The sequence below is a fragment of the Oncorhynchus gorbuscha genome, linkage group LG10 (genome assembly GCF_021184085.1).
Source record: "Oncorhynchus gorbuscha isolate QuinsamMale2020 ecotype Even-year linkage group LG10, OgorEven_v1.0, whole genome shotgun sequence".
Taxonomy (NCBI): Eukaryota; Metazoa; Chordata; class Actinopteri; order Salmoniformes; family Salmonidae; genus Oncorhynchus; species Oncorhynchus gorbuscha.
Genome location: NC_060182.1, coordinates 48,086,936 through 48,231,114, shown reverse-complemented (window position 1 = coordinate 48,231,114; position 144,179 = coordinate 48,086,936). Strand labels below are relative to the sequence as shown.

General features: G+C 43.9%; 1 protein-coding gene across 2 annotated transcripts; it reads right to left on the bottom strand.

Moving 5' to 3' along the window:
* Nucleotides 1-42,584: 42,584 nt before the first annotated feature.
* LOC124045192 (chemokine-like protein TAFA-5) lies at nucleotides 42,585-103,010 on the bottom strand. 2 transcript variants are annotated; one of them, XM_046364444.1, is made up of 5 exons: nucleotides 102,506-103,010; nucleotides 84,919-85,068; nucleotides 80,113-80,240; nucleotides 46,778-46,824; nucleotides 42,585-43,911 (listed from the first exon to the last, which is right to left on the bottom strand). In XM_046364444.1, exons 1-4 carry the CDS (start codon nucleotides 102,588-102,590, stop codon nucleotides 46,801-46,803), a joined length of 387 nt encoding a protein of 128 aa, XP_046220400.1. In that variant the 5' UTR covers nucleotides 102,591-103,010; the 3' UTR covers nucleotides 42,585-43,911; nucleotides 46,778-46,800. The 2 variants fall into 2 exon arrangements, with proteins under 2 accessions (XP_046220400.1, XP_046220401.1); XM_046364445.1 differs by having other exon boundaries at nucleotides 46,782-46,824.
* Between the last annotated feature and the right edge of the window lie 41,169 nt (nucleotides 103,011-144,179).

Sequence of the window (144,179 nt, the reverse complement as noted above, 5' to 3'; positions counted from 1 at the left end):
GAGGTGGGGTTTCAGGTGTCTCCGGAAGGTGGTGATTGACTCCGCTGTCCTGGCGTCGTGAGGGAGTTTGTTCCACCATTGGGGGGCCAGGGCAGCGAACAGTTTTGACTGGGCTGAGCGGGAGCTGTACTTCCTCAGTGGTAGGGAGGCGAGCAGGCCAGAGGTGGATGAACGCAGTGCCCTTGTTTGGGTGTAGGGCCTGATCAGAGCCTGGAGGTACTGAGGTGCCGTTCCCCTCACAGCTCCGTAGGCAAGCACCATGGTCTTGTAGCGGATGCGAGCTTCAACTGGAAGCCAGTGGAGAGAACGGAGGAGCGGGGTGACGTGAGAGAACTTGGGAAGGTTGAACACCAGACGGGCTGCGGCGTTCTGGATGAGTTGAAGGGGTTTAATGGCACAGGCAGGGAGCCCAGCCAACAGCGAGTTGCAGTAATCCAGACGGGAGATGACAAGTGCCTGGATTAGGACCTGCGCCGCTTCCTGTGTGAGGCAGGGTCGTACTCTGCGGATGTTGTAGAGCATGAACCTACAGGAACGGGCCACCGCCTTGATGTTAGATGAGAACGACAGGGTGTTGTCCAGGATCACACCAAGGTTCTTGGCGCTCTGGGAGGAGGACACAATGGAGTTGTCAACCGTGATGGCGAGATCATGGAACGGGCAGTCCTTCCCGGGAGGAAGAGCAGCTCCGTCTTGCCGAGGTTCAGCTTGAGGTGGTGATCCGTCATCCACACTGATATGTCTGCCAGACATGCAGAGATGCGATTCGCCACCTGGTCATCAGAAGGGGAAAGGAGAAGATTAATTGTGTGTCATCTGCATAGCAATGATAAGAGAGACCATGTGAGGTTATGACAGAGCCAAGTGACTTGGTGTATAGCGAGAATAGGAGAGGGCCAAGAACAGAGCCCTGGGGACACCAGTGGTGAGAGCGCGTGGTGAGGAGACAGATTCTCGCCACGCCACCTGGTAGGAGCGACCTGTCAGGTAGGACGCAATCCAAGCGTGGGCCGCGCCGGAGATTCCCAACTCGGAGAGGGTGGAGAGGAGGATCTGATGGTTCACAGTATCGAAGGCAGCCGATAGATCTAGAAGGATGAGAGCAGAGGAGAGAGAGTTAGCTTTAGCAGTGCGGAGCGCCTCCGTGATACAGAGGAGAGCAGTCTCAGTTGAATGACTAGTCTTGAAACCTGACTGATTTGGATCAAGAAGGTCATTCAGAGAGAGATAGCAGGAGAGCTGGCCAAGGACGGCACGTTCAAGAGTTTTGGAGAGAAAAGAAAGAAGGGATACTGGTCTGTAATTGTTGACATCGGAGGGATCGAGTGTAGGTTTTTTCAGAAGGGGTGCAACTCTCGCTCTCTTGAAGACGGAAGGGACGTAGCCAACGGTCAGGGATGAGTTGATGAGCGAGGTGAGGTAAGGGAGAAGGTCTCCGGAAATGGTCTGGAGAAGAGAGGAGGGGATAGGGTCAAGCGGGCAGGTTGTTGGGCGGCCGGCCGTCACAAGACGCGAGATTTCATCTGGAGAGAGAGGGGAGAAAGAGGTCAGAGCACAGGGTAGGGCAGTGTGAGCAGAACCAGCGGTGTCGTTTGACTTAGCAAACGAGGATCGGATGTCGTCGACCTTCTTTTCAAAATGGTTGACGAAGTCATCTGCAGAGAGGGAGGAGGGGAGAGGGGGAGGAGGATTCAGGAGGGAGGAGAAGGTGGCAAAGAGCTTCCTAGGGTTAGAGGCAGATGCTTGGAATTTAGCGTGGTAGAAAGTGGCTTTAGCAGCAGAGACAGAGGAGGAAAATGTAGAGAGGAGGGAGTGAAAGGATGCCAGGTCCGCAGGGAGGCGAGTTTTCCTCCATTTCCGCTCGGCTGCCCGGAGCCCTGTTCTGTGAGCTCGCAATGAGTCATCGAGCCACGGAGCGGGAGGGAGGACCGAGCCGGCCTGGAGGATAGGGGACATAGAGAGTCAAGGGATGCAGAGAGGGAGGAGAGGAGGGTTGAGGAGGCAGAATCAGGAGATAGGTGGGAGAAGGTTTGAGCGGAGGGAAGAGATGATAGGATGGAAGAGGAGAGAGTAGCGGGGAGAGAGAGCGAAGGTTGGGACGGCGCGATACCATCCGAGTAGGGGCAGTGTGGGAGGTGTTGGATGAGAGCGAGAGGGAAAAGGATACAAGGCAGTGGTCGGAGACTTGGAGGGGAGTTGCAATGAGGTTAGTGGAAGAACAGCATCTAGTAAAGATGAGGTCGAGCGTATTGCCTGCCTTGTGAGTAGGGGGGGAAGGTGAGAGGGTGTGGTCAAAAGAGGAGAGGAGTGGAAAGAAGGAGGCAGAGAGGAAAGAGTCAAAGGTAGACGTGGGGAGGTTAAAGTCGCCCAGAACTGTGAGAGGTGAGCCGTCCTCAGGAAAGGAGCTTATCAAGGCATCAAGCTCATTGATGAACTCTCCGAGGGAACCTGGAGGGCGATAAATGATAAGGATGTTAAGCTTGAAAGGGCTAGTAACTGTGACAGCATGGAATTCAAAGGAGGCGATAGACAGATGGGTAAGGGGAGAAAGAGAGAATGACCACTTGGGAGAGATGAGGATCCCGGTGCCACCACCCCGCTGACCAGACGCTCTCATTTATTGTGGACCTGGGATTACTGGGAGTGCATTCTGATCAAGATCATCAAATGAATGGGAACATTTATCATGTAATTTCTGGTTTAGGTTGACTCCAACACGGCGGCTAATTTGACTATTGTTCTGAGCGCCGTCTCAGATTATTGCATGGTTAGCTTTTTCCGTGAAGTTCTTTTGAAAACTGACACAGCGGTTGCATTAAGGAGAGGTATACATGTGTATAACTTGTATTATCATCTACATTTATGATGAGTATTTCTGTTGAATCGATGTGGCTATGCAAAATCACTGGATGTTTTTGGAACTAGTGAATGTAACGCGCCAATGTAAACTCAGATTTTTTTTTACATAAATATGAACTTTATCAAACAAAACATACATGTATTGTGTAACATGAAGTCCTATGAGTGTCATCTGATGACGATCCTCAAATGTTAATTGATTCATTTTCTCCATTTGTGCTTTTTGTTACTCCTGTGACTTGGCTCTGACCTAACATAATCGTTTGTGGTGCTTTTCGCAGTAAAGCCTATTTGAAATCGGACACTGTGGTGGGACTAACAACAAGACTACCTTTACGGTATAAGAGGAATTTTAATTTGGAGATTTCTGTTGTTTTGAATTTGGCGTTCTGCACTTTCACTGGCTGTTGTCATATCATCCCGTTAACGGGATTGCAGCCCAAAGAGGTTGAAGAATGATGGAGGCCACTGTGTTCTTGGGGACCTTCAATGCTACAGAAATGTGTGCTACCCTTCCCCAGATCTGTGCCTTAACACAATCCTGTCTCGGAGCTCTACGGTCAATTCCTTCGAACTCATTGCTTGTTTTTTGCTCTGACATGCACTGTCAGCTGTGGGACCTTATATAGACAGGTGTGTGCCTTTCCAAATTATGTGCAATCAATCGTATTACCACAGGTGGACTCCAATCAAGTTGTAGAAACATCTCAAGGATGATCAATGGAAACAGGATACACATGAGCTCAATTTTGAGTCACATATCAAAGGGTCTGAATACTTTAACCTGTTAAGTCGACCCTCTACTTTTTCGAACATTCTGTTAAAAATCGCGCAACATTTCAGCGCCCTGTTACTCAGGCCAGGAATACAGTATATGCATATGATTAGTATGTGTGGATAGAAAACACTCAGATGTTTATAAAACTGGTTAAATCACGGCTGTGACTATAACAGAACGTGCGTTTCATCGAAAAGTGCATGAAAATCTGATCACTGAAAATGGAAATAAATATCCATCCGCGACTTCAAGGAATTGTTCAAAGTGAACCGAATTAAATGAGGCCGAGGTTGCAGTGCCTACAGCTTCCACACGTTGTCTAGAGTCTTGTCATTTGATTCGCAATTGATTATTGGTCTAACCGAATCCCAGATTCCCTCCGGTCTCTGACCGGATGTTTTGGTCGAGCTCTCTCCAAGACATTTTTTCGAAACAGACACCTATAGAATTGACATCGCCTCCTGATGAATTTTATCGCTTATTAACGTGTACTAATACCTAAAGTTGCATTACAAAAGTATTTCGAAGTGTTTTGTGAAAGTTTATCGTCGACTTTTTGAATTAAAAAAATTACGTTAAGTTATGAAACGCTATTTTTTTCAGTTTATCACACAGTCTTCATAGATCGATATCTAGGCTATATATGGACCGATTTAATCGTAAAAAAGACCCAATAGTGATTATGGGACATCTAGGAGTGCCAACAAAGAAGATGGTCAAAGGTTATGAATGTTTTATATTTTATTGTGCGGTTTGTGTAGCGCCGAATATGCTAATTATTTTGTTTACGTCCCCTGCGGGTCTTTTGGGGTGTTACATGCTATCAGATAATAGCTTCTGATGCTTTCGCCGAAAAGCATTTAAAAAATCTGACTTGTTGCCTGGATTCACAACGAGTGTAGCTTTAATTCAATACCCTGCATGTGTATTTTAATGAACGTTTGAGTTTTAACTAATACTATTAGCATTTAGCGTAGCGCATTTGCATTTCCAGAGCTCTAGATGGGACGCCTGCGTGCCAGGTAGGAGCAAGAGGTTAAATACGGGATTTTAATGTTCTGTTTTTTGTTATAAGCATTTCTAACAACCTATTTTTGCTTTGTTATTATGGGGTATTGTGTACATTGGTGAGGAAAATATTTTATTTCATCCATTTTAGAATAAGGCTGTAACGGAAAAAAATGTGGAAAAAGTGAAGTGGTCTGAATACTTTTCGAGTGTCCAATCCATTTTTGATTGGACATTATTTGGAAAGGCACACACCTGTCGGGGACACAGATAGAGGCTTACCACTGCTTGTTTTTTCAGGGATATGCCCACAACTAATCGGTTGTGTGGTCTAAAATATGTGCTTGCTGTGTTCGAGCTCCACTCCACTATCAACATTAATTAACTTTCAAGAAAAACAAACCATGAGGTCAAAGGAATTGTCCGGGGAACAGATGGATTCACAGATCTGGGGAAGGGCACCAAAACATTTCTGCAGCATTGAAGGTCCACTAGAACACAGTGGCCTCCATCATTCTTACATGGAAGAAGTTTAGAACCACCAAGACTGTTCCTAAATCTGTCCGTCCGTCATAACTGAGCAATCGGGGGAGAAATTCCTCTGTGGAGATGGGAGAAACTTCCAGAGGTCAACCATCTCTGCAGCACTCCACCAATCAGGCCTTTATGCTAGAGTGGCCAGACGGAAGCTGCTCCTCAGTAAACGCCCACTTGTAGTTTGCCAAAACACACCTAAAGACTCTCAGACCATGAGAAACAAGAATCTCTGTTCTGACGAAACCAAGCACCATCCCTACAGTGAAAGATGGGGGTGGCAGCATCATGGGCGGCAGGGTAGCCTAGTGGTTAGAGCGAAAGGTTGCAAGTTCGAATCCCCGAGCTGACAAGGTACAAATCTGTTGTTCTGCCCCTGAATAGGCAGTTAACCCACTGTTAGTAAATAAGAATTTGTTCTTAACTGACTTGCCTAATAAAATAAAGGTAAAATAAAAACTAAATGTTGTTGGGATATTTTTCAGCGGCAGGGACTAGAAGTCTTGTCAGGATCAAAGCAAAGATGAATGGAGCAATGTACAGAGAGATTCTTGATGGAAACCTGCTCCAGAGCGCTAAGGTCCTCAGACTGGGAGGAAGGTTCACCTTCCAACAGGACAATGACCCTAAGCACACAGCCAAGACAACGCAAGAGTGACTACAGGACATGTCTCTGAATGCCCTTGAGTGGCCCACCCAGAGCCCGGACTTGAACGTGATGAAACATCTCCGGAGAGACCTGAAAGTAGTTGTGTAGCAACGCTCCCCATCCATCTTGACAGAGCTTGAGAGGATCTGCAGAGAAGAATGGGAGAAACTCCACAAATACAACTGTACCAAGCTTGTACCATCATACCCAAGTAGACTCAATGCTGGAATCGCTGCCAAAGGTGCTACAACAAAGTTTTTTTTTTTTTTTTTTTTTTTTAACCTTTATTTAACTAGGCAAGTCAGTTAAGAACAAATTCTTATTTTCAATGACGGCCTAGGAACAGTGGGTTAACTGCCTGTTCAGGGGCAGAACGACAGATTTGTACCTTGTCAGCTCGGGGATTCGAACTTGCAACCTTTCGATTACTAGTCCCAACGCTCTAACCACTAGGCTACCCTGCCGCCCCAAGTACTGAATAAAGGGTCTGAATTCTTACAGTATCAGTCAAAGGTCTGGACACACCTACTCATTCAAGGGTTTCTTTATTTGTACTATTTTCTACATTGTAGAATAATAGTGAATACATCCATACTATCAAATAACACATATGGAATCATGTCGTAACCGTTTGTTTGTTAAACAAACCTAAATATATTTTAGATTCTTCAAAGTTGCCACTCTTTGCCTTGATTACAGCTTTGCAGACTCTTGGCATTCTCTCAACCAGCTTCACCTGGAATACTTTTCCAACAGTCTTGAAGGAGTTTCGGTATATGCTGAGCACTTGTTGGCTGCTTTTCCTTCACTCTGCATTCCAACTCATCCCAAACCATCTAAATTGGGTTGAGGTCGGGTGATTGCGGAGGCCAGGTCATCTGATGCAGCACTCCATCACACTCTTTCTTGGTCAAATAACCCTTACACAGCCTGGAGGTGTGTTTTGGGTCTTTGTTCTGTTGAAAAACAAATGATAGTCCCACTAAGCACAAACCAGATGGGATGGCGTATTGCTGCAGAATGCTATACCTTGAATTCTAAATAAATCAGACAATGTCACAAGCAAAGCACCCCCACACCATCACACCTCCTCCATGCTTCACGGTGGGGACCACACATGCGACGATCATCCGTTCACCCACTCTGCGTCTCACAAAGACACGGCGGTTGGATCCAAAAATCTGAAATTTGGACAAAATTTGGACAAAAAGCAAGTCTCTTCTTATTGGTAGTGGTTTCTTTACAGCAATTTGACCATGCAGGCCTGATTCACGTAGTCTCCTCTGAACAGTTGAAGTTGAGATGTGTCTGTTATTATACACTTATTTGGCCTGCAATCTGAGGTGCCGTTAATGATAATGAACTTATCCTCTGCAGCAGAGGTAACTCTTCTTTTCCTGTGCTGGTCCTCATGAGAGCCAGTTTCATCATAGGGCTTGATGGTTCTTGCGACTGCACTAAACTTTAAAAGTTCTTGAAATTTTCTGCATTGACTGAAGATCATATCTTAAAGTAATGATGGACTGTCATTTCTCTTTGCTTATTTGATCTGTTCTTGCCATAATATGGACTTGGTCTTCTTCTGTATACCACCCCTACCTTGTCACAACACAACTGATTGGCTCAAACACATTAAGGAAAGAAAGTCCACAAATTAACGTTTAACAAGGCACACCTGTTAAGTGAAATGCATTCCAGGTGACTACTTCATAAATCTGATTGAGAGAATGCCAATAGCGTGCAAAGCTGACATCAAGGCAAAGGGTGGCTATTTTGAAGAATATCAAATATCAATTATAATTTTTCACTTACTACATGATTCCATATGTGTTATTTCATAGTTTTGATTTCTTCACTATTATTCTACAATGTAGAAAATAGTAAAAATAAAGAAAAACCCTTGAACGAGTAGGTGTCCAAACTTTTGGCTGGTAGGGTACATTCTTTTTAAAGGAACTCAGTCTGACTTTAAACTTGTTCTTGAAAGTCGTAATAGTAGAATGCACAGTGTGCAATTTCGAAATTGGGTAGTGCATCAACAGTTCCACTTGATAGTCATTGCAAACCAGAGCTATATATAACTTGCCAGAAATGTCCAGATCACATAACATAGATTTATTGCGGGGTTTTTATCCCATAGATATTGTTGCATTTTTTTTGTCACTCAACTATCACATGAATACACGTTAGACATGGCAAAATGTATATAATTGCAAGAAAATTAGCTTTATGACTGCAAAATGTTATTTGTACGCCATGACACAAAGTGTAGAATTGCAGGAAATAAGCTTTAAACTTTAAAAACATAATTGTCTCCACCAACAACAGGGGTGTGAACAGTTTGTGTCATGAACTATATATTTTTTATTTATTATTATATTTGTGCCCATTGAAATACACTTGGTGCTTACAGGGGAGGCGCGGGATGTTCGCAAATGCTGGAAGGGGGAACCCCTGGGTTATGCTACTAAATTATATTCGAATTTGCCCTATACCATTATAAGGTTGCTTCAACCTAGCCTACAAATAAAGTTTATAACATAGGTGCAATCAAGGTGACAAACAGTGACACATTCAATACCGCAATCATTAGTCCAAACTGTTGCAAAATGTTCCGTTTTGCAAATAAGACAAATTCAGACAAATTCAGGTAGGTCCATACCAGTTTTTTCCATTTCCTTCTGTTTAAGAAATGTTTTGCAACAGAATCGGCGAAATGAATACACCCTTGATCACCTGCACACACAGTTCACTTTCATAGCAGCCACATACAGCATCATCACTTTGCTCATGGGGTAATTCCTTCTAGCGTCTACGCGCTCACATTTTCCTATTGCTTGTGGACTTCAGTGCACAATTCAACAGCTATCTGTGACCAGGTGCAAAAACCTCTGAAGCCAAACCTTAACCACTAACAGATGTATTCACTATTATTCTACGATGTAGAAAATAGTAAAAATAAAGAAAAACCCTGGAATGAATAGGTGTGTCCGAACTTTTGTCTGGTACTGTATGTAATATTTCAGTTTTTAGCATTTTTATAAATAATTGTCCCTAGAATTTCTAAGCAAACAGCTGGAGGCAGGGATGTCTCCTATAGAGCTCCATTTTTATGGAACGGTCTGCCTACCCATGTCAGAGACTCAAACTCAACCTTCAACCTTTAAGGTCTCAACCTTTAAGTCTTTACTGAAGACTCATCTCTTCAGTGGGTCATATGATTGAGTGTAGTCTGGCCCAGGAGTGGGAAGGTGAACGGAAAGGCTCTGGAGCAACGAACCGCCCTTGCTGTCTCTGCCTGGCCGGTTCCCCTCTTTCCACTGGGATTCTCTGCCTCTAGCCCTATTACAGGGGCTGAGTCACTGGTTTACTGGGGCTCTCTCATGCCGTCCCTGGAAGGGGTGCGTCACCTGAGTGGGTTGATTCAATGAAGTGGTCATCCTGTCTGGGTTTGCCGCCCCCCCTTGGGTTGTGCCATGGCGGAGATCTTTGTGGGCTATACTCAGCCTTGTCTCAGGATGGTAAGTTGTTGGTTGAAGATATCCCTCTAGTGGTGTGGGGGCTGTGCTTTGGCAAAGTGGGTGGGGTTATATCCTTCCTGTTTGCCCCTGTCCGGGGGTGTCCTCAGATGGGGCCACAGTGTCTCCTGACCCCTCCTGTCTCAGCCTCCAGTATTTATGCTGCAGTAGTTTGTGTCGGGGGGCTAGGGTCAGTTTGTTATATCTGGAGTACTTCTCCTGTCCTATTCGGTGTTCAGTGTGAATCTAAGTGTGCGTTCTCTAATTCGCTCTTTCTTTCTCTCTCTCTCGGGAGGACCTGGACCCTAGGACCATGCCCCAGGACTACCTGACATGACCTCTTGCTGTTCCCAGTCCACCTGACCATGCTGCTGCTCCAGTTTCAACTGTTCTGCCTTATTATTATTCGACCATGCTGGTCATTTATGAACATTTGAACATCTTGGCCATGTTCTGTTATAATCTCCACCCGGCACAGCCAGAAGAGGACTGGCAACCCCACATAGCCTGGTTCCTCTCTAGGTTTCTTCCTAGGTTTAGGCCTTTCTAGGGAGTTTTTCCTAGCCACCGTGCTTCTACACCTGCATTGCTTGCTGTTTGGGGTTTTAGGCTGGGTTTCTGTACAGCACTTTGAGATATCAGCTGATGTACGAAGGGCTATATACATACATTTGATTTGTCCCGTCAGGCGTGAGGTGAGTGATGTAGTTCAAGATAAAGATGTATTCACGTCAAATAAAACAAGGAAGGAGGAGTGTGTTACACACACACACACACACACTCTATGAAGAGGGAACGCAACACCCTGCTACAACTCAACTGCCCGTGAAGTGAAAGAGGTATGAGACTGTAGGTGCGAGTAAGGATGACAAAAGGCAGAGAATTTACCGTTTACTAGGAATGTACTCCATCACATGGTATGGGGAAAAGGGGCTGGACGGAACCAAAGCAAAGAAAGTAAATGTCAAAGCCCCCCTCTCCCATCTACCCTGCCTACCCACTATTTACCTAATTTCGCACCACCTGATGCGCTAACCAAAATATAGGGGGTGGTCCGGTACATGTATGCCCGTGGGCCTCTTGCCTAAGCACTCCCTAGGTGCCTTCCCCTTCCACCCTGGGAACAAATGAGACAATATTATAAACTATTTCACAAATATACTGAGAAACACAGGACATCAAATAAGCTCTATCTGACTGAGCAACAAAATCACGTAGAACATACCAAAGCTGCTCCCAGCAAAAATTAACATAGTTCATACCAAAACTGCCTGTCTCACTCTCAGCAACAACCAACATATGATATAGCCATCAGCCTCCTCTCTCAGCAATCATCTCCCTTCTGAGCAACAGAACACTGTTTATATAGCTTCAGAAGGAGTTGGTAATTGAAGACAGCTGCGTCCTGACAAGGGGCGGGGTCAGCTCTCCAATCATCAATGGGGATGACGAATCAGCTGCTTGGGGAGAATTTTAGGAAGCCATTTCCTGAAATACATACATGCAATACACAAACCACAACACAGGAACTAGGGAACGTGTGTGTGTGTGTGTGTGTGTGTGTGTGTGTGTGTGTGTGTGTGTGTGTGTGTGTGTGTGTGTGTGTGTGTGTGTGTGTGTGTGTGTGTGTGTGTGTGTGTGTGTGTGTGTGAGAGAGTGAGAGAGAGAGAGAGAGAGAGAGAGAGAGAGAGAGAGAGAGAGAGAGAGAGAGAGAGAGAGAAAGTAAGAGACAGACAGTCTGCTTGAATGCAGCAGACATGTATCTGATTAATGATGCCTAGTTTTACTAGGGTACGTTTGGCGGCGTGAGTGAAGGAGGCTTTGTTGCGAAATGGAAAGCAGATTCTAGATTTGATGTTTGATTGGAGATGTTTAATATGAGTCTGGAAGGAGAGTTTACAGTCTAGCCAGACACCTAGGTATTTAAAGTTGTCCACATATTCTAGGTCGGAACTGTCCAGGGTGGTGATGCTAGTCGGGCGGGTGGGTGCGGGACGCGAACGGATCTTCATCTAGGTCACAACAATAGACAAACACAGTATGCTTAAACTAATAACACATAAACAATTATATGTTTTCATGTCTTTATTGAACACACCGTGTAAACAGTCACAGTGCAGGGTGGAAAAAAATATATGATCCCTTGGATTTAATAAGTGATTGACCCTCCTTTGGCAGTAATAACCTCAACCAAATGTTTTCTGCAGTTGCGGATCAGACCTGCACAACGGTCAGGAGGAATTTTGGACCATTCCTCTTTACAAAACTGTTTCAAAACTGTTTCAGTTCAACAATATTCTTGGGATGTCTGGTGTGATCTGCTCTCTTGAGGTCATGCCACAGCATCTCAATCGGGATGGGGTCAGGACTTTGACTGGGACACTCCAGAAGGCGTATTTTCTTCTGTTGAAGCCATTCTCTTGTTCATTTGCTTCTGTGTTTTGGGTCGTTGTTCTGTTGCATCATCCAATTTCTGTTGAGCTTCAATTGGCGGACAGATAGCCTTACATTCTCCTGCAAAATGTCTTGATAAAGTTGGGAATTCATTTTTCAGTCGATGGTAGCAAGCTGTCCAGGCCCTGAGGCAGCAAAGCAGCCCCAGACCATGATGCTCCCGCCACCATACTTTACAGTTGGGATGAGGTTTTGATGTTGGTTTGCTGTGCATTTCTTTCTCCACACATAGTGTTGTGTGTTCATTCTAAACAACTCAATTGTAGTTTATTTGTTCACAGAATATTTTGCCAGAAGCGCTGTGGAACATCCATGTGCACTTTTGCAAACTTCAGACATGCAGAAATGCTTTTTAGGACAGCAGTGGCTTCTTCCGTGGTGTCCTCCCATGAACACCATTCTAGTTTAGTGTGTTACGTATTGTAGACTCGTCAACAGAGATGTTAGCATGTTCCAGAGATTTCTGTAAGTCTTTAGCTGACAGTCTAGGATTCTTCTTAACCTCATTGAGCATTCTGCTCTGTGCTCTTGCAGTCATCTTTGCAGGACGGCCACTCCTAGGGAGAGTAGCAACAGTACTGAACTCTCTCCATTAATAGACAATTTGTCTTACTGTGGACTGATGAACATCAAGGCTTTCAGAGATACTTTTGTAACCCTTTCTAGCTTAATACAAGTCAACAATTGTCATGCAGGTGAAAGAGGACCCAAAAGCGACTTGGCGAAAACAGAGTCTTTAATCCAGTAAAGTAAATACAAACAAAAAACACAACTTTCACTCGAAATGACGAGGACAAACTGGAGACTCGATCTTGAACAGCAGGTGAACAGCAGGTTGCCTCGGGAAGGCACTTGAACCAGACAGACTCAGACACCTGCTCACCACGCAGCATCTGAGGAAAACACGACACGACAGGGCGATACACAAACACAGCACGGTGAATTCTAGACAAGGAACCGACAGGACAGGAACGGAACACAAAGGAAGAAATAGGGACTCTAATCAGGGGAAAGGATCGGGAACAGGTGTGGGAAGACTAAATGATTGATTAGGGGAATAGGAACAGCTGGGAGCAGGAACGGAACGATAGAGAGAAGAGAGAGCGAGAGAGTGAGAGAGGGAGGGGGAGAGAGAGGGATAGAAAGAGGGAAAGAACCTAATAAGACCAGCAGAGGGAAACGAATAGAATGGGAAGCACAGGGACAAGACAAGATAATAAATGACAAAACATGACAACAATTCTTAATCTTAGGTCTTCTGAGATCTCCTTTGTTCGAGGTATGGTTAATACCAGGCAATGCTTCTTGTGAATAACAAACTCAAATTTTGTGAGTGTTTTTTATAGCGCAAGGCAGCTCTAACCAACATCTCCAATCTCGTCTCATTGACTGGACTCCAGGTTAGCTGACACCTGAGTCCAAGTCATTAGCCTAGGGGTTCACATACTTTTTCCAACTTACACTGTGAATATTTAAATGATGTATTCAATATAGACAAGACAAATACAATAATGCTATTAATTTAAGCACACTATGTTTGTTTATTGTTGTGACTGATCAGATCAAATTTGTAGACCAATTTATGCAGAAATCCAGGTAATTCCAAAGGGTTCACATACTTTTTCTTGCCACTTTATATATATTAATATATATATTATATACAGGGTTTCCTCAAACTCATGTGAAAGGTAGACTAATAATTGAAATACAGAACATATACTGAACCATACAATCACATTACATTTGTTAATGATGAAAATTCTTTATCCAGCATGAGGAAGGCATGCAAATGTCTCATTGTACTGATCTATACAACAGTGCATCAACAAATGACACACATGCAGCACACCCTCACCTTGCTCCATACAGTAGCAACTTCAAAAACCCAGACCCCTGCAATAACATGTGAGTAGCAGGCAGAACCCAGTCAAGATTATCCACTGATATCCCATTCTCTCCCATGAATGACAAATAGTCATTTTATTATTTTGCCTTTACAAGATTCCAGACGCGCCCTGCTTTATTGCACCCTTTCTCTTCTTCTCCAGCTATCAAAGAGCTGCATCATTACACGGGATAATGCCATTTTTACAAAGCACACAGCCTCAGAGATGTATTCATATTTTTACGAGCACCTGTGCTGCTGTTGTAGAATGGTGATGAAAGCATATGGGGATCAGGTGGCATAAATGACTTCTTAGGAGTGCAGCGAGGTGTGAAGGACGGACTGAAGGGGAGCGCAGGAAGCAAACGAATGAGCTGCACGCTTCACACCGAGACACAGGGGGGGGAGCGAGAACAAGGGAGAGGGAAAGAGGGTGATGTATAAAGAGAGAGGGATTGGGGAATGAGAGGACAGAAAAAAGAGAGAGGGAGAGAAAGAGAGAATTGCAATCCATAACATATCATGGATGATGGATGACGGACATCCGCAAATTAATACATAACATATCAAACGTAACGTATCCTATTATTTGGAGTGTCCCAGATTTACGTTTACTATGTTAAGTCTGAGTCAAGGTTGTTACTGGAGATAAGAGTTCATTACTATATGGCCTCTGTACTTCCCTCATTCATGAAAAATGTCCTCCATTTAATGCAGGAGCTTGGCTTAGTTGCAAATTGCTTATCCCACCAATATTTGATTAGGGTCTGTAAGTGTGCACTCTTTCAAACTCACTTGCAGTCGAACTCACTCACCCAATGAAGTAATCATTTACTCTGTCTCTCTCTCGCACACACGGGGACACACACCTCTTTTTGTTCAACATTCATTTTATTCAAGAGCACAAAATGGAACATGAAGAACGCAAGAGCGTAATGAGGTTCACATGCTGGCAAGGGTACATTGTGCATGTTGTGGCGGATGAATCAGAATTAGTTGTGTAACATAGATAATTAAGATCTCTTATCTGCATAATATGCTTATGTGATATACTTGTTAGTAGAATGTATCCCTTTGGACTGGTGTTGGCAGTTGCACTTCTTCCCTCAGCTGGGGCTCAGTCACCTGGGGCCCAGAGAGGGGAGAGGTCAGGCTTGTCCTTCACATGTCTCTGATGCGATGCAGAATATCAGAAAGGGAAGAGGACAGGAGGGAACATTGTCTTCATTTGTGAATGTGTCTTTACCTATTCTGAACCATGTGAAGGGATGTGTGATTAATGGGGAACCAATTACTGGTTTCCGCAGAAGTTGAAAAACCATAGCACATACGTTTTTTCAACAACAGGATACAGTCAATAATATCAAATCTAACAGTAAAGCTCTTACAAACTTCCTAATATCAATTTATTTCAACCAATCATCAGTCATTTATGTCAGTGCAGTCACTGAGTGCCCTTCTCAACAAGCATGCTAATAGTCTGGGCCAGGGTAGCCTAGTGGTTAGAGCGTTGGACTAGTAACCGGAAAGTTGCAAGTTCAAACCCTCAAGCTGACAAGGTACAAGGTACAAATCTGTTGTTCTGCCCCTGAACAGGCAGTTACCCCACTGGTTAGCTAGCCAGCTATTTGTCGTCCTTAACGTAGGAGACACTGCTAGCTAGCCAACAGCTAGCCAATGTCTTCCGAATAGAACTCAACAACCCGGTCGCATTCCGCTTCGCTCCACAGGTAGTATCACAGTTTCATTTCATTTCATTACAGTACAACGGTTTGATTTGTTTGATCGTAGCTAGCTACATAGCTAGAGACATAGCCGTCTTTGTATCAAAGATAATTGTGTAGTCTAGAGCGATTTTCTAGGTTAGCTAGCCAGCTATTGTCGTTCTTTTAACGCAACGTAACGTAATCAACACTGCTAGCTAGCCAGCTAGCCCCCGAATAGCAGCACTGTAGAAACTATTACACTCAACGGAACGACTTGATTAGTGTAGTGTCAACAACGCAGCCACTGCCAGCTAGCCTACAAAGTCAACAACGCAGCCACTGCCAGCTAGCCTACTTCAGCAGTACTGTATAATTCTAATAATTTTAGTCAATAAGATTCTTGCTACGTAAGCTTAACTTTCTGAACATTCGAGATGTGTAAGTCCACTTGTCATTCCAATCTCCTTTGCATTAGCGTAGCCTCTTCTGTAGCCTGTCAACTATGTGTCTGTCTATCCCTGTTCTCTCCTCTCTGCACAGACCATACAAACGCTCCACACCGCGTGGCCGCGGCCACCCTAATATGGTGGTCCCGGCGCGCACGACCCACGTTCCAGGTCTCCGGGTGGCCTCTGGAACTGCCGATCTGCGGCCAACAAGGCAGAGTTCATCTCAGCCTATGCCTCCCTCCAGTCCCTCGACTTCTTGGCACTGACGGAAACATGGATCACCACAGATAACACTGCCACTCCTACTGCTCTCTCTTCGTCCACCCAGGTGTTCTTGCACACCCCGAGAGCTTCTGGTCAGCGGGGTGGTGGCACCGGGATACTCATCTCTCCCAAGTGGTCATTCTCTCTTTCTCCCCTTACCCATCTGTCTATCGCCTCCTTTGAATTCCATGCTGTCACAGTTACTAGCCCTTTCAAGCTTAACATCCTTATCATTTATCGCCCTCCAGGTTCCCTCGGAGAATTCATCAATGAGCTTGATGCCTTGATAAGCTCCTTTCCTGAGGACGGCTCACCTTTCACAGTTCTGGGCGACTTTAACCTCCCCACGTCTACCTTTGACTCATTCCTCTCTGCCTCCTTCTTTCCACTCCTCTCCTCTTTTGACCTCACCCTCTCACCTTCCCCCCCTACTCACAAGGCAGGCAATACGCTCGACCTCATCTTTACTAGATGCTGTTCTTCCACTAACCTCATTGCAACTCCCCTCCAAGTCTCCGACCACTACCTTGTATCCTTTTCCCTCTCGCTCTCATCCAACACTTCCCACACTGCCCCTACTCGGATGGTATCGCGCCGTCCCAACCTTCGCTCTCTCTCCCCCGCTACTCTCTCCTCTTCCATCCTATCATCTCTTCCCTCTGCTCAAACCTTCTCCAACCTATCTCCTGATTCTGCCTCCTCAACCCTCCTCTCCTCCCTTTCTGCATCCTTTGACTCTCTATGCCCCCTATCCTCCAGGCCGGCTCGGTCCTCCCCTCCCGCTCCGTGGCTCGACGACTCATTGCGAGCTCACAGAACAGGGCTCCTGGCAGCCGAGCGGAAATGTAGGAAAACTCGCCTCCCTGCGGACCAGGCATCCTTTCGCTCCCTCCTCTCTACATTTTCCTCTTCTGTCTCTGCTGCTAAAGCCACTTTCTACCACTCTAAATTCCAAGCTTCTGCCTCTAACCCTAGGAAGCTCTTTGCCACCTTCTCCTCCCTCCTGAATCCTCCGCCCCCTCCCCCCCCCTCCTCCCTCTCTGCAGATGACTTCGTCAACCATTTTGAAAAGAAGGTCGACGACATCCGATCCTCGTTTGCTAAGTCAAACGACACCGCTGGTTATGCTCACACTGCCCTACCCTGTGCTCTGACCTCTTTCTCCCCTCTCTCTCCAGATGAAATCTCGCGTCTTGTGACGGCCGGCCGCCCAACAACCTGCCCGCTTGACCCTATCCCCTCCTCTCTTCTCCAGACCATTTCCGGAGACCTTCTCCCTTACCTCACCTCGCTCATCAACTCATCCCTGACCGCTGGCTACGTCCCTTCCGTCTTCAAGAGAGCGAGAGTTGCACCCCTTCTGAAAAAACCTACACTCGATCCCTCCGATGTCAACAACTACAGACCAGTATCCCTTCTTTCTTTTCTCTCCAAAACTCTTGAACGTGCCGTCCTTGGCCAGCTCTCCCGCTAGCTCTCTCAGAATGACCTTCTTGATCCAAATCAGTCAGGTTTCAAGACTAGTCATTCAACTGAGACTGCTCTTCTCTGTATCACGGAGACGCTCCGCACCGCTAAAGCTAACTCTCTCTCCTCTGCTCTCATCCTTCTAGACCTATCGGCTGCCTTCGATACTGTGAACCATCAGATCCTCCTCTCCACCCTTTCCGAGTTGGGCATCTCCGGCGCGGCCCACGCTTGGATTGTGTCCTACCTGACAGGTCGCTCCTACCAGGTGGCGTGGCGAGAATCTGTCTCCTCACCACGCGCTCTCACCACTGGTGTCCCCCAGGGCTCTGTTCTAGGCCCTCTCCTATTCTCGCTATACACCAAGTCACTTGGCTCTGTCATAACCTCACATGGTCTCTTCTATCATTGCTATGCAGACGACACACAATTAATCTTCTCCTTTCCCCCTTCTGATGACCAGGTGGCGAATCGCATCTCTGCATGTCTGGCAGACATATCAGTGTGGATGACGGATCACCACCTCAAGCTGAACCTCGGCAAGACGGAGCTGCTCTTCCTCCCGGGGAAGGACTGCCCGTTCCATGATCTCGCCATCACGGTTGACAACTCCATTGTGTCCTCCTCCCAGAGCGCTAAGAACCTTGGCATGATCCTGGACAACACCCTGTCGTTCTCAACTAACATCAAGGCGGTGGCCCGTTCCTGTAGGTTCATGCTCTACAACATCCACAGAGTACGACCCTGCCTCACACAGGAAGCGGAGCAGGTCCTAATCCAGGCACTTGTCATCTCCAATCTGGATTACTGCAACTCGCTGTTGGCTGGGCTCCCTGCCTGTGCCATTAAACCCCTACAACTCATCCAGAACGCCGCAGCCCGTCTGGTGTTCAACCTTCCCAAGTTCTCTCACGTCACCCCGCTCCTCCGCCCTCTCCACTGGCTTCCAGTTGAAGCTCGCATCCGCTACAAGACCATGGTGCTTGCCTACGGAGCTGTGAGGGGAACGGCACCTCAGTACCTCCAGGCTCTGATCAGGCCCTACACCCAAACAAGGGCACTGCGTTCATCCACCTCTGGCCTGCTCGCCTCCCTACCACTGAGGAAGTACAGTTCCCGCTCAGCCCAGTCAAAACTGTTCGCTGCTCTGGCCCCCTAATAGTGGAACAAACTCCCTCACGACGCCAGGACAGCGGAGTCAATCACCACCTTCCGGAGACACCTGAAACCCCACCTCTTTAAGGAATACCTAGGATAGGATAAGTAATCCTTCTCACCCCCCTTTAAGATTTAGATGCACTATTGTAAAGTGACTGTTCCACTGGATGTCATAAGGTGAATGCACCAATTTGTAAGTCGCTCTGGATAAGAGCGTCTGCTAAATGACTTAAATGTAAATGTAAATGTTCCTAGGCCGTCATTGAAAATAAGAATTTGTTCTTAATTTGTTCTTAACTGACTTGCCTAGTTAAATAAAGGTAAAATAAAAATAAAATTGTTGTTAATTTGTTTAAAAATAAATGGTATTTGGTCAAACACAGTTTTTTCCAACAGTTTTATAAGAGCTGGCAGCAAGGTTATAGGTCTGCTGTTAAAAGCAGTAAGGGCCACCCCTTGGGTAGTGGAATTACACTGGCTTCCCTCCAGGCCTGAAGACAACGACTTTCCTTGAGACTTAGATTAAAGATATGACAGATAACGGGGTGACTATATAGTCAGCTACCATCCTTAGTAGTGTAGTATCTGGGATCTACATCTGTTTATATGAGTTACTGTGCTGTTACTAAGCAGTAATGCATTACGGCAGTGTTACGTTACTACACCTAATAGGAAATGCACATGTGCACTGGAATGCCGCGAACTGTAAAGCACGAGGGGTTTTTGACTAAACAACAACTAACTGTACTCCCGTCTCCTGCCTGGTCATTTCTCCACAACACAAATATTACAGTGGCGACGAGGTGATTAAACTACATAAACGGACATTGCTTGAAGGGAAGAATGTTGCGTGAGTAATGAAACTCAAAATAATTATGTAATTCGTCAGTTATTTTTTATTTTCTTTCGCCAGTAGAGAAGGCTAAGCACTGCTAGCACTGCTAGTACAGTATTCAGGAGCTGCCAAGTAGCAAGACTATTGGAGTCCAGAATAGCGACACTGCCCTCTGGTGGTTAAATAAAATAAACTGTCATTGAACCCATTGAAATTAGGCGATCTCAGTGGAGAAATATTGTCAAGGGGGAAAAAAAGAAGAAAGGACGTAACACGGTGTGTACATTAATACAAATGAGTGCAGTGAATGAAGTAATTGCAGAAACTTCTGAAGTAGATGAATATTCAGAAAATTAAGGAATATAAGGAAACTGAACAATTGAAAATGGCAACCATTGGTCGAGTACCAGAGTTTGAGGCTACAAAAGAGGATTTTGATTCCTATTTGGAGCGTTTTGAGCATTGGCTGGCTGCAAATGAAATCAAAGATGGAAAGAAAGCAGACGTATTTCTCAGTGTTTTGGGTCCAACTGAGTATGGATTGCTGAAAGGTCTCATTGAACCAATGAAAGCAGTGGAGTTGAACTATGCAGAACTGACTGAAACTCTTTCAAGGTATTTCAAGCCTAAGCCAATTCTCATTGCAAAACGTTTTAGATTTTACCAACGTCACCAGAGTCAAGGGGAAACCGTGGCTGATTACATCCTTGCTTTGAAAAGGCTGGCAACTACATGTGAGTTTGCACGATTTCTTGATGATGCTCTCCGAGACAAGTTTGTATGTGGTCTCACAGGTGAAGCATATCACAGAAGGCTCCTGTCAGAGAAGGACCTGACCTTTAAGAAAGTCTGTGATATAGCACTTGGACTCGAGCTTGCCCACAGGGATACTATTGAGCTATCGGGACATGCAGAACGTCAGAAAAGTGTTCACAAGGTCAGTGATGCACGTGGTGAAAAAAGCTCACAAAAGTCATACTTTTTTCAGTCCCGTCCTCAAGGTTACACAAGAACAAAGCAGCCCACATCTCAAAGGTCTAAGCCAAGTTGCTACAGATGTGGGGGAGATAATCATCAGCACAGTGAATGTCGATTCCAAAAGGAAAAGTGCCACAATTGTGGAAAGGTTGGACATTTACAGAGAGTGTGTAAAGCCTCAAAACGCACGGCAAGAGCGCACAAAGTGTCAGACGCAGCACAAGACGAGGAAGGTACAACTGAAACAGTAGTGGAACTGTTCACAGTGTACACAGCTCAACAACTACAATATGGAATCTATCTCAACATGGAGTTAGCGGGAAAACCAGTGAAAATGCAGCTGGACACCGGAGCGTCTGTATCCCTGGTTCCAGAGAGACTCTACAAAGAAAAACTGAGAGAGTGCCCTCTTCAGCCCGCGTCCATCCGCCTTTCTTCATACACTGGTGACACTATTCCTGTGTTAGGGCAGATCCAGGTACCAGTCCGGTATGAGGGGAAGGAGTGGACGCTACCGCTTGTCATTGTTAAAGGAGAAAAATCAGCCTTGCTAGGCAGAAACTGGCTACAAAAGATCAAGTTGAACTGGGGAGAAATCTTCAGTCTGAGAAATGACAAACCAGTGAGTCAGGCTACACTCACTAACATGCTGGAGAAGCACAAATAACTTTTCAAAGATGGCTACAGTGAAATACAAGACTTCACAGCAAAAGTCAGAGTTGCAAGAAGCAAGCCTATCTTTCACAAACCACATCCAGTTCCCTATGCTCTTAAGGAAGCAGTAGAGAAGGAACTGGACCGCCTACAGAGGAATAACATAATAACGAAAGTAGCGAGGAGCGACTGGGCCGCTCCGATTGTTGTAGTCCCAAAGAAAGACAAGACCGTCAGAATGCGCGGTGACTACATGGTCACAGTAAATCGCTGCATACTACCAGCGGAATATCCACTACCAAACACTGAAGATCTGTTTGCCACTCTAGCTGGTGGGAAGGTTTTCAGTAAGCTGGACCTGGCATTCGCTTATCAGAAACTGAAGCTGGATCCGGAGTCAGAACAGTATCTGACCATCAATACACACAACGGGCTATTCAGATTCAATCGATTGGCCTATGGAATCTCGACAGCTCCGGCGATATTCCAACAAACAATGGATCAGATCTTGGACGGTATAGACCATGTTGTGTGCTTCATGGACGACATCCTCGTGTCAGCACCAACCATTGGAGAGCACCTTGTAGTGCTGGACAAAGTGATGTCAAGACTGGAGAAATACGGAGTGAGAATGAAACGCAACAAGTGTGAGTTCCTCCAGGACTCAGTGGAGTATCTCGGATACAAGATTGATGCACAAGGCCTGCACCCAACCAACAGCAAGGTGGGCGCGCTCCACCTCAGTCTATCTGTGACCCATCTTCGATTTCTCAGAGATATTTTCCTCACTTAGTCCTCAGAGTCAGTCCAAGTCTTATGTGGAGATTCTGCAATTCCGTCCATAACCATGTTGTGCCGCATTGATTGTCCCACGAGATTTATCTGTCATTGTTATCATGGATTCACATATAGAATTGATGTCCTCTCGCAATGACTTACAGATTGCTGTCATCTTGCCGTTCTCCTGTTTTAACTAATCGAGCTGACCCTGGGAGAACTGCAACCTGTTCTTCAGGTCCTGGACCTCTCTGGTCAGATCGTCCATTATTTTATTTGTTGAATCCACCAGTATTTGGACAAAACACTATTTTCTTGTTATAACAACTGCTTGTAGAACTATTTTTGTTTGTTTAAAAGATCCTTCACGTGTGATAGATAGCCACCCCTGATCTCTGCCATTGTAGCTAGCAACGTACGTTACGCTGTTACTCCTCACAGTTCCAAACAGGGCAGGTCACGGGGAAGATTGAAAACAACAAACAGCAGGGATCTAGACAGCCACAAACCCAGGAAAATCCGTGGACCCAGCCACAATGGCTCACCGTGTTGCGGGCTGCGTTCAAGGTCTCAAGAAATTCCAGCTAGCTTGGTATGCATATAGCTAGCAGCTAGGCTATCTGCAAGCCCAAATAAAACGGTCTTTGGTTGGCAAGATCACTGGATAGAGACTAGCAGTCCCAGCAACTGATGCCAACTGCGTCTCGGGATCCAAACTAAAAAGTTAGCTAGCTACCAGAACTTTCCAATACTTTCAAAACAACAGAAAACAAACTTTTTCGAAACAACAAAACCGAGCTCTTCCTGCTCTTCCTGCGTCGCGGGATCCAAACTAAAAAGTTAGCTAGCTACTAAGAACTTTCCAATACACTTTCAAAACAACAAACAATAAACTTTTTCGACATTTACATTTACATTTAAGTCATTTAGCAGACGCTCTTATCCAGAGCGAATTACAAATTGGTGCATTCACCTTATGACATCCAGTGGAACAGTAATAGTGCATCTAAATCTTAAAGGGGGGGGGGTGAGAAGGATTACTTTATCCTATCCTAGGTATTCCTTAAAGAGGTGGGGTTTCAGGTGTCTCCGGAAGGTGGTGATTGACTCCGCTGTCCTGGCGTCGTGAGGGAGTTTGTTCCACCATTGGGGGGCCAGAGCAGCGAACAGTTTTGACTGGGCTGAGCGGGAACTGTACTTCCTCAGTGGTAGGGAGGCGAGCAGGCCAGAGGTGGATGAACGCAGTGCCCTTGTTTGGGTGTAGGGCCTGATCAGAGCCTGGAGGTACTGAGGTGCCGTTCCCCTCACAGCTCCGTAGGCAAGCACCATGGTCTTGTAGCGGATGCGAGCTTCAACTGGAAGCCAGTGGAGAGAGCGGAGGAGCGGGGTGACGTGAGAGAACTTGGGAAGGTTGAACACCAGACGGGCTGCGGCGTTCTGGATGAGTTGTAGGGGTTTAATGGCACAGGCAGGGAGCCCAGCCAACAGCGAATTGCAGTAATCCAGACGGGAGATGACAAGTGCCTGGATTAGGACCTGCGCCGCTTCCTGTGTGAGGCAGGGTCGTACTCTGCGGATGTTGTAGAGCATGAACCTACAGGAACGGGCCACCGCCTTGATGTTAGCTGAGAACGACAGGGTGTTGTCCAGGATCACGCCAAGGTTCTTAGCGCTCTGGGAGGAGGACACAATGGAGTTGTCAACCGTGATGGCGAGATCATGGAACGGGCAGTCCTTCCCCGGGAGGAAGAGCAGCTCCGTCTTGCCAAGGTTCAGCTTGAGGTGGTGATCCGTCATCCACACTGATATGTCTGCCAGACATGCAGAGATGCGATTCGCCACCTGGTCATCAGAAGGGGGAAAGGAGAAGATTAATTGTGTGTCGTCTGCATAGCAATGATAGGAGAGACCATGTGAGGTTATGACAGAGCCAAGTGACTTGGTGTATAGCGAGAATAGGAGAGGGCCTAGAACAGAACCCTGGGGGACACCAGTGGTGAGAGCGCGTGGTGAGGAGACAGATTCTCGCCACGCCACCTGGTAGGAGCGACCTGTCAGGTAGGACGCAATCCAAGCGTGGGCCGCGCTGGAGATGCCCAACTCGGAGAGGGTGGAGAGGAGGATCTGATGGTTCACAGTATCGAAGGCAGCCGATAGGTCTAGAAGGATGAGAGCAGAGGAGAGAGAGTTAGCTTTAGCGGTGCGGAGCGCCTCCGTGATACAGAGAAGAGCAGTCTCAGTTGAATGACTAGTCTTGAAACCTGACTGATTTGGATCAAGAAGGTCATTCTGAGAGAGATAGCGGGAGAGCTGGCCAAGGACGGCACGTTCAAGAGTTTTGGAGAGAAAAGAAAGAAGGGATACTGGTCTGTAGTTGTTGACATCGGAGGGATCGAGTGTAGGTTTTTTCAGAAGGGGTGCAACTCTCGCTCTCTTGAAGACGGAAGGGACGTAGCCAGCGGTCAGGGATGAGTTGATGAGCGAGGTGAGGTAAGGGAGAAGGTCTCCGGAAATGGTCTGGAGAAGAGAGGAGGGGATAGGGTCAAGCGGGCAGGTTGTTGGGCGGCCGGCCGTCACAAGACGCGAGATTTCATCTGGAGAGAGAGGGGAGAAAGAGGTCAGAGCACAGGGTAGGGCAGTGTGAGCAGAACCAGCGGTGTCGTTTGACTTAGCAAACGAGGATCGGATGTCGTCGACCTTCTTTTCAAAATGGTTGACGAAGTCATCTGCAGAGAGGGAGGAGGGGGGGAGGAGGATTCAGGAGGGAGGAGAAGGTGGCAAAGAGCTTCCTAGAGTTAGAGTGGTAGAAAGTGGCTTTAGCAGCAGAGAAAGAAGAGGAAAATGTAGAGAGGAGGGAGCGAAAGGATGCCAGGTCCGCAGGGAGGCGAGTTTTCCTCCATTTCCGCTCGGCTGCCCGCCAAGCTTTTCCTCATTCCTCTTTCAACCGAGGGTGAGTGAGAGGTCAAAGGTCAGCCACACCCATTGTTGACAGGTGTATAAAATCGAACACGCCGCCATGCAATCTCCATAGACAAACATTAGCAATAGAGGGTTCTACACGTATCCCAAAAGTGTTATGCCTGGAACCAAAAAGGAATCGCTTATAGGGACTGCCGAAAAACACCTTTTTTCTAAGAGCAAGCGTTCAAAAAGTCTGAGTAGGAATACAATATCCATACAGCCACACCTTTTAGCTTTTAATCAGTGCCTGCTGCAGACCACATGATGCCATCCTATCGCTCATCAGAAGGAGAAAGGGAGAGAGCGAAAGAGAGACGGAAAGACAGGCAGACAAAGATAGTGGGAAGAGGGAGAAACAGAGAGATAAATGCCAAGGGTTTCCTCTTGATGTTGACTGAGTATGGAGGAATTCTAATGTAATTCTGAATTAACATCTTTGTAGCAGGTTGCTGTCAGTGATGAAACAAAGCTAATCCAATGCGGGGCCTTTATATGCTTCTACACATCCTTGAAATGATCGTGACTGTCAGGAAATAGAGTCAAGTGATGGACAGATGGATGATGATGAACTGTCCCTATGTAGGAGAAACGTATTTGGTTAAAAGGGTTCTACCTGGAACCAGAAAGGGTTATCCTACAGGGACAGCTTAAAAATCCTTGATGGCTCAACGTAGTACCTTTTTTGTAATAGATCTTCCAGATTTGTGTGTGATAATGAGAAGAAATGTCTGTATCACCTTGAAACGTTGTCACTAAATGTTGTCACCACCATGTCAAAAACCCAAAGCTTCTATCTGTTCCTCTTTGGTAATGATCTGACCCTGTCAGTGTCTGGATCCCACTGGGGAGTGGGTGAGCTGATAAAAAGAACGTGGCTTGGACTGCAGAAGCTTTGATGACATGATGTGGAAGGACGGTGAGATCTCCTCAGACACAAAATGGACTCCCTGCGGTCTCAATTACCCAGCAACCCCTGTTGATATCATGGCCGTCTCTCCTTTCCACCCTGCTATGGCAACTCTGTGATGGCTCAGACCCCCTCGGTGACACAATCTCTTTTCTCGACAGTGAATCTCCTGAAGGGATTGTTAATGGTGCTCATCACCATCTCACTTCTCAGCCAAATTACCCGAGATGGATCAAAAGCAACAACTGGCCTTCATGACCAAGAACATGCATATGGAAGGAAGATACCATCCAAATAATAGTTCGTTTTTTTTCCAACAAAGCCCACACAATCAACAACCGAAAACATGTCAACACTGGGGTTTTGATAAATCAATCTATACCTGTGCAACAGGTTAGATCATGTTCGTCCCTAACTGAGCTCGAACCAGAAATCTCCTTTTCCCAACAATACCTTGGCACTCTATGCAGCATTACCCACCGCAAGGGTAACAACTACTTCTTGGTCTCAAAGAAGCTGACTTCTCCATCTGGATGCTACTAGTGCACACAGCTAACTTGCAAGCCATTCCACATCGACTGCACTTGAATTTTCTCATTATATTTTTATCCTGCTTAGTGGTTGAATTTCAACTCCAGCATCTATTACCTTGGGGTATGGTGATATAAAATGATTGCAGATATGGACTTTCATGGAGGTACTTACTCTGAGAACAATGGGCACTTGAAGGTCAAGTGGGAGAGTGCGGCAGACATTTTGAAAAGACCACCGTCTAGTTCTTATTGAAATTAATTTATACAACTTTGGTCAGTGAGGCTTTTCAGAGATAAACTTGTCATGCTAATTCATTTTTATTGCTACATTGGAATGGCTAACCAAAATGAATTGCTGGGCCAGATGCGACCACTGAGGCGTAAAGGGGATATTTCATAGTGAATTACACTGATCAAGTAGCGGCATGGATCTTTGTGGATTTCTGATCTAACACTCACACATGGGAAATTTCTATCCATACTTTTTTTAGCATTCATTTGAATGTGGAATAATTGCCCTATAAGAACTCAGTGAAGGCTGTAACAAATATAACATTGACGCTGTAACAAGAATGGAGGCTGGTTTTTTACGTCCCTTCACAGAGGAAATATTTCAACGAAAGGTATGATAATTAACTAGTAGACCTATCTCTGATGACTACAGCTAATCATTTTTTGTACCTGCTCCTTTTGTTTCTTGATAATGTATTGATGAGAACATGTTTTACATGGTGATAGTAAAGGTAACGAGTGTGTCCGTCATTCTATTCATCCAGACATCTCTATTACTTCACTTCTGAAGTAATACAAAAACAACACATAATCAGAAGACGGCTTACCCAAAAAAACTTCCAAAAGGACTAACGAGGCAGAAACAAAAAGCAGAGATTGATTTATTTCGGCTCACTTTAATCCATAGTACAAAAAATAAATCATGTTTATGTCATCCCTTAATAATCTTAATTCTACCACAACTAGGGAATCGCCCATTCCAAACCCCATTAGCCTGCCAGTCTAACACATAACCACCATTAGAGACCATTAGAGACTAAAAACTGTCATCCATCTCCAGACCAATGAGTAGACAGCTCTGTCGTCTATGTAATCCTCAATGGTGCATGAGATTCAGCTTTCGGCTGGATGAGATGATAACTGCTTTCCAGTGAGCCATCTGGACAGAGCTCACCCTGAGGACAGAGGCCAACTCATGTTGGCCCTCTCTCTCTCTGTCTTTCTCTCCACCGCTCTCACTCTGTCTGTCTCCCTCTCTCTTTCTCTGTCCCTTTCTCAGCATCTGTCCGTCACTCTCACGCCCCATCTCGGTCAATTGTGTTGCTGTTTATAGGAGAAGGTGGGAGACTTGAGATTCGCAGACGGGCTCCCGCCTCAGTAGTCAGTGAGTGCCCCCATCCACACTCTTGACACCCTCAATCTGTCACAGTCGAAACTCAAGGGACCAGCAACTCAGACTGCTGGGAGAGCATGGAACTGAGAGTTGAGCTAATCGAGATAGGCTATGACAAATCACCTGGAATAGTAACTTTGTTTACTCTTCTGACATTTTAAAGTGGAGGATATCTATTTGATTTGGGTTTAAGGCACAGGAAAAAACAATGTCCTAGAGGGCAAGCAGGGGCGTCATGCAACGCAAAATATGAGGGGGCACAAATTACATGAGGATAGCAGGGGGCGGTCCCCAGGGGGACTAGGATCCCCCATCTGGAAGTTGGAGACGGCATTTTTCAAACCGCTGAAACAGCTTTTTCCTGCAATCTACAGACATAATCATTATGCTTAACTCTATGTAAAACATATTTTTTTCTGCATATCTAAGCATACCTTTTGACCTGTCTGTATCCTGTATTCTGTCTGTACATTTAGTAATTGCTTGCTTTTCTAAAGTCTACCAACCTTGAAAAACAATCTATGCAACATGCAGCAATTTCAAATATTAGGCTATCAGTCCATTTAAATACATTCATTAGGCCCTAAACCTTTGGTTTCGCATGACTGGGAATACAGATATGCATTTGTTGGTGACAGATACCTTAAAAAAGGGTAAGGATCAGAAAACAAGTCAGTATCTGGTGTGACCATTTGCCTAATGCAGCGTGACACATCTCCTTTGCATAGAGTTGATTAGGCTGTTGATTGTGGCCTGTGGAATGTTTTCCCACTCTTCTTCAATGGCTCTGCAAAGTTGCTGGATATTGGCGGCAACTGAAATACGCTGTTGTACACGTCAATCCAAAGCATCCAAGTATGCTCAATGGGTGACATGTCTGGTGAGTATGTAGGCCATGGAAGAACTGTGACAGTTTCAGATCCTTGCGGAATGGGGGCGGGCCGTGCACTATCATACCTTAAGGGAACATTTTGACATTTGCTGTATGGTTAGTGAGAAAGTCCATATTGCAAATGTACGGTCCCTTACTAGACGCCCGAAAACGTTTGTAAAATTTGCGGACGGTGTCGGGCCGAGCGGCAGGGCCGGACCTACCGGGAAGTCATCAAATGAACTTTGTCGGACATTCGGTTTCCGTTTTATAAAATAATCTAATTTTGGTAATTTTTCCGCTGTCCCGGAAAATCCCACAAGAGGGCAATCATATTGGGATTGGACAAAACATCACGAATCACGACGAGGCCTTATCTCGAAAACGGAAAATATTTCGAAGCCGAAACTTGGTGAGCGTAGGTTTTGCATAATGGGCACTTGGCCCCGAACAAGATGGCGTCTAGGCCTCAACGGTTTTCGAGTGAAAATGAAAATAGAGAAATTATTTTTCCACTTCACGTCAAAGTCACGGAGCCTCCGGTGTCAATAAAAAAGAACCAGCCATTTATCTATCGTCATTTAAGAGAAATCGTACAATGACAGATTGGTGATGTTCAAAGATAGGTGTTTTTTTTCAAGAGTCACAGATGCAGTTGCAGGGTGTTCATACAAATCTTTTTAAAGTGTGCTGCGGAGGTCTGAGAGATTTCTGTGATTTTCTATGATTTTTTGAAATAACACACACTCACTAAACCCTCCGTAAATAACTCAGTTCTTAACGTAAAGACTTAAAACTCAGGATTCTGTAAAGGAATACCCCAATCAGGATATGAGTTTATTTATAGCTTTCTGTGCCAACCGGAAGTGCCTTTAATTGGGTCACACTGTCTGTTTTGAAGGGTTAAAAAAGTCACATCTTTCCAAAACTTCATATGTGTGACTATGTAACCATCCTGAACTGTAAATCAGTCATTTCTCCCAACAGATGTCAAAGAAAAAAAAAAGTGGATTTTCAGCACCAATTAGGGTTTTGCTTGGACACCAAATGACCGATCGAGACGAAACTTGGGATTCGGGGTCGCCTCCCGTAGGCCTACACATAACATAAGAAATGGACACGCAGCTAGAATGTAACTACGTGTTTTATGTTTTTTTTTATGGTTTGAACCGAAGGCGTTGTGAATTTTGTGCCAGCTCTGAAGTATGTGATAGTTGGCTACTAAACGAGTTGGAAAAAGTGGGTTTGGTGTCAGTTTGTATCAGTTTGGTGTCAGAATGATATCTAATTGACTGATGGACGGTGACTTGCTGGTGACTCTTGTCCATTTGCAATATGTTTAAACAGTGAGGTACCATCACCAAAGTGACATTCTGAAATCAACCCTAATGAGCGATTGAGATGAACCAGAATCACTGCCCAGCCATCCCGAGTTCATCGGGCCAGTCAATTTCGCATTCCTGCGGGATTTTTATAGCATGACAAATTTGTGATGGTACATGCCCATTGAACCATATTGCAAATGCACAGTGACTTTGCAAAAGTGAGAAAACATAAACAAATGGACATAATGAAATCAACACAACAAGCGATGGAGAAGACCCACTATCAATGCCCGGCCATCCTGTGTTCATCAGGTCAGTCAATTTTGCATTTCTGCAGGATTTTTGAGCATGTCAAATTTCTTATGGCATTTGGCCCCAAAAAAAGATACTTTTGACTTCCTATGAAATCATATTGCAAATGGACAAATCATATTCCTTATGCACAAGTAAAAAAAAAAGTATGATAATAAAATGTTACAAAAGCATATTCATACAGTTCTTACACATGATTAATTGACATAAAAATCAAAACAATTTCGAAAAACGGTCCAGAAAGCACTTTGTTTACGAGGGTGATACGTTTTTTAAAAAAGTTCACATTTTCGACTTTTGACTTCCTATGAAAGCATACTGTAAATGGACAAAACATATGACTTATGCACAAGTAAAAAAATAAATATACAGTGCCTTGCGAAAGTATTCGGCCCCCTTGAACTTTGCGACCTTTTGCCACATTTCAGGCTTCAAACATAAAGATATAAAACTGTATTTGTTTGTGAAAAATCAACAGCAAGTGGGACACAATCATGAAGTGGAATGACATTTATTGGATATTTCAAACTTTTTTAACAAATCAAAAACTGAAAAATTGGGCGCATGTAAAATGTAAAAAAAATGATGATAATAAAATTGGACAAAAGTATATTCATACAGTTCAGACACATTGACAAAAAAAGTCAAAAAAAAATCGAAAATCGGTCCAGAAAGCACTTTTTTAAGGGGTGATAAGTTTTTGACCAAAAAATCTTTTTTTCAAAATGTTGCTTTTGGATGTTGACTTGGGTTACATTTCCAATATGAAAAACCAAGGTGGAGCGCACTCGCCACCTGTTGGATTTTTAAGTGTTACAACTGGCAATTGCCATATGGCATTTGCAATACACTTTGCATGAATCAACGCCGAATTGAGTGGTATTGGACATTGTGTATATGGTTTGTCCGATGCCAATGACTTCCCATTCATTTTTGTCCAATTCAGCGGGGTATTCCCTTACATGCTGAAACATGAGGTGATGGCGGTGGATGAATGGCACGACAATCAGGTTCAGGATCAGGATCTAATCACGGTATCTCTGTGTATTCAAATTGCCATCAATAAAATGCAATTTTGTTCATTGTACGATGCTTATATACCATAACCCCACCGCCACCATGGGGCACTCTGTTCACAACGTTGACATCAGCAAACTGCTCACCCACACAATGCCATACACGCTGTCTGCCATCTGACCGGCTACAGTTGAAACTGTGAAGAACGCACTTCTCCAGCGTGCCAGTGGCCATCGAAGGTGAGCATTTTCCCACTGAAGATGGTTACGATGTCTAACTGCAGTCAGGTCAAGACCCTGGTGAGGACGACGAGCAATCGAATGAGCTTCCCTGAGACGGTTTCTGACAGTTTGTGCAGAAATTCTTTGGTTGTGCTAATCCACAATTTCATCAGCTGTCCAGGTGGCTGATTTAAGATGATCCCGCAGCTGAAGTAGCCGGATGTGGAGGTCCATGTGATGTGTGATCGTGAGGCCTGGTTGGACATACTATCAAATACTCTAAAATGACATTGGAGGTGGCTTATGGTAGAGAAATGAACATTGAATTCACTGGCAACTGCTCTGGTGGACATTCCTGTAGTCAGCATGCCAATTGCAAGCTCCCTCAAAACATGAGAATTCTGTGGCATTGTGTTGTGTGACAAAACGGCACATTTTGTAATGATCATGCTGTTTAATCAGCTCATTGATATGCTGCACCTGTCAGGTGGATGGACTATATTGGTGAAAATATAAGAAGAAATGCTCATTTAGTTCAGTTACTTTTGCTTTCTTGGGTACAGGAACAATGGTGTTCATCTTGAAGGAAGCGGGAACAGCAGACTGGAATAGGGAGAGATTGAATAAGTCAGTAAAAACTCAAGTCAGCTGGTCTGCGCATACTCTGAGGACGCGGGTAGGAATTCCGTCTGGGCCTGCAAGCTTGCGAGGGTTAACACACTTAAATGTCTTACTCACGTTGACCAAGGAGAACAACAGCCCACAGTCCTTGGGAGCGGGCCGCGTCGGTGGCACTGTGTTGTACTCTAAGCGGGCGAAGAAGGTGTTTAGCTTGTCCGGGAGCAAGACGTCAGTGTCCACGACGTGTCTGGTTTTCCCTTTATAATCTGTGATTGTCTGTAGACCCTGCCACATACGTATCGTGTCTGAGCCATTGAATTGCATTTAACATTTACATTTACATTTAAGTCATTTAGCAGACGCTCTTATCCAGAGCGACTTACAAATTGGTGCATTCACCTTATGACATCCAGTGGAACAGTCACTTTACAATAGTGCATCTAAATCTTAAAGGGGGGGGGGGGGGGGGGGGGTGAGAGGGAATACTTATCCTATCCTAGGTATTCCTTAAAGAGATGGGGTTTCAGGTGTCTCCGGAAGGTGGTGATTGACTCCGCTGTCCTGGCGTCGTGAGGGAGTTTGTTCCACCATTGGGGGGGCCAGAGCAGCGAACAGTTTTGACTGGGCTGAGCGGGAGCTGAACTTCCTCAGTGGTAGGGAGGCGAGCAGGCCAGAGGTGGATGAACGCAGTCTCTGTATTGAAGTTTTGCATGTTTTATTGCCTTACGAAGAGAATAATTACACTGTTTGTATTCAACCATATTCCCAGTCACCTTTCCATGGTTAAATGCTGGTGTTCGCACTTTCAGTTTTCCACGAATGCTGCCATCTATCCACCTTTTTAGTTTGGGTGGGTTTTAATAGTCACAGTGGGAACAACATCCTCTATACATTTTCTGATGAACTCAGTCACCATGTCTGTTAATACGTCAATGTTATTCTCAGAGGCTACCCGGATCATATCCCAGTCCGTGTGATCAAAACAATCTTGAAGCATGGATTCCGATTGTTCAGACCAGCTTTTTATAGACCTTGGCATGGGTACTTCCTGTTTGAGTAATTGCCTATAAGAAGGGAGGAGGAGAATGGATTTGTGATCTGATTTGCCGAAAGGGGGGGGGGGTTGGGCTTGTAGCCATCCCGGAAGGGAGAGAGGTTTTGAAGCTGAATTCTACAGGCAATGTGTTGATAGAACTTCTTTAGCGCTTCTCAAATTTTCTTTGTTAAAATACCCAGCTACAATAAATGGGGCCTCAGGATATGTGGTTTTCCAGTTTGCACAAAGTGTAGTTCGTTGAGGGCCATCATGGCTTGAGGGAGAATATACATGGCTGTGGCTATAACCAAAGAGAATGCTCTTGGGAAGTAATACGGTAGGCATTTCATTTTTAGGTATTCTAAGTCGGGTGAACAAAAGTGCTTGATTTCCTGTACTTTATCACAATCACATCATGAGTAGTTAATCAGCCTTTCTTCTTCCCGTAGAGTTCTTTATTCCTGTCTGCGCAATGTACTGAGAACCCTGCTGGCTGTATGTACGAAGATAGTAACTCCAGAGAGAGCCATGATTCCGTGAAACAGAGTTACAGTCCCTGGGGTCTTTCTGGAAGGAGAGCCTCAATCTGAGCTCATCTACTTTTTTGTCCAGGGACTGAAAATTAGCATGTAATATACTCGGGAACAGTGGATGGTGAGCACCCCTCCTGAGTCCGAATACTCCTGACTCCGAATACCTCTTCTCCGCAGGCGACATCTTGGAGCATCTTTTGGTATAAGTTCAATAGCCCTGGGAGGTACGAACAAAGGATCCAGTTCGGGAACGTACCGGTGCTCTGATATCCAAGCGTTATTTCCGGATGTATGTAAAAACACAAACGTTCTGGGCTATTAATGTAAGAAATAACACACACACAAAAAATAATACTGCAAAGTTTCTTCTGAGCTAGAAGCAGAGCTGCCATGTCTGTCGGTGCCCTCTTTCCATTTCTTTCCAAGTATGTGTCCAAAAAACAAAAATATTTCCTGAGCTTCATTATATCTCCTAGATGTGAATACTGAATATCTCCTATATATGACAGACACTTCAAAACCTTATTCCTTATGGTATTTTTTTCCATTCATGTGTTATTCAATGCGTTTCTATGGGCAATAGTATCCCTTTTTATACCTAAAGTGGTCCTAAAATTCTAAACAAAATAGCTAAATGATCCATGGTATGACCATCGTAAAACATGTTGGCTTAGCCTTTTACTACCCTGCACCTTTGAGACTTCTGCCCTGTAAATAATTCCATAATTGATTACTTTCAGTTTTCCTGTCAGTGGATGAAATGGTGGAGTTCATAACACTAATCCCTGAGCAGTGTGCTTGACCTCCATGCCCCTTGAGAACATTGGACGTTGTATTCGCTCCTTCAGCTACCTGATTTACTCCAAAATGGAGGAACATGAAATCCACTAGACGCATCCTGAAGTGGCATCTCAAAAACTCAGGCCACACCATGCACAAACTAGCCCTCAAGAGCACCAAAGGCCCTATTCCAAGGCCCTGAGAAAGGCACAGTCGATGTTCTGCTCCAACCTCATCAATAGAAATCCTGGAAACTCAAAGCACCTGTTTTTCACCAAAACTATCTTTTCAAACTCCAGTCCCAGTCCCCAATTGAGACCACGGAAGAGTAGTGCAACAGCTTCATTGACTTCTTAAAAACAAAGCAACATCAGATCTCTCATGTCCAGCTCTACTACTCTGTCTCCTCCCGCCCGCCCTCACCCATCCACCAACGCCACCCCAGCCTCTCTCCTACTCCCTTGAAGTCACCCAGGGAAGTATTTAGAAAACTATGTCCATTATTAAAACCACCTCCTGTACCTTGCATCATATTCCAACAGCCCTGCTCAAATCATGCACCGCTGCACTCTGATAACCCAGATTTTGAACCACCCCCTCCAATCTGGCAGTGTCCCACCTGCATTTAAGACTGCTGTCATCAGACCCTTCTGCTGTCATTCCCTTTGTCCACCAAACTGTCAAATCAGTTTCGCCCACGAGGGAATCTTCCCTATCATCGTTAGTAACCAATATCTACTGTTTGTTAATGCATTTCCGTGATTATTTAGTTAGTTAGTAAATCAATGATTGGTGTGTGGATGATTCATAGTTTAGGCTGGGTTCTGTAACGGTTTTCTTGTGGTGAAGGAGAGGCGGACCAAAATGTAGCGTGGTTTCTATTCATGGTTCTTTAATAAAGACTCTACACATAAACAAACTAACAAAACAAGAAACGTGAAAACCCAAAACAGCCCTATCTGGTGCAAACACAGAGACAGGAACAATCACCCACAAACACACAGTGAAACCCAGGCTACCTAAGTATGATTCTCAATCAGAGACAACTAATGACACCTGCCTCTGATTGAGAACCATACTATGCAGACGACACACAATTAATCTTCTCCTTTCCCCCTTCTGATGACCAGGTGCCGAATCGCATCTCTGCATGTCTGGCAGACATATCAGTGTGGATGACGGATCACCACCTCAAGCTGAACATCGGCAAGACGGAGCTGCTCTTCCTCCCGGGGAAGGACTGCCCATTCCATGATCTCGCCATCACGGTTGACAACTCCATTGTGTCCTCCTCCCAGAGCGCTAAGAACCTTGGCGTGATCCTGGACAACACCCTGTCGTTCTCAACTAACATCAAGGCGGTGGCCCGTTCCTGTAGGTTCATGCTCTACAACATCCGCAGAGTATGACCCTGCCTCACACAGGAAGCGGTGCAGGTCCTAATCCAGGCACTTGTCATCTCCCGTCTGGATTACTGCAACTCGCTATTGGCTGGGCTCCCTGCCTGTGCCATTAAACCCCTACAACTCATCCAGAACGCCGCAGCCCGTCTGGTGTTCAACCTTCCCAAGTTCTCTCACGTCACCCCGCTCCTCCGCTCTCTCCACTGGCTTCCAGTTGAAGCTCGCATCCGCTACAAGACCATGGTGCTTGCCTACGGAGCTGTGAGGGGAACGGCACCTCAGTACCTCCAGGCTCTGATCAGGCCCTACACCCAAACAAGGGCACTGCGTTCATCCACCTCTGGCCTGCTCGCCTCCCTACCACTGAGGAAGTACAGTTCCCGCTCAGCCCAGTCAAAACTGTTCACTGCTCTGGCCCCCCAATGGTGGAACAAACTCCCTCACGACGCCAGGACAGCGGAGTCAATCACCACCTTCCGGAGACACCTGAAACCCCACCTCTTTAAGGAATACCTAGGATAGGATAAGTAATCCTTTTCACCCCCCCCTTTAAGATTTAGATGCACTATTGTAAAGTGACTGTTCCACTCGATGTCATAAGGTGAATGCACCAATTTGTAAGTCGCTCTGGATAAGAGCGTCTGCTAAATGACTTAAATGTAATGTAAATGTAATCCAGCGCTGTATGTGGGGAAGCTGTGCGAGCTGTCCATTCCAGGACCCCTGTCTGCCCAGTGTGAGAGTCCTGATAAGGAGGAGGCCATAGATGGATATGTCCTTGCTTTAATTTTGGGCCTGACTGAAGCCAAGTGGGTGACTGGCCTGCTTGATTGAAGCGGGGTACATGGGTGCCCCTCCTCTCCCTCTCGGTTTCCTAAAGCCTAAATAATTAATAATATCACATTTTGTTATTTATTTGGAATTGTTTTTTTCAAGCATTTGGAAAGGGAGATGAGTTTTATAAATTGCACAATGTCACGTGTGCTCCCTCTCCGGCCTCTAGGTCACCAGGGTGCTCGTTATGGCGTACACCTGTCACCATCATTACGTGCACCTGTGCATCTTCAGACTCACCTGGACTCCATCACTTCCTTGATTACCTGCCCTCTCTCCATTTGGTTCCTTCGCCAGGCTTCAATGTTTCTGTTTCATGTCTGTGCGTTGTTCGAGGTTCTTATTATGTTCCGTTTACTTTATTAAAACACTCACTCCCTGAACTTGCTTCCTGACTCTCAGCGCACATCGTTACACACAAATCAATTCAATGGGTCCTGCACACTGTAGGGCGGCCGGGTGTCTATATTAGGTTTACGGCTCTAATTATTTATGTCAAATCAATGTCTCACCATTATTTCTCATGAGCTTGAATGTTGAACAAATATTTTGGCTATGCTGGCATGTTGTAAATGATCAAATAAATGTCATACAATTCTGAAGATATTGTCATGTATAATGCTAATGCAGACGCACCAATAAATTGTCCTGTACACTTATTGCATGACGTTGTCATGTACTTTCTCTTATGTCTAAGCTTCAAATGTGACTCAGGTGTAAGTAATTATTGTGAAGAAGTGTCTCTGTGAACCCTATTCTGTATCTAGTTACGAAACAAGAGAAATCCAATTGTATATTGCTGCTGTTCATCTGATATCTAACTGTTGATCTGATATCAGATCTGTTGACCATGAGAGCATTTTGCAAAGAAAATGGGCTGAGGAGTACTATTTTGGCTCGCCAAGACATGTGGCCCATTGTTTATCTTGTTACCTGGCAACAACCACACTGGTGTTTCAAAGAGCTGTCAGTCAAGGTGAAATCATGAATATTAGCTCCCTGCCCAATTAGCCACTATTTCAGTCTTCCTGATATTTAAAGTTGAGAGAAAGGGTACCATTTCTTCAATTCAGAGCAGTTTAATAACAGGGTAAAAAATATTATAGGTGATGTTTTGGTCATTCAAAGTCTATTTTTATTTGGGAAACAGGATGACTGTACAGGACCTTTAAGACAACCTTGAGGGAATAAAATGTCTATTAATAATTTAAAAAACACATCTCTGTCGGTGTCTGTGAAAGAGACAGACGAAGAAACAACCCCTTCATGTATTGACCTGCGTTTTAAATGGTGCCACGCAACCTTTAAAATACAGTGAATAGTCCGACACAGATATTCAGACATCATCAGAGTCACTTCCACAAACCAATGTCACAGCGTTCCCATACAGTATGGGCCACAGGGACAGGAATGCCTAGCCCTGGACTTAAAAAGCACTTTCATTGGAGATCTTCCATTGAGCTTGTTTTTTTTGAAGACCTATGAGGGATATTAGAGGTGGCATTGGAGAGTACCACAGTACTAACATGAGAGTACTAACACATGTTGTTTAGCTACTGGCCGGGTCTCTGAAAATCCCACCACTTTTAGAATGTAACTTTGTTGCATTATGCGGCAGACTCTTACGGTATGTACCTCGTACCGATGGAGCTTCTCCCATTACAGAGACAACCCGGGATTCAAAGAATTAGCAAAGCAGTCATCCTGCAACTGATTTGGGTCCCAAACTGGACGCACCAATCTTGGATTGCCCCTTTTAAGGCCCCCTGACACAACCAAGAAATGAGAATGGGTGCACTTCTGCCAATATGTTGTGAGCACGTCACATTGTCGACCTCCAGGTATTACAGTTTGAAACTGCTTCTGGGGGCATGAGACACTTACCACGATGAGGAGCAGGGATGGCAGAGGTACGTATACCAAGAGAATGGACGAACATGGTGAGCAACCTACAAACAGAAACATTTTCATTTCTGAAATGACTGGTGTGTGATTTTAGACTCTTAGGCGCTTCTGTTTTAAAAAAATCCAATTGTCATCATTCATTTGTGTGTGTTCATGTTTTTTAATTTAAAGCATAATTTGTGTGATTTTGTGTGTGTAATGCTCAGAAGAACAGCGATGCTGCAGTACAATGGCTAAATCCATCCCCTCCTCGCCTCCCTAAGTGAAGGGAATGAAGGAGGTTGTGCTGTGCATAAACGCTCGCAGCACTTCATTAAGACCTATAAAATTCACAAGTCAAGGAGCGTCGCATGACCCCTGGAGAATTATAAATTAGCCACGTTGCTCAAGCAAAACGACAATTTCACACGGCTATCTTCTCTCTATTCCCCCTGTCTCACTGCACATTGAAAAGGCCCTTATATAGCTATAATGGGTCTGGTTGTATGTTTTGAAGCGACAAAACGCTGATGTTGCTTCAATCAAATGGCTATACTTCCTTTCCCATTAGAACAGGCTGGTGGTGGACCTTAGGCGTGACTGATGCCCAGTTGGCTAAATATCCTTTCTTTACCAGTTCATTGTATCTTACACATTAATGAGACTGGGAGAGCGAGTGTGCGATATGTGGCCCGTCATGCAGAAAACAATTTGGCCTGGGAGCAGAGGACCTAAATGACCCGTCTCGGTGACTGCACAGTGCCACATCAGAGCGAACAAAGCACAACTTGACTGTGGGGTCACATGGGATCAGATGAGACCAAGACCGCTTCTCATTAGCACAATGGTAAGATAAATGCCGAAGTAAATGGTATTTTACTCAGGCATAAAGTTAATTTGCTATGCCACAGCACTCTTTAACGATGCTGTGTTTAGAGAGTCCAAGGCCTCTGAAGTGTGTTTCTCGTATTAGGTGTGTTGTGGCAGGATTCAGCCATTAAAGATAATGGGGCCTAATGTGACCTAAAGTTTACCTCACACTGATTGTAGACATTAATCTCTTCAAAAAATCAGTTTTGCAATTTGAAGAGTCATAGGAAAAATATGCATTTGAGTCAAAAGGTCAGCACAATCTACGGTTTGGTTTTTTCAAATTCTTGATGCTAGAATTGGGATCATGTATCCTGCGCTAATGCTGATACAAAAAAGGAATAACGGAGAGTAATGTGCAATGGGACGAACTTAGCAAATGAGGCATTAGCGGTAAGTATATGGGGAATACCATCCTTATACACATTTGCCATTGTATTGTTCAAAGTGCAGTCCTTTAAAATGATTGTAACCGAGAAGACCACATATTGTCATGTTTTGTCTTAGATTGTCTTGTCATTTTGCTTTTCCTCTGTTCATTTTCCCCCTGCTGGTCTTTTTAGGTTCGTTCCCCTTTTTCTCTCTCCCTTCCTCTCTCTCTTCTCTCTATCGTTCCGTTCCTGCTCCCAGCTGTTCCTATTCCCCTAATCAATCATTTAGTCTTCCCACACCTGTTCCTTATCTTTTCCCCTGATTAGAGTCCCTATTTCTTCCCTTGTTTTCCGTTCCTGTCCTGTCGGATCCTTGTCTATTGTTCACCGTGCTGTGTCTGTGTATCGCCCTGTCGTGTCGTGTTTCCCTCAGATGCTGCGTGGAGAGCAGGTGTCTGAGTCTGCTAGGTTCAAGTGCCTTCCCGAGGCAACCTGCAGTTCTTGATCGAGTCTCCAGTCTGTTCTCGTCATTACGAGTGGAATTATGTCTTATATATATATATAAATAATATATGCCATTTAGCAGACGCTTTTATCCAAAGCGACTTACAGTCATGTGTGCATACATTCTACGTATGGGTGGTCCCGGGGATCGAACCCAAACTCTTATGTTTGTAGAATTACTTTTCTGGATTAAAGACTCTGTTTTCGCCAAGTCGCTTTTGGGTCCTCATTCACCTGCATGACACATATAGAGAGGAACCGAAGTCTTCCTTACACTTCCTTGTTCTCTAACTTTGACTGATACCCTTCATATCTGCGCTTCAAGACATCATAGAACTTACATATGATCATATGTCTGATGTGGAACCATCGCTTCATCCATGGAATTAGATTCAATCAAGAGCATTATGGTTTGTGTTGGGTAATATAAACAAGTCCAAGGAGAGATAGAAAAGGACATGGGTACAGCTGGGAGGAATAAAAGGTAAGTGTGAACAGGGTGAGAATTGTGGTGTTCTTTTCACACATACCACTGATGACATTGACATGCCAACCAATATATCACTATTACTCGGGATACTCAAGTACTCTGTTTTTAAGTTGACCCATAGACACATTATATGCCATTTACAATAACATGAATAAGCTTGTATCCTGGTATTGAACAACCTGAATATGATGCCTGGGATATGCTGATCTTAGACTGTGTAACCATCTTATCCCGTTTATTGTTTTTCGGGGTCTGCATAAGTTTTTTTGCATAGTATCACCTTTGATGTTCAGATGGGAACAGTAATAGTTGGAATAGTAACTGAAGTCTGGACACTGACTGTAGGCCTCACATGTACCCTATTATAATAGTAACTGAAGTCTGGACACTGACTGTAGGCCTCACATGTACCCTATTATAATAGTAACTGAAGTCTGGACACTGACTGTAGGCCTCACATGTACCTTATTATAATAGTACCTGATGTCTGGACACAGTACTAGTTTTAGACAAAGATTTATATATTTGTGCTTGAAGTGACAAATGCGAGATGCCCACTTTGTGCAAATCTGTGTGAATGCGGTGTCTTGTCCTTGGATACTGTTGATATGATATGAAATACCAATTATTTTCAGCCAACGTTTCGTTTCAGGGCTGGGTATTATTTGAAAGTTACCACCCACCAGCATGGTATTGTTAATGAATCAGAAACAGCTGCAAAGTTATTCTTCTTCACTACTAAAATGAGTCCAACCGCCTTGTGTCCACTTGGCCGCCTGAGCCATGGAGAAAATGAAAATAGGTGCAAACTTCTTCAATGCTTTGATTGGTGTAACGTTAGCTAGAAACCACAAGTGCCTATCCAGATAATTAAAATAATATGACATTTATAGTTACATGTTATTTGCGGCGTGCATGATTAAGACTAAAGTCAATGTAGGCTATAATTTCACTTCCCCTGTGAGAACCATGAGCAAGGGCTGACCTGGCTTGGCTATACCGCAGCCGAGGCCTACCAGTTAACGTTACTTACCAAAGGTTCCCCCGTGTCCATTACAATGTAGAAAAATGCATATCAGCTTTCTTTCAATAGTTACCCATATATTACTGGAGCTTTATCTTATTCTTTCTATGTCGGACTCGCCTCCACAAGTTTTGTAAGATGACAAAACTTTGGCGATAACAATAGATAACAAATAGATGGCAAAGCCAAAGTAGGGATGTTTTCCTTAAATCAATGCTTAAATCAACAAATCCATAACCAGCCACAGAGGCAGCTGGCTAATCTTTTGAATATGTTGTAGTTAAAAATCAACAGCAGCAACATATTACATTTTCTAGCTAGTTAGTTAGATAAGGTAAGCAGGTTCGCATGCTAGCTATATGTTGATGTTTATCAACTCCACATGGAAATTCCCACTCCTAATTTGTGAATATGTACAAGTAGCCTTCGTCATTCTTCGGAGGTCCTTTAAAACCGGCCAACAACTGATGTAATTTGGAAATGTTGCAAAATCTCCCCGGTCCACAAACCTCTTCGCTCCGTGGGAAGAAGCAGAAATGAAAGATAATACTTTACAGATGTCAACTCGTTTGTTGACGATCCTTCTATGGATTTATGACATTATTATTGAGTATCAGGTTATTACAAAAGAGAAGCATGTATCACATTTTGGAGAAACAAACAAATAGCCTACTTAATGTCAGATTATTATTTATTTTTATCTGAGTGAGGCAACAACAAAAAATCCCGCAGCCCCTGTCAAAAAAATCATTCCGCCATCCACGGGCAAATTCTGAATATTTAGTTTATTCATGGATAAAGGGATACTCGTGAGTGGAATATCAAAGGTGCATGTAAACATCTTATCCTGAATAAGACCTAAACTGGGATATGAGCTACTATCTGGAATACTGTGCACATGTAAACGTTGTCACTGTGAATCAAGCATCAAGCACACATGACTACATTCACAAATACACACACAAACACACACACACACATTAGCCCCAGGGATGAGAGGCTGTCTTTTTATCCTCATGTGTTTGGAAGGAAAATAACTACATTTCAGGTGATATGTTTACAATATCCTTATGATCTCACTCTTTCTGTGATGCTCTCTTATATTCTTGTAACATCAATTAAAGTTGATAATGTTCACGGAACAGGATATACAGTGAATGTACACATTATATCCAATATAAACAACAGCACTTTGATGTCGTATGGACGTATGCCACTTGCAATGTGCTTCATATTAAAACGTAGGCAATTCAAAACCATAACTTTGAAATAATGAATAGATACTACACATTGACAGACATACTTACTGTTTTTAACTTGTGTGACATACATCTTTCTATTTCTATTTATGTATTGAAAAGATATGCTTCTGTTATAATGATGCTTTAAATCCATGATTATCCCCTGAAACATGATTTATACAAGTTTACACGAATGTGAGCTTCAGTTAAAGTGACAAAGTTCTTGACAGAAGTACAATACTGGATGTGTCACACTTAAGAACAAGATTATGTCAACTTGTTCCCATTGTATATCACGAGGTGCACGCACACACACACACACACACACACACACACACACACACACACACACACACACACACACACACACACACACACACACACACACACACACACACACACACACACACACACACACACACACACACACACACACACACACACACGCTTTCAGATTTTTTTCCATAGGGACAGGTAGAAAAATGATTGGTTCCTCACACATGCATAGACTCCCAATGATATCCTGCTTGCCGTGCGGAAACAACCCAGGCTATATACAGTAGGTTTTGTATTTCAGTCTGTGACGTGGCATGTGGGTCCCGGTGATGATGCTGTGGTGTGTTGCTTTCATTGATGAGTACGGACATCTGTGCACTGTCACATAGTAGGGCTCCTCTGATTTTTGGAGTGGGGGTGTGTAGTGGTTTGAGAAAAAAATTGGCGAATCGACACAAAATGTGTTTGCCTGGTGATTGCCCTCTGTTCCCCTTCTGCCATGATTGGCACAAAAAAAACCTGGGATGGAGGGTAGGGGGTTAGAGAGAGGGAGAAAGGGGGAGAAACAGTAGAGTCGAGAAAACAATGTATTTCATCACGCGTGGTTGTTCATTGTCATTTATACAGGATGACTTCATCTTGAGCGAACTATGAACGTTATAATAGGGAAAAATGAAATCAACTTCCCAAGTCAGCTGACTTGTTACTTTATTAACCTCTTATTCTTGTCTGTATTTTTTGAAACTGCATTGTTGGTTAGGGGCTCGTAAGTAAGTATTTCACTGCATTCGGCGCAGGTGACTAATGCATGTTGATTTGACTATACAAACACTCCTAATATTCCAACGAGTGGTGTATAATGACAGTTTAAGGACTATGTAGGCTTTTAAGAGATTTGATCAGTTTAAGGACTATGTAAGAGATTTTATCTCAATGAGAATAACCTGTATAAATAAAGGTTAAAACATACTATTTTAATAGTATACTTCATGTACTATTCTATGTACTATTCTAAAGCTACTTTTTATTAACATTTCAATAATAATAAGTTCAATAATAATAAAATCATATCAAAAGTTGCCATACATTACAATGGATAATTTCCTCATATATAAGTGATTCACCATGAGCAATAGTCAAATTAGACACCCTAGACCGCTCATATGAAGCTTTCATACATTTAAATATGAGTCTGGAAATCTGCAAAGAAATTCATGAATTTGAAGCTACCCGGAAAATGACACACCCAATTTCCTTTTTCTCCCCATCTCTGGTAATTTGTGTATGTATGCAATACATTTTGTTATCTCTGTGGAAGAAGGAAAATCAATCTTACAACATTGGCTGTGAGACTTGGAGGCATTGAGATTCTGCAATATCACCCAATTTTACAGTCATAATTTTTCTAGAATGGGATTCACACAGCCCTGCACTATGGATAAATAATATTCATATTGCTTCAGAAATTCACTAAATAAGCAATTGGATAAACTGCAGTAGCCAATGTTTACCTGGTGAAACCTAAAAAGGAGTTTACGGTTTTCTGCAGTGCGGGTTTGACTTAATTTGGTTATTCATAGCGCACTCTCTCAACACAACAGTATATTTCCTTAGTCTTCTTAAACAACACAGCCATTTGAAGTAGCCTGGTCCTTTGAAGCAGCCTCTTTGGGCTTTATTAATTTGTACCCCTCTGCATTAAGTAATTTTCTAGCAGTATAGCGCCTTTAGATTGTTCCTATGCACTTTTTTCATCAAAGCCGTTTTCGCAGAGGAAAATGCAACCACCAATTATGTATTTTCTGTGAAAAAGAGAAAGTTTTTTTTAAAGGTATAAGCGCAGAGGCCAGTTTAACCTTTAATCTCCAACGATTAATGTTAGAATTGGTAGATAGTACGATGGTCTCAGATCTGCACTTCTGCTCATCTCAAATCAAACCAAATGTTATTGGTCACATACGTACACATATTTCACAGATGTTATTGAGGGTATAGCTAAAAACTTGTGTTCCGAGCTCCAAGAGTGCAGTTGTATCTAACAGTTCACATTACATTCTAATCTAAAAGTAAAATAATGGAATTAAGAAATACAGTGGCAAGAAAAAGTATGTGAACACTTTGGAATTACTTGGATTTCTGCATAAATTGGTCATAAAATTAGATCTGATCTTCATCACAAGTCACAACAGACAAACACAGTCAGGAGTCAGCAAACCTGGAGTACAAACATTGAGACGAGATTGGACAAGTTGGTTTGAGGTGCCCCACCCTTTAAAAAACACAAGAAGCATTGCCTGACATGAACCACGCCTTGAACAAAAGAGATCTCAGAAGACATAAGATTAAGAATTGTTGACTTGCATACAGCTGGAAAGGGTTACAAAAGTATCTCTAAAAGCCTTGATGTTCATCAGTCCATGGAAAGACAAATGGTCTATAAATGGAGAAAGTTCAGCACTGTTGCTACTCTCCCTAGGAGTGGCCGTCCTGCAAAGATGACTGCAAGAGCACAGAGCAGAATGCTCAATGAGGTTAAGAAGAATCCTAGAGTGTCAGCTAAAGACTTACAGAAATCTATTGGAACATGCTAACATCTCTGTTGATGGGTCTATGATACGTTAAACACTAAACAAGAATGGTGTTCATGGGAGGACACCATGGAAGAAGCCACTGCTGTCCAAAAAAACATTGCTGCACATCTGAAGTTCGCAAAAGAGCATCTGGATGTTCCACAGCGCTTCTGGAAAAATATTCTGTGGACAGTAAACAATGATGGAGGGAGGGAGCATCATGGTTTGAAGCTGTTTTGCTGCCTCAGGGCCTGGACAGTTTGCTATCATCGGCGGAAAAATGAATTCCCAAGTTTATCAAGACATTTTTCAGGAGAATGTAATGCTATCTTAATAATGTAAGGCTAACTCGAGAGCAGTTCACACCAGATATCCTAAGAATATTGTTGAACTGAAACAGTTTTGTAAAGAGGAATGGTCCAAAATTCCTCCTAACCGTTGTACAGGTCTGATCTGCAACTACAGAACATGTTCGGTTGAGGTTACTGCTGCCAAAGGAGGGTCAACCAGTTAGTAAATCCAAGTGTTCACATACTTTTCCCACCCTGCATTGTGAATGTTTACACGGTATGTTCAATAAAGACATGAAGACATATTTCTGTTTGTGTGCTATTCGTTCAAGCAGACTGTGTTTGTCTATTGTTGTGACTTAGATGAAGATCAGATCAAATTCTATGACCAATTTATGTAGAAGTCCAGGTAATTCCAAAGGGTTCACATACTTTTTTTTGCCACTGTATATAAAAATGTGATTGACAGCTGTCAGTGCAAAAAATAAACATACACTTTGAGAGAGTGGATTGAGCCAGACTCACCTACCCACTGTGTTCTAAACTCCTTACGATGGTTCCTTAGGCAAAGGCTAGAAAGAAGATAAAAGACAAGATTGAAAGGCAGAAACTTCAGGACAGACCACAGCTCTATTCTATCAAAGTATACGATCACGCTTTAGTCCAGCAAAATGTCAAGGAGCATATAACAGATGTCCCTTTTGAAGCACAGAAAGACATTCAATTATATTTATTAAGGCTAGATGATGGAAACGTATTATTATATTTAACCAGGCAAGTCAGTTAAGAACAAATTCGGATGTTATAATGACGTCTACCCTGGCCAAACCCTCCCCTAACCAGGACAATGCTGGGCCAATTGTGATGCTGAGCCAAAACGTAAAGTTAGGCTTACTTGTCAAATGTTGCATTTTTTCTGTCCTTTGAGCTAATATTTTGTGTTTCTCATTCATTTCCCAGAATACTTTCTGTTGTTTCCCTCACATTTTAAAAGAAACTTGTCAGGGCATTTAAACTGGTAAGGCATCAAAAACAACTGTTTGCCTTTTGCCCAGAGGGACGGACACAACTGCCAGTGCTTTCTAGCTGTGGGGAATGAATAACTTACTTCCAAGAAGCTAATGTCTAAGCTGTTCATAATCAGGAAGCTAATGGTCTGCGCAGCCAATCAAGGCCATGGTACAGTGGGGAGTAGCGGTGCTGTTACACCACACCCATCTAAATGCTAAGTATTTCTGCTGCATCTTTATATCAAAATAAGAAAAGAGTGAGGGGGGGAAAAAATCTTAAATGACCACAATAGAATCTTCCGAGCATGCCCAAGGTTTCTTGATTCATTTTTTTTTCTTCAGTTGAAGGTTGAATATCTAGAACATTCTCTACTGGTGGTGTGTGACAAGAGTTCCAAGACCTTGCTATCTATTATAAACTCCAAGAACCGAGTAGAAGGCGAGGTATTGATATTTTAATTATTTTTTTATTTCACCTTTATTAAACCAGGTAGGCCAGTTGACAACAAGTTCTCAATTACAACTGCGACCTGGCCAAGATAAAGCAAAGCAGTGTGACAAAAACAACAACACAGAGTTACACATAAACAAACGTACAGTCAAAAAACACAATAGAAAAATCTATGTTCAATGTGTGCAAATGTAGAAGAGTAGGGAGGTAAAGGCAATAAATAGGCCATAGAGGGATGAAATCATTTCAATTTAGCATTAACACTGGAGAGATAAGATGTACAGATGATGATATGCAAGTAGAAATACTGGGGTGCAAAAGAGCAAGAGGATAAATACAAATATGGGGATGAGGTAGTTGGGTGTGCTATTTACAGATTGGCTGTGTACAGGTACAGTGATAGGTAAACTGCTCTGAAAGCTGTCACAAAGTTAGAGATGGAGATATAAGACTCCAGCTTCAGTTATTCTTGCAATTCGTTCCAGTCATTGGCAGCAACTGGAAGGAAAGGCGGCCAAAGGAAGTATTGGCTTTGGGGATATACCCAACTTTGGCACTTTTCCTACGTTCGCTCTCAAAGAAAAAGGGATTTCTCCCCCCCAAAGGCGAGTCCCGACTGAGCTAGTACTTCTCCAACATTTAAGTGCCCTTCTCTCGCTACTTCTCTTTGATATCGATTGTGGGGATACTAACTCAGGCCAATGTGCTGAGGAGGCAATGGCACTGTTAAATGCTGACACTAACAAGGTGAGTTGGGTCCAGGAGAGGAGGAGGTGTGGGAGAGACATAGTGGCCTGTACCACTGCCAGTCAAACAAACAGCTGAGCAATGCCTAGTGTTCACAGGACAAGAAACCTAAGGACATCGCAGACTATGTCCTCTCCTTAGGCTACAAAGAGAAAGATAGAAAAAAAGAATGGGATGGCGAAAGAGGGATACAACAAAGGTATCGTTTCACTAACTAGCTATTCTTTGTTTAACTGAAAGGCATAAACCCTGACCCCGAGCTCCAGGGACTGTATGTGTCAAGCTTCTCAAAGTAGGAGTGCTGATCGAACCCTAAAAAAGAATGTGTCTCTATGTAACTGGCTTCACTGTGCTGCTATCAGCCTCGCTTCCTCCACTGTCCCGGTCCCTTTACTGGGCTTGAACCAGTGGTCCTCTGACCACTAACACACATCATGACCACCCAATTGACAATGTACAATGAAAAGTCCCCAGTTGTCCACTAAAACAAGAGCCCTACAAACATTGCTACATATATAAAATCCACTGTTACAAACGATTTACTCAAGTAACCCCAGAAGCTTGGTTGCATTCTGTACACTGAACCGGAGTTGAGGCAACACTATATTAACACTTGCGTAGTTCAGACAAAGACACCAATTCTCACCGTCAGAGTTCCCAGCCATTGTAGACACTGTGAGCACAATGACAAAAAAATACAAATTGTATCACAAGAGGACTGCACACTAATGTGCTAGCATCCCGGGGTGGCCTGTGCTGGGTGTGGTTAATCATCTAAAGACTCATCAAGCTCAGAACCACTAACAACACCTAGAATTGCTACTAATTCTGCCTCGGCAGAGCCCCAAATACACAACATGCCAGAGTGCATCCAATCAGACCAGGGCGGGATTTTGTGTACTTATCAAGACAACACACATTGTCATTCAATCTAATGGCTAACGAAGATGAACAACAGTCCCATTTCTCTGTACATTATTTGTTGGATGAGATCAGCCGTGAAACATTCTATAGCACCTTCTAGGCCTATTGCTAGAATTGCTATTGTTGTGTATTGGGGTTGTGCCGCAGCACATCATGAGGGTCATCATTATTGAATTGTTGTCAAGATTTGATTATGAAACCCACGAGACGTAACAAAAGAGAGATGCACCATCGAGAGCATTCTGACGGGTTACATCCGTCAATTTTAAATGGCAAGTTATTGTAAAGGGGATTTTTTTGAGGCCATATTAAGCTGCATCAATTCGCTTTTACTGAGATTCAGTTTATACCCTGATAAGTGACCGAAGGATGTGAAAGTGGCAAGGGCAGCAGGAACAAAAATAGAAAGGTTGGATGAATATAATAATAAATCATCTGCATGTAAAGACAGTTTGCGTTCGTGTCCGTATCTGACTATACCTTTGATGAGGGGGTTGGAGCGAAGTCCTATTGCAAGAGTTTCTATGGTGAGGGTAAACAGTAAGGGACTTAAAGGACAACCTTGGCATGTCGATCCTTGCAAAGGAAGCAATCTGATTGAGTGTTATTAGTCCTGACAGAGGCTTGAGGGGATGAGTACAGAAGTCTTAGCCAAGTCATGAATTTGGAGCCAAAGCCAAATTTATTTGGAGTGTAGAAAATGTCCATTCCACCCGATCAAACGCTTTCTTCGCATCCAGGGATATAATGGCTTCAGATGTATTGGCGACAGAAGGATGATATATATTATTAAATAATGAGTGTCTATTTTTAATAAATCCTTTTCCAGACGCGTTGCCAGGAGTTTGGGTAGAATTTTACAGTCAACATTTAGCAGGCTAATTAGACGGTATGATACACAGTAAAGAGGGTCTTGTTGTTTTTTTTTAAAGAATAAGACAAATGGTTGCCTGACTGAGTCTGTGGGAGAGTACCATTTACAAATGATTCATTGTACATTTAAATTAGAATAGGGGCTATTTTGGAGAGAAACGTCTTGTAAAAATCTGACGAGTAGCCGTCAGGCCCTGAGCTTCTCCCGGATTGAAGGGATTTGACAGCATTAGACAATTCTTCAACAGTGATCGGCTGCTCTAATTTTCTTTACCAAATCCTGGCTGACCGAAGGCACAGAAAGTGAGTGGAAGAAATTGGAATGTAACTGCTTTACTTCCAGAAGTATATCAAGACTGGTAAAATCTCTTGAACTCATCATTGATCACCCTAGGGTCTAATGATATCCCAGACGATGTACGGATTTTAGGAATCTGAAATGATGATGATAGTTGACGTAACTTGTGAGCTAATAATTTACTGGATTTATCTCCTTGTTCATAGTACGTGCTCCTAGACTTGACAAGCAGTTCAGTAACCTGGTCTGTTAATAATGTGTCAAATTCTGCTTGCCAAGTTAAATATCCGGAGATGGTGAAATGGAATAAATGGAATTTAATCGGGCATTGCAGTGTGTTAACATAGATAGCCTATCCCTTTTCAGTTTGTTCGAATGTGGGGCGTAGGAAATAATTTCACCTCTGATATAAGCTTTCAAAGTTTCCCAGAGAGTAGACACAGAGATGTTTGGGGTTTGTACTCATGAAAAAGTCAACTTGACGCAAAACAAAATTGATAAAGTGTTCATTACGGAGCAGTTGAGTATTTATCCACCAAGGCGGTCACAGATTGTCAACAGTTTGAAAGAATACTTCCATAGTAACAGGGGTGTGGTCAGATACAACAAATGGATTAAATGAACATGAAGATATGGAATGGAGAAGTCTGTCATCAACAAGGAAGTAGTCTATGAACCAATGACAAAACAGAGTATGCTTTTCCAGATGGATTAAATCTCCAAGGGTCTGAAACTTATAATATAATAATAATATATGCCATTTAGCAGACGTTTAGCAGACAAATGTTTGGACAACTCTAACTCCAGCTGGTGTCCACTTGACCATAAAGGCCTGATTGGTGGAGTGCTGCAGAGATGGTTGTTCTTCTGGAAGTTTCTTCCATCTCTCGGCAGGAACTCTGTCAGAGTGACCATCGGGTTCTTGGCCACCTCCCTGACCAAGATCCTACTCCCCGATTGTTCAGGTTGACCGGGCGGCCAGCTCTCGGAAGAGTCTTGGTGTTTCCAAACTTTGTCCATTTAAGAATGTTAGAGGCCACTGTTCTTCTGGACCTTCCCCAGATCTGTGCATCGACAATCCTGTCTCTGAGCTCTACGGACAATTCCTTCAACCTCGTGGCTTGGTTTTTACTCTAACATGCACTGTCAACTGTGGGACCTTATATACACAGGTGTGTGCCTTTCCAAATCATGTCCAATCAATTGAATTTATTACAGGTGGACTCCAATCAAGTTGTAGAAACATCTCAAGGATGATCAATGGAAACAGGATGCACCTGAGCTCAATTACAAGTCTCATAGCAAAGGGTCTGAATAATTATGTGAATAAAGCTATGTTTTTTTATACATAAAAAAAATACAAAAACCTGTTTTTGCATTGTCATTATGATGTATTGAGTGTAGATGAATCAGGATTAAAAAATATGTTTTTTTAGAATAAGGCTGTAACATAGCAACATTTTGAAAAAGTGAAGGGGTCTGAACACTTTCCGAATGCACTGTATGTGTAAACCGAGCCCGTCCTAGATAAATCGTTGAACTGAATCCTGTCTCATCATTATTGAATTGTTACAAAGACTTGATTATGAAACCTGCAAGACATAACACAAGGACATATTAATAAATTATTATAATAATCATGACACACTACACCAGGACAGCATGGTTAGATGTAGCCCAATAATGAACTAAAGGAGCCTAACATTACTCCTTATAGTCCAAGGAACTCACATGTTCTGTTTAGAAACAAATTGGCTCTGGCAGCCAAATCAGCCAAATTCTCCATTCTCCTGGTGCGTGATGCCGGTACTGGTGCATTCTATGGCACGTTATTTGATTGTCAGCAATTTTTTAATATTAATGCAAGTTAGTGCTAGTTTGACCACCAGAGGGCATCTTTGAGGCGCATTTGATAGTCCTCCATATTGACATTACTAGAGAATTTAAAACCTTTTTGGAAGAACATAAGCTCAGCAAAAAAAGAAAAGTCCTCTCACTGTCAACTGCGTTTATTTTCAGCAAACTTAACATGTGTAAATATTCAACAACTGAGACATAAACTGAACAAGTTCCACAGACATGTGACTAAGAGAAATGGAATAATGTGTCCCTGAACAAAGGGGGAAGATCAAAAGTAACAGTCAGTATCTGGTGTGGCCACCAGCTGCATTAAGCACTGCAGTGCATCTCCTCCTCAAGGACTGCACCAGTTTGCCAGTTCTTGCTGTGCGATGTTACCCCACTCTTCCACTGCAAGTTCACGGACAATTATGGGGGGGAATGGCCTTAGCGCTCACTCTCCGATCCAACAGGTCCCAGATGTGCTCAATGGGATTGAGATACGGGCTCTTCTCTGGCCATGACACAGCACTGAAATTCCTGTAGTTCAATTAATTTGATTAATATTGGTGTTTATATTCCAAGTGTCACGTTCGTCGTAGTGAGAAGATCAAGGTACAGCGTGAATTGAATACATGTTATTTTTTAATGAAGACGTACACTAAACAAACTACAAAAACAACAAAACGAACGTGAAGCTATACTACAAACGCGTAGACACAGTTAACTAGACATAGACAATAACCCACGAAATACCCAAAGAAGATGGCTGCCTAAATATGGTTCCCAATCAGAGACAACGATAAACACCTGCCTCAAATTGAGAACCAATCTAGGCAATTATAGACATATATAAACACCTAGATGGTAAACAACCCCATAAACCTACAAAACCCCTAGACAGTGAAAAAACACATACAGTACATCACCCATGTCACACCCTGACCTAACCAAAACAATAAAGAAAACCAATAATACTCAGGTCAGAGCGTGACACCGAGAAAGGTTTCCGTAAGGATGGAACGGAAAATATGGCGCTGTACAACGTGACAGTCGGGAGTAGGCTACAGCATAAGAGGATTGGAAGATTCTAAATTAATGGCATACATTTTCCACACTCTAATTGTAGTGTAACCAATACCAAAACAGAGATTCAGTGAAAATAAAAATCTCCTTGATTTATCAAGACCAGTCTTGAGTTTGTCTCGGAGCAGAGTTTGTCTCAGAGCAGCGCGAAACGGTGCTAAAATAGTTGTAGGATATTGCTTCTGACTTCAATATGCTTATGCTTTATATAAATATATTTTCTTCAATGACGGGACTCTCCGCCCCATGTTTTTAAGGCTGATCAATGACGGGGCTCTCCGCCCCATCCACAATGTTTTTAATACTGATCAATGACGGGGCTCTCCGCCCCATCCACAATGTTTTTAACGCTGATCAATGACGGGGCTCTCCACCCCATTCACAATGTTTTTAATGCTGATCAATGACGGGGCTCTCCGCCCCATCCACAATGTTTTTAATGCTGATCAATGACGGGGCTCTCCACCCCATCCACAATGTTTTTAATGCTGATCAATGACGGGACTCTCCGCCCCATCCACAATGTTTTTAATGCTGATCAATGACGGGACTCCCCACCAATAGTTAAATTTAGAGGATTGGAGGTTTCTAAATTAATATCGAAGGGGAATTTTTTCGTTAGGATCTGTGAGAACATCTGTGAGAATATCTGAAAATGTTGAAGGGGCTTTTATATAATTAGAAATTAATTAATAATAATAATGATCGCTTTGTTTTAAAAGTAACAATATTTTGGAGATGATTTCGTTTTCAAAAAATAATTTAGTCAGCCACCAATTGTGCAAGTTCTCCCACTTAAAAAGATGAGAGAGGCCTTAATTTTCATCATAGGTACACTTCAACTATGACAGACAAAATGAGAAAAAAAATCCAGAAAATCACATTGTAGGATTTTTAATTATTTTATTTGCAAATTATGGTGGAAAATAAGTATTTGGTCAATAATAAAAGTTTACCTCAATAGTTTGTTATATACCATTTGTTGGCAATGACAGAGGTCACATTTTCTGTAAGTCTTCACAAGTTTTTCACACAATGTTGCTGGTATTTTGGCCCATTCCTCCATGCAGATCTTCTCTAGAGCAGTGATGTTTTGGGGCTGTTGCTGGGCAACACGGACTTTCAACTCCCTCCAAAGATTTTCTATGGGGTTGAGATCTGGAGACTGGCTAGGCCGCTCCAGGACCTTGAAATGATTCTTACGAAGCCACTCATTCGTTGCCCGGGCGGTGTGTTTGGGATCATTGTCATGCTGAAAGACCCAGCCACGTTTCATCTTCAATGCCCTTGATGATGGAAGGAAGTTTTCACTCAAAATCTCACGATACATGGCCCCATTCATTCTTTCATTTACACGGATCAGTCGTCCTGGTCCCTTTGCAGAAAAACAGCCCCAAAGCATGATGTTTCCACCCCCATGCTTCACAGTAGGTATGGTGTTCTTTGGATGCAACTCAGCATTCTTTGTCCTCCAAACACGACGAGTTGAGTTTTTACCAAAAAGTTATATTTTGGTTTGATCTGGCCATATGACATTCTCCCAATCTTCTTCTGGATCATCCAAATGCTCTCTAGTAAACTTCAGATGGGCCTGGACATGTACTGGCTTAAGCAGGGGGACACGTCTGGCACTGCAGGATTTGAGTCACTGGCGGCGTAGTGTGTTACTGATGGTAGGCTTTGTTACTTTGGTCCCAGTTCTCTGCAGGTCATTCACTAGGTCCCCCCGTGTGGTTCTGAGATTTTTGCTCACCGTTCTTGTGATCATTTTGACCCCACGGAGTGAGATCTTGCGTGGAGCCCCAGATCGAGGGAGATTATCAGTGGTCTTGTATGTCTTCCATTTCCTAATAATTGCTCCCACAGTTTATTTCTGATTGATTTCAAACCAAGCTGCTTACCTATTGCAGATTCAGTCATCCCAGCCTGGTGCAGGTCTACAATTTTGTTTCTGGTGTCCATTGACAGCTTTTTGGTCTTGGCCATAGTGGAGTTTGTAGTGTGACTGTTTGAGGTTGTGGACAGGTGTCTTTTATACTGATAAAAAGTTCAAACAGGTGCCATTAATACAGGTAACGAGTGGAGGACAGAGGAGCCTCTAAAAGAAGAACAATATTTCTAAAGATCAACATATATATTAGGCTAAATGTATTTTTTTCTTCTCCAAATGCAGACAACGACACAAAACATACTGCCTCCCGGGTTTGCATTGCAAAAGAGGGCATGAACTGGGTCAAGACGCCAGCAGAGGAAGTGGAACTTTATGTGGTATAATAAAGGTAAAATTAAAATAGATAAGAGATCTCCAACACCTACAGTAGGCCTACAGTATATATAAAAAATGTTTTCAATTCTCTACATGTAGGTCTCCTGATTTAAACCCAATCAAACTTTTTTGGCATCAACTGAAAACATTAATTTGTAACTATGCCAAGCCTTCAAGCAAATATGAACTGGTCAAGGCCATCAAGACATTTTGGCTAGATAAATTGACGATACAACAATGCAACAAATACAGTGGCTTGCGAGAGTATTCACCCCCTTTGGCATTTTTCCTATTTTGTTGCCTTACAACCTGGAATTAAATTTTTTGTGGTGTTTGTATCATTTGATTTACACAACATGCCTACCACAAAACTTGAGCGTGTATAACTATTCACCCCTCCACAAAGTCAATACTTTGTAGAGCCACCTTTTGCGCTATGAGTTTGGCACATCTAGCCACTGTGATTTTTGCCCATTCTTCAAGGTAAACCTGCTCCAGCTCCTTCAAGAAATCTTTAAGTCATACCACAGATTCTCAATTGGACTGAGGTCTGGGCTTTGACTAGGCCATTCCAAGACAATTAAATGTTTCCCCTTAAACCACTCAAGTGATGCTTTAGCAGTATGCTTAGGGTCATTATCCTGCTGGAAGGTGAACCTTCGTCCCAGTCTCAAATCTCTGGAAGACTGAAACAGGTTTCCCTCAAGACTTACCCTGTATTTAGCGCCATCCATCATTTCTTCAATTCTGACCAGTTTCCCAGTCCCTGCCAATGAAAAACATCCCCACATCATGATGCTGCCATCACCATGCTTCACTGTGGGGATGTTGTTCTAGGGGTGATGAGAGGTGTTGGGTTTGCGCCAGACATAGCATTTTCCTTGATGGCCAAACAGTTAAAATTTAGTCTCATCTGACCAGAGTACCTTCTTCCATATGTTTGGAGAGTCTACCACATGCATTTTGCCGAACACCAAACGTCCAGCTCTGTGGAGTGTACGGCTTAAAGTTGTCCTATGGACAGATACTCCGATCACTGCTGTAGAGCTTTGCAGCTCCTTCAGTGTTATCTTTGGTCTCTCTGTTGCCTCTCTGATTAATGCCCTCCTTTCCTGGTCTGTGAGATTTGGTGGGAGGCCCTCTCTTGGAAGATTTGTTGTGGTGCCATATTCTTTCCATTTTTTATAATGGATTTAATGGTGCTCCGTGGATGTTCAAAGTTTTGGATATTTTTTTATAACCCAACCCTGATCTTTACTTCTCCAAAACTTTGTCCTTGTCCTGTTTGGCGAGCTCCTTGGTCTTCATGGTGCTGCTTGCTTGGTGGTGCAGGTGTATATATACACTGAGATCACGAGACACTTAAATAAAGTCCACCTGTGTGCAATATAACTTTTGAAAGTACTAGAACGTATTTAGGGGCTTCATAGCAAAGGGGGTGAATACATACGCAAGCACCACTTTTCCATTTAAGATTTTTTTTTTAATAAGTAATTTTTTAAATTTCACTTCACCAATTTGGAATATGTTGTGTATGTCTATCACATCAAATCCAAATAAAAATGAATTTCAATCACAGGTTGTAATGTAAAAAAATTGTTTTCCAAGGCACTGTACGAGCCATGACCAACATGTGCAAAATATATTGTCCTGCTAGAAATATTGTTTGCAGAATTCACAGCCTGCTATGCCTAGGAAAACATGGTTAATATTATATCTGTGACAATATCTAAGGGGCTTTTATATCATTCTAAATTAATAATAATAATAATAGCTTTTTTTAATAACAATATTTTGGATATGATTTCGTTTTCAAATAATGGAACGTGAGCAAGAAAAAATACCCTTCTTGAACATGGGGTGAGACATTGTTACTAATTTGTAAATAAAGCAAGTTTGTTACTTGGAAATATTTATGTCTGGTTTTAGAAGGAGAGAAATCAAAAGCCTACCATCACCTCATGGGTCTCCCAGTCACAGGTATTGAACCACCATCTGTAGCAACACAGTTTGCACTGCGATGCAGTGTCTTAAACCAGCGCCTTGGGACCCAAAAGCATAATCAGTGCTCTAACTCCCCCTTGCGATGGTCTGGAGCAATGAAGTGGTGATGCAGGGTACCTTACTAAACCACAGATTACCTCTAAGTCCCGCAGCCTAATCGCAAAACGTTTAGTTGAGCAACCGCTGTATATCTTTGTCATCTCTCTGTTGAAATCGCCCGGTCCGTCTACGTGGGGAGTAATTCAACAGAAAGTGTCTGTTTGTTTAATTCTATGGTTGTCCATTAGACTGGATCCTTCAGACGTTCCAATGGTCATTTTATGGGATTTCCCTTGTGTCTTTGGTCAAGGTTGTAGACTGTGAATGTCTAGTCTTCACATTCACACTGTTGGTCAAGCTGGTCTTCACATTCTCTGGTCTGGTGGAGTCTAACCATTTCCACATGTAGCCACCACTCCACGCTTTCTGGGCTAGTGGTTGATTATTCAAGGTACAACTAAGACCACTTTCCACACCGGCAGCAAGCCGGCATGTTTGAGTCAGTATTTAAATCGCAACCATTTGAAAGTGTAGCCACCACTCCACATTGTCTGGTCTTATAGTTTTAAACCATTTGTCACATCCAGCTTACCGTCCGTATACTGGTCTGATGTAAATTTAGTTAGGAGTCCTTTTTAAGCACTCTGGTCAAAGGGGGTGTTCCATCCTTTTGGCATAATGTCACATAATGACTGTGCTCATGTGGGTGTGGTTACTGACTGGGTAAAACTTTACATGAAAAACAATTATCATTTAGAAGACTAAAATCACATTTAATCTTCTCAGAAATAGTTGTATATTTACTCCTATATGTTTTACAACATGCAGATGTAACTCTGACATATACATTGTGAAAGCTCTTAAAGTTACATTGTTTCTGTTTTAAAGCCTTTAATGATGACCAAACAATAAATTATCTGACATGATTGCTCTTTAAGTCCCCCCCGACCATTTCCCTCAGACATTCTGTACTGCGAAGGACCAGAGAGAGACTTTTACGACCGGTCGTTAAACTCATCAACTGGCCCAATTTTTCCCCCCTTCCTCTCTGGTGGGAGAGAGAAAGAGAAAGAGAAAGAGAAAGAGAAAGAGAAAGAGAAAGAGAAAGAGAGAGTTATAGGGGGGGCTCTCTTTGATCCTCACCCAGGAGGGAAAGACAAGACAACTGTAATTGTCAATTCTTTCATGACTAATAAATCGTACTGGTTGAATTGAGTAAATGCACTTCTAATAATTTGATTAACTTTACGTTCATAATTTAGTAGGTCTATTGGTAAATGTTATTCACACTACACAAAGCATTTATGCTTGGACTCTAACTCTGCAGCTCTGAGCTAAGGTTAACTTAATAATGTTATGCTAGTACATTGATCACAAGATATTAGCTCTTTGTCTCTCAACCTCTTAATAATTGCATAACATTTATCTTGGACACATATTAATCTGAGTGGTGAAAAAAAGCTCGCTACCTTGACTATACCCATCTAATACGCTTATGGGCCTATAGTATTTATTCACATAATAATGGAGTCAGATTGAGGAATGTAGTTTATTATTAAACATAATTTAACAAAAATCCCCAAGCCAGAAGATACTCCCATTAATAAAGGTAGCATCTATGAATGGGTTTATTAGGGATATTTGCACACATGGGAAAGGGGGAATCCAGCAACCAGTTCACAATGGGTAAGGGTACAGATATTTCTCACGCTTCTCACACTCTCCACAATACGCGTTTCCCTCTCGGTCCTCTCCCTCTTTGTGCAGCCCGCTTCCTCTTTTATCCTCAAGCACGCAATGGCTTAACGATCCATCGGGAGGAAATCCATATAAGGCTTGGGGGTGGAGCCAGCGGGCTGCACGATATCTTCTTTCAATCACCCCTCACCTCTCCCTGCCGTCTGCCACAATACGTACCTACTAATTTTAACTAATTGATGTGCCTCATTCCATACTTAGTAGGGAGCACAATCCAGACCATTGCCGATAGAAATTAGGTGTATAGAAGATACCCTACACATGGAATCGAGAGCAATGTAACATTCTGAACGTTACTGTCATGTTTTGTCATTTATTATCTTGTCTTGTCCCTGTGCTTCCCATTCTATTCGTTTCCCTCTGCTGGTCTTATTAGGTTCTTTCCCTCTTTCTATCCCTCTCTCTCCCCCTCCCTCTCTCACTCTCTCGCTCTCTCTTCTCTCTATCGTTCCGTTCCTGCTCCCAGCTGTTCCTATTCCCCTAATCAATCATTTAGTCTTCCCACACCTGTTCCCGATCCTTTCCCCTGATTAGAGTCCCTATTTCTTCCTTTGTGTTCCGTTCCTGTCCTGTCGGTTCCTTGTCTAGAATTCACCGTGCTGTGTTTGTGTATCGCCCTGTCGTGTCGTGTTTTCCTCAGATGCTGCGTGGTGAGCAGGTGTCTGAGTCTGTCTGGTTCAAGTGCCTTCCCGAGGCAACCTGCTGTTCACCTGCTGTTCAAGATCGAGTCTCCAGTTTGTCCTCGTCATTTCGAGTGAAAGTTGTGTTTTTTGTTTGTATTTACTTTACTGGATTAAAGACTCTGTTTTCGCCAAGTCGCTTTTGGGTCCTCTTTCACCTGCATGACAGAAGGAACCGACCAAGGAATGGACCCAGCGACTTCAGACGCTCGTTACACTGCCGTCGAGATCCAAGGAGCCATGCTCGGCAGACACGAGCAGGAATTGTCTGCTGCTCGCCATGCCGTGGAGAACCTGGCCGCTCAGGTTTCCGACCTCTCTGGACAGTTCCAGAGTCTACGTCTCGTGCCACCTGTTACTTCCTGGCCTGCCGAGCCTCCAGAACCTAGGGTTAATAACCCACCTTGCTACTCCGGGCAGCCCACTGAGTGCCGCTCCTTTCTCACGCAGTGTGAGATTGTGTTCTCTCTCCAACCCAACACATACTCTAGAGAGAGAGCTCGGGTTGGCTTACGTCATTTCACTCCTTACTGGCCGGGCTCGAGAATGGGGCACAGCTATCTGGGAGGCAAGGGCTGATTGCTCTAACAAGTTCCAGAACTTTAAAGAGGAGATGATTCGGGTTTTTGACCGTTCAGTTTTTGGTAGGGAGGCTTCTAGGGCCCTGGCTTCCTTATGCCAAGGTGAACGGTCCATAACGGATTATTCTATTGAGTTTCGCACTCTTGCTGCCTCTAGTGAGTGGAACGAGCCGGCGCTGCTCGCTCGTTTTCTGGAGGGACTCCACGCAGTGGTTAAGGATGAGATTCTCTCCCGGGAGGTTCCTTCAGATGTGGACTCTTTGATTACTCTCGCCATCCGCATAGAACGACGGGTAGATCTTCGTCACCGGGCTCGTGGAAGAGAGCTCGCATCAACGGTGTTTCCCTGCTCCGCATCGCAACCATCTCCCTCCTCTGGCTCAGGGTCTGAGCCCATGCAGCTGGGAGGGATTCGCATCTCGACTAAGGAGAGGGAACGGAGGATCACCAACCGCCTGTGCCTCTATTGCGGAGTTGCTGGACATTTTGTTAATTCATGTCCAGTAAAAGCCAGAGCTCATCTGTAAGCGGAGGGCTACAGGTGAGCGCAACTACTCAAGTCTCTCCATCAAAATCCTGTACTACTTTGTCGGTCCATCTACGCTGGACCGGTTCGGGTGCTACATGTAGTGCCTTGATAGACTCTGGGGCTGAGGGTTGTTTCATGGACGAAGCATGGGTTCGGAAACATGACATTCCTTTCAGAGAGTTAGAGAAGCCTACGCCCATGTTCGCCTTAGATGGTAGTCATCTTCCCAGTATCAGATTTGAGACACTACCTTTAACCCTCACAGTATCTGGTAACCACAGTGAGACTATTTCTTTTTTGATTTTTCGTTCACCGTTTACACCTGTTGTTTTGGGTCATCCCTGGCTAGTATGTCATAATCCTTCTATTAATTGGTCTAGTAATTCTATCCTATCCTGGAACGTTTCTTGTCATGTGAAGTGTTTAATGTCTGCCATCCCTCCCGTTTCTTCTGTCCCTACTTCTCAGGAGGAACCTGGCGATTTGACAGGAGTGCCGGAGGAATATCATGATCTGCGCACGGTCTTCAGTCGGTCCCGAGCCAACTCCCTTCCTCCTCACCGGTCGTATGATTGTAGTATTGATCTCCTTCCGGGGACCACTCCTCCTCGGGGTAGACTATACTCTCTGTCGGCTCCCGAACGTAAGGCTCTCGAGGATTATTTGTCTGTGTCTCTTGACGCCGGTACCATAGTGCCTTCTTCCTCTCCGGCCGGGGCGGGGTTCTTTTTGTTAAGAAGAAGGACGGTACTCTGCGCCCCTGCGTGGATTATCGAGGGCTGAATGACATAACGGTTAAGAATCGTTATCCGCTTCCCCTTATGTCATCAGCCTTCGAGATTCTGCAGGGAGCCAGGTGCTTTACTAAGTTGGACCTTCGTAACGCTTACCATCTCGTGCGCATCAGAGAGGGGGACGAGTGGAAAACGGCGTTTAACACTCCGTTAGGGCATTTTGAGTACCGGGTTCTGCCGTTCGGTCTCGCCAATGCGCCAGCTGTTTTTCAGGCATTAGTTAATGATGTTCTGAGAGACATGCTGAACATCTTTGTTTTTGTCTATCTTGACGATATCCTGATTTTTTCTCCGTCACTCGAGATTCATGTTCAGCACGTTCGACGTGTTCTACAGCGCCTTTTAGAGAATTGTCTCTACGTAAAGGCTGAGAAGTGCTCTTTTCATGTCTCCTCCGTTACTTTTCTCGGTTCCGTTATTTCCGCTGAAGGCATTCAGATGGATTCCGCTAAGGTCCAAGCTGTCAGTGATTGGCCCGTTCCAAGGTCACGTGTCGAGTTGCAGCGCTTTTTAGGTTTCGCTAATTTCTATCGGCGTTTCATTCGTAATTTCGGTCAAGTTGCTGCCCCTCTCACAGCTCTTACTTCTGTCAAGACGTGTTTTAAGTGGTCCGGTTCCGCCCAGGGAGCTTTTGATCTTCTAAAAGAACGTTTTACGTCCGCTCCTATCCTCGTTACTCCTGACGTCACTAGACAATTCATTGTCGAGGTTGACGCTTCAGAGGTAGGCGTGGGAGCCATTCTATCCCAGCGCTTCCAGTCTGACGATAAGGTTCATCCTTGCGCTTATTTTTCTCATCGCCTGTCGCCATCTGAGCGCAACTATGATGTGGGTAACCGTGAACTGCTCGCCATCCGCTTAGCCCTAGGCGAATGGCGACAGTGGTTGGAGGGGGCGACCGTTCCTTTTGTCGTTTGGACAGACCATAAGAACCTTGAGTACATCCGTTCTGCCAAACGACTTAATGCCCGTCAAGCTCGTTGGGCGTTGTTTTTCGCTCGTTTCGAGTTTGTGATTTCTTACCGTCCGGGTAGCAAGAACACCAAGCCTGATGCCTTATCCCGTCTGTTTAGTTCTTCTGTGGCTTCTACTGATCCCGAGGGGATTCTTCCTTATGGGCGTGTTGTCGGGTTAACAGTCTGGGGAATTGAAAGACAGGTTAAGCAAGCACTCACGCACACTGCGTCGCCGCGCGCTTGTCCTAGTAACCTCCTTTTCGTTCCTGTTTCCACTCGTCTGGCTGTTCTTCAGTGGGCTCACTCTGCCAAGTTAGCTGGTCATCCCGGTGTTCGAGGCACTCTTGCGTCTATTCGCCAGCGTTTTTGGTGGCCGACTCAGGAGCGTGACACGCGCCGTTTCGTGGCTGCTTGTTCGGACTGCGCGCAGACTAAGTCGGGTAACTCTCCTCCTGCCGGTCGTCTCAGACCGCTCCCCATTCCTTCTCGACCATGGTCTCACATCGCCCTAGACTTCATTACCGGTCTGCCTTTGTCTGCGGGGAAGACTGTGATTCTTACGGTTGTCGATAGGTTCTCTAAGGCGGCACATTTCATTCCCCTCGCTAAACTTCCTTCCGCTAAGGAGACGGCACAAATCATTATCGAGAATGTATTCAGAATTCATGGCCTCCCGTTAGACGCCGTTTCAGACAGAGGCCCGCAATTCACGTCACAGTTTTGGAGGGAGTTCTGTCGTTTGATTGGTGCGTCCGTCAGTCTCTCTTCCGGGTTTCATCCCCAGTCTAACGGTCAAGCAGAGAGGGCCAATCAGACGATTGGTCGCATACTACGCAGCCTTTCTTTCAGAAACCCTGCGTCTTGGGCAGAACAGCTCCCCTGGGCAGAATACGCTCACAATTCGCTTCCTTCGTCTGCTACCGGGTTATCTCCGTTTCAGAGTAGTCTGGGTTACCAGCCTCCTCTGTTCTCATCCCAGCTTGCCGAGTCCAGCGTTCCCTCCGCTCAAGCGTTTGTCCAACGTTGTGAGCGCACCTGGAGGAGGGTGAGGTCTGCACTTTGCCGTTACAGGGCACAGACTGTGAGAGCCGCCAATAAACGCAGGATTAAGAGTCCAAGGTATTGTTGCGGCCAGAGAGTGTGGCTTTCCACTCGCAACCTTCCTCTTACGACAGCTTCTCGTAAGTTGACTCCGCGGTTCATTGGTCCGTTCCGTGTCTCCCAGGTCGTCAATCCTGTCGCTGTGCGACTGCTTCTTCCGAGACATCTTCGTCGCGTCCATCCTGTCTTCCATGTCTCCTGTGTCAAGCCCTTTCTTCGCACCCCCGTTCGTCTTCCCTCCCCCCCTCCCGTCCTTGTCGAGAGCGCACCTATTTACAAGGTACATAAGATCATGGACATGCGTTCTCGGGGACGGGGTCACCAATACTTAGTGGATTGGGAGGGTTACGGTCCTGAGGAGAGGAGTTGGGTTCCGTCTCGGGACGTGCTGGACCGTTCACTCATTGATGATTTCCTCCGTTGCCGCCAGGATTCCTCCTCGAGTGCGCCAGGAGGCGCTCGGTGAGTGGGGGGTACTGTCATGTTTTGTCATTTATTATCTTGTCTTGTCCCTGTGCTTCCCATTCTATTCGTTTCCCTCTGCTGGTCTTATTAGGTTCTTTCCCTCTTTCTATCCCTCTCTCTCCCCCTCCCTCTCTCACTCTCTCGCTCTCTCTTCTCTCTATCGTTCCGTTCCTGCTCCCAGCTGTTCCTATTCCCCTAATCAATCATTTAGTCTTCCCACACCTGTTCCCGATCCTTTCCCCTGATTAGAGTCCCTATTTCTTCCTTTGTGTTCCGTTCCTGTCCTGTCGGTTCCTTGTCTAGAATTCACCGTGCTGTGTTTGTGTATCGCCCTGTCGTGTCGTGTTTTCCTCAGATGCTGCGTGGTGAGCAGGTGTCTGAGTCTGTCTGGTTCAAGTGCCTTCCCGAGGCAACCTGCTGTTCACCTGCTGTTCAAGATCGAGTCTCCAGTTTGTCCTCGTCATTTCGAGTGAAAGTTGTGTTTTTTGTTTGTATTTACTTTACTGGATTAAAGACTCTGTTTTCGCCAAGTCGCTTTTGGGTCCTCTTTCACCTGCATGACAGTTACACCCCAACAGAACACAGGTCTTCTTTTTTTTACACCAGACAACGGTTTGTGGAAAAGAAAACAGAGCTGAGTAAAACAAAAATGTCAGTTGAAAAAGTAGTCAATGACAGAAGTTGAACTGCGAAGCGGGCTAAAAGTGCGCTAAGTGACAGGGGAAAGGACTGTGTTCAGACAGGGGCTCTGACAAGAACAAGAGAGGGGTAACATACACCGAGGAGAAAATAAAAGGAAAACATAGATGAATTAATAGAGTGGGGCAGCACCAGAGGAGTATTTATACTTACAAGGGGCTGTGCCCAGGGACATAAAGTCATGAAATTCACTAGCTCTTAAAATGGAGCTAAAACATAAAGGCCATTGGAACGTCAAAGATTAAAGGGAACAAATAGGGGAATCATATTCAAAGGATTTCAGCAGTCAGCTTTCATTCTTTCGTTTTAAGTCATCTTTCTTTCTACATCTGTTTCCATCTATAGCATACTGTGTCATACTTTCCATCTATCCATACTGTTTCATACCTACCAAACCTATCCTTCTTTCCTTGTTAACACACAGTATTCCTCTGCTCTCTGTGTGCTCATTTAAGCATACTTTTTTTTATATATATAGTGAAATAGTTTGTTACTCCTTATACAACTGTGGGGGGGGGGGTCAATACATTGCAATCAATTACATCCTGCATGAAAACCAAAGGGAAATACAGGGGATTTTTCCTTCCTTTGAGCACTGGGCTCAAAGTCTGTCTCCTCCAACTTTGAGCAGGGGATATCAAAATAACTTTGGCATTAAGAACTTAGGCATGCTGGTTTGCATAGTCAGCGACAGTAAAACACATTTTACAAGATTTCGTTATCAACACTTCAGTATTTTAGTTGGTCAGATTAACTGATCGAAGGCTGAAATTCAAACGCAATGCTTTTCAATGCATATGCTTGTAAAAATGGGGCTGGTTTTGCAGACCAAGATGAAGTCAACTGCCGGACAAAAAAAAAACATACTCAATGGAAATTCTTCATTGAAAGTGCTTTTTAGTCCAGGGTCCAGAAAATGGGTCCTACAATCATTTTATGTTGGCTAACAACTTGGAGGGAGAGGGAACAGTTGGCAGAAAGCCATCAGGGCAGCAGGAGAAACATTTTTGAATTGTAATGCAATTCTTTGTGACCTATTGAGTCGTCCTGTGTGTTCTGTTCTGTTTATAGAGCGCTAAGGATTTCAGCCAAAATGCATGATTCAGATTCAGAATATCCTCAAAGAGGCAATTCATCTTGCAGCAGTCATACAACATATAACATCGAAAAATGTACAATGAATAGCAGAGGATATTTACAAACAAATCAGCAGGGTAAAGTGTAATTTCAGAGTGCAAGTGCTAAGCACAATTAGTCCAACATTTGTTAAGTTGCAGAATTGAATTCGGAATAAAATATTATTTTTAACCTCAGGTAGTCTGTACCTGTGTCCAGGGGGAAGGAGCTGGAATTTAGGGTGGAGTGGGCGGGAAGAGTTAACCGCTACTTTATTTGCCTCATGTAGGGCTCTTTCCAGGTAGAGAGATGACCGTTCTTGCTGTTGCTGCCAGATGATTTTTCCGCAAGACCTGACTATCTTGCCCAACCTATTTTTCTGTGCAACCTTGATGTTCCCAAACCAGCAGGTCAAGCAGTAGGACAGAATGATCTCAATGAATGATTCATAAAAGACAACCATTAGATCAACGTTAAAAAGTGTTGTTTCCGTAGGAAGTACAGTCTCTGTTGGCCTCTTAAAAATAGCGTGAGAACACTGATCCCAGGATAGCTTGTTGTCGATGACTAGTCCAATGAATTTGTACTTCTCCACTATTTCAAGGCGCTCACCTTTTACGGGCTCACCTTTTATGACTGCAGCTTCCCCTAGCCCTTGCAACATCATGAAACACATTTCAAATCAAATCCAATTGTATTTATCACGTGCATCGAAATAAACAAGAGTAGACCTTACAGTGAAATGCTACCTCACAAGCCCTTAACCAACAATGCAGTTTTAAAGAAAAAAAAGTATATATTAAATAATTAAGGAGCAACGATAAAATAACAGTCGATGAGCTTTATACAGGGAGTTCCGGTACAGAGTCAATGTGCGGGGACACCGGTACGTTGTGGTAATATATACAGTACCAGTCAAAAGTTTGGGAACAGTTACTCATTCCAGGGCTTTTCTACATTGTAGAATAGCAGTGAAGTCATCAAAACTATGAAATGACACATATGGCATCATGCAGTAAACAAAAAAGTGTTAAACAAATCAAAATAAACCCAGAAAAAAAAGAAACGTCCATTTTCAGGACCCTGTCTTTCAAAGATAATTAGTAAAAATCCAAATAACTTCACAGTTCTTCGTTGTAAAGTGTTGAAACACTGTTTCCCATGCTTGTTCAATGAACCATAAACAATTAATGAACATGCACCTGTGGAACGGTCGTTAAGACACTAACAGCTTACAGACGGTAGGCAATTAAGGTCACAGTTATGAAAACTTAGGACACTAAAGAGGCCTTTCTACTAACTCTGAAAAACACCAAAAGAGGGGTCCCTGCTCATCTGCATGAACATGCCTTAGGCATGCTGCATGGAGGCATGAGGACTGCAGATGTGGCCAGGGCAATAAAATGCAATGTCCGTACTGTGACACTTCTGATCATCCTCGAAGTGGCAGACCACGTGTAACAACACCTGCAGAGGATCGGTACATCTGAACATCACACCTGCGGGACAGGTACAGCAGGCAACAACTGCCCGAGTACACCAGGAACGCACAATCCCACCATCAGTGCTCAGACTATCCGCAATAGGCTGAGAAAGGATAGACTGAGGGCTTGTAGGCCTGTTGTAAGGCAGGTCCTCACCAGGCATCACCGGCAACAACATCGCCAATGGGCACAAACCCACTGTTGCTGGACCAGACAGGACTGGAAAAAAGTGCTATTCACTAATGAGTCGTGGTTTTGTCTCACCAGGGGTGATGGTCAGATTTGCGTTTATCGTCAAAGGAATGAATGTTAAGCCGAGGCCTGTACTCTGGAGAGGGATTGTTTTGGAGGTGGAGGGTCTGTCATGGTTTGCAGGCAATCTCAACGCTGTGCGTTACAGGGAAGACATCCTCCTCCCTCATGTGGTACCCGTCCTGCAGGTTCATCCTGACATGACCCTCCAGCATGACAATGCCACCAGCCAAACTGCTCATTCTGTGCGTGATTTCCTGCAAGACTGTGTGACGACCCTCCCACTCTGTCTGCCGTATTCTGTCTTTGTTCTTGTTTCCTTATTAGGATGCCGGTGGGCGGAGTTGAGAGGGTCGTCAGCTACATGGGAAACACCTGGGCCAGGTGTCTCCCAGGATAAATAGACCTCTTCAACATTCATGGAGGAGACTCTCTCCATGCAGACACCTTTTGTAGATTCTGTTGTGGTTCTTGGTGGCCTTTTGTTTGTTTGCTTTGGCACCTTTCATCACCCTGCATTATCACATTCATGCATGCAAAACACTCACTTACACTACTGATTACTGATTACACACACCATTGTATATTATACTTAGTTGCTTTAGTTAATAAATACATATTTTGCTACTCCTTATCTCCACGTTGTCTCCCTTTGTTACGGGCTTTGAGCCGGTTCGTGACAAGTGGGGGCTCGTCCGGGATCTTTGAACTATTGGTTTGGGAGACCGTGGAGGTACGTGTTTGGTTTGAATATGGTGTTTGAGTGTGATCGGCCCAGTATTGGTTGCCTTTGTTGTTTGGTTTGTGTGCTATGTTGGAGAGAGTATAATGGTTAGTTTCCAGGCCCTGCCTAGCCTGAACTCTTGTTCTACTTTCTGTTGGGACGTCAGTCTGAAGTGAGTAATCTGCTGTGTACCTCGGTGGGAGATTTGGGTAGGGTAGTGGAACTTGCTACCCGGAGCTATAGCCTTTTTCCCCTGATAGGTTTAGCGACGTGTTTCATTTTTTGGAATATGTTGGGCATGGTTAATGTTTGTTATTTTTGTGTGGTGTCTGTGGACTGAGCAGTTGTCTCGGGGGCACATCCGTGGCTTGGTGGAATTTGCCAGCATGCTGGGGAGTTCTATTTCCTTGCCAGCGGGCTACAGTGCGTAAATTCCCACCGCAAATCTGCACGAAGACTAGGGTTGAGTTATTGTAGGTTTTGGGGAAGCTCCATATCTCATCTCTCTTCTGTGGTGCTCAGGGTGATTGTCAAGTCTCGGGTTGTGTTCTGGTGTGCTCAGCAGAAGGGAAGAGCGATAATTTTTTTTTGTGTGATTATGGCGTCTTATGTAGATAAGTTCATTCGCTCTCCATCAGAGGAATTGTTAGATTTAGGTACTAAAGAACAGCTGTTGAAGGTCGCGGAACACTACAAGGTTGAGATTAGTGATAAACGTCTAAAGAATTCTATTAGGTTGATATTGAAAGCCAATCTGATGGAGAGTGGTATTCTTGAAGTTACCACCGGGCCAGCCTCTGCTGAGGATTTGTTGTCTCCCCATAACGTTACAATGGCCATTCCATCGGTTAGTCCTAGTAGCCTTCTTTTTGAACAGCAGAAAGAACTGCTTTTGTTACAGCTAGAGCATGATCGTGAGAAGCTAGAGCATGATCGGCAGCATGATCGTGAGAAGCTAGAGCATGATCGTGAGAAGCTAGAGCATGATCGTGTGAAATATGAAAAGGAATTGGCATTTAAACAAGATATGGAGCGCGCTAAAATCAAGTTGCAACAAGCACGTATAGAGTTGGTTAGGGAAGGAAAGATCTCAGGGGAGAGTTTGTTTTGGGAAGGTGACCCAGATTTACCTAGGGGTAGTTCCGCTTTTGGTCGTGCCCCAGAGACATTTGATATTGTTGGGAACTTGCGGTTATTGCCTCGGTTTAATGAAAGGGACCCCGAGACATTCTTTTCGTTGTTTGAGCGGGTTGCTGACGCTAGGAGTTGGCCTGATTCTGACCGCACTTTAATGTTGCAGTGTGTGCTGACTGGTAAAGCGCAGGAAGCATATTCAGCTCTTAGTGTACACGACAGTGCCAGTTATGATAAAGTTAAAACAGCTGTGTTACAGATTTATGAATTGGTCCCTGAGGCTTACCGCCAACGATTTAGAACTTTAAAAAGGGACGATAACCAGACTCATGTTGAGTTTGCGCGACAGTTATCTTTACAGTTTAATCGCTGGTGTTCCGCCTCTGCAGTTGTGACTTTCCAAGGGCTGTGTGATCTGATTATGTTAGAGCAATTTAAGGACACGATTCCTGATCGTATTGCCACTTATATTAATGAACAGAAAGTAAAGAATGTTGCTGAAGCTGCGGTTTTGGCAGACGAGTATGTGTTGACTCACAAAAGTGTCTTTGCAAAACCCCGTATTCGGAAAGAGTGGGGGCGTTCGGATAGATTTGGGCTTCGCTCACCGAGATACTTTGGTTCTCGGGCAGAGTTCTATTCAACTAGGGTTGAACCTGACTCCCATGGTAAGGCTGACTTTGGGCAGGAGTGTCACTACTGTCAAGGTTCAGGTCATTGGAAAAACGAATGTCCACTTCTCAGGTCAAAGGGTGCTTACGCTAAATCTAAGCCTGCTGCGTTAGCTGCACCTGTTCCACATCAGTTCATTCTTGACTCATTTCCTCAGGCCCAGGAGAATGTGAAAGTCCATATTGATCCAGACTATTTACCTTTCATTACAGAAGGTTTTGTGTCTATGTTAGGAAGTAAAGACCTAGTGCCAGTGAAGATCCTGAGAGACACAGGTGCCTCTGAATCATTTGTGTTGGAGTCTGTGTTACCCTTTTCTACTGAGACTGATTCGGGGAATAGTGTTCTAATTAGGGGAATAGGTTTGAACACTCTGTCAGTTCCATTGCATAAACTGATGTTGGATTGTGGGCTGGTGAAGGGTGAAGTTGTTGTGGGGGTGCGTCCTTCGTTGCCTATTGAGGGTATCGACGTTATCCTTGGGAATAACTTGGCAGGTGAGCGTGTATGGCCAGTCGTGTTTCCATCTCTAGTGGTTTCCACTAAGCCGTCATTTGTTGGGATTCCTGATGAGAGTGTACAGAGTTTCCCAGAGGTGTTCTCTGCGTGTGCAGTGACACGTTCTATGAGCCGTGGCGAACTAGTCACTGCGCCGACTAATGATAATAATACAAAGTATGTCACTATTTTCCCTGTTATCCCGTTATCTGTAACCCGCTCAGATCTAATCAATGCTTAACGGGATGACCCCACGTTGGAAGAGTTGCGTGATCAAATTGTGCCTATAGAACAGTTGGGAGATGTCGCCCATGGCTATTTTCTCCAAGAGGATGTCCTGATGAGAAAGTGGGTGTCTCATGATAGTGTTTTTCTGGGGGAGGCAATTAGTCAAGTTGTTGTACCAGTTAAGCTTCGTGAGTTGGTGTTGGAAACTTCTCACAGCGACGTTGCTGGACATATGGGGGTGAGGAAAACCTACAATCGCATATTAAGACATTTCTTTTGGCCTAGATTAAAGAGGGATGTTTCTGATTTTATCAAAACTTGTCACACCTGTCAATTAACTGGTAAGCCTAATCAAGCTATTAAACCAGTACCATTGTTTCCTATTCCTGTACTCAGCCAACCTTTTGAGTATCTGATTATTGACTGTGTGGGTCCTCTGCCTCGTTCTAAAAAGGGTAGCAGTTACCTGTTCACTGTGATGTGTCAGACCACTAGGTTTCCTGCTGCCTATCCTCTCCGATCTATCACGACTAAATCGGTGTTAAAAGCTTTGACTCAGTTTCTCTCATTGTTTGGAATCCCTAAGGTCATTCAGAGTGATCAAGGATCTAATTTTACCTCTAATCTGTTTGGTCAGGTTCTTCAACAGCTCCATATTAAACACAATGTGTCTAGCGCCTATCACGCGCAAAGTCAAGGAGCACTGGAACGTTTCCATCAAACACTTAAGTCTTTGTTGAGAGCTTATTGTACTGAGATGGATAAGGATTGGGAGGAGGGGTTGCCTTGGTTACTGTTAGCCGCTAGGGAAGTTTCACAGGAGAGCACAGGTTTCAGTCCAAATGACCTTGTGTTTGGACATAGGGTGCGTGGACTTTTATCTGTTCTCCAGGATGACTGGAAGTCTCCCGAGCCTCCTCAGTCCCTGTGTTCGTATGTGTGTGATTTCCGGCGACGGCTGTATGCCGCTGGTGAAATGGCTAAAGAGAAGTTATCATCTTCACAGGAGAGGATGAAGGGCATATTTGATCGCCGAACTGAGCCTCGTCACTTTAGTCCAGGTGACCAGGTTCTTGCTCTGCTGCCAATTGTTGGTTCTCCTTTTCAAGCCAAATTTCAAGGTTGCGCCAGTACACTGAGCAAAATTATCTAGTTGCCACTCCAGAACGGAGGAAAGCACACCAGCTGTGCCATGTAAATCTGTTAAAACCCTATTATGCACGTTCCTCTGAGACTGAACAGTGGGATTCTACAGAGGACGGTAAACCTGTTCTTTTGGCTGATACCGTTGTTTCCTTGGGTTCTTGTCGTGCTAGATCTGTGCATGAGGAGGAAGATGTTCCTGGTCCTGGCGATTGTATATTGCAGGGTAGATTGAAAAATTCAGAAACACTGGATATTTTAGACAGTCTTCTCACTCACCTACCTGTTGATGAGCGGAAAGAGATGGTTGGTCTGATTCAGAGATTTCCAGGTTTATTTTCTGATATACCTACACGTACAAACTTAATAGAACATGATATTGACATTGGAGGTGCTGACCCCATTCGTCAGCGGTTCTATAGAGTTTCTTCAGAGAAACTACGTTGTCTGGATGCTGAGGTCAAGTACATGCTGGAGAGTAAGATAGCAGAGCCTTCTTTCTCCAGTTGGGCTTCTCCCTGTATCTTGGTCAGTAAACCGGATGGAACAAACCGTTTTTGTACGGACTACCGTAAGGTAAACAGTGTCACAAAGCCAGATTCATTTCCTCTTCCTCGGATGGAGGACTGTGTTGATCAAGTCGGTGCAGCTAAGTTTGTGAGCAAATTTGACCTGTTAAAAGGCTATTGGCAGGTGCCACTGACGAGTAGGGCACGTGAAATCTCTGCCTTTATTACACCCTTTTGTCTGTACTCGTATTCAGTTATGAGTTTCGGTCTGCGCAATGCACCTGCCACTTTTCAGCGACTTATGAACAGGGTTGTCGCCGGTCTGACCGGGTGCGCTGTTTATTTGGACGATGTAGTGATCTATGCAGATACTTGGGAAGAACATCTGTCCCGTATTCAAGCCTTGTTCGAACGTCTGGCTGCGGGTCGCCTCACAATCAATCTGGCAAAATGTGAGTTTGCTCAGGCGACCGTTACATACCTTGGAAAAGTGGTTGGGCAGGGTGAAGTGCGTCCTGTTCGGGCTAAAGTGGTGGCTATTGATGCTTTTCCACCACCAACTACTAAAAAGGAACTGATGCGTTTCTTGGGCATGATTGGTTATTACCGTAGTTTTTGTAATAACTTCTCTACTGTGGTCGCTCCCTTGACAGATATGCTGAAAGCTAAGGCTGTTTACGTTTGGTCTACTCGTTGTCAACACGCTTTTGAAGATTCAAAGAGGTTGCTTACCTCAACTCCAGTGCTGGCTGCTCCTCGCATGGATTTGTCATTTACCTTGCAGGTGGATGCTAGTCATGTGGGGGCAGGTGCAGTTTTGCTGCAAGCAGATGTGTCTGGGATTGAGAGGCCTGTTAGTTTCTTTTCTAAAAAGTTTAACGATTATCAGTTGAACTATTCGGTTATTGAAAAGGAAGCGCTAGCACTCATTTGGGCGCTACAACACTTCGAAGTGTATGTCGGGTGGGGGGTAGTACCTATTGTGGTCTACACCGACCATAACCCCCTCACTTTTTTGAGGTCCATGATGTGTCCAAACCAGAGGATAATGCGATGGTGTTTATTTTTGCAATCATTCCATCTCGATGTGAGGCACATCCGGGGGACTGAAAACGTGATTGCTGATGCGCTCTGTCGTGCGCCCTGTTCCTAATGTTTACGTGACTAACCATTGTTTCGTATTGTCATGTTCTCTCTGTCCTGTCTGCTCCCTCCTGGTCTTGTTTTCTTTCCTCTTAAATGTTGCTTCCTGTGCGAAGGTTGCTGAGGTCTGGGGAGGAGGTTGGCTGGGGCAAATTGTAAGTGTGAACACGTAAACCCTCATCAATTTGGGGCACAGAGGCTGTGTCAATTTGGAGCTTGGAGGCTGGGATTTTGTTCCGGGGTCCTTGTTGGTCCCCGGTTTTATGGGGGGGAATGTGACGACCCTCCCACTCTGTCTGCCGTATTCTGTCTTTGTTCTTGTTTCCTTATTAGGATGCCGGTGGGCGGAGTTGAGAGGGTCGTCAGCTACATGGGAAACACCTGGGCCAGGTGTCTCCCAGGATAAATAGACCTCTTCAACATTCATGGAGGAGACTCTCTCCATGCAGACACCTTTTGTAGATTCTGTTGTGGTTCTTGGTGGCCTTTTGTTTGTTTGCTTTGGCACCTTTCATCACCCTGCATTATCACATTCATGCATGCAAAACACTCACTTACACTACTGATTACTGATTACACACACCATTCTATATTATACTTAGTTGCTTTAGTTAATAAATACATATTTTGCTACTCCTTATCTCCACGTTGTCTCCCTTTGTTACGGGCTTTGAGCCAGCCGGTTCGTGACAACTGGAATGTCAGTGTTCTGCCATGGCCAGCGAAGGGCCAGGATCTCAATCCCATTGAGCCCTTCTGGGACCTGTTGGATCTGAGGGTGAGTGCTAGGGCCGTTCCGCACAGAAATGTTCGGGAACTTGCAGGTGCCTTGGTGGAAGAGTGGGGTAACATCTCACAGCAAGAACTGGCAAACCTGGTGAAGCCCATGCGGAGGAGATACACTGCAGTACTTAATGCAGCTGTTGGTCACACCAGATACTGACTGTTACGTTTACTTTTGACCCACCCTTTGTTCAGGGACACATTATTCAATTTATGTTAGTCACATGTCTGTGGAACTTGTTCAGTTTATGTCTCAGTTGTTGTATCTTAGTTTATTTTTTTGCCGAGTTTACACGATTCAATATGTATTATTTAATAGTTAAGATGTCTTCACTATTATTCTATGTAGAAAATTGTAAAAAATAAAGAAAAACCCTTGAATGAGTAGGTGTGTCTGTAGCTGTAGAACATTTTGAGGATCTGAGGATCCATGCCAAACCTTTTCAGTCTCCTAAGGTGCAAAAGGCGTTGTCGTGCCCTCTTCAAGACTCTTGGTGTGTTTGGACCATGATAGTTTGGTGGTGATGAGGACACCAAAGAACTTGACGTTCCCAACCTGCTTCTCTACAGCCTCGATGAGAATGGGGGCGTGCTCGGTCCTCCTTTTTCCTTTGTCTTGATCACGTTGAGGGAGAGGTTGTTAGCCTGGCACCACACTGCCAGGTCTCTGACCTCTCTATAGGCTGTCTCGTTGTTGTTGGAGATCAGGCCTACCACTGTTGTGTCGTCGGAAAACTTAATGATGGTGTTGGAGTCGTGCCTGGCCATGCAGTCATGGGTGAACAGGGAGTACAGGAGGGGTATGAGCACACACTGCTGAGGAGCCCCTGTGTTGAGGATCTGCATGACAGATGTGTTGTTACCTACTCTTACCACCTGGGGGGGGGCCCATCAGGAAGTCCAGGATTCAGTTGCAGAGGGAGGTGTTTAGTCCCAGGATCCTTAGCTTAGTAATGAGCTTCATTGGCACTATGGTGTTAAATGCTGAGCTGTCATCAATGAATAGTATTCTCACGTAGGTGTTCCTTTCGTCCAGGTGGGAAAGGGCAGTGTGGAGTGCAATAGAGACTGTATCATCTGTGGATCTGTTGAGGCGGTACACAAATTGGAGTGGGACTAGGGTTTCTGAGATAATGGTGAGCATTGACCAACCTTTCAAAGCACTTCATGGCTATAGACATGAGTGCTACGGGTCGGTAGTCTTTCCGGCAGGTTACCTTGTTAAATAAAGGTGGAATAGTTTTAGTTGGTGAACCAGGCTGTGCAATCATTTGAGAAACCAAGGCTGTTGAGGCTGCCGATAAGAATGTGGTGATTTACAGAGTCGAAAGCATTGGCCAGGTTGATGAATACGGCTGCACAGTAATGTCTCTAATCGATGGCGGATATGATATCGTTTAGGTCCTTGAGAGTGGCCGAGGTGCACCCATGACCAGCTCTGAAACCAGATTGCATAGCAGAGAAGGTACAGTGGGATTCGAAATGGTCGGTAATCTGTTAACCTGGCTTTCTCTAAGACCTTAGAAAGGAAGGGTAGGATAGATATAGGTCTATAACAGTTTGGGTCTAGAGTGTCTCCCCTTTGAAGAGGGGGATGACCGCGGAAGCTTTCCAATCTTTGAGAATCTCAGACGATACGAAAGAGAGGTTGAACAGGCTAGTAATAGGAGTTGCAACAATTTCGGAAGATCATTTTAGAAAGAGAGGGTCCAGATTGTCTAGCCCGGCAGATTTGTAGCGGTCCTTATTTTGCATTTCTTTCAGAACATCAGCTATCTGGATTTGGGTGAAGGAGAAATGGGGAGGCTTGGGAGAGTTGCTTTGGGGGGTGCAGGGTTGTTGTTTGGGGTAGGGATAGCCAGGTGGAAAGCATGGCCAGCCGTAGAAAAATGTTTCTTGAAATTCTCAATTATAGCGGATTTATCGGTGGTAACAGTGTTTCCTAGCCTCAGTGCAGCTGGGAGGAGGTGCTCTTATTCTCCATGGACTTTACGGAGTTCCAGAACGATTTTGAGTTTGTGCTACAGGATGAACATTTCTGCTTGAAAAAGCTAGTCTTAGCTTTCCCAACTGCCTGTGTAAATTGGTTCCTAACTTCCCTGAAAAGTTTCATATCACGGGGGCTATTCGATGCTAGTGCAGCACGCCACAGCGTGTTTTTGTGATGGTCGAGGGCAGTCAAGTCTGTAGACAACCAAGTTCTATATCTGTTCCTGGTTCTACAGTTTTGGAATGGGGCATGCTTATTTAAGATGGTGATGAAGAAAGACACTTCTAAAGAATAACCAGGCATCCTCTACTGACGGGAGGAGGTCAATATCCTTCCAGGAAACCCGGGCCAGGTCGGTTAGAAAGGCCTGCTCGCTGAAGTGTTTCAGGGAGCGTTTGATAGTGATGAGGGTCCGCAGACCCACCGCAGACCCATTACGGATGCAGGCAATGAGGCAGTGATCGCTGAGATCTTGATTGACAACAACAGAGGTGTATTTGGAGGGCAAGTTGGTTAGAATGATATCTATGAGGGTGCCCGTGTTTATGGATTTGGGGTTGTACCTGATGGGTTCATTGATCATTTGTTTGACATTGAGCTAAGATTGTAGGATGGCCGGGGTGTTAAGCATGTCCCAGTTTAGGTCACCTAGCAGCACGAGCTCTGAAGATAGATGGGGGGCAATCAAATCACATATGGTGTCGAGGGCACAGCTGGGGGCAGAGGAGGGTCTATAGCAAGCGACAACGGTGAGAGACTTGTTTCTGGAAAGGTGGATTTTTAAAAGTAGAAGCTCAAATTGTTTGGGTACAGACTTGGATAGTATGACAGAACTCTGCAGGCTATCTCTGCAGTAGATTACAACACCGCCCCCTTTGGCAGTTCTATCTTGTCGGAAGATGTTGCAGTTAGGGATGGAAATTTCAGGGTTTTTGGTGGTCTTCCTAAGCCAGGATTTAGACATGACTAGGACATCCGGGTTGGCATAGTGTGCTAAGGCAGTGAATAAATTAAACTTAGGGAGGAGGCTTCTAATGTTAACATGCATGAAACAAAGGCTTTTACGGTTAAGGAAGACAAGAAATGAGAGCACCTGGGGAGTAGGGGTGGAGCTAGGCACTGCAGGGCCTGGATTAACCTCTACATCACCAGAGAAACAGAGGAGGAGTAGGATAAGTGTACGGCTAAAGGCTAACAGAACTGGTCGTCTAGTTCGTTCGGAACAGAGAGTAAAAGGAGCAGGTTTCTGGGCGCGATAGAATAAGTTCAAGGCATAATGTACAGACAAAGGTATGGTAGGATGTGAGTACATTAGAGGTAAACCTAGGCATTGAGTAATGATGAGAGAGATATTGTCTCTAGAGACATTTAAACCAGGTGATGTCACCATATATGTGGAAGGTGTAACTAAATGGTTGGTTAAGGCAAATTGGGCAGGGCTAGAGGCTCTACAGTGAAATAAGACCATAATCACTAACCAGGACTGTAATGGACAAGGCATATTGATATTAGGGAGAGGCATGCGTAGCCAAGTGATCATAGGGGTCCAGTGAGTGGTTGGGCTGGCTGAACACATGGCGATTCAGACAGCTAGCAGGCCGGGGCTAGCAAGCTAGCAGAAGGGCCTTAGAAGGACGTCGAGAAGGAGGAAAGTCTGTTTTAGCCTCCGCGTTTGGTGACATCGATAGACCAGTTGTGATGGATTAGTAGGGTTCCAAGTAGCAGAGGGGTCCAAGTCCAATTGGCAAAATAGGTATAGTGGCCCAAGAAATTGGCTGATGGATCTATTCAGCTAACAGTCCAATATGCTCTCGACAGCTAGCGGGCCTCGGCGAGCAGCTAGCGGGCCGTGGATAGCAGATGGGCGTTCAGGGGACGTCTCTGCATAGGGGCCAGTTCAGTACCCCCTCGAGCAAGTTACGCCGTTAATCCAGTCGTGAAGGATCGGCGGTGTTCCGTGCCTCATATAATACCCGGCAGTATAAGGGGTCCGGGTATTGTAGCCCAGGAGTGGCTGATGAGCCTCTTCAGCTAGCCGGGAGAATGGGCCTACCATGGGTTAGCTCCAGGCTAATTGGTGCTTGCTTCGAGACAGTCTCTCAGATTGCAGCTAGCTAGCTGTGATGATCCGGTGAAAAGGTTCAGAGCTTGCAGTGGGAATATGGGGATATGGAGAGAAAATAGGTCTGGTACTCTCTGGTTTGAGTCGCGTTGTACAAACTGGTGAGAGCTTTCTGAGCTAAAGGTTGATTTGCTGATGACCGCTAGCAGTGGTTCGCTGACTACTAGCTAGTAGCTAGTTAGCTGGCTAGCTTCTGTTGGGGGATTCCAGTTCCGAGGTAAAGAAAAATACTTTAGAAAAAACAGGTCCACACCACATTAGGTGAGGTGGGTTGCAGGAGAGTATATTGAAGTTGAGGTTTAGAAAAACATAAAAAAGATAGGCGAAGAAAAACATAAAAAGATATATACATGGGACACGACAAGACGAAGGACAAAGACGTCTGACTGCTATGCCATCTTGGATGTTTTTGGGACGTCTTCTACGGTGGATCGCTAAAATATCCAAATGATTATTATTATGGCCACATTATACCAAAGACTACGGTTTATACATTTGGGAAACAAGCTCATGTTATCAGTATAGCCTGTTATCTTCTGGACTAGAAAACATATTTTTTTATTACAGGGGGCAGATAAAATGCGTCCCATCCAAATCGTCCTCTGGAATAACAGACATTCCATGGCAATAAATAGGATACATAACCAACTAGTCCCGTGCGAATAGGGAATAGGCAGTAAAATGATACACCAAATGTAGGCTAAATTTGGACTTGGGAACAGGAGAAATATGATTTATTTATTTACGCATGCACATTCACACACTCCCTTTCACTGTCTCTCACTTATTGTATCATAATTGTGTTTCAAAGTCATTTACAACCAATGATAACAGAACAGTTACAGATCCACATTATTCAAAATCCATGTAAATTCCCCTATCTCCATTCCTGTTACAACGCTAATGGCAGTTGCATGTTTCAATGTGTACTCCATACATGACTCTGTAAGGCTACGTCTTACCGTGACTGTCTTGATGTGGCCACTACCTTTGGTACAGGTCCAACCAGAGCGGTTGAAGAGGAGGCCACACATCTCTCCCTCCAAGCAGGGTGCCATCTCACACCACTGTCTACTCCTTACGATACGCACTAAGGAGACAGAGAGAAGGGAGAGAGAGAGAGACAGCGAGACAGAAAGAGGGAGAGAGAGGGTGGGACCAAGAGTTAGATCCAAGCTCAATTGAGCTACTGTATATCAACGTTTAAATTCACACTTTAGTGCATTTTAACAGTAATAAAAACCAGAGAGCAAGGAGAGTATGAGAGAGTGAAGAGAGAGAGAGATGATAGACATCTAGATAGAGAAAGATGAAGAGAGAGGAGAGAGTGAAAGTGGTTCTTGATTAGATCCTTTGAATGTCATCAGTCTAGATGTAATGTAATGGTGGCCACCCTTGTGCTCGCCGTATAATCTGTCCGGAAAACAATGAATTAGCATTAGTCTTTGTTGACGCTAATTAACACTGATTGTTCCTCACACTGGGTGTGTGTGTCTGTGTGTGTGTATGTTTGTGTGTGTTCAAGTCTGTTCAAAGATTAAATCGGTCCTCTCAGGACCTGGCATGAACTATTGTTCCTTTCGGTTTACCAAAAGGTCCTTCTGACTTTATGATGGTGGGCAAATTGAAAGAGAGGAACTACAGTGGCAAATGTCCCCCGTGAGAGTGAATGAGTTTGTGTCCCTAGTGATTGTGACATGATGTCAGTAAAGTAAACCCCTTGTCTATGTTTTCAATAATTGGGTGTGTCAGGTTGGCCCTTCGAGCTGGATACTGCTGTCCTGTATAGATCTGTTATTCCATGGGACTTAGTATGGTCGTGCACACACATGCCAGTATGCACACCAGCACACACACAGAACAACGGCTGACTGAACACCAACTGTTTTCCAATATCATATTACAAATGGAAAAGGGTAAAAAAAGGGATTCAAAGACCACATAGACCTAGCTTTAATGGCAAAAGCATTCGAAATTCCCTTTAGCTTACTCCTCAATTCCTTCATCTGCTGAAAAAGTCCAGCTATCCAGCCCGACAATTCAATTTCCCTCTGCGAATTGGATTGTCAGCACGACCCATCGGACATAACAAAGCATAGATTGATCAGTCATTCATAAACGTAGATGTGATTATATTATGTGACAGCCAAATCCAACTGCTGAAGGGCTAAAAAAGTGTGCATCAGAAGGACCAACAGAGCGCTATAGCAAAGCCTGGCTGGAAGACGGACTGAATCAGCTGGGTCGTGTCCAATAGGAAAAAAACGTTATTAAACAGAGTGAAACGGGGTGGTGCTACGGTCATTTTATTTTTCCATTTAAAACGTTTTCGAACTTTGTGTACTTCTGAATATCACCCAGGGTAAAGTAGTCACATAGGGAGAGCTGTGACACCTGTCATCATGGCCCCCCACCCAGACTGTATTTAACTGTCATAAATGCCATTATATAGGCCATTTCTTTAGTATGTGACATCAGAGGTCACCATGTGTGAGAAGTCAAGATGATATTTCAAGTTTTAATGTCACAGGCAGAAGTACAGTGAGGTGGGGGGGAGCAGGAGAAAATGATAGAAAGATAATCTGAATAACCATCAAACCATGAAGTCCTCTACATTTCCATTTACCTCCACAATTATATTTACAGGCAAAGTTCCCAAACCCACTACGGTAACACAAGTAATGATCAGTTGCACTTGCGCTGTGGTAGATATTTCCTTTAGACAGCACCACCCTTCACTACAACTCTAAGCTGTAATTCCATTAAGCGATGTAACTACAAAGTTAACTTCCCACAAAACAGGTGGGGGGAAAAGGGTACCTAAGTATGGTTCTCAATCAGAGACAACAATAGACAGCTGTCCCTAATTGAGAACCATACCAGGCCAAGACATAGAAATACAAAACATAGAAAAAAGGACATAGAATGTATTTGTACCGACCTGTCCCGTACAGGGACTTTGGTTCTGTCACGACTCCGACCGAAGGTGGCTCCCCTTCCCGTTCGGGTGGCGCTGGGCGTTCGTCGTCGCCGGCCTACAAGCTGCCACTGATTCTTTTCTCCCCCTCCTTATGTGTTTATTGATAACACCTGTTTTGAGTTGGTTGTAATTAGTTGGGCTTTATTAGTCAGCCGGCCCGCCCGTTTCTTTGTGCGGAATTGATTATTGTAACCCTGGTGTTTGCTACAGACGTACGTGTTTGTATATCTAGTGCTAGACTGTTTTCGTTCCCTGTATCTGGGGCATTTTGTTTGAGCACCCAAAAGTGGGGTGGCCGTGGTTCACCGTGTGTGCATTAAAGGAGCACTTTATTGAACTCTCTGCTTTCCTGTGCCTGATTTCACCCTCACGACACCCAGGACCTTACAGGTTCAGTCTGCACTGTCAACCTGAAGGAATAAATTAAACAAATATTTAGATAAACACTGCATTGTAGGCCTATGCCTTTTGAGTCAGACAGCTGAATTTATAGCCTGATTTTTCATCGATTCTTAATCATAATCCTGTTCAGCCCTCTGTAATCGATGCAGGAATGCAGAACTCCATTCTCCTTTCCCACGAAGAAGAAGCCTGCAGCACCTGGGGATGTAGACGATCAAATGAAACCTGCATCTAGCGACTCCCGGAAGTAATTGTCCATGACGGTTGCTTCAGGGGTCGAGAGGGAGTACAGACGGCCCCAGGGAGGGGTAGAGCCGGGTAGGAGTATTATAGCGCAGTCATATGGATGAGGAGGGATTGGATGGATTGCCTCTTACTGAAGGCCACCTAGAGGTCGAAGTCCTCGGGGGGGAGAGGGGAAAAGTCTTGGTCTTCAATGGATGCCGGGTGAACACAGCGAGGCTCTTGGTGGGGGTCTTAGGCATCTAGTAGGTGTCCCATTGACCAGGAGAATAGTGGGTTATGTAGCACTAGCCAGGGGTACCCTAGGATAAGGGGGTTCTCGGGAGCAGTAATCAACAGAAAAGTAAAAGTCTTAGAGTGGTTCACCCTAAACTGCGGTGGACTGGGCTTGGTCTGATATTCCACCTGGCCGGAGCCGATGGGGCGTCCACCGAGGGCTTGAATCTACAAAGGGATGGGTGATTTCACGCAGGGGATTTGTAATTATCTGGAGAAGTCTTGGTCATTGAAATTATCCACGTCCCCGGAGTCCACGAAGGTTCGAATGTGGTGCTGACGGTTGTCCCAATGGAGGGTTGTGGGTAGTGTTGGACGGTGAACGGGTAGCTGGGGTCTAACTGCACAGCTTGTCCTGGTGAGCCCCGACATTTCCCGTCAACTCTGGGCATGTAGAACGGAGATGGCCAAGACCTTCGCATTAGAGGCAGCAGCCGCCGCGCATGCACCTGTCACGTTCCTGTGGGCTCAGACTTGTGCGTCCCGAGTGTCGTTCATTTCTCTAGGATGGTCTCTGGTTATGTTTAAGGATAGGGGTTAGGGTAAGGGGTAGGGGGTGAGGTGAGCTTCCACATTTTTCTAGTATTCCATTCTTATTTGATTATTGAATTGTTTGGTTTTGAGTTTGCAAGAAAGGCATTTCACTGTATTTGTGCATCTGACATTAAAACTTGAAACGATCATCCTGAGCACCCACTTCTCCCACAGTGACCTCTGACGTCACCTACTAAGGAAATGGACACGATATCGGCATTTTCAACAGTTAAATGCAACAAAACATTATTTATAAAAAGCAATCTATTAATGTGGTTTTTGAACTCTATAATTTGTTTTCAAGGATGATAGCTGTACTTTTAGTTTATGGTTGACACAGCTTGTTGGCAATTAGCCAATCAGCATTTCCCAAAGAGTTCAAATCACATGAATGCATCCGACTGGTATTTAAGACTTCACCACTGGTAAATTCCCCACCTCCCACATGGTTACAAATGCAGCATCAGAGTGGAAACTTGTGAGGCCCAACATAACAATCTGGTCACAACAGACTATGCAAGGAACATTGTGAATGCTGAACATTGGCATTTAATTTTTCATCTGTACTGAAACCAAACCGTGACCCCAAAACCGCAATACGTACCAAACCATGGGTTTGGTGAATCAAATCCAATCAAATGTATTTATATAGCCCTCCGTACATCAGCTGATATCACAAAGTGCTGTACAGAAACCCAGCCTAAAACCCCAAACAGCAAGAAATGCAGGTGTAGAAGCACGGTGGCTAGGAAAAACTCCCTAGAAAGGCCAAAACCTAGGAAGAAACCTAGAGAGGAACCAGGCTATGAGGGGTGGCCAGTCCTCTTTTGGCTGTGCCGGGTGGAGATTATAACAGAACATGGCCAAGATGTTCAAATGTTCATAAATGACCAGCATGGTCAAATAATAATAATCACAGGCAGAACAGTTGAAACTTGAGCAGCAGCACGGCCAGCACGGTGAACCATTACAACTCTAGCAGCCAATAATAATCCATTTCCTTATTCTATAATCATAGTTCTCTCTTAGTTAATTAGCATCGCAGGAGGCAGAGACAGTATTACAAAGACTGTGTGGTACCAGATACGCCAGATATGTCCTGTTGTTTATGTACTGCAGAGCAGTGCGGACAGGGGCAGGGGGGTGGTCAAGTGTGGTTGATCTCCATGTAAGATGAAGATGACCATGGAGAGATATAGCTAGGGTTGCAAAATTACCTATTTTTTCCAGAAATCCCAGTTGGTAGATTCCTAGAATCAGGAGGGAATAAGCATGAAATCCAAAATCCTCCAATGAGGATTTCTGAAAACTAACCGCAATTGTTGACACTTACCGTCGACGCAGGCTGGCCTGGCCTTCGTGGTGCCAGCGATCTGGCCTCTCCTGCAGGCACAGCGGGCAGTCTGACGGGCGATGGTGCATCTGGGCACGCTGCTGTCCCTGTTGAGCATCACAATCTCACAGGTGCCCACAGCCAACTGGCCTGCAGAGACAACAAAGGAAGAGTCCATTACATGGTCTGTCTTCAATGGCATCCTATACTCCTTATGCAGTGCACTACTTTTGACCGTTGAATTGAATAAGATGCCATTTCAGACACCGTCTCTGTTACGTTACAGTCATTCAGCAGAAGCTCTCATCCAGACCTGCATTCAAATAGCATTTGTTTTATTTCAAAATACTTCAGATGCGCATGATTGAGCTGCATGGCACAGTGGAATCAATGGAATATGCCCTTGCTCAAATTTTAGGTCATGGGTGCTTCTTTATGTCTTTGCCAGAAATGAAATATTAAGATGAACAAGGTTGCTCCATGAAGGTTAACTTCAAGCTCCACTTCCTGGCTTGAGGCATTATTTCACCTCATCCCACAATGCAGTTCAAACAGGGGTAGTGGGGGTATGCGGTACCGGTAAAGCGTTAATATTATTACTATAGATGGTTAATTTCGATCATAAGAGAGCAAAGAGCAGAAAGCTCTGATGAAGGCCAAGAGGCCGAAACGTAAGCTTGAATAAAAAAGTGATACTAGCAAGAGCAGGTAAAAAAGAAATTTGACGTATATAAACTGTTACCATGCACCTGCAACAAGATAGCTCAGGTGTGCGAGTGTAATTTTTTGTTGTTGTTGAAATGTTGAACGTAAAACACACACCAACATAACATGTACAAATATCATGTAAACAAAAAACACATTTCAATTAGAAAAGAAATCCACTTTGGTTTTAAAAAAGGACTTGACCAAAAATAAAGAAATAATAGTTACACATAAAAACGACTTACACCACCACAGAAGCTTCGCTATTCGCCATCTTCCAAGTTGTTTTGTTGTTTACTTGGAAATATAGCTTTCAAAACTCGCAGCCCCTCTTCCAATGCATTGGAATGCAGTGTGCTGCATCCCCATATCTAATTAATCAGCTGTTGTCAAAGCCGAAATGATTATGACATCTGGGCATTTAAAGTGTTGCATCCCCGGGTAATGGAAGCGGGTTATTTTTAGTTGTTGTAAAGAGGAACTTGACAGGAAAAAGCAGTAACATCACGAAGAGGTTTATTTCCAAGATGACAGTAGATACTACATAGCAGGTTCCAGGCCGAGTCCATCTGCACCCGCTCAAAGGAAACACAATTGAATACCTTGGCCAACAACCAATGAGGCCTGCCAATAAAACTATGCGCATCCAATCAGATACATATTTCCAATATAACGTACTGAACACGTGCATACCATTTTAACCGGGAGTGCATAATAACTTGCTGCTTATCTCTCAAACACTACATAAAGTAGACCTCATTTTCTAAATGTCACATTCTATTAAACTTAATTTTTTGCATACTAAAACGGCCTACTATTTAGGATGCAAGTATGAGTATTCGGACACATAATAGTCCCCCCCCCCTCCACACACAAACATCCAGCAAATCCCCCACTCCTGGAGGTTACGGCTGTGCCATTTGATATCAATGTTCTCCCCATGAGTCAACAGCAACCAGATGAATGGGACCACATGTGATAAGCTTAGAGGAGAGAGGGAGGAGGGAGAGAGAGATGGAGGGAGAGATGAAGGGAGACAGTGCGGAGGATTACAGGCTTCTTAATGTGCCCTAAGCCACTGCAGCCCAATCCATCACGAGGAGCAGGAGTTAATTCATATGACAGGGGGTTTCTGTCACTCGGTGGCACAGAGAAGCTTGGTCTCGCCTCTATTTCAGATTATGAAATGCACTTACGGCGGGCCACAGAGTGAGGGATGGCAGGGGGAGGGGGGGGGTCGCCCACGCTCTGGTTTCCATCACAGATGACATCTACAGGCGCTGGCACCCGCTACCGAGTAGAGTGACTAGCACTTCCCGGGAAAATGACCTTATCACTGAGTCACACACAAACAAACGTACCCACTTACAGAGATGCATGGATACATATACACACACACACACATGCACACACACACAAACCTCAAAGCAAATTCACAGCGCAGTGTGATTTCAAATGTGCAAGATTTTTGTGTAAACTTATTGTATGACTTTTAAGTTTCAATAATTCAATATTCTGTAAATACTGTATACCCCAAGCAAAAGGTATGGGATCAAAAACATGTTTTAACTATGGCTTAAATTCTGATATTTTTATGAATGCATATATTTTAGTTTTGACCTGGCTGGCTGCAGCTCAAACTAGCACTATGTAACTTAATCTGCATGTGTGAGTCTCATTCCTATGTTGAAATCCTGGGACTCAGCAATATAGTTGCAGTGATGTTATTTGAGTGAGGCAATTGAAACCACACACCCACAACCAGAAGCATTTTCTGAGTTACATTTACATTACATTTACATTTAAGTCATTTAGCAGACGCTCTTATCCAGAGCGACTTACAAATCGGTGCATTCACCTTATGACATCCAGTGGAACAGCCACTTTACAATAGTGCATCTAAATATTTTAAGGGGGGGAGGGGGGGGTGAGAAGGATTACTTATCCTATCCTAGGTATTCCTTAAAGAGGTGGGGTTGAAGGTGGTGATTGACTCCGCTGTCCTGGCGTCGTGAGGGAGTTTGTTCCACCATTGGGGGGGCCAGAGCAGCGAACAGTTTTGACTGGGCTGAGCGGGAACTGTACTTCCTCAGTGGTAGGGAGGCGAGCAGGCCAGAGGTGGATGAATGCAGTGCCCTTGTTTGGGTGTAGGGCCTGATCAGAGCCTGGAGGTACTGAGGTGCCGTTCCCCTCACAGCTCCGTAGGCAAGCACCATGGTCTTGTAGCGGATGCGAGCTTCAACTGGAAGCCAGTGGAGAGAGCGGAGGAGCGGGGTGACGTGAGAGAACTTGGGAAGGTTGAACACCAGACGGGCTGCGGCGTTCTGGATGAGTTGTAGGGGTTTAATGGCACAGGCAGGGAGCCCAGCCAACAGCGAGTTGCAGTAATCCAGACGGGAGATGACAAGTGCCTGGATTAGGACCTGCGCCGCTTCCTGTGTGAGGCAGGGTCGTACTCTGCGGATGTTGTAGAGCATGAACCTACAGGAACGGGCCACCGCCTTGATGTTAGTTGAGAACGACAGGGTGTTGTCCAGGATCACGCCAAGGTTCTTAGCGCTCTGGGAGGAGGACACAATGGAGTTGTCAACCATGATGGCGAGATCATGGAACGGGCAGTCCTTCCCCGGGAGGAAGAGCAGCTCCGTCTTGCCGAGGTTCAGCTTGAGGTGGTGATCCGTCATCCACACTGATATGTCTGCCAGACTTGCAGAGATGCGATTCGCCACCTGGTCATCAGAAGGGGGAAAGGAGAAGATTAATTGTGTGTCGTCTGCATAGCAATGATAGGAGAGACCATGTGAGGTTATGACAAAGCCAAGTGACTTGGTGTATAGCGAGAATAGGAGAGGGCCTAGAACAGAGCCCTGGGGGACACCAGTGGTGAGAGCGCGTGGTGAGGAGACAGATTCTCGCCACGCCACCTGGTAGGAGCGACCTGTCAGGTAGGACGCAATCCAAGCGTGGGCCGCGCCGGAGATGCCCAACTCGGAGAGGGTGGAGAGGAGGATCTGATGGTTCACAGTATCGAAGGCAGTCGATAGGTCTAGAAGGATGAGAGCAGAGGAGAGAGAGTTAGCTTTAGCAGTGCGGAGCGCCTCCGTGATACAGAGAAGAGCAGTCTCAGTTGAATTACTAGTCTTGAAACCTGACTGATTTGGATCAAGAAGGTCATTCAGAGAGAGATAGCGGGAGAGCTGGCCAAGGACGGCACGTTGAAGAGTTTTGGAGAGAAAATAAAGAAGGAATACTGGTCTGTAGTTGTTGACATCGGAGGGATCGAGTGTAGGTTTTTTCAGAAGGGGTGCAACTCTCGCTCTCTTGAAGACGGAAGGGACGTGGCCAGTGGTCAGGGATGAGTTGATGAGCGAGGTGAGGTAAGGGAGAAGGTCTCCGGAAATGGTCTGGAGAAGAGAGGAGGGGATAGGGTCAAGCGGGCAGGTTGTTGGGCGGCCGGCCGTCACAAGACGCAAGATTTCATCTGGAGAGAGAGGGGAGAAAGAGGTCAGAGCACAGGGTAGGGCAGTGTGAGCAGAACCAGCGGTGTCGTTTGACTTAGCAAACGAGGATCGGATGTCGTCGACCTTCTTTTCAAAATGGTTGACGAAGTCATCTGCAGAGAGGGAGGAGGGGAGAGGGGGAGGAGGATTCAGGAGGGAGGAGAAGGTGGCAAAGAGCTTCCTAGGGTTAGAGGCAGATGCTTGGAATTTAGAGTGGTAGAAAATGGCTTTAGCAGCAGAGACAGAGGAGGAAAATGTAGAGAGGAGGGAGTGAAAGGATGCCAGGTCCGCAGGGAGGCGAGTTTTCCTCCATTTCCGCTCGGCTGCCCGGAGCCCTGTTCTGTGATCTCGCAATGAGTCGTTGAGCCACGGAGCGGGAGGGGAGGACCGAGCCGGCCTGGAGGATAGGGGACATAGAGAGTCAAAGGATGCAGAAAGGGAGGAGAGGAGGGTTGAGGAGGCAGAATCAGGAGATAGGTTGGAGAAGGTTTGAGCAGAGGGAAGAGATGATAGGATGGAAGAGGAGAGAGTAGCGGGGGAGAGAGAGCGAAGGTTGGGACGGCACGATACCATCCGAGTAGGGGCAGTGTGGGAGGTGTTGGATGAGAGCGAGAGGGAAAAGGATACAAGGTAGTGGTCGGAGACTTGGAGGGGAGTTGCAATGAGGTTAGTGGAAGAACAGCATCTAGTAAAGATGAGGTTGAGCGTATTGCCTGCCTTGTGAGTAGGGGGGGAAGGTGAGAGGGTGATGTCAAAATAGGAGAGGAGTGGAAAGAAGGAGGCAGAGAGGAATGAGTCAAAGGTAGACGTGGGGAGGTTAAAGTCGCCCAGGAGCTTATCAAGGCATCAAGCTCATTGATGAACTCTCCGAGGGAACCTGGAGGGCGATAAATGATAAGGATGTTAAGCTTGAAAGGGCTGGTAACTGTGACAGCATGGAATTCAAAGGAGGCGATAGACAGATGGGTAAGGGGAGAAAGAGAGAATGACCACTTGGGAGAGATGAGGATCCCGGTGCCACCACCCCGCTGACCAGAAGCTCTCGGGTGTGCGAGAACACGTGGGCGAACGAAGAGAGAGCAGTAGGAGTAGCAGTGTTGTCTGTGGTGATCCATGTTTCCGTCAGTGCCAAGAAGTCGAGGGACTGGAGGGAGGCATAGGCTGAGATGAACTCTGCCTTGTTGGCCGCAGATCGGCAGTTCCAGAGGCTACCGGAGACCTGGAACTCCACGTGGGTCGTGCGCGCTGGGACCACCAGATTAGGGTGGCCGCGGCCACGCGGTGTGGAGCGTTTGTATGGTCTGTGCAGAGAGGAGAGAACAGGGATAGACAGACACATAGTTGACAGGCTACAGAAGAGGCTACGCTAATGCAAAGGAGATTGGAATGACAAGTGGACTACACGTCTCGAATGTTCAGAAAGTTAAGCTTATGTAGCAAGAATCTTATTGACTAAAATGATTAAAATGATACAGTACTGCTGAAGTAGGCTAGCTGGCAGTGGCTGCGTTGTTGACACCACACTAATCAAGTCGTTCCGTTGAGTGTAATAGTTTCTACAGTGCTGCTATTCGGGGGCTAGCTGGCTAGCTAGCAGTGTTGTTTACGTTACGTTGCGTTAAAAGAACGACAATAGCTGGCTAGCTAACCTAGAAAATCGTTCTAGACTACACAATTATCTTTGATACAAAGACGGCTATGTAGCTAGCTATGTAGCTAGCTACGATCAAACAAATCAAACCGTTGTACTGTAATGAAATGAAATGAAAATGTGATACTACCTGTGAATGCGACCGGGTTGTTGAGTTCTATTCGGTAGATGTTGGCTAGCTGTTGGCTAGCTGTTGGCTAGCTAGCAGAGTCTCCTACGTTAAGGACGACAAATAGCTGGCTAGCTAACCTCGGTAAATTAAGATAATCACTCTAAGACTACACACTCTAAACTACACAATTATCTTGGATACGAAGACAGCAAAGACAGCTATGTAGCTAGCTAACACTACACTAATCAAGTCGTTCAGTTGAGTGTAATAGTTTCTACAGTGCTGCTAATCGGTGGGCGTTTGCTAGCTGGCTAGCTGCTGGGCAGAGCAGTGAAGACTATGTTAGGACGACGAAATACGATAATTACGCAATTATCTTTGATACAAAGACGGCTATGTAGCTAGCTAAGAAGAAATTGCTAAGATTAGACAAATCAAACTGTTGTACTATAATGAAATGTAATGAAATGTAATGAAAAAGTTATACTACCTGCGGAGCGAAGTGCCGATGCGACCGCTCGCTCCAACCCGGAAGTATAAGATGTATAGACAAGACAAATACAATCATTTGTGTGTTATTAGTGTAAGCACACTATGTTTGTCTGTTGTGACTTGAAGATCAGATCAAATGTGATGACCAATTTATGCAGAAATCCAGGTATTGCAAAGGGTTCACATACTTTTTCTTGCCATTGTACATTCTGCCCTAATGACAATTGCCAAACGTCATTGCACCATGTGGTGTTTTGTGTAACAGATATTTCCATTCATCACTGTTTGGAGGCTGGTGGATGTGAGTGGATGAACGTGTGTGGGTAGGATGTTTTATATCAGATATAAAACATCATGACTCGTGTTTATACCACAATAAAAGGTAATACATTTTAAAAGTAAAATGGCAAATCTTTACAACTATGCCCAAAGAGCTCCTATTGAACTAATAGGGATTCTACATGAAATTCTAGGAGTAGGCCAATAAAATGTTTTGGTGCACAATACATTACATTTACTTTCACCTTTGGTATTTAGTAATAGTCTTTTTGTTTTATAAACTTTTAAAAAAAAGTATTATTATAATTTTGTACTGAATTCAATTTTATGAATGAATGACATTTTGTTTTCGTGTCAAATCACCATTTGGTAACCCATCCCTTATGGGATTAATTGACACAAACAAACATTACAATTCACTATGGTAATTAAATGATCATTCTTCTTCCGGCTTTCTCTGCATTGCACATCACATAGAGTGAAAAAACTATCAATAGTAAATAATGTTTATCCAAACGATAATTACATCCCTAGAGCAGTAAAGTAATATACATACATACACACTGTATACATACAGATACACTAATGTTAAAAAGTTTGGATTACATCCCTAGAGCAGTAAAATAATGTACCTACATATATACATACACACTGCATATATACACACTATATACATACACACTGCATATATACACATACACTAACGCTCAAAAGTTTGGGGTCACTTAGAAATGTCCTTGTTTTTGATAGAAAAGCACTTTTTTTTGTCAATTAAAATAACATCAAATTGATCCGAATTACAGTGTTAATGTTTTAAATGACTATTGTAGCTGGAAACGGCTGATTTTTAATGGAATATCTACACAGGCATATAGAGGCCCATTATCAGCAACCATCACTCCTGTTTTCCAATGGCACCTTGCGTTAGCTAATCCAAGTGTATCATTTTAAAAGGCTAATTGAACGTTAGAAAACCCTTTTGCAATCATGTTAGCACAGCTGAAAACTGTTGTGCTGATTAATGGAGTGATAAAACTTGCCTTCTTTCGACTAGTGGAGTATCTAGAGCATCAGCATTTGTGGGTTTGATTACAACCTCAAAATGGCCAGAAACAAAGGACTTCCTTCTGAAACTCATCAGTCTATTCTTGTTCTGAGAAATGAAGGCTATTCCATGGTAGAAATTGCCAAGAAACTGAAGATCTGGTACAACGCTGTGTACTACTCCCTTCACAGAACAGCACAACTTGGCTCTAACCAGAATAGAAAGAGGAGTGGGAGGCCCCGGGTACACAACTGAGCAAGAGGACAAGTACATTTACTGCCTAGAAGGCTAGCATCCTGGAGTGGCCTCTTCACTGTTGCCGTTGAGACTGGTGTTTTGGTACTATTTAATGAAGCTGTCAGTTGAGGACTGGTGAGTCGTCTGTTTCTCAAACCAGACACTCAAATGTACTTGTCCTCTTGCTCAGTTGTGCACCGGGGCCTCCCACTCTTTCTATTCTGGTTAGGGCCTGTTTGCGCTGAGCAAGAGCCACATAATGCTAGGGTATATCTGGTGTGCTTTCTGGAATAAGAGCAAGCGTATATCATGGTAGAAAGGTCAATAGAGGATAAAATGTGTTTCATTCTCTATTTCTTTGAAAAACTGTACTAGCTATTCTGGCAGTTGGCATATCCAACAGTCTATTCCAACGTCTGCCATACACGCGTTCCACCTCAGCTCACAGGGTTCCCAGCCCGTGTCCACAGTTATTGCAAGAATAGGTGAAAACTTGTGGACACAGAACGAGTAACGTACTGCTCTGTTATGAACAAAATTGGGATATTGGGGAGTCACTGGATTTATTTTGGGGTGATTTGTGAATGAAAATAAGAGTATGTTCTCATAGCCTACAGATAAATTCATTTGAAGTCAATCACTTTTTGACAGCATGTCATGCATAGGTGTAATAGGTGGCAGGGAAGTCAGGCGCAGGAGAGTCAAATGGAGTGTAAAATGGAGTCTTTTAAAAAGTCCACGGAGTATGCTCCATAACACTAAATGTACATAAACAAAACAAAACAAACATGGGTACGAGGACCCGACGCGCACCTATACAACAATCACACTACACTGACAATAAAACAATCTCTGACAAAGACATGAGGGGAAACAGAGGGTTAAATACACAACAGGTAATGAATGGGATTGAAAACAGGTGTGGGAAGACAAGACAAAACCAATGGAAAATGAAAAAAGGATCAATGATGGCTAGAAGACCGGTGACGTCGAACGCCGAGCACTGCCCGAACAAGGAGAGGCAACGACTTCGGCAGAAGTCGTGACACAGCATCCCTTTAGTTTTAAACAAAACTTTCCATACGTGTTTACCCATAGAAGAAGTGGTCAGCTGTAACGTTCTGAGTGTAGTGGGTGAGAAGTCAGGCGCAGGAAGCAGAGAGTTCAGGGGAGTGCTACTTTAATGCACCAAAACGGCGAACATAAGCAAACTCCACGAAAACACAGGGCGTATAACAAAACAAACGCCCCAAACAGGGGGACTTAAACTGTCCAGCAAAACCCACTAAATGGGAAACACTTAACCCACAGACGTGCACACAAGTTACACAAAACAGAAGGTCACAATAATTAATCCCGCACAAGGAACCAGGCGGGCCGGCTGACTAATAAAGCCTCACTAATTATACCCAACTCAAAACAGGTGCACTCAATAAACACATAAGGAGGGGGAGGAAATAATCAGTGGCAGCTAGTAGACCGGCGACGAGCGCCACCCGAACGGGAAGGGGAGCCACCTTCGGTCGGAGTCGTGACATCAGCAAGTGACTTTTTGGACCTGAATGCCAGAATATTAAGGAGATAAAGGTGCTCAAAGTTTGCATACCCCACACTACCATGAGACATCCATGTCTTCATCACTGGAAAGTAAAAACGGTTGAAATAAAATATCCCAGAAATGTTCCATTTGCACAAAAAGGTTATTTCTCTCAAATGTTATGAATACATTTATTTACATCCCAGTTAGTGAGCATTTCTCCTTTGCCAAGATAATACATCCACCTGACAGGCATATCAAGAAGCTGATTAAATAGCATTATCATTACACAGGTGCACCTTGTGCGGGGACAATAAAATGTGACGCTTAAATGTGCCGTTTTATCACACAACACAATGCCACAGAAGTTGTGTGGTCGAGCGGTTTGCTGATGTAAACATTGTGAACAGAGTGCCCCATGGTGGCGGTGGGGTTATGGTATGGGCAGTCATAAAAATTTATGTGTTTTCATATTCTCATGTGTTGTAGCATGTACATCATCTGAGGTTTTTGTGTTTTGCCACCATCGGTTGAGACACAACATGTTGTTGAATGCAGTGTGTGTCATTTCAATCATAGAAATATAATTCATAGAATGGACCTATCCCTGCAATGTAACTGATACACCATTGAAATTGTAAATTCTAATTACTACCACAAAGATGGCCATCAGTCCATCCATTGATCAATGTCAACTTAAATGTTAATGTCTATCTATGATCTATATTTCTGGGATTTCAACAGGTTTCCTATAGAGGATTGACAGTTTAAAACAACAGATATTCCCATTCAAGTCAACATTCTCTGATGTCTAGACCTCCAACCATCTTAGTCAAAAACATCAGATGAAATAGGATCAAGCTACAACATATGCAAATATGAAAAACATCTGTTTATTTCAAGAAATTATAAGATAGTTTGACAACCCTGTTTGTAAGCTTTAAATAACATAAATCGCAACATTTATATTTTCCAGTGATGAAGACATGGACATCTCATGGTATTGAAGGGTATACAAAATGGATCAACTTGGAATACTTTTATCTCTTGAATGTTTTGGCATTCAGATCCAAAAAGTAACTTTAAATGAAAAGTAGTGTTGTCAAAACGTGATTAAATTCAAAGGGATTTACCCCTACTCATAACGCCCAAGAGCATGCTGGGGCCATTCATTCTCTTTGGTTTTTGGTCATCAATGCTTGTTTCTGAAAGGTATTCTAAGCCCAGATTGTGGATTGCAATACACTACTTTTCTTAGGTAAGGAGGCATTTGTGTGATTTAGTAATTTGGGTAACTTAAAATGCAGGAAGGAGCGCCTTTCGTGGAATAAAATTATTTAAAAAATACTATGGAAGGAAAAGACGAGGACAATTACTGATAATATTTACACTTTCCACCCACACTCTCCATAACATCAATAATTTTAAACTCCAATGCACTCCACGTAGAAAATAACTACAAACTCAACCGCAAGGGAGACAAACAGTTGCTGCAAAATAGAATTCATATTCAGGGAGCTGTAAAATATGGGCCTTGATTGATTTTGCTGTAAAAACATTTTCATTTTTCCATAAACATCCCCGTAGGTATACGACTTCAAAACAGGAGAAGTGGTTTACTTACACCAAAATCATCCTCACTGTGACTTGTCACCACTGAACTGAGCTGCCGGAGAAGACTGAAATCTCTCTATAAACTTTACAAAGCATTTTCCATTGAGCTGATAGCTTCAAATTGACTTAGTAGGCTGGACATAGTAGGCTACAGCACACAGCTAAAGTGACAAACTTACCATTCCATCATCACCACCTTACGATGCCGATATAGTCAGAACAACAACTACCTCCACCTCATTAATCAGAGAACATCTCTCTATCTCCACCCTGTCCTCGAACCCACATCCAAAACAAAGGTGCTGAGGTTAAAAAAATGAAGAGAGGGGAGCTGCTGGTCCACTGAACAACTGGAGGAATTGGCTCCGGTGAGGGAAATACAGAAATCTCCGAATGTATCGTTGAATAAACTGGCGAGGGTAGAGAGAGGCTTGACAGGCAATCCATTAGTGTGGGGCTGGGGCCCAATCGTGTGAGCCGGACAGACTACTGCACTTTGATTTCCTGTCGCTGCCACTGTGACGGATGGCGCCGTTATAGAGGGGAGGCCATGCAGCCAGTCGTGGCAGGATTCATGACCGGCCCGGCACCCAAGACCAAATACCTCTCGTCGTGGAAATTCAGTACTGAGAGAGACTCGGTCTTGGTCCTTTCTTCAAACAATCATCTTTAAATAATATTGATTGATTATTGCCATAATGAGACCGTCAGCCCACCAGTCTTGACTGACTGTTAGGCTGAGAGTCTAGCCTTTACAGACGATGCACAGATGTTATATAGCTGATACCAAGATTGTTTCGTCAGTGACTTCTAACCTTTCCATAAGCCACCTTGGTTCTCTACACAGGATGGCATTTTACTTAGTGTCCCAGATGCCAGGAAGATGAGATAATGAGGCATTGTTCTTAACTCTTCCAGGCTCTCTCTATCTTGTGTCACACACACCACATCTTGTCTATAGAAAGCTAGCTTTTAGGTTTTTATCACCAACACAAGTCAATTGTCAGCTTCAAGCTCTCTCTAGTAGAACCCGTGTCCTCAACACACAGACTAGCTGCAGGGTGCTAGAGTGGAGACCATAAAACACAGCATTAGCAGGACAGAAATATCTTACTGTTCGTTAAGTAAATTATTGTCACATATCCAAAAAATAAGGTGAATATGAACATTTTCCCTCACATTCTCTTTGTTTGGCATCTTGGGGCTTCCAGGGGCCTCCGGGTGAGTTTGAGATGGGCCGTAGGAGCACTGAGTAGCTGTGTAAGTCAGGTGTGCTTGAGATACTGTATATAAAAAAGTATGTGGACATGCTTTCAAATGAGTGGATTCTGAAATTTCAGCCACACACATTGCTGACAGGTGTATAAAATCGAGCACACATCCATGCAATCTCCATAGACAAAAATTGGCAGTGGAATGGCCTTTCTGAAGAGCTCAGTGACTTTCAACGTGGCACCATCATAGGATGCCACCTGTCCAACAAGTCAAATTTCTGCCCTGCTAGAGCTGCCCGGTCTACCTTAAGTGTTGTTATTGTGAAGTTGTCTAGGAGCAACAACGGCTCAACTGCGAAGTGGTAGACCACACAAGCTCACAGAATGGGACTGCCACGTGCTAAAGTGGGAGGCGAGTAATAATTTTCTGTCCTCGGTTGCAACACTAACTACCGGGTTCCAAACTGCCTTTGGAAGCAACGTCAGCACAAGAACTGTTCGTCGGGAGCTTCAAGAAATAGGTTTCGATGGCAGAGCAGCCGCACACGAGCCTAAGATCACCATGTGCAATGCCAAGCTTCAGCTGGAGTGGTGGAAAGCTCGCCGCCATTGGACTCTGGAGCAGTGGAAATACGGTCTCCGGAATGATGAATCACGCTTCACAATCTGGCAGTCCAACAGACTAATCTGGGTTTGGTGGATGCCAGGAAAACGCTACCTGCCCGAATGCATAGTGCCAACTGTAAAGTTTGGTGGATGAGGAATAAAAAAAAAATATCATGGTTCGGGCTAGGCCCCTTAGTTCCAGCGAATGGAAATCTTAACGCTGCAGCATGACATTCTAGACGATTCTGTGCTTCCAACTTTGTGGCAACAGTTTGGGGAAGGCCCTTTCCTGTTTCAGCATGACAATGCACAAAGGGAGGTCCATACAGAAATGGCTTGTCAAGATTGGTGTGGAAGAACTTGGCCTGCACAGAGCCCTGACCTCAACCTCATCAAACACCTGTGGGATGAATTGTAACACAGCTGCAGGCCAGGCCTAATTTCCCAACATCAACTCTTGTGGCTGAATGGAAGCATGTCCCAGCAGCAATGTTTCAACATGTGGTGGAAAGTCTTCCCAAAAGGGTGGAGGCTGTTATAGCAGCAAAGGGGGGACCAACTCCATATTAATCCATATTAATGCTCATGATTTTGGAATGAGATGTTAACGAGCAGGTGTCCACATACTTTTGGTTATGTAGTGTTTGTGCACATTCTAACAATAGGGAAGTGGAGGTGAATTTATGTCCACACTATCTAAGAGGTATCTGACTTGAGTGATGGGAAAGTTCAGAAGACTTCAAATGCTGGAGGAGCGCCCTAATCCCAAATCAAATCAACTTCTATACTAGCCTCTATGGACGTGTGATGATCTGAGAGGATTGGACAAGGATAGAGTTCTAGTCAATCAGAGGGCAAGTTGGAGCTACTTAGACTGGCTGACTTCAAACTCTAAGTCTTCCTGACTTCGGAGTCCAGAAAGGCTCCTTGGTGTTGTTGGCATAATGCATCGATAATGAAGGGGGCTGGGCTTTTTTACTGATTGATTTTCCTCTATGTCTCTCTCATTCAAACAACCACATGGACAACCACACACAGCCCCCAAGCGCCTCCCCCTTCCAATACAACTGTTGGATGTACTAACAACGAGAGGTCTCAACTAGAGGTGGACCGATTATGAATTTTCAACGTCGATACCGATACCGATTATTGGAGGGCCAAAAAAAGCCGATACGATATTAATCGGCCAATTTTTATATATATATTTGTAATAATGACAATTACAACAATACTGAATGAACAATGAACACTTATTTTAACTTAATATAATACATCAATAAAATCTATTTAGTCTCAGATAAATAATGAAACATGTTCAATTTGGTTTAAATAATGCAAAAACAAAGTGTTGGAGAAGAAATTAAAAGTGCAATATGTGCCATGTAAGAAAGCTAACGTTTAAGTTCCTTGCTCTGAACATGAGAACATACGAAAGCTGGTGGTTCCTTTTAACATCAGCTTTTTTTTAACACCTGGGAGTCTTCAATATTCCCAGGTAAGAAGTTTTAGGTTGTAGTTATTATAGAAATATTTCTCTCTATACCATTTGTATTTCATATACCTTTGACTATTGGATGTTCTAATAGGTACTTCAGTATTGCTAGCCTAAACTTGGAAGTTGATAGGCTTGAAGTCATAAACAGCGCAATGCTTGAAGCACAGCGAAGAGCTGCTGGCAAATGCACAAAAGTGCTATTTGAATGAATGCTTACGAGCCTGCTGCTGCCTACCATCGCTCAGTCAGACTGCTCTATCAAATCATAGACTTAATTATAATAACGCACAGAAATACGAGCCTTAGGTCATCAACATGGTCAAATCCTGAAACTATCATTTTGAAAAAAAAAGATGTTTATTATTTCAGTGAAATACAGAACCGTATTTTATCTAACGGGTGGCATCCATAAGTCTAAATATTGCTGTTACATTGCATAACCTTCAACGTTTTGTCATAATTATGGCAAATTCTGGCAAATTAATAATGGTCTTTGTTAGAAAGAAATGGTCTTAACACAGTTCGCAACGAGCCAGGCGGCCCAAACTGCTGCATATACCCTGACTCTGTTGCACGGAACGCAAGAGAAGAGACGCAATTTTCCTAGTTAAAAGAAACTTGTGTATTGATTTTAAGAAAGGCATTGATGGTTATGGTTAGGTACACATTGGTGCAACGAAAGTGCTTTTTTTCACGAATGCGCTTGTTAAATAACCCTGTTATTAGGCTGTGATTCAATGACAAATTAACAGGCACCGCATCGATTATATGAAACGCAGGAAAAGCTAGATAAACTAGTAATATCATCAACCATGTGTAGTCAACTAGTGATTATGTTAAGATTGATATAAAATATGTTTAATGCTAGCTAGCACCGTACCTTGGCTCCTTGCTGCACTTGCATAACAGGTAGTCAGCCTGCCACTCAGTCTCCTCGAGGAGTGCAATGTAATCGGCCATAATCGGTGTCCAAAAATGCTGATTATCGATTGTTATGAACACTTGAAATCGGCCCTAATTAATCGGCCATTCGGATTAATCGGTCGACCTCTAGTCTCAACCATCAAGCCAGTTTTTTTGTGGGAATATTGCACCAACAAACAGACTCCTGTCCAGTGTGTCACGGCCCTCCCTTCGCTGTGTACCACGTGAGCCAGGCTAGGAGCTACTACCATATCATATCTAATCCTTTCAGATCTCCACAAGTGCATAGGAGGTAGAGGCAAGTGGTCGACTTGGGATCAAAGGAAAGAGAAGTCAGTGGGCATAAAATGTTTGCCTACCTTTATTCTTAAACAATGTTTCCAAAAGATCAACATGGCTGCCCAAGGATGTCCTCATCTTTGTGACGATGGATCCTTCTTGTTTGGTTGAGAATATAATTCTAGTAATTTATCCCAAAACTGAACTACTGTGGGCTACATAGAGAAAAGGTCAAATTGCAGGTTTGATCAGCATCGTAGGGCATAGTATTCCATAGTTCAGGGCTTTATAGAGTCTGAATAAAGTATATAGATTATTTGTGAAGGATCTATGTGGTGGTCTTGTGTGGTTTAGTTGGTAGAGCACGCTTGCAATGGCAAATGTTGTGTGCTCGACCACTGAAGGGGCCACCCATACGTAAAATGTATGCACGCATGACTGTAAGTTGCTTTGGTTGCATCTGCTAAATGGCATATAGTATTATAATAGTTTATATGCAGACTTTATGTCGGCCTATCCTCTATAAAGTCTTTAGAGTGGGTTGTGAAAGAATAAACTCAATTGATCGGTTCGTTTCTACAGCCCGTAACAAGGAAATTAATGAACAATAGGATTGTAACAGACTCATACACAGCATCCTTTCGTCAATCGTTTCGGGTCAAATAAATTATTATAGGGATAAAATATTGTTGGTTTGAGAGACGAGGAGCTGAGGAGGACATAGTATGCATTTGCCTTGAGAGAAGAGAGAAGAAAATTAACACAGTAGTAATAAGTGAATAACCAAGTTCCTAAGCGTTAGTGTCCTTCTCCGCTTAGACATGACTATGGAGTTCCAAATCGTCGTCGAGGTAACGGAGAGAAACATGGTTTTGCTTTCCATTCTGTGGACGAGTGAAGGTGTAATTGCACTAGCGCATACATAATTCAACACGGAAGGCTACTACTGTCATGGAATAGCAAGGAATGAGTACAAACCAGTATGAAATCACAAGGCACATGATGAAGAATAATAGTGTAGGCCTAATAGCAAAATGAAAAGGTTACATCATAGCCAGGGATAGTCTAAAGCATACATGACAGTAGTAGTGCTTCCCATATTCATCTTTTGCGTAGCCTAACAACAATTATCAACTGGGTAGTTTGGGTCCTGAATGCTGATTTCGCTAAAAGCCATTGTATATCAGACAATATACCACAGGTATGATGCAAAATTACTTATTTACTGTTGTAATTGCGGTGGTAACCTGTTTAAAATAGCAATACCGGCACCTCTAGGTTTGTGATACACTCTTAGAAAAAAAGGGTTCCAAAAGGGTTCTTCGGCTGTCCCCATAGGAGAACCCTTTTTGGTTCAAGGGAAATCCCTTTTTGGTTCCATGTAGAAACCTTTTGGGGTCCATGCAGAACCCTCTGTGGAAAGGGTCCTAGATGGAACCCAAAAAGATTCTACCTGGAACCAAAAAGGGTTCTTCAAAGGGTTCTACCTATGGGGACAGCCGAAGAACCCTTTTAGGTTCTAAATAACACCTTTTTTTCAAAGAGTGAAGATGGCCAATATACCACGACTAAGGGCTGAATCCAGACACTAGCGTTGGGTCTTGTGAAAGAACAGCCCTTAGCTGTGGTATAATGGCTATATACCACCTTCTCGGGATTTACTGCTTAAATAATCCCTAACAAACCCATACAAAAGGTCTACAATACCAACCCTAAGAGAGGGTCATTTTATGTAAAAAGCAATAAAACATAGCAAAACAACATTATTCTGTAATTATAATTATACACTGAGATATCAGTATAGCAGTATCAAGACAATGATCCGTCTCCTTGCATGAATAAAAGCGTACAGTAAGTAGAGTAACCGTGGCATGCATCATGTAGGCTATGCACTTACCCTCTCTCAGGCGATGGGAGTGGATGACCCACAGAAGCAGCAGACAGCAGAGTGACGCTCCTCCACCTGCCGAGAGCTTCTTCATTCCCTTTCCCGACCGCAGCCCCGTCTCGACGTGTCCCCCTCTTTATTCCCACTTTTAAGGTGGCGTTCAAATGGGTGAATACTTATTCATGTGGTGTTCTGATAGCCCGTCGCTGGCATCCATCTTGCGCGGTAAATTAGTGGAGGAAAATCCAAAAGATTATGATTGACAGGATCCCTTCTTACAAAATGCCCCTTTTATCTTGTCCTGTGACTGTCTGTCGATGAGTTGTCCGGAGTGGAACACCGATAGAAGCGTCATAGCCCAAAATTGAATCAAAATTAGATGTCAATTTGGCAAGTTTCTAAACACATTCAAATTCAGGAGAATATTGTAATGAAACATCAGCGATATGAAATAGCGTACCATTCATTCCGGTGGAGGTTACAGGTTTATCCCATGTAGACCGTAAGGTGTATGCATCCACTGACTGCCGATGGAAAGATCTGCCTACTGCAAGACGCGGAGGCGAACACCAAGATCTCCGCAAGAATCGTAAGCAACTTTGCGCTTGAACGTGAATTGCCGAAGGCTACGGAACCGAAGGCTACGGAATATTAAGGCCGGTTGTAAAATTGCTCTTTTGTTGGATTCGTTTTGTATTGTACACTTACAAAACGTATTGCATTGGTCAGTTATTGGAATTATTTGGACAAGATTGATCATTAAAGTAAGGCTATCGGTGTCTCCATCTCTATCAACTGGGCACAGACATCAGTTCAACTTCTAGTTTTTATTTACATTTGGTTGAGTTGTCAACTAACATGAATTCAACGTGAAATCAACCAAAAAAATCAAGTTGATTACGTTCTGACCCCTTCCATAGACTTACACAGTAATTTTGACAACTTCAGGAGGACGTCCTCTGTGACCTATCAGAGCTCTTGCAGCATGAACTGTCCAACCAATCAAAGTTCAGAGAATGATTGAATTAATCTAGTACTGAAAGCATAATGTACAGCTAGCTAGCACTGCAGTGCACAAAGTGTGGTGAGTAGTTGACTCAAAGAGAGAGAAAGAAAATAGAGAGAACAGTTTTGAACAAATGAATTTCTTCCTAAATGAAGGAGAAGAAAGAGAGAAATAGAGAGAGACAGATTTAATTTAGCTAGCAAATGCAGCTAGCTAGTTTAGCCTACTGAAACACCCTGCTCAAACAGAGGGATGCTATGTTAGCTAGCTGACTATGACTATCCAACACTGTAACTCTTCCAAGTCAAGGTAATCTTTTGGTTTTAGAAAAGTTTGTGGTCATACGCTCATCCTTAAAAACATAGATGCTGGGCTGATAAAGAAAGTGGTTTAATTTCAAGTGTACTGTTAGCTAGCTAACGTTATGCATATGATCTTATTCTTCGTATCTCAGACACATTTGCTTGACTAGTTATAGCCATAGAACCTGGTTCTAGTATTCTAGGTATTTACATTTCAAGTTAGTGTGCTGTTAGCTAGCTAGCTGACGATAGCTGGCTGGCTCGCTAACTAATGTTACATCATGCGTTGGGATTCATTGTTTACCTAGCTAACGTAAACCCACTCACTTTTGTACATCGCCTTGGTCCGTACAATTGACCTTATTTTTGTGCCCTAAAAACGTAATACTTCCAGACCAACTTTAATATCAATACCATTGTAAAGCACAATTTCTCCCCTTTCCAACAAAATTAATGACGGGACCTGATGCCCATCTCTGCATAATTCAAGAAGGCAATGAGCTTCGTTGGGTCTTTTAAAAAATGTTGGGTGGGGAGCGAAGGCTACGAAGTGATCTTGAAAGGGGGAAATATGTTGCGTGAAGAAACAGGTTTTTTCACCCGATTTGTCCAACTAATCAATTTTAAAATGTAAATAGAACATAAAGAGTTTATGTACAGGTAATGTCTCATCACATACCTGTTTGAAGGTTTCAGGGCTGCGCTAACGTTAGCCTCACAAGTGAACTGCAGCTGTTCTGGCTTTTGAGTGTCATGACGGCTCGCAGTAATGACGTGCAAAAAAAATGCAATTGGCACCCTAATCATGAAATATTAGTTTAATATTAGCAACAATTATATTCATTTAGACAAAAATCATGAATAATGAAGTTTTCTTACAAGTGTATATGGTTAAGCATGATTTTAATCTGCGAGAGAAGGGCTACCCCTGGTGGAAAGAGGCTGTCCAGCACAAAATGAGTTGCAAATGCGCGCTGTACGTTACGTAGTGACACAGAGGGGTCCGTTTTTTCATCTTTTCTCCAATACTGTTAGTCCTTTACCATGTCAATCAACGCTTGAATAGAAACGTAGTTCATACCCTGGATTGTGATGCAAACACAGTCACTACAGTCCCATTCGTTTTCATTGCAGCCTCGTTTGAATGTCGCGGTTACGCACATTTGTACGGAATGGGGTGGGTTTACGTTAGCTATCTAGCTACATTTATTAACAAAGGACTTTCGTCTTAGTGTGCCAGAGCGCATAATAACTGTTGATTTTTTGAAAGCTCAACACCGGTTGAAAACGTTCGGTGTCAGTAAATGTCGGCAAACAAAGCGTCATTCAGTTGTTGCCAGCAGCACAGTTACAGTCAACACTCTGGATAACATGAAAAAAGCCTAACCAGCTCTGCTAGGGTGAGTAAAATGGTCAGAGTGGGGTGTTCTCTCATTATGTGTCTGGAAGTAGCTAACCAATGTTAGCCAGTTAGCTTGGGTGCTTGACTGTAGCTGTGAGGTCAGAGCTTTCGGAACAATCCTACTTTTTGGCCAGAGCCTCCAGTGTGCGCTCTGAACGAGATACCACAGATAGAGCAATAGGGAGAGTAATGTTCAGTGAGCTGTTCTCTCTCTTAGATATCTGGAAGTAGCTGGCAAGTTTGTACAGAATGGTTGGACCAACCCTTAAAGAGATGGGTGGGGCTAAAGGCTTAAGATGCTAGCAAGAGTGTGCAAGGCGGTATTGAATGTCAATGTCTGTCCATGTGTCACTGTTTATCACATCAAATTTGTCTCTCGACCTGTGTGCACCTACTTTGTAAACTTTCATTCATAGGCTAGGTTCTGGCAACCTCATGCTGGGTATAGGGAAAGTTTGAGTGTGTAGTAGCCTAAACCTATCGCTGTTACATTTAGCTGGGTGAATGGAATATGAATGACAGTCATCCAATATGCTGTTAAAATAAGGCAAAGTTCATGAAAAAATCATCCTCCCTCATCTTAAACAACACTGACTGCCACTGTCACATTTAAATTTTTGTTTAAATAACGTGGAAACAACATTGATTTAACCAGTTTTTGCCCAATGGCTTGTCAGCTCTAGGCCTAGCCTATGAGTCGCTGTAACCTGGTCTCAGAGCATTTTGTATTATTCTGTACATAAAACCAAATCTCCATTGTTTATGATATGTTACTCTTTGTATGGTATGTATTAATTTGTGGATGTCCATCAATTTTGTATGATATGTTAAGAATTACAATTCATATGATACGATGTTAGGTAGGCTATGGGTTAGGATTTAGGGTTAAAGGGTTAAGGAACAGGTGACAAGTTTGAATTTTACTCCACTAGCAACTGAACACTAAATACGAAAATGACAAAAAGAATAACCGAAACAGTTCTGTCTGGTACAGATACAAAACAGAAAACAACTACCCACAAAACCCATGTGGGCAAGAGCTACCTAAGTATGGTTCTCAATGAGAGACAACGACAGACAGCTGTTCCCGATTGAGAACCATACCCGGCCAAAAACAAAGAAATACAAAAACATAGAGAAAATAATATAGAATGCCCACCCGTGTCACACCCTGGCCTAACCAAAATAGAGAATAAAAAGCCTCTCTGTGGCCAGGGCGTGACACTGCCTCTAATCTGGAGGACTCACTAAACACAAATGTTTTGTTTGTAAATGATGTCTCAGTGTTGTCTGCCCCTGGCTATCCATAAAAAAATATATAAGATTGTCTGGTTTGCTTAATTTAAGGAATTTTAAATGATTTTTAAAAATGTAATTTTAGCAATTACATTTAATTTTGACACTTAAGTATATTTAAAAACAATTAATATTTTGCAGTTAATCAAGTAGTATTTTACTTGAGTCATTTTCTTTTAAGGTATTTTAAGCTAATTTCCTGCAATTCTACACATTTTGCTCTGACTTATTGTAACGATGTGCGCTGAGTCGGGAAACAAGTTCAGGGAGTGAGTGTTTTAATAAATAAACACAACTTTTTGCAAAAATAAGAAACACGAACACCACACAGAACTGACACAGGAACATAAACAATGACGCCTGGGGAAGGAACCAAAGGGAGTGAAATATATAGGGAAAGTGATCAGGGAAGTGATGGAGTCCAGGTGAGTCTGATGACTGCAAGTGCGTGTAGCGATGGTGACAGGGGTTTGCCATAACGAGCTGCCTGGTGACCTAGAGGTCGGAGAGGGAGTACACGTGACAGTACCCCCTATCCAACACGATGCTACAGCCGCAGGATGCCGAACAAAAAGACGATCCCGGGAATCAGGATCAGACCGGTCACCTTTGCTGAGGCGTGGGAAACCTGTCAGTCCGACTGAGACGCAGGAGCATGGCGACCTAGAGCGCCGGAAAGGGAGCACACGCGACGGTACCCCTTAATGTTAAATTTGATTATTGGGACACGCAGTGCAGAGCCTGTGCTTTCAACATCAGCCCACGAGCTAATGTTGGACACGAGCAACTAACTGGCAATCGTGTCAGTTGTTTAGACAATCAACCAAATTTAAACTAACAAGTTAATTGTTAATTCAGGAATATGTCAATTATAAAGAACAGCTCAGTTAAAAATCCTGAATTGGGGATCTCGCTAGCTAGCTCATGTGGTTTTAACAAAACACTTTCTTTGCATTCATAATCTGTTCAGGGGCAGAACGACAGATTTGTACTTTGATTTGTACCTTGTCAGCTCGGGGATTTGAACTTGCAACCTTTCAGTTATTAGTCCAACATTGGCTACCCTGCCGCCCCAGTATTGAGTAGCTTGGATGAAAAGGTGCCCATTGTAAACGGCCAGCTCCTCAGTCTCAGTTGCTAATACAGTGCCTTGCGAAAGTATTCGGCCCCGTTGAACTTTGCGAACTTTTCCCACATTTCAGGCTTCAAACATAAAGATCTAAAACTGTATCTTTTTGTGAAGAATCAACAACAAGTGGGACACAATCATGAAGTGGAACGACATTTATTGGATATTTCAAACCTTTTTAACAAATCAAAAACGTAAAAATTGGGCGTGCTAAATTATTCAGCCCCTTTACTTTCAGTGCAGCAAACTCTCTCCAGAAGTTCAGTGAGGATCTCTGAATGATCCAATGTTGACCTAAATGACTAATGATGATAAATACAATCCATCTGTGTGTAATCAAGTCTCCGTATAAATGCACCTGCACTGTGATAGTCTCAGAGGTCCGTTAAAAGCGCAGAGAGCATCATGAAGAACAAGGAACACACCAGGCAGGTCCGATGTTACGAATCCCTTTTGGCCGGACAGTCTAGGGGGGATGGTAATGAGACCCGTAACATAACTCATGCAAATTATTATTGTGACAAAGTAAAAGTGTGCACGAAATAACCACGACAACATAAATCTACCGTCAAACTCTAGGTTTATTTATAAACACACGGTAATGGGGGGAGCAGGAAAAGGGGCTGAGCTGGACCCAAGGAAAGAAACAATAAATATACAAAAACACACCCCTAAGCTAGACTAGCCTACTTTAACAACAACTAACTAACTAACCAAAAATACAGTGGGTGGTCCGTCCCAGTTCTATCTAGTGTATTTAACAAAGTTCACCTACGGGTAGTGTATGCCCATGGGCGACTTGTCTTAGTTTCCCCCTTTTCCCACCAGCAACAAACAAACACCATAACCAAAAACAATACTCACAGGTGATGACAAAGTGCTATGGAGGTGCTTTAAACAAAAGAGAGGTTTAAGACACAAAGCGAGAGTGAAACACAGAGACCTACAGACATGGCATTTACAGAGAGATTGAGCTTGAGCTGAGCTTTAGAACAAACAAATGATGGGGTTTTTAAACCATGGGGAAGGAACTGTGATAGGTCAGGAAATAGGAGGAGGTGTGTCTTCTGATTGATGATTGATTGTTGACTGATTGGGGAGTGATGGTTTTCACCTGTGAGGGGAGAAGGAGAGAAAAGAAACACACACACAGGATACACACACACACAGGATAACTGTATCCGTAACATCCAAGATACTGTTGTGAAGAAGTTTAAAGCCGGATTTGGATACAAAAATATTTCCCAAGCTTTAAACATCCCAAGGAGCACTGTGCAAGTGATAATATTGAAATGGAAGGAGTATCAGACCACTGCAAATCTACCAAGACCTGGCCGTCCCTCTAAACGTTCAGCTCATACAAGGAGAAGACTGATCAGAGATGCAGCCAAGAGGCCCATGATCACTCTGGATGAACTGCAGAGATCTACAGCTGAGGTGGGAGACTCTGTCCATAGGACAACAATCAGTCGTATATTGCACAAATCTGGCCTTTATGGAAGAGTGGCAAGAAGAAAGCCATTTCTTAAAGATATCCATAAAAAGTGTTGTTTAAAGTTTGCCACAAGCCACCTGGGAGACACACCAAACATGTGGAAGAAGGTGCTCTGGTCAGATGAAACCAAAATTGAACATTTTGGCAACAATGCAAAACGTAATGTTTGGCGCAAAAGCAACACAGCTCATCACCCTGAACACACCATCCCCACTGTCAAACATGGTGGTGGCAGCATCATGGTTTGGGCCTGATTTTCTTCAGCAGGGACAGGGAAGATGGTTACAATTGATGGGAAGATGGATGGAGCCAAATACAGGACCATTCTGGAAGAAAACCTGATGGAGTCTGCAAAAGGCCTGAGACTGGGACAGAGATTTGTCTTCCAACAAGACAATTATCCAAAACATAAAGCAAAATCTACAATGGAATGGTTCATAAATAAACCTATCCAGGTGTTAGAATGGCCAAGTCAAAGTCCAGACCTGAATCCAATCGAGAATCTGTGGAAAGAACTGAAAACTGCTGTTCACAAATGCTCACCATCCAACCTCACTGAGCTCGAGCTGTTTTGCAAGGAGGAATGGGAAAAAATGTCAGTCTCTCGATGTGCAAAACTGATAGAGACATACCCCAAGCGACTTACAGCTGTAATCGCAGCAAAAGGTGGCGCTACAAAGTATTAACTTAACCTCTTGCTCCTACCTGACACGCAGGCGTCCCATCCCTTCCGTCTTCAAGAGAGCGAGAGTTGCACCCCTTCTGAAAAAACCTACACTCGATCCCTCCGATGTCAACAATTACAGACCAGTATCCCTTCTTTCTTTTCTCTCCAAAACTCTTGAACGTGCCGTCCTTGGCCAGCTCTCCCGCTATCTCTCTCTGAATGACCTTCTTGATCCAAATCAGTCAGGTTTCAAGACTAGTCATTCAACTGAGACTGCTCTCCTCTGTATCACGGAGGCGCTCCGCACTGCTGAAGCTAACTCTCTATCCTCTGCTCTCATCCTTCTAGATCTATCGGCTGCCTTCGATACTGTGAACCATCAGATCCTCCTCTCCACCCTCTCCGAGTTGGGCATCTCCGGCGCGGCCCACGCTTGGATTGCGTCCTACCTGACAGGTCGCGTCTCCAGGCGTCTCCTCACCACGCGCTCTCACCACTGGTGTCCCCCAGGGCTCTGTTCTAGGCCCTCTCCTATTCTCGCTATACACCAAGTCACTTGGCTCTGTCATAACCTCACATGGTCTCTCCTATCATTGCTATGCAGACGACACACAACTAATCATCTCCTTTCCCCCTTCTGATGACCAGGTGGCGAATCGCATCTCTGCATGTCTGGCAGACATATCAGTGTGGATGACGGATCACCACCTCAAGCTGAACCTCGGCAAGACGGAGCTGCTCTTCCTCCCGGGGAAGGACTGCCCGTTCCATGATCTCACCATCACGGTTGACAACTCCATTGTGTCCTCCTCCCAGAGCGCTATGAACCTTGGCGTGATCCTGGACAACACCCTGTCGTTCTCAACCAACATCAAGGCGGTGGCCCGTTCCTGTAGGTTCATGCTCTACAACATCCGCAGAGTACAACCCTGCCTCACACAGGAAGCGGCGCAGGTCCTAATCCAGGCACTTGTCATCTCCCGTCTGGATTACTGCAACTCGCTGTTGGCTGGGCTCACTGCCTGTGCCATTAAACCCCTTCAACTCATCCAGAACGCCGCAGCCCGTCTGGTGTTCAACCTTCCCAAGTTCTCTCACGTCACCCCGCTCCTCCGTTCTCTCCACTGGCTTCCAGTTGAAGCTCGCATCCGCTACAAGACCATGGTGCTTGCCTACGGAGCTGTGAGGGGAACGGCACCTCAGTACCTCCAGGCTCTGATCAGGCCCTACACCCAAACAAGGGCACTGCGTTCATCCACCTCTGGCCTGCTCGCCTCCCTACCACTGAGGAAGTACAGCTCCCGCTCAGCCCAGTCAAAACTGTTCGCTGCTCTGGCCCCCCAATGGTGGAACAAACTCCCTCACGACGCCAGGACAGCGGAGTCAATCACCACCTTCCGGAGACACCTGAAACCCCACCTCTTTAAGGAATACCTAGGATAGGATAAGAAATCCCTCTCACCCCCCTTTAAGATTTAGATGCACTATTGTAAAGTGACTGTTCCACTGGATGTCATAAGGTGAATGCACCAATTTGTAAGTCGCTCTGGATAAGAGCGTCTGCTAAATGACTTAAATGTAAATGTAAAATCTAGACATCTGGAAATGCAAATGCGCTACGCTAAATGCTAATAGCACTCGTTAAAACTCAAACGTTCATTAAAATATACATGCAGGGTATTGAATTAAAGCTACACTCGTTGTGAATCCAGGCAACAAGTCAGATTTTTTAAATGCTTTTCGGCGAAAGCATCAGAAGCTATTATCTGATAGCATGTAACACCCCAAAAGACCCGCAGGGGACGTAAACAAAATAATTAGCATAGTCGGCGCTACACAAAGCGCACAAATAAAATATAAATCATTCATTACCTTTGACCATCTTCTTTGTTGGCAATCCTAGATGTCCCATAATCACTATTGGGTCTTTTTTTTTCGATTAAATCGGTCCATATATAGCCTAGATATCGATCTATGAAGACTGTGTGATCAACAAAAAAAATAGCGTCTTATAATGTAACTTCAATTTTTTAAATTAAAAAAGTCGCCGATAAACTTTCACAAAACACTTCGAAATACTTTTGAAATGCAACTTTAGGTATTAGTAAACGTTAATAAGCGATCAAATTGATCAAATTGATCACGGGGCGATGTGTATTCTATAGCTGTACGTCTGGAAATAATGTCCGGCAAATCTCAACCAAAATATCCGGTCGGAGACCTGAAGAAATGGGCTGTCTCTTCTTCGTTTGACCAAGAAACAAAGCCTAGGCAAATGACAAGACTGTTGACATCGTGTGGAAGCTGTAGGAATTGCAATCTCGGCTCCAGGTCATTTGCTTTCCCATAGACAATACATGCAAGTGGCGCATTGATATATTTTCCAATTTTCAGTGATCAGATTTTCCTGCGCTTTTCGATGAAACGCACGTTCTGTTATAGTCACAGCCGTGATTTAACCAGTTTTATAAACGTCTGAGTGTTTTCTATCCACACATATTTAATCATATGCATATACTATATTCCTGGCATGAGAAGCAGGGCGCTGAAATGTTGCGCAATTTTTAACAGAATGTTCGAAAAAGTAGAGGGTCGACTTAAGAGGTTAACTTGTTATGGTTGCCATCCCAATACCGGGATCGATGCGACAACTACCAGTGAAAATAGAGGGCGCCAAATTCAAACCACAGAAATCTCATAATTACAATTCCTAAAACATACATGTGTTTTATATAATTTTAAAGGTAATCTTGTTGTTAATCCCACCAAAGTGTCCGATTTCAAATAGACTTTTCAGCGAAAGCACTGCAAACGATTATGTTAGGTCTCCACCAAACCACAATAAGCACATTCATTTTCCAGCGAAATATAGCATTCACAAAAACCAGAAATAAAGATAAAATTAATCACTAACCTTGAATTATCAGATGACACTCATAGGACTTCTTGTTACAAAATACATGCATGTTTACATTGGCTTATTAGATTCACTAGTTGCAAAAACATCAAGTGATTTTGCATAGCCACATCGTTTCAACAGAAATACTCATCATAAATGGAGATGATAATACAAGTTATACACATCGAATTATAGATATACCTCTCCTTAATGCAACCGCTGTGTTAGATTTCAAAAAGGTTTACAGAAAAAGCAACACATTGTAACAGCATTCCTCCTCCTCGTCTGAAGAGGAGAAGCGAGAAGGATGGGAGGACCAATGCGCAGCGTGGTAAGTGTCCATAACGTTTATTTAAAGACGTAAACTGAACACTACAAAACAATAAACGTGTAACGAACAAAACCGAAACAGTACCGTGTGGCAACAAACACTCACAAGGAAACAAACACTCACAACTCAGAAGTTGTTGGCTGGGCTCCCTGCCTGTGCCATTAAACCCCTTCAACTCATCCAGAACGCCGCAGCCCGTCTGGTGTTCAACCTTCCCAAGTTCTCTCACGTCACCCCGCTCCTCCGTTCTCTCCACTGGCTTCCAGTTGAAGCTCGCATCCGCTACAAGACCATGGTGCTTGCCTACGGAGCTGTGAGGGGAACGGCACCTCAGTACCTCCAGGCTCTGATCAGGCCCTACACCCAAACAAGGGCACTGCGTTCATCCACCTCTGGCCTGCTCGCCTCCCTACCACTGAGGAAGTACAGCTCCCGCTCAGCCCAGTCAAAACTGTTCGCTGCCCTGGCCCCCCAATGGTGGAACAAACTCCCTCACGACGCCAGGACAGCGGAGTCAATCACCACCTTCCGGAGACACCTGAAACCCCACCTCTTTAAGGAATACCTAGGATAGGATAAGTAATCCCTCTCACCCCCCCCCCTTAAGTTTTAGATGCACTATTGTAAAGTGACTGTTCCACTGGATGTCATAAGGTGAATGCACCAATTTGTAAGTCGCTCTGGATAAGAGCGTCTGCTAAATGACTTAAATGTAATGTAAATGAAACCCAGGCTACCTAAGTATGATTCTCAATCAGAGACAACTAACGACACCTGCCTCTGATTGAGAACCATACTAGGCTGAACTCAAAACCCCAACATAGAAAAACACACAGACTGCCCACCCCAACTCACGCCCTGACCATACTAAATAAAGACAACACGAAGGAAATAAAGGTCAGAACGTGACACACATGCAATAATCTGAAACGGCGCTCAGAACAGTAGCCAAATTAGCCTCTATGTTAGAGTCAACAGAAACCAGAAAATACATGATAAATGTTTCCTTATCTTTGATGAACTTCATCAGAATGCAGTCCTAGAAATCCCAGGTCCACAATAAATGCTTGATTTGTTCGAAAATGTCCATTATTTATGTCCATTTAGCTACTTTTGTTAACACGTTTGGTAAACAATTCCAAAGTCCCAAAGCGCGTCCACTATAACGTGACAAATGTCCAAAAGTTCCGGAACAGTCAGTAGAAACATTTCAAACGATGTAATGAATCAATCTTTAGAATGTTGTTTACATATATCTTGAATAACGTTCCAACCGGAGAATTAGAATTACTTCAGATGATCGGTGGAACGCAGGTCGTTCCCCTGTGAACGCGCCTGGTGAAAGCATGGTCCACTCATGGCAGTGGTGACTATTTCCTGTGTCATTCAACCCCCCCCTTCACATTAGAGTCATCAGACAAAGTTCTATTGACATCTAGTGGAAGGCGTGGGAAGTGAAAACTCATCCATATCTCGCTGTAATTTCAATGAGAGCTTGGTTGAAAATCTGCCACCTCCAGAAAAAAAACAGGAAGTGGAATTTCTCAGGTTTTTGCCTGCTATATGAGTTCTGTTATACTCACAGACATAATTCAAACAGTTTTAGAAACTTCAGAGTGTTTTCCATCCAATACTAATAATAATAATATGCATATACAGTGCCTTGCGAAAGTATTTGGCCCCCTTGAACTTTGCGACCTTTTGCCACATTTCAGGCTTCAAACATAAAGATATAAAACTGTATTTTTTTGTGAAGAATCAACAACAAGTGGGACACAATCATGAAGTGGAACGACATTTATTGGATATTTAAAACTTTTTTAACAAATCAAAAACTGAAAAATTGGGCGTGCAAAATTATTCAGCCCCCTTAAGTATATTTGGCTAAGGTGTATGTAACCTTCCGACTTCAACTGTATTAGTTCAGCACCTAGCTATGAACCTCAGCTATCATAGCCAGTTGTATCCATCTGAATCTGAGACCACCCTCCCTGCCTCCTGTTTAGCGGATTCTGTTGGGGGTTTGATCCGGCCTCAGGTACTGGAATGGGCTCACTCTTCCAGGCTTACCTGTCATCCGGGTATTCGCCGAACTCTGGCTTTCCTTCATCAACTCTTCTGGTGGCCCACCATGGTTCCTGACATCTCAGCCTTCATTGCCGCATGCAGTGTGTGCGCGCAAAGCAAGACTCCACGGCAAGCTCCATCTGGCCTCCTACAGCCACTCCCTGTCCCTCATCGCCCCTGGTCCCATATTTCCCTGGATTTTGTCACTGGGCTTCCTCCGTCAGATGGCAACACCACCATCCTGACGGTGGTTGACAGATTCTCTAAGGCAGCCCATTTCATCCTTCTTCCGGAGTTACCTACGGCCAAGGAGACGGCCTTCAGCCAAGGAGACGGCCTTCAGCCAAGGAGACGGCCTTCAGCCAAGAAGACGGCCTTCAGCCAAGGAGACGGCCTTCAGCCAAGGAGACGGCCTTCAGCCAAGGAGACGGCCTTCAGCCAAGGAGACGGCCCAGCTTATGGTACAAGACGTCTTCCAAATCTATGGACTCCCAGTTGACATTGTCTCGGACCGGGGTCCTCAGTTCTCATCCCAATTCTTGAAGGCGTTCTGCACACTTATCGTGTCATCAGCCAGCCTGTCATTTGGGATTCATAATTCATTGATTTTTAAGTAATTAATTAGCATTTTATTGCATGGCATAAGTACTTGATACATCAGAAAAGCAGAACTTAATATTTGGTCATTTGTAATTCTGTAATTCTTGACCAGGTTTGCGCACTACAGCAGGGATTTTGGCCCACTCCTCTATACAGATATTCTGCAGATCCTTCAGGTTTCGGGGCTGTCGCTGGGCAATACAGACTTTCAGCTCCCTCCAAAGACTTTCTATTGGGTTCAGGGCTGGAAACTGGCTAGGCCACTCCAGGACGTTGAGATGCTTCTTACGGAGCCACTCCGTAGTTGTCCTGGCTGTGTGTTTCGGGTCGTTGTCATGCTGGAAGACCCAGCCATGACCCATCTTCAATTGCTCTTACTGAGGGAAGGAGGTTGTTGGCCAAGATCTCGCGATACATGGCTCCATCCATCCTCCCCTCAATACGGTGTCCCCTTTGCAGAAAATCATCCCCGAAGAATGATGTTTCCACCTCCATGCTTCATGGTTGTGATGATGTTCTTGGGGTTGTACTCATCCTTTTTTTATCCAAACACGGCGAGTGGAGTTTAGACCAAAAAGCTCTATTTTTGTCTCATCAGACCACATGACCTTCTCCCATTCCTCCTCTGGATCATCCAGATGGTCACTGGCAAACTTCAGACGGACCTGGACATGCGCTGGCTTGAGCAGGGGACCTTGCATGCGCTGCAGGATTTTAATCCATGACGGCGTAGTGTGTTACTAATGGGTTTCTTTGAGACTGTGGTCCCAGCTCTCTTCAGGTCATTGACCAGTTCCTGCCGTGTAGTTCTGGGCTGATCCCTCACCTTCCTCATGATCATTGATGCCCCACGAGGTGAGATCTTGCATGGAGCCCCACACCGAGGGTGATTGACCCGTCATCTTGAACTTCTTCCATTTTCTAATAATTGCACCAACAGTTGTTGCCTTCTCACCAAGCTGCTTGCCTATTGTCCTGTAGCCCATCCCAGCCTTGTGCAGGTCTACAATTTTATCCCTGATGTCCTTACAAAGCTCTCTGGTCTTGGCCATTGTGGAGAGGTTGGAGTCTGTTTGCGTGTGTGGACAGGTGTCTTTTATATAGGTAACGAGTTCAAACAGGTGCAGTTAATACATGTAATGAGTGGAGAACTGGAGGGCTTCTTAAAGAAAAACTAACAGGTTTGTGAGAGCCGGAATTCTTACTGGTTGGTAGGTGATCAAATACTTATGTCATGCAATAAAATGCACATGAATTACTTAAAAATCATACAATGTGATTTTCTGGATTTTAGATTCCGCCTCTCACAGTTGAAGTATACCTATGATAAAAATTACAGACCTCTACATGCTTTGTAAGTAGGAAAACCTGCAAAATCGGCAGTGTATCAAATGCTTGTTCTCCCCACTGTATATACCTGAGCCTGCATACAGCACAACACAATCCATCAATCAGTTTGATACATGAGTGTGTAGGTCTGGGTTATAGGGTGTATAATTGTTCAAAATGTATTCAAAATGGTGACTTAAAATATCCTGTTTTTTTACAGACATCACACCCTTACCTAAACAGCACCCTCACCTGAGAAGTAGAAATCAAAGGGAGAGAAACTAGGAATTGAATAACTCTAGTTGACATAGCTAAGTAAATGGAAGAATACTCTTATTGCAATGTGGATGGCTCTCAAAAGAGCCGTTAGTTGTGCATAGTGTAGTCTATGGTGTTGCCAGGGAACAGCACCCTCCGAAGAAGTAGGAGGTGAAGATCTCCTGCACAAGGGTTGCCTCTCTTGCTGTGTTGTTGGACCCCATCCTTGAAACATCCTGCAGAGCAGCATACTTCTCCTCTGGCGCACGGCGGCGAGCTGCAGATCCTCTCCTGGTCCTCGTGTCCATCCTCATGAAGTTATGCAGGACACAGGTAGGTGTTCTCAGCGTCAACAAAACTCTATTCTCTATCTTGTTTGGTGTATTCAGGAGTTGGTGGTGAGCACTAAATGGCCACACCTGATCTTCATGAGTGCTTATTTCCTTTCAAATGTGGTCTGTTTGACTAGACTAAAATGAACAGCTTTGTATGAGTTAAAAACACATGGCATGCTAGCTCTACCCTGGTGACGCAGTGGACTAATTCTATGCAAGAGAACAGAACATCATAGTTTTGAATCTCACTGACGCTGTGCCACAAAAAAAAGAAATGTGTTTACATGGTTAATGCCTAAGGAAATGAAATTCCCATGTGTGCTATCTGTTACAAATATATATATATATATTTCACCTTTATTTAACCAGGTAGGCTAGTTGAGAACAAGTTTTCATTTACAATTGCGACCTGGCCAAGATAAAGCAAAGCAGTGTGACACAAACAACAACAGAATTACACATGGAATAAACAAACATATAGTCAATAACACAATAGAGAGAAAAGTCAATGTACAGTGTGTGCACATGAGGTAAGATTAGGGAGGTAAAGCAATAAATAGCCGTAGTGGCGAAATAATTACAATTTAGCTGTGCTTGGAGATCAAAACAGTTAACCCAAACTAAGCTAGCAGTGTTATTAAAACTATTCTCAGAAAGTGAATTAAACCTCCCAGGAAAACTTTCAGGAAACCATAGTAAAACGTTCTCAATCCCTGCAACCTAAAAATGAACGCTCCCAGAACAGGTAGGATTTTCACTTCTGTTCTCAGAACATTTTCAAAAACGGTCAGGAAACTTATGGCTTCTTTCCTAGAACCAATGGAAAACCAAAAATGTTCTTTCCAACAACTTCCAAGGAACCAAATGTGCTAGCTGGGAATAGACTTCCAAGATTCCCCTTGATTTTTCCAATGAGGAACATGAATTCACTGTTGTTGAGTAGCCTCGAAGTGTTTGTGTTTAACACATTCAATGATCAGCTTCTTTGGCAGTCGATAGTCCTTCGCTTATTAATGGCCCAGAACTGATTACCAAGGAGAGAAGGAGTGATTTGATTTATTTAAAACCACAAATTAATTAAATCCACTTATAAAGGAAGGTGAGCATTTCAATTCTGAGCAAGTTTTCGTAATCAAAAATGGGTATGTGTAAGCATGGCTGCCTTCTTGGCACATGTCTCTATTGTTAAAGGGATATTTACTTCAATGTGATTACCTGTATTTAATATAGTTTAGATAAGAGTACCACTGAATGTTTGGTTCGTAGTACAGAAATACTAACTTGCATGCCAGCCTGATTAATTTGTTTAACTCTCAGGCTGGTTACAAGGCTAAATTAAGAGTACAACCCTCAACTGTTAATTTGCTAATATTCTCCTATAATGTGTAATTGTTCTTTGTTTATGGTATCTAGTCTACATAAAGTATACAATATATAGATTATGTGAAATTCCTCTGTCTATATTCTGTCTGTATATTTAATCTATTCCTGGCTGCACCATTTCACCAAGTCAGATTATATGTAAATAAAAATGAACTTGGCGAATAAAGGGGATTCTGGTTCTGACTCAATTTCAAGATCTGTACTTTACAAGTGGCTGTGGTTAAAAAGTATATAGGCATAGATCTGCAGAAGTAGCGAAACTGTTATTTGTTTATTTTACATTTAGTCAGATATACACGGACTATACCAAATATTATTTACAACTTCCTAATATTGAGTTGCACCCCCACCTCCCATTTTACCCTCAGAACAGCCTAAATTTGTCTGGGCATGCTGGCTCATGTTAACTCCAATGCTTTCGACGGTAGACCATTCTTGATACTCACGGAAAACTGTTGATCGCGAAAAACCCAGCAGAGTTGCAGTTCTTGACAGAAACCGGTGCACCTGGCAACTACTACCATATCCCGTTCAAAGGCACTTCAATCTTTTCTCTTGCCCATTGACCCTCTGAATGACACACATACACAATCCATGTCTCAATTGTCTCAAGGCTTAAAAATCCTTCTTTAACCTGTCTCCTTCCCTTCATCTCCACTGATGGAAGTGGATTTAACAAGTGACATCAATAAGGGATCACTTTCACCTGGATTGTCAGAGGAAGTCCATAAAAATTGTCAAAGAGTCCAGCCATCCTAGTCATAGACTGTTCTCTTTGCTACCGCACTGCAAGCGGTACCTGGGCGCCAAGTCTAGGTCAAAGAGGCTTCTAAACAGCTTCTACCCCAAAGCCATAAGACTCCTGAACAGCTAATCAGTTGGCTACCCAAACTATTTGCTGCTACTCTCTGTTATTATCTATGCATAGCCACTTTAATAACCCTACCTGCATGTACATAATTACCTCAATTACCTCCACACCGGTGCCCCCCACATTGACACGTTGACTCTGAACCGGTATCCCCTGTATATAGCCCTGCTAGTGTTATTTACTGCTGCTCTTAATTATTTCTTATTATTATCTCTTACTATTTTTGGGGGTATTTTCTCAAAACTGCATTGTTGGTTAAGGGCTTGTAAGTAAGTATTTCACGTTAAGGTCTACACCTGTTGTATTCGGCACATGTGACAAATACAATTGGATTTGATTTGATTCACCTGCTCAGTCTGTCATGGAAATATAAAATAAAATCAAAGTTTTGTCAAGACTGCCGAATACAACAGGTGTAGACCCTACAGTGAAATGCTTACTTACAGGCTCTAACCAATTGTGCAAAAAAATGTATTAGGTGAACAATAGCTAAGTAAAGAAATAAAACAACAGTTAAAAGACAGGCTATATACAGTAGCGATGCTATAAAAGTAGCGAGACTACATACAGACACCGGTTAGTCAGAATGATTGAGGTAGTATGTACATGTATATATGGTTAAAGTGACTATGCATATATGATAAACAGAGAGTAGCAGTAGTGTAAAAAGAGGGGTTGGCGGGTGGTGGGACACAGTGCAGATAGCCCGGTTAGCCAATGTGCGGGAGCACTGGTTGGCCTGGCCAATTGAGATAGTATGTACATGAATGTATAGTTATAGTGATTATGCATATATGATAAATAGAGAGTAGCAGCAGCGTAAAAGAGGGGATCGGGGGAGGGCACACAATGCAAATAGTCCGGGTAGATATTTGATTACCTGTTCAGGAGTCTTATGGCTTGGGGGTAAAAACTGTTGAGAAGCCTTTTTGTCCTAGACTTGGCACTTGCCATGCTGTAGTAGAGAGAACAGTGGACTTTGCGTTTAGCCTTCAAAATAAAAGTATATAATTGACAATGATGCAAATGAATACAAATAGTAGAATTATGCCATAATTGAATAGATCATGCTAAATGAGGTTGGAATGTTATATAAAATCAACAAAATACATAAATTTGTAAATTTGACAAAGGTCTGTTGAAATCACACTTGATGTATTATACTTTAGAATTGCATTGGAATGAGTGACACCCAGAGAACATTACCATCGCAGATCTTATTGCGGGACTCTGAAACAACTGTGAATTGAGCCACATTTATTGTCAACCTATGTGCATTGAACACTATTCCAGAGGAAAAACAATACTGTGTGGATGTTTTGGAGTCTGATAACTCTGAGGAGGACGTTGGGAAAAAATAAATTGGATATTGAGTAGACTGATACCCACTTTCATTGTTCCCCAATCTGTAGGTAAAGCGATAAGGAATATGAATGTCAATACACACAATAGGCTGACTGGGGAGGTGATTTCACAGTCACAGTCCCGCGATAAGAGCTACAACGCCAGTTTTTGCGTAAACTCTTCACAGTTGTGTTCTGTGGGTGTCACCGAGTCGACTGATACCCTAGTTCATTGCTTTACATTCCAACGTTGTTTAACATTATTTAGTCTAAAAATGGCATGATTCCACCAATTGTAACTTACTCCATCACTTTCAAATAGGTACTTTTATTTTGAAGGCAAACCACAAATTCCACTATTATGCCTAATTCTTATTGTGGCTAGCTTCACAACACATACCCCGGGCCAGACTGGTTTCTTATAACATTAGCTTTGGGCAACAGGGTTAAGTAGCTGGCTAACTATCTATTTTCATGAACTGAAGTTCAATTTCAATAGGCGAACAACAAGTGGCTACCTAGCGAATACTTACTCACAAGGATTCCTAAATCATTGCTAAGAATAATGAAAATGACTGCAGTTTCTACTGGTCATTGTTTTCAGGCTGGTTGTATTGGTGCTAGCTAGGTGCCAAACTAAAGCTAGCTAGCTACCCCAGCAGTTGTGGTCAAACAATGAATGCTGTATTGTAAACACATCGTTCGTGGCCGGGGTTTGCTTGTTTGTACAGCTTTGACAGTGCTACTGATAGTAGTGGTGGCGCTTGGCTTGCACATGCATATTCAGAACACACATTCTCTAATAGAACTGTGTTATTTGACGTGTCAAATTAAAAGCTTAATTAACGTGTCAAATAGTGTTATTGACGTGTATCGTTTTTGACATGCCGAGTTCCTTATGGAAAGAGCAGGTGTTTGTAATGTTTTGCTCAGTGTATGCTGAAATACTGCTTCACTAGAGCACAGCTTGCTATCACCCCACATAATCAACTAGGAAAAGCAATACAACGATCCTGGGGAAATTTCTTCCCTGTACCACCCACACTTTTGAGAAGCGTGTTTGTTTAATTTCACTCAATGTAGGCTAACATAACAGTGCTCCTCTTGCGTTGTGTACAATCAATCATCGACACGATCTCCAGCTTGTAGCACCAGTCATGGAGATTTCTCTGATGGAAATAGCACAAAATTGTACGTCATGCAATGCACGGCTCACCATCCAACTCTGCATAACACTCATGCTGGTTTGGTGCTTGTTCACTGGGCAACGTATTCACCAAAATAATACAGCAATTACAATATAAAATATAATCTTTTTAACAATGACCTGATAGAAACAGCACAAAATTGCACGTCATGCAATGCATGGCTCACCATCCAACTCTGCACTCACGCACTGTACAAAATAAATGAACCCCCCCACCAGACATAGTAAGTTGCTAGCTAGAATTAGCTGGAATTTTCTGCAACAAATATAAACAAAAAGTGCTGCATCTTATGTGTGATGTTCTAATAACATTTACAAACAAATTTATACAAATTGTATATTCAAATCATCACTTGGGAGTATAAAATCACTTTTGTTGTACAGTGCTTTACAACCGACAGGTTACCGCTGGTTTGGTGCTTGTTCACTGGGACGATTCTAACTGAAACATCCTCCCTTGTAAGCAAGCCACACAAACCAGCCAATAAGATGCCATGTTGAGTAGGTGAAGGCAAGACAAAACCAAAAACCCATTGGCTTAACAATGAAGTGGCAAGGGCAATCACCAATATAAACCTGTTACACTAACATGCTGAACAGACTGCACGTGCACCATCGCACGCATGTTGATTTTGTCTCCCCACACCAGATGCTATCAGGGCACGCAGGTTGAAATATCAAAACCAACTCTGAACCAACTATATTCATTTGGGGACAGGTCGAAACGCATTAAACATGTATGACAATTTAGCAAGCTAGCTTCCTGTTGCTAGCTAATTTGACCTGGGATATAAACATCGGATTGTTATTTCACCTGAAATCTACCCCGACAATTAATCCACAGATTAAAGGGTAAAAGTTTGTTTCTAGTAATCTCTCTTCCTTCAGGCTTCTTGTTTTTTGGAATTTATATGGCGGTTGGCAATCAAATTTAAGGTGCATTACCACTACCGTGTGGACTTCAGTTCATCTTTCAATCACCTGTGGGTATAACCGTGGGTATATGCTCCTAAAAACCAATGACTAGATGGGAGAGTCAGGACTTGCAGCGAGTTAAGCATCACGAATAGAACCAAGTACTATTTTAGCGCCTGGCTACGCAGACACTCGCGAGTAGTGCGGATGCAATCATTGCAATATAAATGTGTGTATATATATACTGTATATGTTATTCAATCATTGCATCATGTCACTACTTCCCCTGAAGTCGGTCCCTCTCCTTGTTCAGGCGGCGTTCGGCGTCACCGGCCTTCTAGCCACCGCCGATCCACTTTTCATTTTCCATTAGTTTTGTCTTTGTCTTACACACCTGATTTCACTCAACCAATTACCTGTTTATTATTTAACCCTCCGTTCCCCATGTTTGTTATTTTTTGGGCACGTTATTTTGTGGGCTCGTATATTTGCCTTGTATTTTGAGTAAAGTACGGTGATTACTAATTTCTGCTGTCCTGCGCCTGACTCTCTACACCAGCTACACACAGGACCACATTACAGAATCACTCACCCGAAGAATGGAGTCAGCAGGAGCAGACGCCCTCCCAGTTGCAGTGGAGGAGCGCGTTCAGCAACACGTGACCATATTGCAACGTCTGGGCACCGCCATGGATCGCGTGCTGCAGACTATGGATTGTTGGAAGAGAGGAGGAGGTTTCTCAGCGCCTCCACCAGCCCCACTACAACAGGCCCCACTGTCCACCCCTCCTTCACCTAGTCCCAGCGGGATTTGACTTGCGCTCCCGAGGGAGTACAATGGGACAGCTGGTGGGACTGTTGGGACTGGAGGATGGTACAGTGCTGGTGGAAAGCTCCGGCTGGCAACAACACCTGACTCCGTATTTTAGGCCGCTGCCACAGATCTAGCAGTACCAGCACTTCAGCTGAAAATGATTTAATTGCGTTGTACGACGTTCATCTTCTTCTCTAAACCTGGGAGGTGAATTGAAGTTTTGCAGGGTTGTAATGTAATGCCTTGTTTTGTTGTTGTTGTTATTCCCTGTTTTATAGCTTCGGTGCTCTGGAGCCTGGTGTTGTTGTCGCCAAGGAGCGTTCAAACTCAGTCGAGACCAGGTTTCAGCTGCTGCCCAACACTGACATCCTTCCTCCCATAGATGGTCTGCCTGTACAAGCACCACCTGGACTGGACACAGCTAGACAAACTTATCTTTTTGAGAAGATCAGGGAGTTTTGCGACGAAGAGGCTATGGACATCACATGCCCGGCACCAAAGTGAAGGCCAGAAACAGGCTCTCTCCTAACACACACGTCATACGATGCTGCTACAATTATTTTTTGTCCTGCTGGACAGCCACTTTACCCCTGATTGTATGCATATAACTACCTCGTCTATCACTGATATCGTTCTTGTACATACTGTATATTATTTTATTTATATTGACACTATCTATTCCTGATATTGCTAATATGGGAGTAACCATTCGGCTGTACTGTTTACACCTTCTGTCGAGACCCATCCACTTAGCAAGACTTAGCAGAATTTGATATATAAAATTAATACTGATGTGTGGTCGTGACATGATTTTGTGACATACCACAACAATATAATTTGACCGTATCAAGTGTCCACCACATAAATATATGGCACATGCATCTGTTTATGTACCGTACATGTGCACCTCACTCAGGTTACAAGTCAGATTACATGACCTTAACTTATGTATGGTATACTACGTGATAAGTGTGTGTAACAGTATATAAAGTATGGTAATGTACTGGTGTGAAGGCATTTTGGCAGTGGTACTTCAGTAAAAATACTTAAGTGGGGGTATCTGTACATTACTTTAGGATTTATATTTTTGGCAACTTTTACTTCACCACATTCCGAAATAAAATAATTTGTTACTCCATACATTTTCCCTGACCCCAAAAGTACTCGTTACATTTTGACTGGAAAATTGTCCCATTCACACTTATCAAGAGAACATCCCTGGTCATTCCTGATCTGGCAGACTCACTAAACTCAAATGCTTTGTTTGTAAATTATGTCTGAGTGTTGTCACATGAAATGAAGCTGTAGAGAGGAAGCAGGTATGGGGAGTCAAACATTTATGTAATGAGACAAGAATAGCGTCAGCAAACTAGTAATACAAACAAAAACAATTCATGCAGAAGCGGGGAACAGAGCTGGGGAACTGACAATGCGCCCTCAAGTGTTTTGGGGGGGGGGGGGGGGGTGCGGGAGCAGACGTGACATGTTGGAGTGTGCCCCTTGCTATCCGTCAATAAAAATGTAAAATAACAAATTGTGCCGTCTGGTTTCATATAAGGCATTTGAAATGATTTATACTTTAACTCAAGTATGACAATTGTGTACTTTTCCACCACTGGATGTGGCTGGAGGTTATTTCTTTCACATGACCCATCAATTTAATTTACACAAGTGTGTCTGTGTAAGGGTCATCTAATATGTGACCCAATTCAGGAAACTTTTGTTGCAGAAATGGCTTCTTGAACATGTGAACTTTTATGTGTCTTAATAATAAACTTGTATGCCATCTGTAAATATGAATAGAATTTTTAACTTGTTGGTTAAGCCACAGAAAAAGTTGGCATCCTTCCCACTATCCACGATTGGCTGAGATAATGAGTGGGCTAGACATGCCGAGAGAGGAGTTCAGATGAGTCTGCCATGTTGAAGGCTTCTGTCTATTTGAGCTCGTCAGTCTGTGTTGGTAGTGGAGCTGCTTAAGTGTTGAAATCAGTGGAATTAGAGTATGAAAACTAAAGAGATGGAGAAAACACCTGTTTCCGGATTATATCTTCAAACTAAGGGCAACCGTAGTATGGCATTCCTGAAAGGTGAAAGGGAGACGCGTCTATCATGCATGATGATGTATACAAGTAAGATAGCTAGCTACATTGTCAGATACACGCTTCTAATTTTGACAAAAAGTGGTTTAATTTCAAGCTAAAGTGTACTATTAGCTAGCTAGCTAACATTAGTTGGCTGGCTCCCTCGCTGACATTATTATTTGTTTCTTCAGAGCTGTTTGCTTTTCTAGTTAGAGCCTAATGTTAGCTAGCAAACATTGAACCTGGTTAGTTAGCTCCCAGCACTGTGGCATTGTTGACACTTGGTTAATTGTTGTTAAACTAGCTAACGTTACCTGGCTGGCTCGTTAGCTAACGTTACGTGTACAACACCCGTTGAATATGGCCAGTGTCAGTAAACGTCTGCAAAAAAAGCTCAATTAAATTGTTGCCAGCAGAGCTGGTTAGGCTGTTTTTATGTTATCCAGAGGTAAATAAATCATCCAGAGCATCAAGTGTGCGCTCTGAGAGCGAAACGAGATGGGTGGGGCTAAAGCTTAAGAGGGTGTGAACAATGCTGAATGGGTGTAGACAAAGAGGAGCTCTTCACTACATATCAAAACATTCAAAGGGGATTTTCTCTAAAGAGAGTTTACAAGTTGATCAACTTTCAAAGAATAATTACTTTCCCATTGTTCCTCAAATGCAGTGTATGATATACCATTTTGTAGCTCTGTGTCTGCTTTTTCATAAAAAACACATTTTCAATTTTACAACGTAAGACCGAATCAAGGTGGTCGGTCACATTTCTATATGGACTTAGTTTTGTGCACGGGGGCATTGTCATACTGAAACTGGAAAGGGCCTTGCCCAAACTGTTGGCAAAAAGTTGGAAGCACAGAATCGTCTAGAATGTCATTGTATGCTATAGCGTTCAGATTTCCCTTCCAGAACCATGAAACACAGCCACAGACCATTATTACTTCTCCACCAAACTTTACATTTGGCACTATGCATTGGGGCAGGTAGCGTTCTCCTGGCATCTGCCAAAGTCAGTTTGGAACTCAGTAGTGAGTGTTGCAAACAAGGACAGACAATTTTTACTTGCTATTTTACTTGCTACACGCTTCAGCACTCGGAGGTCCCATTCTGTGAGCTTGTTTGGCCTACCACGTTGCGGCTGAGCCGATGTTGCTCCTGAATGTTTCCACTTCACAATAACAGCACTTACAGTTGACCGGGGTTATCTCTAGCAGGGCAGACATTTGACAAACTGACTGTCATCCTATGACAGTGCCACGTTGAAAGTGACTGAGCTCTTCAGTAATATCCGAATCCACTCATGTGGGTGTCCACATACTTTTGTATATTTCGTTTATCTCCATCAACTGACTTTGAGACCAAACACATCTCTTCATGTACTGTATCTATGGTAACAAATCACACTGAATCTCTAGATTGTAGGTTTCCATCCGTACGCATATGGTATACTCTATGGTATACAAAGTTATGACTTGATAGATGACTGTTGACAGATTTTACACACACAGGTGCTCACATGCACACACACAAAAGCACTTGCACACACATACGCACGCACGCACACACATACGCACTCACACACAGATAAAAAAGGAGCAAACCGCATAGGGGCTAAGGTCCGACTATATTGGAATGCAGGCTGAGATCCGTTTGAAAGAACTAGGGAGTCTCTCAATGCTATTAGCGCTTTCTAAGTCTCCATTACAAAGTGGTGCCATGCAATCCAATTAATCGTGCAGCTCTGGCCAGGAACCAGCCATGCCAATTTAGCAATTTTGTTGCTAGATTTAGCAACTTTTCAGACTACCCTGGCAACTTTCTTTTCAGACAGCACCTAGCAACAAATGCAGCTACTATTAAAAATGTATTTGGAACTTTTAGCAACTTTTGAAAGGTGACTAAAACACTAAAATACATGCATTTTCCCTCTAAATGACACAAAAACATTTTTTTTCTGTCACACACTCAGTCACAATGCACGCATATAAAATGTGTTGTTTATATTACTTTTACAAATAAAAATGTGATAAACAAATCTAAACTAACAAATGTCAAATCATATTTTTTGCCGAGATGGCCAGTAAATTTGAGTAATGTTATTGTGTATTCTACGTAATGACGCAGTTTTACATTATTACGCAATGATATCACAACGTCATTTAGCAACTTTTAGCAACAAATCGACCTGCCTCTAGCAACTTTCCCTGAAAATGTGTTTGCAACACTGCCAGGAACCTCTGTCAGTACCTTACAGACAGAGGTTGTGACCCAAATGGTACCCCAATGGGCCTTGGTCAAAAGTAGAGCACTGTGTAGGGAATATGGTCACATTTAGGACACAACCAGAGGGAAATGAGAATAAGGCAGCTAAAGTACTGTATCAGTAGAGGGATTGAACTTATCCTTGGGGCGTTTAGTCACCCGTGTCAACGCCAAAGTGTAATGTTACTGTAAACATTTTGAAAGCATATTGTGACTCAAACCCAATACTCTGAGTTGAGTGTTCAGTCAAAGGAAGATGTATATCCTCTGCTGTTTCCTTCCTTGTGTGAACGGTACCAATCTATTACCATCTCATTTCAGAGAAGGGAACCAAAGTAGTATTTGTCAAAGCTGCAGGAAGAAGATGGTGCTTAGTTGTCAAACTATCAGCAGGTAAAGTGACTGTGAAGCCTGGTAGCAGCTTGCTTGTCTCTGAAACTTCAACCACTGCTGCCTCCCTGTCAGGTAACAACTCATCCGTATCCTTCCCTAACCACAGGTAGCAAGCAACACAACATTAACATTTCATGGGGAGATATTTAGAGACCCTATTTTCCATGCCTCTCCAAAAACATATTTTTGTAACTTCTCTTTAGGCTATGATATCGCCTGCTGATATAAAACTGTAACCTCTCTTTAGGCTATAATATCGCCTGTTGATATAAAACTGTAACCTTTCTTTAGGCTATGATATCGCCTGTTGATATAAAACTGTAACCTCTCTTAAGGCTATGATATCGCCTGTTGATATAAAATTGTAACCTCTCTTTAGGCTATAATATCGCCTGTTGATATAAAACTGTAACCTCTCTTTAGGCTATGATATCGCCTGTTGATATAAAACTGTAACCTCTCTTTAGGCTATAATATCGCCTGTTGATATAAAACTGTAACCTCTCTTTAGGCTATAATATCGCCTGTTGATATAAAACTGTAACCTCTCTTTAGGCTATGATATCGCCTGTTGATATAAAACTGTAACCTCTCTTAAGGCTATGATATTGCCTGTTGATATAAAATTGTAACCTCTCTTTAGGCTATAATATCGCCTGTTGATATAAAACTGTAACCTCTCTTTAGGCTATGATATCGCCTGTTGATATAAAACTGTAACCTCTCTTTAGGCTATAATATCGCCTGTTGATATAAAACTGTAACCTCTCTTTAGGCTATAATATCGCCTGTTGATATAAAACTGTAACCTCTCTTTAGGCTATGATATCGCCTGTTGATATAAAACTGTAACATCTCTTTAGACTATGATATCGCCTGCTGATATAAAACTGTAACCTCTCTTTAGACTTTGAATGTAGGTAGATGGATAGTGATGTTTTTTATTATCTCAAAAACTAAAGTTTTCAGGAAATTGAAAACATGCCATTACCATTACACAAACACACAATTTCTAAACTTTAAAAGTTATTTAGAATACAATTGATTGGTTATAGAGCGTAGAGGGTGAAACAATTACGTTTCTGGATTTTGCCTGGATTCAAGACTAACAAAGCATACCTATTACCCAAAAATCTAATGTATTTATATAGCCCTTCTTATATCAGCTGATATCTCAAAGTGCTGTACAGAAACCCAGCCTAAAACCCCAAACAGCAAGCAATGCAGGTGTAGAAGCACGGTGGCTAGGAAAAACTCCCTAGAAAGGCCAAAACCTAGGAAGAAACCTAGAGAGAAACCAGGCTATGAGGGGTGGCCAGTCCTCACTGTTGCCGCTTGTTATAGACCCCCCCCCCCCAGCGCCCAGCTGTGCCCAGGACACCTTATGTGTATTGATTGCCCCCCATCTATCGTCAGGGTTCGTACTGTTAGGTGACCTAAACTGGGATATGCTTAACACCCCGGCCGTCCTACAATCTAAGCTAGATGCCCTCAATCTCACACAAATTATCAAGGAACCTACCAGGTACAACCCCAAATCCATAAACATGGGCACCCTCATAGATATCATCCTGACCAACTTGCTCTCTAAATACACTGTTTTACACCAGGATTTCAGTGATCACTGCCTCATTGCCTGCATCCGTGGTCGAACGACCACCCCTCATCACTGTCAAACGCTCCCTAAAACACTTCTGCAAGCAGGCCTTTCTAATTGACCTGGCCCTGGTATCCTGGAAGGATACCTCAACCCGTCAGTAGAGGATGCTTGGTTGTTCTTTAAATGTGCTTTCCTCACCATCTTAAATAAGCATGTACCTTTCAAAATATGTTGATCTAAGAACAGATATAGCCCTTGGTTCCCTCCAGAGTTGACTGCCCTTGACCAGCACAAAAGCATCCTGTGGCGTGCTGCACTAGCTTCGAATAGTTCCCGCGAAATGCAACTTTTCAGGCAAGTCAGGGACCAATATACACAGTCAGTTAGGAAAGCAAAGGCTAGCTTTTTCAAACAAAAATTTGCATCCTTCAGCACTAATTCCAATAAGTTTTGCAACAATGTAAAGTCCATGGAGAATAAGAGCACCTCCTCTCAGCTGCCCACTGCACTGAGGCAAGGAACTAGAATTTCAAGCATTTCTCTACGGCTGGCCATGCTTTCCACCTGGCTACCCCAGCCCGACCAGCAGCTCTGTACCCCCCACAGCAACTAGCCCAAGCCCTGCTTCTCCTTCACCCAAATCCAGACAGCTGATTTTCTGATAGAGCTGCAAAATCTGGATCCCTACAAATCAGCTGGGCTAGACAATCTGGACCCTCTCGTTCACAAAATTATCCGCCACCATTGTTGCAACCCCTATTACAAGTCTGTTCAACCTCTCTTTCGTATCGTCTGAGATTCCCAAAGATTGAAAAGTGGTCGCAGTCGTCCCCCTCTTCAAAGGGGGAGACTCTCTAGACCCAAACTGCTACAGACCTATATCTATCCTACCCTGCATCTCTAAAGTCTTCAAAAAACAAGTGAACAAACAGATTACAGAACCATTTCAAATCCCACCGTACCTTCTCCGCTATGCAATCCGGTTTCCTAGCTGGTTACGTGTGCACCTCAGCCACACTCAAGGTCCTAAACAATACCATAACCACCATCGATAAGAGACAGTACTGTGCAGCCATCTTCATCATCCTGACCAAGCCTTTCAACTCTGTCAATCACCGTATTCTTATCGGCAGACTCAACAGCCTTGGTTTCTCTAATGACTGCCTCGCCTGGTTCACTAACTACTTCTCAGATAGAGTTCAGTGTCAAATCGGAGGGCCTGTTGTCCGGACCTCTGGCAGTCTTTATGGGGGTGCCACCGGGTTAAATTCTTGGGCTGCCTCTTTTCTCTGTGTATATATCAATGATCTCGCTCTTGCTGTTGGTGATTCGTTGATCCACCTCTACGCAGACGACACCATTCTGTATACATCTGGCCCTTCTTTGGACACTGTGATAAAAAACCTCCAAACGAGCTTCAATGCCATACAACACTCCTTCCGTAGCCTCCAACTGCTCTTAAATGCTAGTAATACCAAATGCATGCTCTTCAACCGATCGCTGCCCGCACCCGCCCGCCCGACTAGCATCCATGCTCTGGACAGTTCTGACATGTGGACAACTATACATACCTAGGTGTCTGACTAGACTGTAAACTCTCCTTCCATACTCATATTAAGCATCTCCAATCCAGAATTAAATCTAGAAATGGCTTCCTATTTCGCAGCAAAGCCTCTTACACTCAAAACATACCCTCGTAAAACTGACTTTCCTACCTATCCTTGACTTCGGCGTCATTTACAAAATAGCCTCCAACACTCTACTCAGCAAATTGGATGTAGTCTTTCACAGTGCCATCCGTTTTGTCACCGACGCCCCATATACTACCCACCACTGCGACCTGTATGCTCTTGTTGGCTGGTCCTCGCTGCATATTCGTCGCCAAACCCACTGCCTCCAGGTCATTGCTAGATAAAGCTCCGCCTTATCTCAGCTCACTGGTCACCTTAGCAACACTCGCCCATATCGTAGCACGCACTCCAGCAGGTATATTTCACTGGTCATCCCCAAAGCCAACACCTCATTTGGCCGCCTTTCCTTCTAGTTCTCTGCTGCCAGTGACTGGAACAATCTGCAAAAATCACTGAAGTTGGAGACCTATGTCTCCCTCAGCTGTCAGAGCAGCCTACAGATCACTGCAGCTGTACACAGCCCATCTGTAAATATCCCATCCCCAATATCCATTTTGTTTTTCTAATCTTTTGCACACCAGTATCTCTACTTGCACATCCTCATATGCACATCTATCACTCCAGTGTAAATTGCTAAATTGTAATCACTTCGCCACTATGACCTACAGTGCCTTGCGAAAGTATTCGTCCCCCTTGAACTTTGCGACCTTTTGCCACATTTCAGGCTTCAAATATAAACATATAAAACTGTATTTTTTGTGAAGAATCAACAACAAGTGGGACACAATCATGAAGTGGAACGACATTTATTGGATATTTAAAACTTTTTTAACAAAACGCTGCAGTTTGGTCCGACTCTCCTTCACCACACCATGAAAGCCATTACAGAATCACCCACCACCAACAGACCAAGCAGCGTGTCAACAGGCAGGAGCCGCAGGAGAGGCAACAGAGGCAGCAGCAGCAGGAGCAGCAGCAACTAGAGTGGGAGAGGCTGCACCACCTGGAGAAATGGACATGGGAGGAAGAACTGGACGGTAAAGGACCCTGGGCTCAGCCTGGAGAATATCGCCGCCCCAAGGAAGAACTGAAGGCGACGAAAGCTGAGAGGCGCAGATATGAGGAGGCAGCACGGCGTAGCGGATGGAAGCCTGAGAATCAGCCTCCAAAATTTATTGGGGGGGGGCTCAGGGAGAGTGTGGCAGAGTCAGGAGTCAGACCTGAGCCAACTCTCCCTGTTTATCGTGAGGAGCCAAGGAGGAGACCAGAACCAGAGCCGGTGTTGGAGGAGAGCGAAACAGAGACTGTGAAGGAGTTAATGGGGAAATTGGAGGAGAGAGAAATGAGGGAGTTGCTGTGTTGGTGCTTTTTGCATGGAATTCGCCCGACGGAATGTGTTGGGGATTTGATGGCACCTGGGTTAGCGCTCCATACTCGTCCTGAGGTGTGTGTTAGTCGGCTGGTGAAGTTGGTGCCAGCCTCACGCACCAGGCCTCCTGTGCACATCCCTAGCCTTGCACGTCCTGTGCCAACACTGCTCTCAAGATCTCCAGTACGCCTTCACGGTCTAGCCCATCCTGTGCCACCTCCACACTCCAGACCTCCGGTAGCAGCTCCCCGCACCAGGCTTCCTGTGCGTGTCCTCGAGTGCGTGTCCTTCAGTGCGCCTCGCCTGTTCAGCGCAGCCAGCGCTTTTCTCCTCTCCTGCGCTGCTGGAGTCTCCCGCCTGTTTTAGCGCAGCCAGAGCTTTTCTCCTCTACAGCGCTGCCGGAGCCTCCCGCCTGTTTGGCGCAGCCATTACCTTTCTCCTCTCCTGCGCTGCCGGAGTCTCCCGCCTGTTCAGCGCAGCCAGAGCTGCCAGCCTGTATGGAGAAGCCAGAGCTGCCAGTCTGCATTAAGCAGCCAGTCTGCATGGAGCAGCCAGAGCTGTCAGTCTACATGGAGCAGCCAGAGCTGTCAGTCTGCAAGAAGATGTCAGTCTGCAAGGAGCTGTCAGTCTGCAAGGAGCCGCCAGTCTGCCCAGCGCCGCCAGTGCTGCCAGTCTGCCCAGTGCCGCCATTCTGCCCAGCGCCGCCAGTGCCGCCAGTCTGCCCAGCGCCGCCAGTGCCCCCAGTCTACCCAGCGCCGCCTGTGCTCCCAGTCTGCCCAACGCCGCCAGTCTGCTCAGCGGTGCCAGTCTGCCAGGATCCGCCAGAAGTGCCAGTCAGCCAGGATCCGCCAGAAGTGCCAGTCAGCCAGGATCCGCCAGAAGTGCCAGTCAGCCAGGATCCGCCAGTCGGCCAGGATCCGCCAGTCAGCCAGGATCCGCCAGTCGGCCAGGATCCGACAGTCAGCCAGGATCCGCCAGTCAGCCAGGATCTGCCAGTCAGCCAGGATCCGCCAGATCTGCTAGTCAGCCAGGATCCGCCAGAAGTGCCAGTCTACCAGGATCTGCCAGTCGGCCAGGATCTGCCAGTCGGCCAGGATCTGCCAGTCGGCCAGGATCTGCCAGTCGGCCAGGGTCCGCCAGTCGGCCAGGATCCGCCAGTCAGCCAGGATCCGCCATTGTCGGCCAGGATCCGACAGTCAGCCAGGATCCGCCAGTCAGCCAGGATCCGCCAGTCAGCCAGGATCTGCCAGATCTGCTAGTCAGCCAGGATCCGCCAGAAGTGCCAGTCGGCCAGGATCTGCAAGTCAGCCAGGATCCGCCAGTCAGCCAGGATCCGCCATTGTCGGCCAGGATCCGACAGTCAGCCAGGATCCGCCAGTCAGCCAGGATCCGCCAGTCAGCCAGGATCTGCCAGATCTGCTAGTCAGCCAGGATCCGCCAGAAGTGCCAGTCGGCCAGGATCTGCAAGTCAGCCAGGATCCGCCAGTCAGCCAGGATCTGCCAGAACCACCAGCCAGCCAGGATCTGGTAGATCCATCAACCTGCCTGAGCTTCCTCTCACTCCTGAGCTTCCTCTCACTCCTGAGCTTTCTCTCACTCCCGAGCTTTCTCTCACTCCCGAGCTTTCTCTCACTCCTGAGCTTTCTCTCACTCCTGAGCTTTCTCTCACTCCCGAGCTTTCTCTCACTCCCGAGCTTTCTCTCACTCCCGAGCTTTCTCTCACTCCCGAGCTTTCTCTCACTCCCAAGCTTTCTCTCACTCCCGAGCTTCCCCTCAGTCTCGAGCTGCCTCAGTCCCGATCTGCTCCTCAGTCCAGTGGGGTTCCGGGTGAGGACTACTAGGCCATGGTCGGAGGCGAGGGTGGTCTATCCAGGGACGCGAGGAGATGGGACTAAGACATTGACTGAGTGGGTTCCACGTCCTGCGCCGGAGCCGCCACCATGGACAGACGCCCACCCGGACCCTCCCTATTGTTTTGAGGTGCGTTCGGGAGTCCGCACCTTAGGGCGGGGGTTCTGTCACACCCTGGTCTAAGTATTTTGTGTTTTTCTTCATGTATTGGGTCAGGCCAGGGTGTGGCATGGAGTTTTTGTATTGTGGTGTGTTTTGTCTTGGGTTTTGGTGTGTATGTATTTGGGATTGTGGCTAGTGGGGTTATCTAGCAAAGTCTATGGCTGTCTGGAGTGGTTCTCAATCAGAGGCAGGTGCTTATCGTTGTCTCTGATTGGGAGCCATATTTAGGCAGCCATATTCTTTGAGTTTGTCGTGGGTGATTGTCCTGAGTATCGTGATGTCCTTGTTTGATGTTAGTTGTCACAAGTATAGGCTGTTTTCGGTTTTTGTTTCGTTTATTGTTTTTGTATTGTTCGTGTTTAGTCATGTTTACGTTTGTTTAAATAAACATGGATCGCAATCGACACGCTGCAGTTTGGTCCGACTCTCCTTCACCACACCATGAAAGACATTACAGCCTTGCTATTTTCAATGTTCCTGATAGGTCGATATTTCAGTGGGGCCGGGAGTATTTCTAATCAGACTATTTATAGTGTATTTTTTTGTGTGTTTAAATGCTTTGAGAGGATTTAACCGGCACAGAAAATTGTGTCTAGTTCATACCCTGTAACCTCACTCTGCAAGCAGGTGGTGAGCTCTCAAACTAGTCAGGGCCTGTATTAGTAAACTGTCTCAGATTAGGAATGCTGATCTAGGATCAGTTATGCTTTAGATTATCATGAATGGACAGGGGACACCTGGTCCTAACTCAGCACATTTACTCTGAGACGCATTGTGTCAATTGTAAACTTGGTGACAACCAAATACCCACAAGGAAGAACCAGCAGACCAGTTGACCTCCCATTGTTACGGTGTCAAAGGATTTAGATACCAGACAACTGTGTCTAGGTTCTCTACTCCAGAAGGCTCCTGGCTCTATTGTGGGGAGGGTGATGCTGAGGGGAATTCTGGGTGATTGAGCACTCAGTCTTTACCAGACAACAATCAAACATGGCTCCATGATGCTCTCTAACAGAGACAGACTGCCATTTGCTTTGAAATCTACAGAAATAAGTCATACGACAGGTTAGTGTGTGTACAGTTTGGACTGAGATAGAATGGAATCAGCATGCTACGCTTGTATGTATGTATATGTGTTTGTATCTTAATTAATAATCGTAATATCTATTAATGTGAAAGAATGGAATGAGCCACTATTAAACATTATTTACATGTTTGTGTATTGGTGTATTGATGTGTCTGTGTGTATTTTACAACCAGAATATTGGTGAGCCGACCAGGAGGCAGCAGTGTATCAGTGTTTCCTCTGTGGCTGTAAATAGCTGTGCAGGGGTGTGCTGTTGTGCTGTACAGTGATCACTGGGGCAAGCAGGTTATTGTGGGGCCAGCAGAAACAGCATTATTGAGTAATTCTCGTCATGCTCCCATGATGTCTTCCAATAGAGGGGTGTCACTGCTGGGTGCCTGTGGCTGTGTAGTGAAATATGTTGGCTGTAATGTATGGCTGTGAGAGAAGCCCAATTTGAACATTTTATCACCCTAACTTAATTTGTGGTCAGGGAAATCAAATCACTTGTCAGAATGGTGGGTGTAGCTGGTGTATGTAGTCAGGCGCAGGAGAGCAGAGAACTGGGAGCGACGTAACTTTACTCAGAATAATGAATTGTGCAATGTAAAACACTACACTTGCCCAAACACAAACGCTCAAAGACAAAACAAATGGAAAATGAAAAGTGGATCGCAATGGCTTAGTAGACCGGCGACGCCGACCACCGAGCGCAGCCCGAACATGGGGAGGAACCGACCGAAGTCGTGACATCACTTGTTTTGGCTGCAGTGCTGACAATGAATATATCAACCAAGCAGACTTTGGTTGTCAGTTCAGGTGTTTCCTCTGACACATTGGTGCGGCTGGCTTCCGGGTGACTCAACCTTCGCATACAAAAACAACAAACGGAACGTGAAACCTAATTACAGCCTATCTGGTGAACACTACACAGAGACAGGAACAATCACCCACGAAATACCAAGTGAAACCCAGGCTACCTAAATACGGTTCCCAATCAGAGACAACGAGAATCACCTGACTCTGATTGAGAACCGCCTCAGGCAGCCATCCTATGCTACACCCCTACTCAGCTGCAATCCCAATACCTACACAAACCCCCAATACGAAACACAACATTAAACCCATGTCACACCCTGGCCGGACCAAATATATAACGAAAACACAAAACACTATGACCAAGGCGTGACAGACGCACAAAATTGCTTTGTGGTCTGATTGTGTTCAGATCTGGCTGACCAATTAAGGAGGTGGTCAGCGATACATTGTGTGTGGATTTCCCCTCAGTTTGGATGAAAATCAGGCTACCAAAAGTGCATACAGTGGGCGACATCATCAGCACTCCTCCCACAAGTCTCCAGAAAACTTGTGTTTTGGGCCCGAGAGGCACCTTTTATTATAACGTTGGAGGAAATATGTTCCTAGTCTGTCAGGAATGTGTTTTCTGGACTCATAAATGCTAGTCAGCTAGATAATATTTAGGAAAATTATTTTTACTTTGGCTAGAGTTATGCTAACCCATTTGCAATCCCTTTAGCTTTGCTTGCTAACTTGCTGGTGAGCTACAGAGGTTAGCTGGCGAGTTAGCTACTGCCATCAGATGTTATCATATTTAGCCTATTCCACCATTTGTAGATGCATACTGGCATTTGAATATAGCGTGCAAAAGGGAATCCGGACACACTGTCAGGACCCGGTTACGAACCCGGGTCTCCGGAGTGAGAAACAGTCACTTAACCAACTGAGCCACGAATAGTCGGCAGAACCCAGAAGATGAGGCAGACACAGCAGTACTTGAGACGGTGTATTTAATGAAGTAAAAAGTGAAGTTCTTCAGGAAAACATGTAACTCCACAACCTCAAAAGGAATTCCACAAGAACAAAGGTAATCCTCCAAGACAAAAAAGGTAAATCCACAAGGTGGAAGGTAAAGCACAAAAAGCCTCAAAAGATACTCAAAAACAAACAAACAAGAACAAAAAACAGAATTCCACAAGAGAGTCCACCGGGATCAACAAGAGTTCACAGAGTACTAGGGCTGGGTGCTAACATACAAACAGAGCAAACAACTGAGGAAAACAAAGGGTTTAAATACAATCAGGGGAAACGAGGCACAGGTGCAAATAATAATGGGGATCAAGGGAAAACAAAAGGTCAAAAGGCACAATGGGGGCATCTAGTGACCAAAAACCGGAACAACCCTGGCCAAATCCTGACACACACTATGGACATTTAAATGCATGACTCGTTGAATGAACTGTGAAGGAACTGCTGAATGAACTGTGAAGTCTACTGTATACACTACCATTATGTAATGCCTTTCACAGAAAGCACTTAATACGTTGTGTTTTGAAAGATAGTGTATTTCTTGGGGTGGTGAGTACAAAATGGTTGAGACAATTGTTGAGTTAAAACGTGGCTTTAGAGCTTCTGTGACAATGATATCTAAAGGGCACGGTATCATAAAGATACAGAATTCTCATATTTAATCACGGAGTTATACACAATCAGTCACACTGTGAAATCTAGACAATGATCAACCAATTATTTCAATTGTGAAAGTGTCTGACATTCAAATGATGGCCATGCAAACACACGCTTCACACTCTCAAACACATATAGACACACACACTTCACACGTTTCACACACACACACACACACACACACACACACACACACACACACACACACACACACACACACACACACACACACACACACACACACACACACACACACACACACACACACACACACACACACACACACACACACACACACACACACACACACACACACACACACACACACATATGTAGTCTACACACAGACACACACACTTGCATATGCACAGCTTTGAAAGGCAGTACCTAAACAGCAAGAGAATCTCTTTGCTTTGGGGCAAGTGCAATGCTGCGAAGCACAAAATGTAGATAGGAGCTGAGGCACACGACCAAGCTTAGGTAATGGAGAAACAAACACATTTAACACCCATAACCACATTTCTTTGAACAGAAGTGCTGATTGTCACAAACACAACATGTACAGAAGGAAATTAATCATGATCATCATTACTGAAGGACTGATGCAGATCACACAGGCACAGCTCCAGTATGTACGTGTCGTGGAGGTGATTTGGAATCATGCTGTTCTGATGAGGTAACCGTGCATGAAGTCCTCGACCAAAGAGGACATTATGTGTAATGGTTAAGACATTGTATTTCCAAAGAGGGAGACCAGAGTTCACAACCCACCAGAAACACCGACATAATGTGACAGCATTCTGCTACTTCATTCTGCATTAAAAACCATTAAGAGGCTTTGGTGTCACACTGTGAAAGCCACCTTACCAGACACACACCTCTGTCTCTCACTACTTGTACCACAACAGACAGCTACCATCATGCCACTTTTTTGCTGTCTCTTTCCCCCTCTATGCAGTGCAGTGTGTTTTCAGATCCTTACGGGAACACAAGCCTCTATAAATAACCTTGTTTACCCCTCTGTGCTGTTTTGTGTTTGTCTGTGTCCTGCTGTGACTTATTGTGCCAACCCACTGTTTTGCTTTGGTGGAGTGTCGCACTCTATAAGAGCACGCCAAGAAATGGAGGAAAGCAAGTTGAGAAAGAGAGACTACAGAAGACGAAGAGGAGAAGAATGGCAAAAAGATGGAGAGGGTCGGAGAATGGAGGTGAGGTGAATCGAAGGGACTGCTGCTCGTGTGAGAGTGGCTGACCTGCATGGTAGTGTCATCCCACTCAGTGGCCTGTTAATGACACAGATGAAATCACTGTATTTACCATGGACTAACCTGGCCCGTGTCTTTGACTGTGCTGCTCCTTCTCTCACCTCTCTACGGTTCGTAACTCACTGACCAATTGATCCTTCTGTGTCCCTGCCTGGATAGATGAACAATGAGGAAAAGGAACAGATAGAAAAAGACTAGAAATTATGTAATGTGGTAACTGTATGGCAGCAGGGCTATAATGGTTTCACAACCCTATTGTCCTGGACAAAAGTCAACTTTTAGAATTTAGTTTTGCTTGCGCGCCTGGCGTTATATCAAGGCCTAGACATACTCTTGTCCATATCCACTCGTACTAAACTGAGGGCATACAGCTGAGGTAGTAACCCATCAATGAACCTCAAACGTCACAGATAACCTCTATACTCTAGTGACTGGCATCTCCTCTACAACAACATGAATTCATCTGGCTGCCTTTTTCCTGACCACATTCACAATTGACCCTGAGGACAAAAAGAGAGAGAGAACGACAAGAGAAAAAAGACTTCCGTACTGAAATAGCTGAAAAATTGAGAGAAGCTTTGAATAAGAGAGAAGGATGAGAGCCTACAAATATACAGTTAATATACAGAACCAGTCAAAAGTTTGGACACACCTACTCATTCAAGGTTTTTTCTTTAATTTTACTATTTTATACATTGTAGAATAATAGTGAAGACATCAAAACTATGGAATAACACATACAGAACAATGTAGTAACCAAAAAAGTGTTAAACAAATCAAAATATATGTTACATTTGAGATTCTTCAAAGTAGCCACTCGTTGCCTTGACAGCTTTGCACACTCTTGGCATTATCTCAACCAGCTTCACCTGGAATGCTTTTCCAACAGTCTATGATTTCATACGTGTTATTTCATAGTTTTGATGTCTTCTCTATTATTCTACAATGTAGAAAATAGTAAAACATTTATAAAAACTGTTGAATGAGTAGATGTGTCCAAACTGTTGAATGAGTAGACGTGTCCAAACTGTTGACCGGTACTGTATGTGGTGTAACCATGTAACAAAAAACAATGATAGCAGATTATAGAGCGAGTGTCTTGTCTCCCAACACCTCTGTCATTGCAGAACACAGTTATGCTATGAGACGCAGACAGGGGTCAGTGCACAAGCGTGGGTATTAGAATATATCACTACACCAGGGCTATGATAAGAATAGAGCTCTGGCTCAGATCTGACTGTACTGTACTGAGCTCTTCAACACCAGTCCTAGGGGGCCGAAACACAGCTTTTTCTTTCTACCTGCTATCTGTCTCTAAACCCTGCTAGGTAACTGCACTCACCTGGTGTCCCAGGTCTGATTCTGTCTCTAATTAGAAGGAGATTATTAAAAAACTGAAATGTTCTAGCCCTCCAGGACTGGAGTTGAAGAGCTCTGCTTGTTGTTTGAATGGATAGGGCATCTCATAGATGAGTAGCTAGAGCAACAGAAAACCATCAAAGCATGATTCAGACTCTTCACAGTTGAATTATTGAGCCATTGGTTGAATCACACTAATTCAACATTGGCTTCCTTTCCTTGTCTCCTTGGCTCCTGTCCTTAGTGGCCATGGAGCTATAGTAGCTAGGTGGTGCAGTTAGTTGGCAAACGGGAGAGAGAGGGAGTTAAAATGACTAAAACAAGTAGTCCTGTAGCTAACATAGTTATATCAAGCACTGTAAAGGCCATCCAATCATTTAATCGCAGATTGTTGCATTGCATGGCAATACCTATTTTGTTATACTGTAGTAACCACTTATTCTCAAAAAAATACTTTTGAGGAGTACAAAGACACAAAATCACTATTGTAGCTGTAGTGCCACTCTCGAAAACTTTAAGGCTGAATTACTTCAACATCATTCTCTCACAATCTTTTTTTCCCACCCTTCTCTCACAGCATCCACCATCAGACCACTCTCCTTCGCCCAGTTCCCCCACTCCTACCGTCCTCTGCCTCACACAACTTCATTTTTGAGATGTAGAAAAATACATTCCCACTGGAGAAGCTGCTGTTTTTACCACTGTATCTGACTGATGACATGGAGACACCATCTCACACCACGATGTCTTTTATAGGCCCCACGGTTAACCGCCGTTCAGCTGATTTTGATGGCAAATAATAACAGGAGATGTAATGGCTGAGAGAGTGGTGGTCTGGTCAATGGAGACAAATTGAGGACGGCTGAGAGTCAATGGGTTAGGTCCACCTCAGGTTCACAGTCATTTACTGGATGTAGAAAGAAAACAAAACTGAAATCTGCCCTCATCTTGCTCTAGATCACTTAGTACCAACTTATAACATAACAAACTATTCAAAGACCAAGGCAATGGCCAGAAATATAGAAGTAGCTAGGACAAAGGAAATGAGAACTCCCCTCACGTCTTACTTCCCTCCAACTCCCATTAGCAACCAGGGTAAAGGGAGCAGCACCAGCCTAACCTCCTTAGGGAGCAGCTCTCCACATGGCTAAACTGCTGTCAAGTTAACCGATACAGGCTTCTACACCAGTGCACAAAGACAGGCTGCTACTGTCTGCTGGCTCTGCTTTAAACACTCCATTCCATGGCCAGATACTGAACTCTCCAATGTGCCAATACGAACACTCTGTCTTCACAGTTAACCACTTGAAAGCGGCAAGTAGAAGGGATAGGAGCCCGAAAGACAGCAACTGTGAAGTGAGAGTTATTAAGAGAACAGCAATGAGGAGATCATTGGACAATAACCAGATTAGCCAGCCCACTTTTTGATTTAACCAGCATACAAGTGCAGGGATGAATCTACATTTTATTTCCTTGATTACGCTTGTCCTCTGGCTTCCATGGTCAGGCACTTCACCTTCCATCGTTTAGGAGGCATTGTCTCCCGATGACTATCATTCGTCATCATTGACTGACTAGATGCTTGGTCATCTCCACACACAGTAAACAGCCAAATCTCCCCGATCGATGGAGCCCATTTAATTTCAGCTATTGACTCACGACCGCTCAACAGACAGAGATGCTGAAAAAATACAAAACACTTAAATGGAGATGCGGCCTGAAAACTCTGCCTCTCACTAACAATCTTTGCAGAGAGAAAACCCACTGGGCACAAAGTGGTTGAATCAACATGGTTTCAACGTCATTTGTCAACAACATATTGTGGCATGGAATCAAAGTGGAAAACACGTTGGATTTGAAAAAAGTCATTTACTGTTGTTTTGAGGGTGGAATTTCGATAACATGAGTATGTCATCATTGTAATCAATTGTCAACATAGACAAACCTTTTGTTAAGCATGTTGATTTGTACCTTTGACACAACGACAGATCTTCAACATTATATCCACTATCAGAAAAAAAACTATAGGCTGGGCAGCACATCCTACTGGAGAGTTGCTCTTTCTACAGCTATTTCTTTGGTCTCAACCTCCAGGGTTTTAAACATATTCGTCACTGACTACTACCAATGTGTTATTGGGATAATGAATATTGAGAGAGCTCTGAATTAAATAAATATTCCGTAAAATTAGGAATTAGAATATTAGAATGGACATGAACCTGTTATGATGGGATAAAGGTCAGCCATTTTGGTCAGGGAGTTGGTCAACCATTATTGCCAGTGCTGTAATAAGATTTTGTGTAAAATAATTAATTTAAATAAATGATCTGCACTGAGGGTTTGTTAGCTAGATAGCCAGACAGTTTTAGAGGAATTGATTCCATAAAGTATTCAAATTATCTGCCAATATGCCAACATTCCATTGAAACAATGCAGTCAATCCACAACAAAACACTGGCTGAAATCAGGTGATGATAAGACTTAGACAAGTTGTAAATGCAACAAGTA

Coding starts and splice junctions, on each gene's coding strand:
- LOC124045192 (XM_046364444.1), bottom strand. CDS start 102,590: ATGAAGAAGCTCTCGGCAGGTGGAGGAGCGTCACTCTGCTGTCTGCTG. Junction 80,241..84,918: donor CAGGCCAGCCTGCGTCGACG/GTAAGTGTCAAC, acceptor CTGTCTCCTTAG/TGCGTATCGTAAGGAGTAGA. Junction 46,825..80,112: donor GCCACATCAAGACAGTCACG/GTAAGACGTAGC, acceptor TCTTCTTTCTAG/CCTTTGCCTAAGGAACCATC.